We start from the raw sequence: 140562 nt of genomic DNA, 5'->3' as shown, positions 1-140562 counted from the left end.
TAGGTTATCTCATAGGTACTTAATGAAAGCCAAAATGATGTGTTGTTGTATAAATAATCTAGTTCAAGCACAAGACAACAATGCAAATGGAATTCATATGAAGGCTTATTTATTATGGGATTTCCATATACTATGTGAAAGCAAGCTCATGATTATTGGTTAACGAGACATGAGGGATTGCATATGGAATGGCCTCATATTTGAAGCTTGCTAAATTAAAATGAAAAAGATTACAATACATATGAATGGATGATTCAACACAAGATGTGACTTGATGGCTTGAGATGGTGAAGATAGCAAGGAAAGGCTTCGAGGTACTAAGCAAGGGTGAAGGGCAAGCGATGGCTTGGCGGCCGAAGAACCTAGCTAGAGTGAAGAAGAAAGTACTTGCATTTAGTTGAGGTACTAATCAAGCTAAGATGATCATATTGATGTGAAGGATCAAATCTATAATAAAGTATTTAATGAAAGTGACTTGATACATTTGGGATTATTCAAATTTGATGAATGGAATCAAGTCACATGCTCAAGATGGCTATGCTCTAGTGAAAAGATCAACATCAACTTGTTAGCACCCTTACTTGATGAAGATTGGAAGGGACGGCATCAATTCAAAAGAAATCAACTCAAGTGGTATAAATTCATTTTTTCTTTGATCTTGAGTTTAATAGGTATGCCGTACTATTAAGAGGGATGCATCATATTGATAGATAATGTTTCATAAGTGCTCAAGCCAACCTATGTGAGTTTTGAGTATTTGAGCGACAAAAGAGCTAACTGATTTCTTGCTGGTCTGGCAATACCGGACATGTCCGGTATTCATACCGGACATGTCCGGTATTTGTCCAGCAGTTGTAAAATTGTTGTTCTCGGGTTGGTTCGTCGAGAGTTCCGACGTAGGTCGGGAGTTCCGATGGTCGGAAGTGCCGGCATGGGTCGGGAGTTCCGACGTCTCGCACTTCAACTGACCTAGAGGGTTCACTGTCCTGGTCATACCGGACGTGTCCGGTATGGATGACCAGAGGCCAACGGCTAGTTTTTAAAAGTCTTGAGGGTCGGGAGTTCCGACGTAAGTCGAGAGTTCCGACGGTCGGGAGTTCCGACACCTCACTAACTTCAACTCAGTTACATGGTTTTCAAAATTGCTGAGGGTCGGGAGTTCCGGCATTCATCGGGAGTTCCGACGCCTCACAACTTCACTATAACCTAGTTACCGTTGGCGCAGTGTAAGTCATACCGCCGGACGTGTCCGGTATTGCAACGGTTATAAAACGGCTAGTTTTCCAAGGAGGCTATAAATACCCCTAAGCCTCCACCTTTGGAGGCTGCTGATTCTGCTGAGATAGACACACGTTTTTTAGCCTTGCCAACTCTCCTAAATCCTCTCTTAGTGAGTGTGTGATCCAAATTGCAAAATCAATTTGTGGGTTAAGAGAGAATTTGAAAAAGAGAGTAAGCCACCACTTGAGCACTTGTGCATATTGTCAATCTCGTGATTCGCATTTGTTACTCTTGAACTCTTCGGTCTTAGACGGCTAGGCGTCGCCGGAGAGCAACCGAGAGATTGTGGTTGCTTCGGAAAGTTTGTAACGGTCGATTCCGCCGCCTCGGAATCATCTAGTGGAAGGAGGAAAAGGAGTTGGAAAAGACTCCGGCTAGAGTGACCTTCGTGGTACCCTCTAGGGCTAACCTTTGCTGGGTCGCACGCAGCCCCCTCAACGGAGAGTAGGACTCGAACGAGTCCGAACTTCGGTAAAATAAATATCGTGTCTCAATTTGCATTTCATTCGATATTTGTGTTGCTCTAGCTCTTGTGCAGGTTCTCTGTGTTTACTGATATCTCTAGTAGGTACCTACAGTTTGGTTTAAAGATAGAAATCGAAAGGAGTAAGTTCGGGGTTGTTCTGCAGAAACCGTACATACCGGACACGTCCGGTATTGATACCGGACACGTCCAGTATTAGAGCTCTATGCTGAAAATATTAACTTTCAGTTCTAACTTTGTGTTGCAGGGTTATAGCTTCTAGATACATTATTTATACCTTGTATACTCTATGGCTAACTTGTGAGGGGTGGTATTACTCTTATTTGGAGTTTCCAATTTGGAAACTCCCTTTACTAATTATTTCCGTATTTAAAGGTGTTAATTTTCAGAAACGGCTATTCACCCTCTCCTCTAGGCGGCATCCTAGGTCCTTTCAGTGTCTAATCAGAGTTCTGTGTATTTACTTTTATTTTTAATAAAGATAACCACAATGAACCACTGACACAAAGTAGTATCGTGGAAGTTCATTGATAGTCAAAGTAAATGCAGCTTGTGGTTTCTAAGCTTTGGCTTAAAGCATATCAACAAGAGAGAGGGGAAGAACGAAAGATCCTTAAAGTACTGGCAACTTAAACAAGAAGAATAAAAAAAACAATGTACATTGATTCCGTAGCACTCTAACAGTTTGAACGATGATTGCATTTGCTCACAAGAATCAATCAGCCTGTTTGCTGGTTGGTTTCTAGGCTGATAAGTCCGGCTGATACTGGTTCATTGTGAGAAAAAAATACTATATCATAGTTGATAAGCCCTGACTGAAACCAACCGACGAACAAGCTGAATACTGAAATTTAAAGTGTACACATGTGACCCATGGATGGATGTATAGAAATTCAAGTTCAATTGCCAATATTCTTCAGCCGGTAGACTGTATCTACTTGTATTTGGCTTGACTTATCAGCCAGCCAACAGTATTTTTTTCTCACACCAAACTAGTCAGTAGTACTTCAGCCCATGACTTATAAGCCAATTCAGTCGAAACGAACAAGCTGCTTATCAGCGCTGATACAATGTCAGAAAGGTCGAATCAAGCAGTTGTGATTGTGACCTGTCGGCGACCATGATCTCCTTCCCGTACAGCTTCTCCTGCAGGGAGAACGCGACGGGGAAGTGCGCGAGCGACGGCCTGTGGCAAGGCAGGCTTTTGAGCGAACAGGCGGTGGGCAGCCCTGATCGAAAACGCACGCACGAGACTGTCGAGCCTGGAAGGAGGGTCGGGGCCGAGGGTGAGGAGCGCGGTGTAGGCCTCCATGTAGACCCTGACGCCGCGCTCGTCGCCGAGGCCGAGGCCGACGATGTACAGCATCGCGTTCGCCGGTTCGCGTCGGCTGGCGAGCTCGCTACTCCCCGCGCTAGGTGGGAACGCAGGTGGCAGTTTCAATTTCCACGGCTGCTCTCCGCCAGCTTGCAGCAGCATTACAGTACTGGTACACGAAAATCGAGGTTGAAAAACTACGATGGCGCCTGGACTGTGATACAGAAAAATATATTGAGGCTTGGTCTCCGCACGGTCGGCGCTTCGTCTAGCTTCCACCATCTTCTCTCTTCTTTCCCTTCCAGGAACAAGGATAACCGAATTTAAATAATTCGGCACAAATTTCTGACTGATTTTTACATATTTGAAAAGGGAAATATATATTGAAATGAAAAATCCAAGTATGAATGCATTCCAAGAAAAAAATCAAATCTGAAAGTGGATAAGGATAATGAGCATTTTACTTTCCAACAAAATTAACACTTTTGGGAGGTAATCTTCATATCTGAATGCTCATTTTATGTACACAAACCAAACATTCTTTTCCGCAAGTGGCCTAAATCTCTGTACATGATCGCTACTGTTCAATGACTATTGGATTATGCTTTCTCTATGGATTACATTACATTATGATGTACATTTACGTCGCTACCCTTCGCAGAATGCCCCTAGTCTGATGGAACAGATCTGAATAGCTCCTCCCATTTCTCTGGGTCAGTCCCGGGTCCTTCACCCTGAATTTATATTGTGTCCATATCAGTAGCATATATACATATTTCACTTATATAACCAGAAAATAAGCAAAAATGCACGTCTAAGGAGTTCCATCTTGATATTATGCAACTCTAGCTGGTGTCAGCACACACATTTATGCCATAAGTTACAATAATGCATGCAATGACAAGATGTGAAGCATCACGTATCTATTTTAATTTGAAGGAAAGCAAAATTTAAAGTTTCAAAAGGAAGAATGCAGGTAACGATTAAAAAAAACACCATGCCATAAGCCCGAGAGCTAAGCGGTTTGGTACCAGGGCTTCTGATTAAGCCACAGGTTGAACACTTTAGCTGCCTAAAAAGCTACACTCTAGGGTCAGACCCCAAGCAGTGATGCCACATAAAGATATCTCCTCTCTAGCTCGTGGTATGGTGCTGCAAAAAGGCTGGATAAAAGACATTGCAGAAGGCTTCAACAGCCTGGTCCAATTGATTGCTTGGGAGTTGTGTAAGCACCAGAAGATTGTGCCTTCAATAATCCAATGCTGTATCTCCAGAGTCCGAAACCAAAAAAAAAAAGTGTTACAAGACGTGCTTAATGAAAGATCACTGGTGTACAGCAGGCAGCAGGGGCAAGGGATGAAGGGAACTACAGTCGTTTCTGCTGCCAGAATAGGTTTTAGGTTGTTGGGACTTCGTCTTTCTCAGTTGGTTAGTGGCGCATGTTGTAATCATAAGGCAGTTAGGGCCTATATGCTAACAACTTCTTTCCTCTATTAATTAAATGATACACAACTCTCTTGTGTGTTCGAGAAAATAAAAAGAGATTGTGAATTTTCAGGGATCTAATCACATTATATCTTGATTGAGCCCTGATGATAATTAGCTAATTGCCAATAACTAACTGTACCCGTTCTAGAAGAAAAAAAATGAGTACCTTCACTGAATTAATCTCATATATTTGTCCTTCAGTGGATTGAATGTCTAAAGCTTGGATACAAGCTTCTGCCACCACAAGTCTGCTAACTTCCCCCACAAGCTTGTCACCTAGTAGGATATGAGGAAGTGTTAGAAGAAGCAAAGATCTTATCAAAACAAAAGGTTCATCATAAAATGCAGGTGAACAAAAGAAATAACCTTTGCCTATGACTACTGCTCGTCGCTCTCCAGCTGTAGCTTTAAGAAGTGTGTTAAGATCATACGAAGTGTAGGGCCCATCTGTCAATCTTCCAGGCCTGCAAACAGCTTGTACCATGTCAGAATAATATATCCACGATGTTCCCGCTCAAACACTTTTCTGTAAACAAACCTGAATACCTGATAATGGTGAATGGTATCCCTGAATTGCGGACAAAGTCTTCTCCCATCTTCTTGTACTTGAGCACACCAAAGAGATTCATGATGCTGAAAAATACATAGAATGATTGCTCAAGGACCAAGGTTAAACTTATGGTAACATAAAACTCAGTGGTAAATACAAATACCAGGGTGAAAGGAAAGGATACTGCCTGACAGGAAGTTAATTGTTAAATTAGCTAATATAAGCTGTTTATAAAACTAGGATTTACACGTAAAACATGTCTTGCATATTGTTTTAAAAGGGTAACCTTTAGCATTACTACCATACTATGATGTCATGAAGTTCAACTGCAAATACCGAAATTCCTCTTCAGAATCATAAGGTATATACCTCCATGGCATCTCATTGTATTTTGTAACACCAACGGATGACACAAGAACCAATCTCTTTATTGTCTGTGGCAAGGCACTTACAAGATTTCTGATGCCATCCCAATCTGTCACAAAAATATGTGTGTGATCAGTGAACTAAGACACTGTCTCACCCATAACTGTCATTGTTGGCTTGTACATGTGATAAACATGGATAGCTATAGTCACCGATATGCATGGACTTAAATACAAAGCATACAGGTGTGCATGATTTGACCAGAAGAATGTACATAATGAACACATAAATGGATGTTTAGAGCTCAAACCAATAAATAACCCATTAGGCCTCTGTCGCAGCTAAATTTCAGCCTTTTATTTGGTACATTCTGGAATTTAAAGGTCCTATGTTCCATCAAGATTATCCTTGCCCAAAAAAGCGTGTCTGGATTATTTAAATAAGGGAATTTGAAGGGCATGCTCTTCTTTAACATTCACTGATACCTTGGGTGAAAGTTTAACTTCAACTGTAGAATATCAGGCAGTACATACCTACACGTTCTGGAGTATTATCTCCATCCCAGCGTTTAGACGGAAATGCTGTAGTTCCAGTACAACATATCACATGCGTAACTCCCTAGAAAAGAGACCCCTATATTTTGATTTATTCAATCATTGCAGAAATAGATAGCCCATAGATAGATAAACTGTATGAATTCAGAGAAACGGAAGGGACCAACCTCAAACATTTGTGGATCCAAATCATTAGGGTTTCTTGTGTCCGCTTTGTAAACCTGACATGAAAGATAAATCAAATAAGCAGGAGTCACTACAAGTGTATTTTCTTGGAGAAAACTGGGGTGGAGGGATGGAATGCTGAATATCCAGATGTACCTGCAGTACACTCTCATCCTGCTTGCCAAATACGGACGATGCCTTTTCTGGATCTCTTAGGAGCAACCTTGACTTGATGTTCCTGCTCAGCAACGATGCTACAACCAACTGCCCTGAAAGGATGTACTCACAACTCAGTCAATATCTTGCCAACTGATCTAGTAAGCAAAGCTAAGAAGTGCTGCTGCAGGACACAGCAACACAAATTGGAGAAAACGGTAAGATTGCAAATTTGCAATGCAACACAAACATGTTGTCCTTCGTCCTCCAACGTTTAATAGTATCTCGCATGTTTCAAACACAGTAATTGACATTAAGTTATTGTCAAACTCAGAGACAAATGAGCTCTGCAGTTTTACTGTCTAGGAGCTGAAATTCGCCACGAAATCTTAATTCTGATAGGGAAAGTGCTAAAGAATGCTAGAACGGAGAGCAGGGATATTGGTATCTCACCAACGCCGCCGGTTCCGCCAACGACCAGAACCAGCTTGGAGGACGCCTCGGCGGCACCAGCCCCGCCGGCCTCACCGGACTCTTCCGTTTGCGCCGGCTGCTCCTGCACGGCCTGCGACTCTGCCGCCGCGGCGAGCCGCCGCGTGCCACGACCAGCTGCCGCGCCGCACGCGAGCAGACGGAGGGAGACCGCGGTCGGCGGGTGAGACTGAGACCGCAGCGCCGCTCGGAGGCGCCTACCCGGCGGCGAAGGAACGAGCGGCGAGAGCACGGGGTTGAAGCAACCCACCGCCATCGCGGAGCCAAGAGCAACGAGGGGTAGAGAAGACAGGGACTGGACGGACTGCTTGAGTGCTGGGACAGGAGAGTGCGCACGCGGCGGCGGCGAGACGAAGGAGATATCGGAAGGGAAGGCGAGGCGGGGCGGGGCCGGGGACGCGAGGCGGCGGCCACTTGGCGACAGCCCGGCCAGGCGTCTGACGCCCGGTGGGGCCCCGTGCGGGTGAGTGGTCCGAGACGCGCGACGGAGCCGCGCACCTTCCGCTCGGAACTAGGCACCAATACTGGAATTCCTCGGCTAGCAAAATCGATCTGGAAATGCCTCCCCAAAGTTTTGCCAGAGCATCCTAATCAAACACGAAGATTTGGCCTTTGGTGATGAATACAACCTTCTAGTGATTCTCCAATCAAGGATGATTAGAGACGAGGCCCGCTCATAACCTGTCACAGTGATCCTGTTGTTCTCTTTCACTTCAACTGTCGGCCCTTCTTGCCAGAACTTGTGGAACAGCCTCTGGTCAAATCATATCCATGGCATTTTACAAGTATCATGCAACATGCATAATAAGACCATATCCTGCTTTGCCTACACTTGCACATTGATCAGGGTCGCATGCAGGTCAAGGCCCAGTGCTTCTGAAGAATCTGAACTTCATTTTCCCCCTTCAATGGACCAGAATAGAGACCTTGGAAGACAACGAAACCATGGGATGCTCAAAGTGCACATCTATACTCCATGATCAGCACAGAACAGGATTTTTCTTAGGTTCAGCCTTAGCAGATGAATATCATTACAGTGGGAAAAATGAAATGAAGTATGAAACACGCAAAAAACCAAACACTTTCTACTTCTTCTTCCCAGCTTTTCCTTCCTTCCTTCTGACAACTTCATCCATATATCTGATACCCTTCCCCTTGTATGGCTCAGGTGGCCTCCACTTCTTTATGGTGGCAGCAAACTGACCGATCGCGCTCTTGTCATAGCCGCTCACGATGATCCTCGTGTTCTCTTCCACCTTGACCGTCAGGCCTTCAGGAATGGCCATCCGAACAGGGTGGGAGAATCCCAGGTTCATCACGAGATCGTTGCCCTCCACCGCCGCACGATACCCGACGCCCACTAACTGAAGCTTCTTGTCGAATCCTTTGGACACACCAACAATGATGTTGTCTGTCAATGTTCTGCGTTGAATATTTGTACCAGGGTATTTAGAAGAAGACATGGAGGACAGGTGAGACAGGATAAAAAAAATCCATAGTCAGATTTCTCTAACCAAGCTATAATCGGAAACCATAAAAGATTATTCAGTAAAGAATAGAGAGATCATTGATCCTTTCCTTAACCAGAGAAAATGTACATACTGTGAGTCAAATAGCAAAGGATTAGCTGAAGCGCGAAGAAAAAAACATAGGTGTGACAGATAAAGAATATGGTAATTTTTTCACACCTTTATGGTCAACCCTTGGTTGTGCATAAAATACTAGCATGTGTGTTCTCTTAACGGAGGTGGGTGCTTTTACCAAATAGTACCACGGTAAATCATAGCGGAAGTGATACAGACACTTGATGATGTTTGTTATAGATAAGACAGATTTTACAGTTCCTGGACATCAGAAGGGTGCAATATCATAGCCTATTTCCTTGGTACCTACCAATACCGGACAGAGAATGGTAAATGCAAGAAGATAGGCATTCATTTTGCAAATCTTTGTCAGTCCTACTAGAACTGTGGCTTTATTATTTCAATGCAGATTGATTGGTGGATTTTGTAGTAGAAAGTGTTGTTTCTCAGGTCTAGAACAAAAGCAAGGCCATCATATTTATTGGTCACTGGTGAGACAAGAGGTCAGAAGAAAATAAATACAGGAACCAGAATAATGCTATCTAGAATCTGAATCCTTGTAGTTGTAAGAGACAGTAGGATCATAGGACAGTTTATCTACTCGCATATGAAAATAGCAAGTGTGATACAGCTTATTCAAGACACTGGTACTATCACAGTGAAATAACCATGGGAATCAATACTGCTCTTAAGTGTACAAAGTGATAGCACAAATATAAGAGTTTTGACAAGAGCAGAGAGCACAGAAGTTGGCATCTAACTTTTGGAATATCAGGAGAAGATATATAAAACAAGGAATAAATCTAGTGAAACAAGGAACCGCATTATTGACAAGTAAATCAGTAAAAAATAATATGGGCAAACTCATATTGTAGTTTCCAATTGATGTTTACCTGAAAAGTCCATGCATCTGGTTCGCCCTCTTGGTCTCTGCAGTCTTATAAACTCTCAGCTTACCAGATTCTTCTTTCACAATCTTCACGTCACCTGGAAAGCTGAGAGATAACTCCCCTAGCGGACCCTTAGCTTTGACAAACTGCTCTTCTAATGTCAGAGTAACGTTAGATGGAACTTCGATCGGCTGCTTTCCAATTCTAGATTCCTTGCATTCCACTACTGTTCTGACAAATCCAACTCTTCCAGCAGGGAGAACACGAGGACGAATCCCATGTGTCTTTCCAAGGAAGCCAGTTCTTGAATTGCTGGTTATTTCAGAGAAAGTAAGAGCTCCAATAAAATTTGCATATTGAGCTTTAGAAGAAAAAAACAAGCCTTCCTAATAATCAATAATGCATAAATTTGCTTCAAACGCTCTATTACATCAAAATGGATCTAAAACATGAATGAGCAGCACAACATTTGCTACTAACTAGAAAGATGGACCGATGGGGTATAAAGTCTAAACTTCCAAAGACAAAACAGCAAAAGCTACCAAATATCAAAACTGGTTACTAAATGGTGCCTTCACATTTTGAACCTTGTAGCTTCGAACTCAAGGATGCTTTCATGGTCATGAGGCTATACTGTAGCACATTGCTAAGGCCTTGTTTAGTTCCAAAAAGTGCTACAGTCGTCATCACATCGAATCTTGCGATACGTGCATCAAGCATTAAATGTAGACGAAAAAAAAACTAATTGCACAGTTTGGTTGGAAATCGCGAGACGAACGTTTTGAGCCTAATTAGTCCATGATTGAATACTAATTGTCAAACAAAAACGAAAGTGCTACAGTAGCCAAATTCCCAAATTTCACCCAACTAAACAAGGCCTAAGAGGAGCAGCAACAGCAACAGCAACAACATAGCCTTTCAGTCCCAATCAAGTTGGGGTAGGCTAGAGTTGAAACCTAACAAAAGCTCCAAGTCACGGTTCAGTCACTTCAATAGCTGTTTTCCAAGCACTCCTATTCAAACATAGATCTCTAGATATATCCCAAGCTTTCAAATCTCTTTTTATTGTCTCTCCCATGTTAATTTCGGTCTTCCTTTACCTCTCCTCATATTATTAGCTTGGCTTAAGACTCCAAAATGTACTGGTACCTCTGGAGGTCTCCTTTGGGCATGCCGAACTCGGTCCATTCTTGTGTGACCACAAATCCATCGCAACATACGCATTTCTGCAACACTCGGTTGTTGAACATATCGAATCTTTGTAGGCCAACATTCTGCTCCATACAACATAGCCGGTCTAATCGTCGTTCTATAAAACTTGCCTTTTAGCTTTTGTGGTACCCTCTTGTCACAGAGAATGCCAGAAGCTTGTCGCCACTTGATCCACCCTGCTTTGATTCTATGGCTAACGTCCGCATCAATATCTCTATCCCTCTGTAGCATCGATCCCAGATACCGAAAGGTATCCTTCTTAGGCACTACTTGACCTTTCAAACTCACATCTCCCTCCTCCTGTGCAGCTCCGCCAAAGTCGCATGTCATGTATTCGGTTTTAGTTCTGCTCAATCTAAAACCTTTAGACTCAAGGGTCTGCCGTCATAACTCTAGTTTTCTATTTACTCCCGCGTGGCTTTCGTCCACTAACACTACATCATCAGCGAACAACATACATCAAGAGATATCCCCTTGTGTGTTCCTGGTAACCTCATTCATTACCAAGCCAAAAAGATACGGGCTTAAGGCTGACCCTTGATGAAGTCCAATTTTAATTAGGAAGTAATTTGTGTTACCATCGTTTGTTTGAACACTAGTCACAACATTGTTGTACATGTCCTTGATGAGGGTCACGTACTTTGATGTGACTTTATATTTGTCCAAAGCTTACCACATAACATTTCTTGGTATCTTGTCATAAGCCTTCTCTAAGTCAATGAAAACCATGTAGAGGTCCTTCTTCTACTCTCTAAACCGCTTCATAACTTGTCTTATTAAGAAGATTGCTTCTATGGTTGATCTTCTGGACATGAAACTAAATTGGTTTGTTCTGCGTCGTTCCTCGCAGGCGCTGCTCGATGACTCTCTCCAACTTAATTCTCCGATAATTAGTACAACTTTAGATATCCATACGATGTTTTGTGAGTAAAACATATAGCAGGCAGATTATCATGCAAGTAAAACAAGGCCCTACATCCAAGCTATAGCCTATAGGCGAACTGAACTACCAGGCATCGTTTCTATAAGACAGAGGACTAAACGCATCCAAATTGGTACCCCATTTGACTCGTTAAGATGCAGTATTGCCAACCCAAGCTAAATTTGGTGTGAACAAATGAGCCTGCGACTTCCTACGGTTACTGAAATACAGAAAAATTGATGGCTGCATTTAACGGACTTTTGATTTGACGGCGGAGCAGTACGACAGTAACCAAGAAAACGCCGGCTCTTGGAAACACGACGCAGTCCGCACTTGGTGCGCCTCAGCCCTCAGCAAAGGTTTGCAGAGAAGAAAGGTGTCCAAGACTCCAAGTGTCCAACAGAATTGACTATTGAGAGGTAGCAGAGGGGATGTGCGGGAAAAGGGGGCGTAGCGTACCAAGGGAGGTGGAGGGAAGGGGAGAGGGACGCCATGGACGGGCGCTCGCAGTCGCAGGAGGAGCTGCCAGCCGCCGCGCGGTTTTCTTATCCTGACGCACCGGAGCTTGCCCACACCGGTTCTGTTATCCGCTTGCGAAGGGGAGGTCAGGTGAGGCCCAGCCCGTCTGGGCAATGGGCTCAGGGCCTCGGTCCAGACCCCACACAGAGTATACTGTTCGGGCCTTGTGGGTAGGGATGAAAACGGATCGGATACGGATAGATATCACCGATATTATATTTGTTTTTATATTTCTGTCCGGATTTGGATTCAAATACGGATAGTGTCAACTATGTCGGATAGGATACGATTAGATATTGACATCATAAATATGCGATTTGAGTATTCGGATACGGATACGGATACGGATACGGTATCGGATGTTGGATATCCGAACTCGGATACGGACAGATCTCAACCCCTCTAAACGGATTCGGTTTCGAATACGGTCGGAAAATATTCGTACCGTTTTCATCCCTACTTGTGGGTATATCATGGTTGCATGAAAAAGGAGGCATATATATGGCTTTCGAAAATTTATCAAAGTTCAAAAGAAACTAAAATATGTAGATGACTAGATGTTGGCCTCGTGGCTACTTCAACGGAACTTATGAACTTCGGCCAAATTCAATTTATAATATTTACTATTTCCTTATTTTATTTATATATCTGGTGTGCAATGATTAGACAAGGAATGTTATTATTTTCAGTTATTTCGACCATAGGACATCACAAATTGCTTGAATTCTTGATAAACTGAGATTAAAAAAAAGAGTGTAAAAGGAATAGGGCCCTGTTTGTTTCGCTAAAATTTGACTTGTGCTGATGCTTATGCTGATTTATTGTGAGTGAAAAATAATATTCGTTCACTGAAAAGTACTGCTGAAGTAGTGCAGCAGAGCCATAGAGATGAAGTAAAGATCGATCAACCATAGATTGTGATGTACTGATGTCAGACAAATTTAATTGAAGCAAACAAGAGAAAGCCAATTCGTTTCTTTTCTGAATATTATTAAAGCGAGCTTATTTAATGGACCTATAATATGCAAGGTTTTTGAGGGTTTTACCTGTGTGCTGTTATAAAAGATTGCAATTATCTATAAGCCATTAAAAATTTGAGCGGTCATAAGTGTCATCGGTTAGAACTTTTCTGCCCTCTACGTCATTCCGTTCACTTTTGTCCCTAACGATATCAATCTGTGCTGAAAAAGTCTAGAATGCCCTTATGTTTGAACGCCATGTTAAATTTCCTTGTTCCTCTAGTGCCACTGAAGGTTCTCCACACACACAGCCCAGCAGCGCATGCACGAGCTGGTTCCAGACGACGTGTCCACACCACCACCATCGGACATGTACAGGGACAGTTAACCCATATGCACCAGCGCGAAGGGGTTGGCGGCGGTCGTGTAGCCAAGGACCGACGCGGCGAGCACGGGCGTGATCCAAGGTCGTTGACCCACTCCAGGCTTTGCAAGTCTGCATAGTGCCGCACCACGCGACACCGATGTCGCGCCTCCCCAGCGCAGATGGCCCGGCCGCATGGGCGGTGTGTCGGTATCCGCCAGAAGATGGAGATGGGCACGGTGTCGTCGTCGGCATACAGGCCATGCCGCGCGATGTCGCACAGCTGAACGATGTCCAGCATGCCCACCGCGACCATGGAGAAGACGGAAACGACAAGGCCGATGCCCATCCGCTGCAGCTACGTGAACCCATGGGGCCGCCCAATATAGGAGCGCACGACGGGCACGATGACGCGGTCCTAGACAGGGATCCAGACGATGACACTGATGGAGTAGTGATGGTGTCCACCATGGCGAGTCGCTGGTAGCTCTTGAGCTCCTCCACCAGCGTGACCGAGCACAGGAGCCATGCGCTCGCCGCCGCCGACGTCGCTGGCGAGGAGGGCAGTCAGGTGCATGCGACACGACGATGCCACGTGGGACTCCGCGTAGGAACGTGTGGGAACAAATCCACGCGCGTAGGGCGGACGCGGCGAGCTCCACGAGAGCACGCGCGGGCGGCAGCCGGCTCGAGCGGCGACGCGAACGGTCTATGGGCTGCCGGCGCTGGGCGGGCGCACGGCGAGCTCCGTGGCGCTTGGCGGCCACGTGCGAGCTGGGCGGGGCTGGGCGGCGAGCTCCGCGGGCGGTGCATGAGCTTCCTGGAAGGGCGGGCGCACGGGATCTGGGGGAGAAGAGCACCCCGCGGCGGCGCCAGGCGCCCAAGCCATGTCGAGCAGCACCCACACCTGCTCAATCAGCGTGCTCAGCCCGGCGAACTCCCGCTTGGCATGCTCCATGAGCGTCGCGTCCTCCTGGTCCAGAGCGTCCAGCAGCTCGCGCAGTTGCCGGTGGCTCAGCCCGGCCATGTACGATGTGACGGCGCCGCGGGGGCGGGCGCCGAGCGCGAGGAGCGACGCGACGTGCGTGGTGTCGTCAATGCCCACGCCCTTGGTCGGAAGGCGGCGGCGGGCGTTGCGCCAGGCCCACGCGGAGGTCGCGGCCACGGAGGGCCCGACTGTGCAGGTTGCGGCAGGCGCTGAGGGCCGTCTCGTCGTTGAGGTACTCAACGAATGCGAAACCCCGGGGTCTGTTGCCGCTGCCCTTGAGAGCACCTGCACCTTGCCACCTCCGTCACCGCGGCAAGCTTCAGCAGCAACAGCAGCGTGCAGTAATCCCCTTCCCTTACCTTCACCTGCACCGTCCTCGCCATGGATGCGCCGAGAGGGGTTGCGGAGGCCGGTGAGGTCGGAACGGGGCCACGTCTGCCGCAGCTGGTCCTCGGTGACCAGCAGGCATGATGCGAGGAGGCGGCCCGGCCAACGTGGGCGAGCTCCGATCCGGCCACGCGTGAGCTCTGGACCAGCCACCGCGGGCGGCGTGGGCGAGCTCGCCCCCGGAGCAGCGGGAGGCGGCGGACGGCGTTGACGTGCAGAGGATAGGATTGGGAGAGGTGAGGGCATTTTGGACTTCTTGACTAGCCGGGCTCACGTGTTTTAGAGTTGCTAAACGGAGAAAACTCCGAAAGGGGCATGGTTCCAAATAAATCACCTAGTTAAAAAGTGAAATAAATAACTAATTTTGTCAAATATCATTAACTTATAAATTACTCCTGCTTATAAGGTTTAAGCGGATAGTTTTAAGTTGATTTGTTCCTACTTAAAACTTATAAGCCATTTTTTTCACGTGGGGCTTACACCTTTTACTTAACAGACATGAGCTTATTTATCTACAACCAAACAAGCATGCCTGTCACTGGTTTTCAGTTACCTGACTTATGAAACCAAACAGGAGCCTAAGTTTAGATCGATGACATTTATGACTGCTCAAACTTTGTAACGACACGTAGGTAATTATAATTTTTTATAATAGCACGTAGGTAAAAGCTTTGAAGGTTTTTAGAGCTGACAACAATATCGTTAGCAGAAAGCTTCATCGCCATCGTCAGTTCGTCACCAACAAGGCAACAACCAACTCACAAACCACCAGGACTGGAACCCAAGTACCAAACCCGCCTTCCTCTCATTCCCCAATCGCCACACCTCGTCTCCCCCTTCCTCTCGCCGGAGCTCCGCACCCTAAACAACACCCTTCACCGGCCGGAGGAGGCGGCCGGGGAGATGGACGACGTCAGCTGCGGTGCACCGGGTGCGTGCCCCAAGAACAAGAAGCCCCGGCACCAGTCCCGATCGCTGACCTACCACCACCACCACCCGTACCAGGGGCGCCACCTGCCGCCTCCTCCGCCGTCGCCGGCGCCGGCGCCCACCCCGCCGCAGCGCCCGCAGTCGGTGGTCCTCTACACGACGTCGCTCCGCGGCGTGCGCCGCACGTTCGCGGACTGCTGCGCGGTGCGCGCCGCGCTGCGGGGGCTCCGCGTCGCCGTGGACGAGCGCGACGTCTCCATGGACGCCGCGCTCCGGCGGGAGCTCCAGGGGGTCCTCGCCGCCCGGGGCCGCGGGTTCTCGCTCCCGCAGCTCCTGGTCGGGGGCGTGCTCGTCGGCGGCGCCGACGAGGTCCGCCGGCTGCACGAGTCCGGCGAGCTCCGCCGCATCCTCGAGGGCGCCCCCGGGCAGGACCCGGCCTTCGTCTGCGGTGCCTGCGGCGGGTTCCGGTTCGCGCCCTGCCCCGCCTGCGACGGCTCGCGCAAGGTGTTCGTGGAGGAAGAGGAGCGAGCCCGCCGCTGCATAGAGTGCAACGAGAACGGCTTGGTACGCTGCCCCAATTGCTGTTCTTGATAGCTTGTTTGGCATATACACTTTTCATGTTAAATTGTTAATAGTAGTAGTATATACAAGAACCTAAGGATTGCTTGATTAGAGGCAGTGGAGAGAGGGAAGGAGCCTTCCATGTGTTCTTGGGCTGCTGTATAGTGTGCACACAGTTGGAGACTGGGGTATTGGGTATGCCATCAGTGTTTCGAAAGGATAGCGAATGGGTTCTTGGCCCTGAAGTTGTCACATCTGGAGTACTATCGATAGTGCCTGGCAGTTAAGGTGCTATCTCATAGTACTTCATATATGCAAATGTGTATTGATAAACCTTCTTCATGTCATGGAAGAAGGCCCAAAGCCAAAGGGTTAGAGATTTAGAGGTTGTACTACATAGAGGCAAGAAAAGATGGAGCCTTCCTTGATTCTTTGGCCTGTTGTATGTTGTAAATCTTGTGATGGGGTACAAGTTTGAGATTGGATATGCTCTTAGCATTTTGGGAAGGGCAATATGGCTTCTGGCCCTCACGATATGGCTTCTCATGTATATTTGTGTTTGCATAAAAAAATGTATATTGTACATTCATAACTAGAGTGGGTTTGATCAATATAAGCAATGGAGACTGTGTGCTAGGCATGGTTTGTTTCATATCTCCCCCTATTTTGCCTTTTTTTTAAAGACGTTTGCTGGGCTCCTAGGTAGTATCTAGTAGACGGTAAGCATTTGTTGTGCTCTGAAACATGTGTGTGCCTTTTTTCTTGTAAACAATGTGCATATGATTTTGCACTTCTCTTACTCATAGCTTAGTTGGAACACATTATCTTCTTCACACGATAAATGAATGATGATCTTGTAGTTCAGTATCTTATATATTCGAGAACAGATGGAGCTTATTAGCTCATATATAACCGCAGAATCTTCAAATACTACGCTTTTGTCTTGGATGGCCCTAGTGCTGTGATTTTTTTTTAAGGACAAGTCAATACCTTGCAATAATCATGTCCCAAGACTTGTCAAGTTTACTTGTACCATCCTCTTGTCAAAGTTTACTTGTAGCATCCTACATTTACAGATCAGATGATTCTACATCCTCCTACAGGCTAGTTTTATGAAGATATGCGATCCTCATCAAAGATGGACTCATCAACTAAGTCCAACTGCTGTCCTTACCCTTTTAGCAACACGGGTATACTCATAGAAGCGGTTGGAATCCATGCCCATTGTCGTACTTACTGTAGTACCACCTTTGTAAGATGTATAATTCCCACCGATAATCAGATCAAAACCACCAAACTCTTTAAGTCTTCAATCACATGTGTTTTGAGCTTCCAGATTCCCGCATGCTGCCTTAGCACTCCAGTTTGTTCAGTTTTCAACCACCACCTTCTTAGAATTTTCCTATTCACCTCAGATTCCTCAACAGATATTACACATTTCAATTTCAAAGGAATGCCTACCCGGTGAAGTGTTACTTGTGCACCTCCAATACCACTATAGATGGATAGCACTCTTATTCTATCTGGACACATGCCTTTCAGGACCGATAAAAATATGACAATGTATCAGTCTGAAATACATATTTCATGGTAGCGAATCTATCAAGTTGGTTTAATTTGAACAGATTTATATTTCATGGTAGCGAATCTATCAGGTTGGTTTAATTCAAACAGATTTGTGTGGTTATGTCGGTAGCCTAATGTCCTTTCCACTTGACGAGGCTCCAAAGGGCCTAACTTGTCCCGGCCAACCCAAATAAGGTTTGAAACCCTGTATTGGTGTATAATCTGCATTTATCTTGCTTGTAAAAGCACTCATCTTGACTCTTTAACCATGCTCCCCAATCTTTCACATGTCTGCTCAATCCCTGCAACGTCTGTAGTAACAACACTGATATGTTTTCTTGTATCGCATGAGGGCCACCACTGTCTGGTGAATGGAAGTGATTCTTCAATAGTCATTGGAGACTTTGGAACCACGACACAGTCTTTTCTCCACTGGAAGATTGAGAATGTAACCTTCCTTTGGAGTTAGAGCGGAGAAGGACTGACTGTTCACAAACTCAGGCTCCACACTATATAAGAACTGTTTGAGTTGATGACATGTGTCTTTTGGGATCTCGACCACATTTCCATACAAGAAAAATGGGGTTTAGCAAGGTCACCTTGTATATTTGCACGGTGGCCTGGTGTCATTGCCTCAAGTTCTACCTTAACAGGCATATCACTTGTCCCTGCACAGTGCCCCATAGACCATGGTTTCCTAGGTTGACTACCGGAGGCCCCTGTGTCATCTATAAATATATGCTTTGCCCTTTTAACCCGTGTATTGTTGCTGTCATTGGCATAATAGCTGACAGCAGAGTATGAGGGCTGGTACGAAGAATAATCAGTTTCTGCCTCGCCTAGAAAGTCAGATTCATTTTTTACCTCTAAATGAATCTGCACAGTGCCCCATAGACCATGGTTTACCTCTTTCTGCTTAATGCTATTGGCTATTCGCCTTGCCAAAATTGAGTCAGCCAGCTCCTGAACAGTTGCTCTCTGGTCAAAATTGTCAAAAGCTGATGATACCTGTCCCTCGGTAAAGCCCATCTGAAGCAAGCTAAGTATTTTTTCCATCACAGCATACAGTAATTCAGTCCTCCAGAGGATACTCCTGATTTGAGCACTGACAATGAAGTCCACGAGCTGTTCTAATGGTGCTTCAACACCTAGTTACTAGTTAGGCTAATTTTAGCCTAAATTAATTGTGCTTTGGTCTCTCCTATTTAAGTGCACTAAAGCTAATTTGAGCTAAAATTAGCTCATGGTATCAAAATATGTCCATAGAGAGGCAGTAAACACGTCCAATGCTTGTTGGAAGCTGGAAAGCGAAGCCCTGTTTAATCTGCTAAGAAAAATGAGAATGGCATCTAAATACTTAGATTCTGTCTGGATCTTATTCTACCTCATTCTCATAGTAAAATTTAAGGGGTGTTAGAATCGTATTCTCATCGGAATATTGCAATCTCCAAATATATCTCATTCTAGAATCACACGTACCTCTCTCCATTTCATGCTCCGTCGCCCGCGCCCCTCTGTCTCTCCGCCACACCTCTGCCCACGTATCATTTGTCTGGCTAGTCAACGGTGGCGTACTGGCGTGGACCACAAACTCTGAGCGAATGCGGATCCGCGGCGGCGACAAAGGAAAGCAGCGAGAGGGAGGCCACATCAACCAGAGCACCACGATGATGAGTGCTGCGACACCGCCGTCAAACTCCACAAGGATTCTTTGTAGCATTTTCACCATAATAAACTCTCATGCATAAACCAGTTCAATCTTATGAGTTGCCATTAGATTCTCCTATACCACAGAATGGCGACTCCTACACAGTTCAAATAAAATAGAGCAAATCTCTACGAACTCTGCATCAGTAGCAACTACCAACCTCTACATCCACCAGCACCTACCCTGCAAGAGCCAAGAGGCAATAGCAAGCTAGAAGAAGCTGAAAAAGGAATGAATCACAGAGTTCTCGATTCCTACGCATGCCAAAAAGCTCTTTGCAGTGTGATTCATGAGTTCACGGCAGCAGCGGAGCGGAAGAGATGTATTAGCTGACCATCATCTTATTGTTCCTTCCAGATTCTCCCAGTGACACGCAGCTTGAGCTCCTTCCTGTCACCGCCCGAGAAGAACAGGGCTATGTTCCTCTGGATGATGAGCCCGTCGTAGCTATCCCGGACCTTCCGGTGACTGTCTCTGATGCTCCGGGGCACCCCCTGCCAGATCATCTTGCGCCCGGTGCCCCCTACATCCAGGCTGTAGCTGTAGTTCTTTGCTTCTGTGTCATCTCCCATGAACCTCAGGAAGGCGATGTAGACAGGTGACATGCCCAACTGAAAGGCTTCAAAGTGTAAGCAGAAGTACTGGCCAAAGCAGCTGAAAACCTGCACGAGATAATTATAGCAGATCATGAAGTGATTTTGTAATAGCAGTGTTTCTTTATTGCACTTAAAACAGTGAGAAAAGGTAGCAAATCTAGAAGCAATCTGAAATGTAATGCACTCAAGCCTTATAACAGCATGACTTTTTCATTGAAAAGGGATGAAGATGGATACATATATGCAGTATGTTTGTATAAGAAAAAAAAATATTTTCAGTTGTATAAGCGGAAGGGCGGGCCTGGTACAAGCGGTAGAGTCTTACCGCCTGTGACCGGAAGGTCCTGGGTGGTCTCCTCGCATTACACAGGCAAGGGTAAGGCTTGCCACTGACACCCCTCCCCAGACCCCGCACAGAGTGGGAGCTCTCTGCACTGGGTACGCCCTCAGTTGAATAAGCGAGAATCCCCCTGAGATGAATTGGATAGCGATGGTGTATGTCACCCAGTCAACCAGGGTTCTATTCTCACCTTCTACCTATCAAAAATGAGGGTGGACATCTCTCCCTCTAGTTGTGTTTTAAGTGTGTATCATGATCAGCACCTAATTCAGTCCCATGGTCAGCATCTTCATTGTATATGTGTGGCAAAAAGGTGGAAGTCTATACACACTATGCCAATATTTGACAAATATGCAAAAGTTTCTGAGACATACAAAAATGAACTTCTATCTTCGCAGAAGCAAACTGTAAAGAACAACTAAAATGTTAGGGTGGACGTATCTCCCTCTAATTGAGTTTTAAGTGTGTATTATGATCAGCACCTATATTTTTTTTATTTTTGGACCAACAAGAGTGTACCATGGTCAGCATCTTCATTGTATATATGCTACAAATAGATGGAAGTCGGTAAACACACACTACATCAATATTTGACAAGTATACAAAAGTTTCTAAGACATGGACTTCTATCATTTGCAGAAACAAACCACAGTAAAAAAAAAACCACAGAAATTTTTAAGCAACATATTGATGATAGTGTGAAGTACCGTAAGCATCCAGGTAGCATTCTCAACTTCATGAGGGTTTGGCTTTACATAGCGATGGTTGAAGGTACAGCCATTGTGCATGTCAACTTTGTGGTCATCTTTCAAGTGATTTACCAAATATGGAATGTCACCAGCAACTGTGCATTCAGATCCAGCATATGGACAACTATAAGGCCTATATTGGCACTGTGACTCATGCTTCAGCTTGCTGTAGTAAGGATAAATGCCTGAGCACCCAAAGCTCTGGTGCTTGCATGGAACTTCAAGAGATGCAGCCACCTTCTCGAGAGCAAGGCACCTTATGTTACCAAGTTCATGCCTACAGGTTGGGCAACGATTATGAACCCTTGGTTTGCATCCGGAACACAAGGTATGACCATTAGAGCACTGCATAGACAAAAGATGGCATTACTATCATATGAAATAAGATTTTCATAGTTGAATATAAAAGATATAAAGCAGAACATGTTACTATTTTGCACCATGCTAACCAAAAAGAAAAAAAGACTAGAAGTTAGGGTTTCTAAACACTGTAGATTAAAGTTCAGGTTTCTAAATGCTATAGATTAAAGGTCGTCAGACTAAAATTGTGATAGCAGTTCATGATACTGAAAGGAACTCTTAAACCAGTAACTCATAATTTTCATCCAAGTGACTACATTTGAACAGGTTAATTTATTAATTAATACGAGAATAGATATAAACATGTGATGGATAAGTATGAATGTGCACCTGATGAATAGGAGGATACATGGCACTCAAGCAGACTGGACATTCCAGAAGTTCACGCACACTGCTAGACACCACCACATTCGGTTTGGGTGGGTGCTGAGTATGGTCACCGGGGAGTTCAGCAACATCCAGTACCTCAGTCTTTGGGGGATCAATAACCTCCGAACAGGAATCATCAATATAAACAGTTGTGGCCATCATCAGGGTCTTGGAATTATATGGTCCTGCTATGAAAAAAGGACGAATATTTTCATTTCTACTATGTGATTTAAAGAGGACGGGAGTGATATACTGTACTCAGTAAAGGGCTAAAGGCAGTAGTATGTGCATCCTACTACTGAATACTGATAGTGTTAACACGAAACATTTCCTTACCATCTCTCGAGTATAAGCACAATTTTACAGTTCCAGCACAGTCTAGCGATATGATTGGATACTGTTACAAGATTTTGAAATAGATGGAGCACATGGTCTAAGTCTCAATGACTTGTTCAAAGTTTTCAGGTAGTTATCTTATGGACTCGTTCAAAGTTTTCAGGCAGGCTTATATCAAACTTTCATTAGCATGTCTTTCACAAGGAGAAAAATCTGTACACATTGATAGCGAGGATGTGTTGTCTGCGCTGAACTTTTCATTCGTTTCTGCACTTGTAGTTTCCGTGCCTTTAGCGAATTAAACAAAAATGCCAATAACCCTACATGGCTTAAACAAGCAAAGCTAACGTGATTTACCCAAAGAAAGAAGCGCATCAACGCGTCACGAAATCGCATCAGATTGAGAAACTAACCCAAAAAAAACCTACTGAAACCCTGGCAACCGACCAGAAAGCACGCACTTAAACCCCCTGCGCTAGCGCTACCATCGGGTCGCCCGCATTTGAATCGATCGAGCAGAATCGCTTCGGCAACTCCTAGAACCTCTCCCCATCCTCCCTCCCGAAAAACCCCAATCTTTCACTCGGAAAAGGAAAAGAAACCGTGAAAAACTCCCCACGGAAAATGAAGCGGCAAAGACTTGGAGCAGGGCTTTACCTCGGCGGAGCGGATCAAGGGGGCGAAATGGGCAGGCTCCGCCGCCCTGATCTTGCCCGGTGCGGGCTGCGGCGCCGACGGCTGGCGTCTGGCGAGCAGGCGGCGAGGCGAGGAGTAGCCGAGGAGGCCGAGCCGCCGAGGCGAGAGATTTGGCTGTTCGGTGTATTTTCCTCCCACACCAAAGAGCCATTTATACGTTAAAATATAAATTTTATATAGGTATACGGAGTACACGTGGGAGTATAAAACAAATGCCATAAACAAACGAAGGAAAGTAATTCTTTCCTAAAATATAATATCCTTGAACACTTTCTTTTCTTATTAAATCTATATATCTACTTATACACTAAAAACTCTAAAGTAATTATAATTATCTACCCGGTGATACCTGTATATATAACAAGTACATACATTACAGGACACCATGCACCGTACGATCATATATATATATATATATATATATATATATATATATATATATATATATATATAACAAATATATACATTATCCGGACACCGTGCCATCCGCGCGCACCACACACCAACCAGGTTCCCTCACGCCTCGTGTCCGGCCAGGAACCCGTTTGACTTGGTGAAGACTAAATTAACTTAAAAATACTGTTTTAATTGAATTGTCGTGAAAGAAAAATACTATTTTAATTAAAAAAAACTGAATAGTTTAGATTATAAGGTAAGCTAAATGTAGCCTTTATTACCTAAACCATAATTACTTTTAATTACCCAACGCATAGGATCGAGGACTCTTCACCGTCTGTCCGGTTTAGAAAAGCAACGGATCATGCATGGCAGGCCAGAGTCAATAAACGTGCATCCATGGCTAACGTGATTTTCAAATTAAGCAATTATAATGATATACAATATAATTTATGGAAAAGAAAAAAATAAAAGTAAAATTAAAAAATGACAAACTCCTTACGTAACAAAATAGATCAACTTCCTCAAAAATAAAAAATGGCTTAAGTTAGCAGTCCTTCATCAGCTAACAATTAGCAGATTTATCATCAAGTCTGTTTGGATCATCTAGTACTAAATTTAGCTGCTAATTTTTAATACTAAACCACATATATCATGTCTATTGGCGCATTAATTTACCCTGCAGGTCAAGACCGTTCGGCTGGTATTAAAACAACCACAATGTGCTCCAAAAGCAGTCTATAGGGACTAAATTATTCCTTATAGACTGTCTGGAACATTGTGGAAGCAACAGTAGAACAGTCAATAACAGAAGTCATCCATAAGCCTATAAACCACCCATAAACAATAAAAAAAATATTTCTCTCCTTCTGTCGGTGCAGAAAGTGATCAACTAGTGAATATTTGTAGTTTTATCGTACATTGTGATCAGAGGTGGCCTAGCACTCAATGACATAGAATTTATATTGGTTCAGACAACGTGCCCTACGTCCAGTTTGGGTCGGTTAGTGACTTTATTTCTGAGCCCAGGTGCTCAAAGTTTGTTATGGGGTTACAAACGAGAAGGAATGTACAGGAGGTCCGGTCGGCTCTAGTCGGAAGGGCCGGGAGCGACGGGACCTGCGCTATGAGTAAGTGTTCAAGTGTGTGCTTGAAGTCCGAACCCGATGGTTCTGTGGTCGTGAGCTAGTGAACTTGATCGATGCTTGTTATCTTCAAGAAGGGCTCTCCCTTTGTTGGAGGGGCGCGTCCCCTTTTATAGATAAAGGGGATGGCTTTATAAGTGAGAGGGTGAGGGTACGTATGTGCCGGTGTTTTGGACCGGGAGGTCCTCAACTAACTAGTGAATTTATCCTACGTGTTCTCGATTTCAGATGGTGATGCAAAGAGACACGAGGTTTATACTAGTTTGGGCAATTCGAGCCCTACGTCCAGTCTGGGAGATCGATCTTGTATTTTTTGCACCTAAATGCTTGTAGTAGAGGGTTACAAGCTAGGTGAGAGAGGGAGCCGGTCTCAGGTCTCGGCGAGGTGTGATGTGGGCTGCTTGAGACATTGCTCTCAGGCGGTAGGGAAATGTGTGTGTTACAGGGCGTTGTTCTTCGTGAGTGCCTGTCCCCCTCCCCCCCCCCAAAATAGCCCAAGTCCTTCCCTTTTATAGTTTGAAGGAAGGACAAGGGTAGTACATGAGCTAACTATACGGTGTCGTGCAAACAGAGGCGGCGTGTCCGAGCCCTGTGGCCTGTTCCTGTGGCGGCGTAGTCGTCGGAGTGGTCCGTCCTTGGAGCACTAGGGCGGCGTGCTGGTCACATCCGATCCTATGCGTCATGGGAGCTCCAGGGCTGCCTCGGAGTGGGTGCGGCGGTCAGCGCGCGAGTCGCTGTGGACTGACTGTGCGTGAGGTCGAGGCTCAGTCGGTGCTGAGGCTACACCGCAGTGGGGGGTCTCGACAGACATGAATCTCGAGATAGCTGAGACCCTGGTGCATAGTGCCAAGGCCCGGAGAGGGCGGTTGATCTGGTGTGCTGGTTCGGAGGCGGTGATGACTCGGGCTAGGCTGCCCATGTCGTGTTGTTTTCGAGGCGGGGATCACGGGGCACAGTGTAGTGTGGGCATTGATCGTGGGCACAGCGTCAGAATACAGTGACCGGTAATCCCCGCCGTGCCCTATCTCAGCTGGTATGGCGCTGATGCGACCTCACGTCCCTGTCGGCCATTCCGCGGTGTCGAGCCGTCGTCCGGCTGAGATTGCGGGAGTGGTTGACGTATTAATGGGACATGACGTGCTGTCGGGAAGATCGGTCGAGGCGGGGGCGACGGGCTATGGACAAGCCAGCCTCGAGCGATATGGAGAATGAGGCCTCACGCGAGATAGAGATTGGGCTCCTTACCGAGGCCTTCCGTGAGAGGCCTCGCGCGAGGCAGAAATTGCGTCAGGATGCCGAGACCTCCTGTGAGAGGCCTGAGGCGATGCGGAGAGCCAGGTGGGCTCGGATGGAGCTGGTTATGAGCCCATGGCTTACCCTCTAACTTTGCCGTTGATGGGATTTTAGTGCCTCTTTTGGTGTACGCTCGGGGTACCCCATTTTATGGTACCCGATAGTAGCCCTCGAGCCTCAGGGAGGGTGAGTGCATTCTCCCTGAGGGTTTATTGAGACTTGGTTTACAGTCGCTCCCGTCGGGATTGTGTTTTGTTTCTTGAGGTTTCGGTGGATGCGTGCGAGCGCACCCGCCGGGTGTAGCCCCCGAGGCCCTGGAGGAGTGGAGTTACTCCTCCAGGGGCTTTTTTCATTTTCGTGGTTGGGTGAGGAGTTTTTATCGTATTTGCCAAGCCCACAAGTGCGAGTTCGGGTCGTGGGGGTCTCGGCAAGGTTGCAGGAAGAGCCCTCTAGCCTCCGCACGGAGCGAGAGGTCCGTTAGGGGTTCCCCTGGCTTTTGGTATGACCCTCACGCTTCCTTTTCGCTTGGAAGGAGGGGTGGAATGTGCCAGGCTACCCTCGATGGGCATGAGCATTGGCACTTCCGGTGAGCTGTTATCGGGTGAGTCCGAGTGGAGGCCTGTATCCCGTTCGCTAGGGAATGGCTAGCGGTCTAGAGACACACTCCAAGAGTACCAGAGGGTTTCTCTAGTGGGTGTCGAGGCCGTTCGCTGGGCCTCGGTGGCTCGGTGCCTCCCTACGGTGGGATCCCATTCAGAGACTTTCCTGTCGGTCTCGGACACGACTTAGGACGCCCCGAGCAATTGTTCGCTCGGGTCTCAGCCATTCGTAGGCTCGCCCCAAAGTCATCCCTGACTCTGTTGCCCTAGGGCAGCTGTCGAAACCTCTAGGGGCCAGCCTTCGAACCCCTAGACCATAATGGGCTTGGTGCCCTTTATTGTATTTGTAACGAAACCTCTAGCACGGACTTAGATCGTTTGTCTTTGTCTAGGGTGCAGGAGGAGCCCCCGAGCCTCCGCCTAGAGCAAGAGGGCGGTTAGGGGTCCCCTGGCTTTTTTATTTGACCCTCACATATCCTTTTTGTTCGGACGGAGGGTTTGTTTACCGAGCCCATTCGGATGCGAGCCGGAGCCGCTAGGTCTCGACAGGGTTGTAGGAAGAGCCTCCTAGCCTTTGCACAAGGCGAGAGGGCCGTCGCGAGCTCCCCTGGCTTTTTATATGCCCCTCACGCTTGAGGGTTTGTTTACCGAGGCCCCTTTGGGCGCAAGCCTTGGTCGCGGGGTCTCGGCGAGGTTGCAGGAAGGGCTCCCTAGCCTCCGCACGGAGCAGAGGGCCGTCAGGAGCTCCCCTGGCTTTTTGTATGACCCTCGCGCTTCCTTTTCGCTCGGAAGGAGGGGTTGTTTTGCCGAGCCCCCTCGAGTGCGAACCGGGGTCGCTAGGTCTTGGCAAGATTGTAGGAAGACCCCCCTAGCCTCTGCACGGGGCGAGAGGTCCGTCGGGGGTTCCCCTGACTTTTTTGTACGACCCTCACGCTTTCTTTTTGCTCGGAAGGAGGGGTGGAATGTGCCAGGCTACCCTCGGTGGGCACGAGCGTTGGCACTTCCGGTGAGCTGTTATCGGGTATGTCCGAGTGGAGGCCCATGCCCCATTCGCTAGGGGACAGCTAGCGGTCTAGAGACACACTCCAAGAGTACCAGAGGGTTTCTCTAGTGGGTGCCAAGGCCGTTCGCTAGGCCTCGGTGGCTCGGTGCCTCCCTACGGTGGGATCCCATTCAGAGACCTTCTTACCGGTCTCGGACATGACTAAGGACGTCCTAAGTGTTTTGCTTGCTTGGGCCTCAGCCCTATATAGGCTCGCCCGCAGTCGTCCCTGACTCTGTTGTCCTGGGGCGGCTGTCGAAACCCCTTGGGGCCCAGCCTTCGAACCCCTAGACCGTAATAGGCTCAGAGCCTGATTCCTTCATCTAAAAGGAATAGGCCAGGGGGAATATCTTCCCCGTTGGCTTGGCAGCGGGTGGCGCGCCTTTTGAGACAGTTTCCTGGGGAGGCGAAATAACGCCTGCTGCCGTAGTGGCCGAGCATGACATGGTGGATGGGACGTAACTGTTCCCGCAATTAATGAGAAAGAAGTGGGCGCGTGGGTGGCAAAATCGGCTCGTGGTTAACTATGCCGGATCGGGGGGAAACTTCCCCGATTTCATCGCCCGTTCGTTTCGCCTTCCCCTGCATAAATACTCAAAGAGTCTCGCCCCTCCTCACCTTACCTTGCCTGCATTAGCTCTACCTCCATCAAGCCATCGCTAGAGCAGCGGGTGCTAGGAAGAAGAAGGGAGAAGAGCGAGCCAGGGAGAAAGCAAGAAAAAGCGAGAGCGTGGGAGAGAGAGAAAAACTCACCGCTGCATCCAATCCCTCCATCGCACTCATGGCCGGTGACATCGTTGTTGTCGAGGCGGACCCCTGGGATCCTTCCGATGTCATCGTGGAGACGCTCCAGTCGCTCGTCGACGGCAGACTTCTTCGTTCGGTGATGGACCCCAACAGGCTAGAGTGGATCGCTCCGTACAGCGAGCCAGAGCTGAGGCCTCGCGATGGCTACGTCGTGAGCTTCGTCTCCTTTCACGAGCATGGCCTCGGCGTCCCGGCAGATCGGTTCATGCGGGCGCTCCCGCACTACTATGGCATGGAGCTCCACAACTTCAACCCCAACTCCATCGCGCAGGCGGCCATCTTCATTGCCGTCTGCGAGGGGTACTTGGGGATTGCTCCCTATTGGGAGTTGTGGCTCCATCTATTCTGGGCGGGGCACACCACTAAGCCGATGGGCATGTCGGGTACGAGGAAAGCGACGAGGGCCGGCGGCTATACTCTCCAAGTGCACCAGGACCACCAGCACCTCTACATTCCGGCCCAGCTCGCGTCATCCAATCGCCGGTGGTACATGAGCTGGTTCTACCTTCATAACGACGACAGAGGACTTCCCCCCTACACTAGGCGGATTGTGGGGAGCTACCCGGAGAGATGGAAGTATGGCATCCCGAAGGACGACCAGCCCAAGCTACAGTCGCTTTTGGAGGGGCTAGAGAGGCTATGGGGCCGTGGCCTTACCGTGGCTATGGTCGTGGCTGCCTTCCACCGCCGGAGGGTGCTGCCGCTGATGGCTCGGCGGCGGCGGTTGTTCGAGATGAAGCCGGGTGAGCCCATTGAGGGCATCCGGATGTCCTCCTCCGCCCTTTCTGATGAGGAAATTGTTCGTCGGGTGGGGGAGATGGTAGAGGCAAAGTTGAGGGGTGGCAACTTGACCCCCATCGCGATGCGACCGTTGCAGGGGTTCCTCTCACTGGTAAGTCATGTGCCGCTGTAGCCCCCGAGCCTCCTCCATTTCCCCTTACTTCTTGTTCCCTTATGCGCGTTCGTCATTCCTACAGGGGATGAGGGACGTGCGCTCCTCTCCGTCGCCCATTCCCAAGGACACGAGGCGGCAGGCGATCAACCGGGTGCACGCCGACGCATAGAAAAAACGGAAAGACGCCAAGGCGGCGAAGCGCACAAAGAAGATCCTCGCGCACGAGGAGACAAACGCCTCCGTCAACAAAGGAAGGATGGCCTTCCATTGGAGGAATCCCTGTCGCCGTCGCTATCGACGGAGGCCTTAGACGGGGATGACAAGGGCGAGGTGGGGCGAGGTCCCCTGGACCATCTCCCTGACGTAGTGGAGGTGGTGCCCGAGGCGTTGGCAAGTAGCCCGGCACTCTCGGGAGGAGGAGGAGAAGCGGACCTAGGGTCGGCGATTGCCTGCTCCGGGGCTAAGGCCGACACACCTAGGGCGTGGGTGTTGGGCAAACACGCCGTCAGCCCGGTGGGCTCGATGGCGATGGTGGAACAAGTGGCGGCGGAGGCGACGCAACCGCCCCCGTAGAGGACCGACGGGGCGCTGGGGTCCTTTGAGCACCGGCCGATGCCGATGGACGCGAAGGCGATGCCTCTGCCGCCGCCACCGCCTTTGCGGATGAGGGTCGCCGTGGCAAAGCGGTTGCTGCCCCGTTCGAGGTAGGTGTATTTTTGGTGGGGTCGTAGTGCCTTCCGTTCGCTCTTTGGTCTCGTGCTGACCCTGTAGGTGATTTTTCCTTAGTCGGAAGCGGCATGCGGACGAGCTTCCCTTGGCGCCCCTTAAGGCACTCAAGGCAAGCCCCGGCTCCTCCCCCACTGGGTGGCGGAGGCACAAGCCGCTATACAACATGGCGCGGCGTCGGCGAGGGCCGACCCGAAGGAGCCGGCCACCCAAGGAGGGGCTGTCGAGGCAACCCCGACACAGACAGGGGAGGGAGTGCTTCCGCCCTGCGAGGGCGAGGCTCATGAGTCAGATGGGGCCAGGGTGCCCTTAGTTGCCGAGGCCCCTGGGGTCTTCGAGGCTGAGGCAATGGAGGCCGAGGTGCCCAAGACCGCTGAGACTGCAGAGGCGGCGGTCGGTGTTTCTACGACCACTGAGGCCACGATGGCAGAGGCCGAAACCCCCGAGACCATCGAGGCCATAATTGTAGAGGCCAGAGCCCCTGAGATCGCCAAGGCCGATGTGATGGCGGCGAGGCCGTCTATCCAGGAGGCGGAGATGAAGGCGGCAGAGGCCTTGGTGACGCCCTTTGTTCAAGGCCCGCTGTTATTACGAGAGAGCGCCCGGGAGGCGGAGGTCTGTCCGATCTCCTCTGACGATACTTCCTGGGTGTGGGAGGTGGTCGACGCCGAGGAGATCGGTGCTGTGGAATTGCCGGCTCCGATCTTGGGCGAGGGAAGCTCGGCCCTCGTGTGGGCGCGACCCGAGCCTCGTGGGTGGGATCACCCATGGGTACTGTGGTGGAGCTAGGACGACCCTAAGGGGGAGCCTCTGTTCGCCCTCAAGGACGTAGTCAAGGGTGGGCGCTGGGGCACCTTCAAGCAATACCGCCAGCTGGCAGAGCGGTCGCTACGGACGACACTGTTCGTGGTGGCCGACGAACTGCCCAGAGTCACCTAGGTTCGCATTTTCTTTTCTCGTGCGACGTTGTCTTTTTTCTGAGTTTTGTTGCAATCAATGACCCCTATTCTGCTTCCCCAGGAGCTCGAGACACGGTCCCTTGGGAAGTCAGTCTTTCTCCGGTGGGAGAGGGACGTCTAGGACCAGCTCCAGCGGCAAAAGGGCCTGCTTGCGGGTGCCAACGAGCTCCTAGCAGCGCGGAGCGCAGAGGTGGAGGACCTCTGCCTTCATTGTGCCGATGCAAAGGTCGAGGTGACCACAGCCCAGGAGCAGCTTGCCCCTCTGGTGGCACGGGTCAAGGAGTTGGAGGAGGAGCTCACCCGCGCGGCCAGTGATCGGGATGCCTTCAGGGCTCGAGCCGTTGAAGCTATAGCCTCGGCCATCGCTCTTGCGAGGCAGCTAGGGGTAGAATAGAATGCGCACCAGCTAATGAAAGGTGCCTTGGATGAGGCCCTTGCTGTAGCTGAGGCCTCGCAAACCAAGGCTGTGGTTTGGAGGGGGACGGTCGAGGGTGAGTTTTAGTCCCCTCGTTTTGTTTTCTTTTCCTTATGTTCGCTCCCTAACTTCCTTGTGTGACGCAGAGCTAGGGAGTGAAGCTTCCAAGGCGACCGAGGCTTCTTAGGTCGAGGCCCAGCGCTTGAAGGAGAAGGCCGAGGCTTCCCGGGCCGAGGCCCTACGCTGGAAGGAGAAAGCCGAGGCCTGTTAGGTCGAGACCCGACGCTGGGAGCAGAAGGCCAAGGGTGAGTTCCATGGGCTTCTGCCCCTAATTTTGGTTGTTTTTTCCCTCACTCAACCTCATTCCATTTTCCATGGTGCTGAGTCAGAGGCGGAGGTTACTCAGGCAGCCGAGGCTTCCGGCGCGGTGCAGACGGTGCTTGAGACCGAGATCGGGGAGCACGAGGCACTAAAACGTGCCGCCCTTTCTGCCTGCGCGGCCTTGGAGGTTGAAGGGGTTCAGTCAGGTAACTCCCTTGGGAGCCATTTGATCGCGCTGAGCAGCGAGATGCGTGAGCGGCTCTGAGGAGCGCTGCACATGGGTGTCAAGCACGCGTTGGCTGTCATCTCCTCTCACTATGTTGGTGTTGACCTCCCGGCCATCAGTGATGGCTATGTCCTGCCTAATGATGACGAGGAGGCCGACGTGGTGGTCATGAAGCTGATGGAGGCGGCGAAAGGCCCTGGCACAGCGCTGGCGATGCTCATCGAAGAGGAGGTGGTCCCTCCCCTACCATCTACCGATGCTGGAGGCTCTGAGCCTTGACCTAGGCCCAAGGGGCCATGTAAAAATAGAGTAGGAATTATCTTTGTATTGTAATGCTTGTGGCCATCGAGGCCTTTCTTTTTGAAGTATTTGTGTTTCTTAGTTGTTTTTCTCGTGTTTCCAAGCCTCTGCCCTCTGTTGCTTCTGATCAGATTTCTTTTGCAAAACACCTCCTTAGAGCCTAAGCCATCCCTTGGGCGAGAGGTAGTGAGGGAGTGCCATAGCCCAGAGGCGTAGGCCGTCTCGTGACTCTACCGGCCTCTTGCTTAGGAAACAGACTTTGGTCCGAGGGGTTTTTACAACTGATTCGTTAGAGCGTGCTAGAGACTTAGCGTAGGAATTTTTTTGAAAAACAACTGAAGAATGGTGCGTAGGACTTAGGGGGAGTCCCCCATCTAGCCCCCGAGGGAGGCTTGGTTCTGCCGAGGCAGAGCCGAGTCTCCCTTACTGTGTTATTGTATTGCCGAGACCCACGATGGGCTCGGGGGGGAGGGTTTCTTGAAAAATTAGACCAACTAAAGAACGCTTTTTAATCGTATTCCAAGAAACAATATATACAATGCTTGAAAATTTAAGGATAAAAGCGACGTAGCTGTTCTATGTTCCAAGCGTTGGTGAAGATTTCGCCCTTCTCGTTGGCCAGCTTGTAGGTCCTGGGCTTCAGTACTTGGGCGATGATGTATGGTCCTTCCCATGGCATGGTCAGCTTGTGGCGGCCCTTGTTGCTCTGTGCTAGCCTCAACACCAAGTCGCCTACCTTCAAGTCTTGGCCTCGGACACGCCAGGCCTGATAGCGCCGTAGGGTCTACTGGTATTTAGCCGAGTGTAGTAGCGCGACGTCTCGGGCTTCCTCCAGTTGATTGAGGGCGTCCTCTCGGGTGGTGCGGTTACTTTGTTTGTTATAGGCTTGTAGCCTTGGGGAACCATATTCCAAGTTAGTGGGGAGGATGGCCTTGGCCCCATAGACCAGGAAGAAAGGCGTGAACCCCGTGGCTCAGCTTAGAGTGTTCCTCAGGCTCCAGATGACCGATGGGAGTTCGGCGAGCCATTTCTTTCCAAACTTTTTCAACCGGTTGTAAATTCTTGGCTTGAGGCCTTGTAGGATCATGTCGTTGGCACATTCTACTTGGCCATTGGTCCTTGGGTGTCCTATGGCCGACTAGGCCACACAGATGTGGTGGTCATCGCAAAACATTAGGAACTTTTTGCTGGTGAACTGTGTCCCATTATCGGTGATGATGGTGTTAGGAACCCTAAACATGTGGATAATGTCAGTGAAGAACAGCACTGCCTGCTCGGATTTGATTCGATTGATCAGACGAGCCTCAATCCATTTGGAGAACTTGTCGATTGATACCAGTAGATGGGTGTAGCCTCCAAGGGCCTTTTGTAGAGGCCCGACCATGTCAAGCCCCCATACGACAAATGGCCACGTGATGGGGATGGTTTAGAGGGCCAGGGCCAGGAGATGTGTTTGTCGAGCATAGTACTGACATCCTTCGCAGGAGCGTACTAGCTTGGTGGCGTCGGCGACCGTCGTCGGCCAATAAAACCCTTGGCAGAAAGCATTTCCTACGAGCGTCCAAGGCGTCGCATGGTGCCCGCAGGCGCCTGCGTGCAAGTCCCAAAGTAGGGCTCGGCCCGCCTCGGCAGTGATACATCGTTGGAGGACACCAAAGGGACTTTGCCTGTACAATTCGTCATTGCAGAGGACGTAAGTCTTGGCTCGGCACGCAAGCCATCAGGCTTCAGTCCTGTCGCTAGGAAGCTCCCCCTGATAAGCCAATCGAGGAACGGGATTCGCCAATCCGCATCCTAGTCGGTCTGTGAAGGCTCGATGTTGACTTCCATGACCTCGGGCTCGGTCGAGGGGGTCTCGGCAGTAGAGGGGGCATCGAGCCCCGCCATGGTTTCCATAGGTGGGCCCTCCTCCATTATCAAGGTGTAGTCAATGAAAGGTTTGTGAAGGTCCCTGGCAAATACGTTCAGGGGGACCGAAGCCCGTGCTGAGGCCATCTTTGCCAGTTCGTTGGTGGCCTCATTGTACTTCTGCGCGATGTGGTTTAGTTCGAGACCATCGAACTTGTCTTCTAGGTGACGTACCAACTTGCAGTAAGCCTCCATTTTGGGGTCGAGGCACTTAGACTCCTTCATGACTTGATCAACGACGAGCTACGAGTCGCCCCGGACGTCGAGACGTCGTACCCCAAGTTCAATGGCGACTTGCAAGCCGTTGATGAGGGCCTTGTACTCGGCCACGTTGTTGGAGGTGGCGAAGTGGAGCCGCACCATGTAGCGCATGTGTACTCCGAGGGGCGAGATGAAGAGGAGTCCCGTGCCTGCCTCGGTCTTCATTAGAGACCCATCGAAGTACATGGTCTAGCATTCTGTCTGGACTTGGACAGGTGGTAATTGGGTGTCGGTCCACTTAGCCACAAAATCGACCAAGACCTAAGACTTAATCGCTTTTCAAGGTGTAAAAGTTAAGGTTTCCCCCATAAGCTCGACGGCCCACTTGGCAATCCTGCCTGAGGCCTCCCGGTTATGGACTATCTCTCCCAAGGGGAAAGACGATACCACGGTCACTGGGTGAGACTCGAAGTAGTGACGCAGCTTGCGCCGGGCCAGGACTACGGCGTAGACCAGCTTCTGGATGTGGGGGTAATGTGTTTTGGTCTCAGAGAGCACCTCGCTGATGAAGTAAATAGGTCGTTGGGTGGGTAGAGCATGCCCCTCTTCCTGCCTTTCTACTACTACGGCAGCGCTGACCACTTGGGTCGTTGCGACCACGTAGAGTAAGAGGGCCTCATCCCTGGCTAGGGGTACTAGGACGAGAGGATTTGTGAGCATCGCTTTGAGTCTATCGAGGGCTTCTTCGGCCTCGGGGTCCAAGAAAAACGCTCAGATTTTCTCAAGAGTCGGTACAGAGGCAAGCCTTTTTCGCCGAGGCGTGAGATGAAGTGGCTCAGGGCCGCAAGGCATCCCATGACCCTCTATACTCCCTTGAGGTCTCTGATTGGTCCTATGTTGGTTATGGCCGAGACCTTCTCTGGGTTGGCTTCGATGCCGCGCTCCGAGACTATGAATCCCAAGAGCATGCCTCGGGGGACCCCGAACACACACTTCTCAGGATTGAGCTTGATGCCCTTCTCTCTAAGGCATTTAAAGGCTATCCTTAAGTCGTCGACGAGATCCTCGGCCTTTCTGGTCTTGACCACGATGTCGTCCACATAGGCCTCGACGGTCCACCTAATGTGGTCGCCAAAGACCTGAGTCATGCACCGCTGGTATGTGGCCCCTACGTTTCTCAGGCCGAAAGGCATAGTCATGTAGCAGTACATGCTGAATGGGGTGATGAAAGAAGTCACGAGCTGGTCGGACTCTTTCATCTTGATTTGATGGTAACCAGAATACGCATCAAGGAAAGATAGGGTCTCGCACCCAGCAGTGGAGTCAACGATCTGATCGATTCGGGGTAATGGGAAGGGGACTTTTGGACAGGCTTTGTTCAAACCGGTGTAGTCTATACGCATCCTCCATTTCTCATTTTTCCTCCTAACTAACACGGGGTTAGACAACCACTCTGGGTGGGACACTTCCTTGATGAACCCGGCCGCCAAGAGCTTCTGCACCTCCCCACCGATGGCCCTACGCTTTTCCTCGACGAAGCGACACAGGCGTTGCTTCACCGGTCTAGAACTGGCCCGTATATCCAAGGTGTGCTCGACGACCTCCCTCGGTTTGCCCGGCATGTCCGAGGGACTCCATGCGAATATGTCGGCATTCGCATAGAGGAAGTCGATGAGCACGGTTTCCTATTTGATGTCGAGGGTGGCGCTGATCCTCAGCGCCCAGTCGTCATTGGCAGGCGGGGCTCAGGGTGTGAGAAGTACCATGTCGTACTCGTGTCCTAGAGACATAAACTCTAGGCTCCCAAACCACACCATCATGCCGAGACGCAGCGGTCGTATGGGGTCTGCCATCCAGAACCCGTTGGGATGATGAAGTTGACACGCAGAGGCCCCTACCTGGCGCGCCAACTGTCGGTGTTTTGGACCAGGAGGTCCTCAACCAACTAGTGAATTTATCCTGCATGTTCTCGGTTCCAGATGGTGATGCAAAGAGACATGAGGTTTATACTGGTTCGGGCAATTCGAGCCCTATGTCCAGTCTGGGAGATCGATCTTGTATTCCTTGCACCTAAATGCTTATAGTAGGGGGTTACAAGCTAGGTGAGAGAGGGAGCAGGTCCCAGGTCTCAGCGAGGTGTGATATGGACTGCTTGAGACGTTGCTCTTAGGCGGCAGGGAAATGAGTGTGTTACAGGGCGTTGTTCTTCGTGAGTGCCTGTCCCCCCCAGAAATAGCCCAAATCTTTCCCTTTTATAGTTTGAAGGGAGGACAAGGGTAGTACATGAGCTAACTATACGACATTGTGCAAACAGAGGCGGCGTGTCCGAGCCCTATGGCCTGTTCCTGTGGCGGCGTAGTCATCGGAGTGGTCCGTCCTTGGAGCACTGGGGCGGCGTGCTGGTCACATCCAATCCTATGCGTCATGGGAGCTCTAGAGCTACCTCGGAGTGGGTGCAGCAGTCAGTGCGCGAGTCGCTGTGGACTGACTATGCGTGAGGCTGAGGCTCGGTCGGTGCCGAGGCTGCACCGCAGTGGAGGGTCTCGGCAAACACGAATCCTGAGATAGCCGAGACCCTGATGCATAGTGCTGAGGCCCGGAGAGGGCTATTGATCTGGTGTGCTAGTTCAGAGGTGGTGATGACTCGGGCCAGGCTACCCATGTCGTGTTGTTTTCGAGGCGGGGATCGCGGGGCACAATGTAGTGCGGGCGCTGATCATGGGCACAGCGTTAGAATACAGTGACCGGTAATCCCCGTCGTGCCCTGTCTCAGCTGGTATGGCGTTGATGCGACCTCACGTCCCTGTCGGCCATTCCGCGGTGTCGAGCTGTCGTTCGGCTAAGATCACGGGAGTGGTTGACGTATTAATGGGACATGACGTGCTGTTGGGAAGATCGGTCGAGGCGGGGGCGACGGGCTATGGACTAGCCGGCCTCGAGCGATACGGAGAATGAGGCCTCGCGCGAGATGGAGATTGGGCTCCTTGCTGAGGCCTTCCGTGAGAGGCCTCGCGTGAGGCAGAAATTACGTCAGGATGCCGAGACCTCCCATGAGAGGCCTGAGGCGATACGGAGAGCCGGGTGGGCTCGGACGGGGTTGGTTATGAGCCCATGGCTTACCCTCTAACTTTGCCGTTGATGGGATTTTAGTGCCTCTTTTGGTGTACGCTCGGGGTACCCCATTTTATGGTACCCGACAGTATGCTATCGAGCCTTGTTGTCCACGCCTACCGAGCCTCATTGCCCATGCCGATGGGTACAAGATAATGGTAGGCGCCTACAACACTATTGATGTCACTGTAGAATGTCAGATGCATGCGGGAGGTCGTGCTACCTTTTTTAGGGATGGTAGATGTCAGTACCTGCAAATACTATTTAATGCCTAGAGGCATGTGAGGAGTCTCACTATGTTCACCCGGTACAGTAAATCCTGTCCCCCATACCGCTATCGATGCCTAGAGGCACATGGGGGGCCTTATCGTATGGGAGTTTTAGCGACCCCTACAATACTATAGAGGGAGATGTCGACGCCTATAATACTATTTGTGTCAGGGTGGCTGTAGAGTACTGTTCCGTGCAGGGTATGGTCTCTGGTACAGTGGTTTTGACTTGTGAGCCTTGCCTTGCTTTTATCCGCACGTCTTCTGGTTCCCACCGAGCGGGCATCCCCGTTCGGATGGCTCCAGTCGGCTCTGAGTGTGTTGGTCGGAGAAGAGTGGTGAGCAGGGTTCCTGCGAACCCGGATCGGAGACGCAGGGTCGGAGTTGGAAGTAGTGTTTTGGGCCAGGCTTTCTGATCGGAGAGGCCGTCCAGAGGCGGCTGGAGTCGAAGCGAACGCTCCGGTCGGAGAGGTGGGCCGAAGTAGCCGACAAGCAGGCACTGTTCCTCTTCGGCCAGACCTTCCGGTCGGTGACTGGGCCGCCCTTTCGGCTTGTCGTGTTAGACTCTTGGGCCGAGCCTTGGCGTGGAAGCCGGTCCCCGAGGGACCCGGGTTTTATGAACCCGACACCTTCTCTTTGGATTCTGGCTGTTGCCGCTCCCGCGGGCTGCCTGCACCGCTCGCGAGGACGCCGTCCCGGCCCTCCGTGTCGCTGGTGAAGACCTTCCCCAAGCCATGCGCGCCACCCTCGAGGCTACTACCCCGGCCATCTGCCCCGCTTGCGAGGCCGTGTGTCCGGCCATCTGCGCCGCCTGCGAGGCCGTGCCCGGCCATCCGTGCCACCTCCGAGGCCGCCACAGCCATCCACGCCGCTCACGCCCACCATGGAAGATTGGGTCCGGAGAGAGGAGAGAACGAGCGGCGTGCTAGAGCGGAGTCACGAGATGAAGATGCGCGTGCGCCATGAGAGGAGCGGGCTGCGGGGAGAAGATGATCCAGCATGTTTGCTTGTTGGTTTCAGCCAGAGCTTATCAGCCACGGTACAGTGTTTTCTCTCACAACAAACCAACACCAGCCGGGCTTATCATCTCAGAAACCAACCAGCTAATAGGTTGGATGTTCGTTAGTTGGGATGGGGTTTTTTATTTTTATGTGGGCCCTACAGGTTGTTCGGCTGGTCAGCTTCGGCTGGCTGGCTGGCCATTTTTTCTAGCCGGAGCAGTATTTTTCTCTCACCAAATTTCAGCATAAACAGTATTTTTCAGCTGCTACAGTAGAAATTTAATGCCAGCCGAACACCCCACTAATTTATGGACAGGACATTTACGGATGATGAAATAATAATAGGCTACTGATACTGGGCCCATTTATATAGACCGGTTTGCCATACACATTGAGCTTGCTCTAAAGCAGCATGCAGCATTACAGCAGGTGACTGTGACTGGTGTGGCGTACAGTACCTTGTGAGGGAGAAGGCAGCCAGCAGCAATCCGTACTACTGCAAGCTTCGTTTGGGGTCTCTGGACAAAGGGAAGTCGTGGTCTACAACTACATGCTTAAAAAAAACTATGTCCTCTCCAGTGAAATGACAGATTTATTCTTGTGCTTTGCTTTGTACCTCTGCAAAGGAGCTCCCTTATCAGGTCACTATGTTGACTCTCCTGCCGTAGCTATGTTGCTACAAATCTGTTCTTAGGGAACAACGTTTCCAACTATTTATACTCTGCTTTAGGGTTTAATACATCTTCCGGCTCGTTCGCTTCTCTTATAATTCGTTCTTTTCAATTTGTTTTTTAGTCGAAACAGTATTTTTTCTCACAACAAATCAGCCGGAACAGTGTTTCGACTTGTTTTTTCAGCAAAGCGAATGGGGCCTTCGAGTCCTTATAAAAAAAGTGTAATGCTACTTTTGACAAATATAATCAAATTATCAAAGAGTTTTCGGTCGAAACTTTTCGTGGTTATTTGGTGCTAGGTTTAGTGCAAACGTATACAGCAAGCTTGTCGCCCTAACTAACTGCAGAGGCTCCAACATTCAGTGACGCCATGTCAGCTCTTGCGAGATTGGGGATTGTGCTGGATACCAGAATGGTCAGTTGTGCACATAGCTTGGTTTTGGTGAGTACTTTAGCACGCTGGAGCAATAAGGCAGTGTTTAGTTTCCAAAATTTTTCAAGATTTCCTGTCACATCGAATCTTTGAACGCATGCATAAAGCATTAAATATAAATAAAAAATAAAACTAATTACACAGTTTAGACGAAATTCACGAGACGAATCTTTTAAGCCTAATTAGACTATGATTGGACACTAATTGTCAAATAACAACGAAAGTGCTACAGTACCATTTCGCCAAAAAAAATTGTCGACTAAGCAAGCCCTAAGCAAGCGTGCTGACTGCTGACTGCTGACGGCAGGATCAAAGCATGTAGATTCTGCAAAACTATCCCCTCAAGTTCGCTTTAGGCCCCGTTTAGTTGCCAAAAATTTTTGTACAGTATCCATCACATCGAATCTTGCGGTATATGTATGGAGTACTAAATGTAGATGAAAAAAAACTAATTGCACAGTTGAGTGAGAAATCGCGAGACGAAACTTTTGAACCTAATTAGTCCATAATTAAACACTAATTATCAAATACAAACGAAAGTGCTACAGTAGCCAAAATCCAAAAAAATTTTGGATCTAAATGGGGCCTTAGTGTGTAAACTCTAAATTCAGGTCGTCGGATAACCATGTAGATTAGCTGAAGCAGCTGATGAGGCTTCTCCGAGTATACAACAAAGTTATAAAAAATAAATTAGGATAGTCTAGTTAATCATCATTTACTCTAAGAAAAAGTATTTCTATTTGTAAAAAAAAGAAAAAAGTATTTATACATCATTTTTTTAGAACTAGGACCGTGTCCGTGCGTTGCAACAGGAAAATCACAGCATTGCCTTCCCAATTATGGTCTATTTTTTTCCCGTTCTCAATTAGTCAATCACGCCATTGCCTTCCATATTAATTTTTTTCCCTCCTCAAGCACGGCATTGCCTTCCATTCTGGGTTTCTTTCCTTTAATTGTGTCGGTAGGGAAGCGATTATATGGAAAGTTTTTTATGCTGCCGGGTGAACCTGTGTTGAGGGATGTTTGGTCCTGCCAAGTAGAAGTTTTTGGTGCTGCCGGGTGGACCTATGTTGAGGGGTGTTTGGTCCTGCTGGGTAGACGTTGATAATACATATGTTTTAGTTGTATAGAACCAAAACATACGGATTGTCAGCATACGGATTATCAATATCTACCCGGCAGGACCAAAACACTCATACGATCCATGACTATCCGGCATAAAAAATCCCCATCAATCACACAAATAGGAAAAAAATCAACGTCAATCACCCACACGCGGAAGTCAATCCCGCGCACGCGGCAAAAAAAATCCCCGCAAACACCGTGGAACGCAATGGAAACATGGAAGGAATGTACCCTCACAGAATCACCATCAGGCAAATAATCACCGCATGAAGGCAAGTAAATAAAATGGAATAAAATAGAAAGAGAATTATGGGAAGAGAAAGGAATTTATTGGAATATCACCACACAATGATCATGATCATGGTCCAAATCTCGTTCGTCGTCCTTCGCGTTGCGTGTTGATAAAAATAAATTATTGCTATGCCTCATGCGGGCTAGGATATTGTAAGTCTGAGTGTCGGGTTCATACACCCGGGGTCCCTAATGGACCTGCTTTCCAGCAAAAAGCTCGGCCCAGTAGACGACGTTACGGTGAAAGGATCAAGATGCCCAAGAGGGGGGGTGAATTGGGCTAATTCTAAATTTTCTTTCAATAATTAAATCATACGGTTAGCCCAATTAACCCCTTGTGCCTAGAAAGTATTTCTAATGTTCTACCGCACAAAAAGTCTTGCAACCTAAGTTCTAATCCTACTCTAGCATGGCAATTCTATAGATATAAAGACAAGTATTGAATTGCTCAAAGTAAATAGAGAAGGAGGAACACGGCGATGTTTTGCCGAGGTATCGGAGAGTCGCCACTCAAGTCTTGCTTTGCCCTTCTCTTGGCTACCTTTGAATGCTAAGTCCTTGTCTTTCTTCTTGTTAGAGGATGAGCCATGTTATGGCGTAATATGCATATACATCCCATAAGCATTAATCTTTCCTAAGATTTGTGTCGATGTAACGGTGGAAAGATCACCTTGATGAAGCACGGTCACAATATGCCTATATTTGTCAATGTGGAGGACACTCAAAATCTTTTTTTACAACATTGGATGGTTGTATTTGAGTGAGTCTAAGCCCATTGACTTTCTCTACAAGAACATTCAAATGTGAGTACATCTCATTTGCACATTCTTTAGGAAGCATCTCAAAAGAGTTAAGCTTTTTCATGACAAGATGATAGTATTCCTCACGCTCACTCTTTGTTCCCTCATGGAGTGCACAAACGTCTAACCATAGTGCATGGGTGTCTTTGTGGTTCCTTACCTGGTTAAACACATCTTTGCAAAGGCCTCTAAAGATGGTGTTTCGAGCATTTGCATTCCATTTCTCGTAATTCACCTCATCGTCTTGTAAGTTAGTAGCATCCTAAGGTTTTGGGAAGCCTTGTGAGGTGGCTCTAAGTATTCTAACATCTAGAGCTTCTAAGTACGCCTCCATGTGAATTTTCCAATATAGAAAATTATCTCTCCCAAAGATAGGAGGAGGTCTATCCCTGTGAGGCATCTTTCTCTAGGCGGTTAAGCCTAAATACGTGAGCACGAGGCTCTGATACCAATTAAAAGGATCAAGATGCCCAAGAGGGGGGGGGGGTGAATTGGGCTAATTCTAAATTTTCTTTCAATAATTAAATCATACGGTTAGCCCAATTAACCCCTTGTACCTAGAAAGTGTTTCTAATGTTCTACCGCACAAAAAGTCTTACAACCTAAGTTCCCGTCCTACTCTAGCATATCAATTCTATGGATGTAAAGATAAGTATTGAATTGCTCAAAGTAAATGTTCAAAGTAAAGAGAGGAGGAACGCGGTGATGTTTTGTCGAGGTATCGGAGAGTCGCCACTCCCCGCTAGTCCTCGTTGGAGCACCTGCACAAGGGTGTAGCTCTCCCTTGATCCGCACAAGGATCAAGTGCTCTCTATGGGTTGATTCTTTGACACTCCGTCGTGGTGAATCATCCACAACCGCTCATAACTTGAGTTGGGTCATCCACAAGCTCTGTCAGATGATCACCAAGCTCCAAATCATCACCAAGCCGTCTAGGTGATGACGATCACCAAGAGTAATAAGCACGAACTCTTACTTGACCACGACAAGCCTAATGAGAAGGGTGGATGCACACTTTGCTACTCTTGATCTCACTAATGAGGGCTCTCTTTGGGATTCTCAAATCTCAATCACCTCACTAGGACCTTGCTCTTCTTGGCACTCACAAAGATGTTTCTCAGTTGTTGGAATGAGCAAAAGTACCCCCACACACGAATGGAGGAAGTTTTATAACATAGATTGAAAAACGAACCATTATATGCCTCTACGGGGTGACCGGACGCTCCGGTCATATTGACCGGATGCGCCAGTCAGTTCACCCTGAATTCCAGTGATCAAATGGCGACCAGACGCTGGACAGCGTCCAATCATCACTGACCGGACGCGTTCGATCGTGATTTTCCCTCTCTGGAACCTTACTAGAGTCGACCGGACGCTGGCCCTCAGCATCCGGTCACTTCCAGATGACTTCACCTTGACCAAATGAACTGGCCGGACTCTGCGCCAGCCTCCGGTATCATGGAAGCCAGCGTCCGGTCAGTATTTGACCCTCCATTCACTTCTAATTTTCGATCGTACGTGAATAAAGTTTGCTCCAATGGATCTAAGGGCTTTTTAGAAGCTACCTAGTGCTAGGTTTAGCAAGTGTGCACCACACCTAACCCACTAGACTCACCTAGGTCAAGCTACCTATCCATACCCCCTTTAATAGTACGGCCAAAGGAAAAACAAAGTCCTAAACTACTCTAAGTGTCTCTTCAACACCAAATAACACTTAGAACTAGTCCATCCATAACCTTATCGTCCATCATTTGAAAACCAAAACGATTTCCATTGTAGAGGCATGACCACCATGATAGCCCAATCGATCTCTATTACCATGACCTAACTTAATTGCCTCTATAAAACACACGTTAGTCATAGTAATCACATATTGTCATTAATCACTGAAACCCAACTAGGGGCCTAGATGCTTTTCATGCGGACGATGCGAAACTTCTGGGCTAGCCCAGATACCTAACAACAGGCCGTAAGAGTGATCCAATCTCCAACCGGAACGCTTCTGACTTCGACCCGCCTCTCCAACCGGAACGCCTGGCCAAGGAGGGGCAACGCTCGCTTCCGACTTTGACCCGCATCTCCGACCGAGAACACACCAAACCTCTGCCTGCAGCTCTTCTCCGACCGACGTGGTCGGAGCCAACTGGGAAAGACCAAACGGGGATGCCCGCTCGGTGAGGACTCAAGAAATCAGGTGAAACATATAAGGTAAGGCTAAGGATGAAAATGGAAAGGAAATATCCCAAACCGAACCGCATCGTTTTCTACATTTGACCCGAGCAAATTCGTATTTTTGGACAAAATACGAAATACTAAATTCGAATTCGAAATACAGAATACTAAATTCAAAATTGGATCGAATTCGATTTAGGCTTTGTTCGATCGATTTCTACTTTTCTATATTTTATTCAGAGTCTTTCGTATTCTAAATTTGGTTCGAACCGAATTTGGTCCAGCTCGCGCATGAGCAACCCACCTGCGCCCTCGGGCCAGACAACCTTGGCCTCCCCAACGACCTAGTCGAACCCCACCTCCTCTTGTGGCCCGCTCCGACGCACAAAGCCCAAGCCGCTAGGCCCACTCTTCGGCCTGTCCCTTCCCTTTGGCCTAGCGCGCGTGCGCATGGCCCCAGGCCCAAGCCAAGGCCCGCATGGCCCATGAGTCGGTAGCCCACACATTCACTTTGTCTTCGCTTTAGCCTTTGTGCTGTAACTTGCAAGGAACGTCAACGAGCGGCTCGTTAGGCCTCAGGCACACAGACTCCTCGTCCTTGCCCGTGCCCACAACCGGACACCTGCCGCCCCAGCCCAGAGACCACCGCCCACCACCGGCTAGCGCTCCCAATGGTGTCTAGGTGCTTCTTCCCCCAGGACACGGCCATCGACGGTGGCCGACACCAGCAGTCGAAGCCCGCGGCAGCGGTCCTCGAGAAGCTACACCATGGCGGGTGCCTCCTGTCCAAGGAGGACGGCGGCGGCATGGTGCGCATCAAGATCGTCGTCAGCAAGCATGAGCTCAAGCAGATGGTTGCGGCGCTCGACGACGGCGCTGGCGGCGCGGCCGCCGCTGCGGCCACCACCGATCGCCATCGACGACAGTGCGCGACGACGAGGGGAGGATCATGGTGTGCGGTAGGAGAGGTAGGGCCGGGCGCCGAGCAGAGGCTGCAGTCGCTGCGGCGGCACAGCATGCGAAGGGCCGCCGAGGTGGCGCGCCGGATGCAGGCGAGCGAGGAGTGGGAGCCCGGTCTACAGAGCATCCCCGAGGAGGTTTTCTGAACTGATGACTACTACCAGTAGATGATGGCGGCGTTCTTTTCTTTGATGGCTAGTAGTAATCTCTCTTGACTAATTATGGGTTGGGTTGGGTACGTTTTGATCATTGCCTCGCTACTAAGTGCTGCTAGTAGATGTATGTGTACAACGCTATTTTTGCTCTAGGCCCTTGTTATCAATCCATGACCGCGCGCCCCAGCACCCAAACCCTAGAGCAGAGGCGCTCCCGACCGCCCCCAGGTGCTGCCGCCGCTGCCTGTCCATTCTCCGCCTCGGCGCCCGTACCTAGCGCCGCGGGATGAGCGCCGCGTGTCCCGGAGCCCCAGGTAGACGTTCATGTTCTGTTAATTGCTTGTTATATATTTGGTCGTGCACTTGTTTAATGCTATGCACTTGAACTAGATCATGCACTTGTTAGTTGTGAACTTGTTATATATTTGGTCATGCACTTGTTTAATGCTATGCACTTGAACTAGATCATGCACTTGTTAGTTGTGAACTTGTTATATATTTGGTCGTGCATTTGTTTAATGTTATGCACTGTGGGTCGATATTTCGTATTGAATTTTCGCATACCGCCCGTGTTCGACGTAATTCCGCTCGAATTGGTTCGTTTCCGAAATTCTAGATATTCCGTAAGTTCGTGTTCGTTTTCGTGTCCGGCTTGTCCACTTTCGCTTTCGCTTTCGTATTTCAAATGTAAAAGTAGAAAACGGTTGAGGAGTTTTTCGACCGAGTTCGACCGTTTTCATCCTTAGGTAAGGCGTACAAGTCAACCGCAATACCGAGGACCGTACCCTACACACCTATAGGACAGTACTGTCAGGCCATATCAGAAGGATACTTTGCAGCCTTTCAGACATGTCAGGACACGAACAGTATTGTGGGCGTCGATATTTGTCCTACAGTATGGTAGGCGTCAACATTTGTCATACCAGAAGAACACGATGGAACCAACTACATGCATCAGAGCGTCGACAGTATTGTAGGCGCCGACAAACCATCTCGTACCTGACAGCGTGGACAACAAGACTAAGTAGTACACACTCCCTCTCTCTCACACTTGTAACGTCGTCTCCTTTATCTATAAAAGGGGATACGCTCTCTCCTAAAAGGGGAAGATTCAGACAACGAACAACAAACAACAGACGGATTATTCTGACTCACTCTCTGCTAGCTTTAGACTTTCTAAAGCTACACAAAGCATACGTTCCAATACTTAGTGCACATAGAAGCTCCCGTCACTCTTGGTCCTTCGGTGTAGAGTCTGACCGGACCTCTGACACCCTCACCTTATTCCTACTCGTTTGTAACCCTACAGCAAACTTCGAGCACCTGAACTCAGGAATAAAGTCACCGACCGACTCAAACTGGACGTAGGGCACGTTGTCTGAACCAGTATAAACCCTGTGTCATTGAGTGCTAGGCCACATCCGATCACAACGTACGGCAAAACGGCAAATATTTACTTGTTGGTCATTTTTCGCACCGACACCGAGTATACATGTTTTGGGCAAGGCAGAGCATGGATAAATTCAATTTGATGCCTAGCAATAAATTTTTAGCCTTTAAGGCAACTGATGTTTGTCGTAACTTTCAGACAACAAGCTCCAAGCCTAGCTTTTATTTTAGATTCATTACAATAATAAATGTGTTTCTAGACATTATCATGGTATAATACATGTGAAAAAAATAAATTGATATATTTTTTATTTTGACTTGGCTAACAAATATCTCATTCAATTTATGTTGCACCCATTGCAAGATATGGGCACTCATCTAGCGGATTGACGTGATCAACTTCCTTCTGAATTTTGTATGTCCATAGCAGATTGTATTTTCCTTCCCATCACAGACAAATAGTATGTCAGACTAAAAGTTCACCTTAGGATCCCGTAGTCGTAGGTAGAAAATAATTTCCTCAAGTTCACTTTAGATAGTTTTGATGAACAAAGTTGTTACACTATGAACTAGATTGTATTAATTTTACATGATCACGTCAAAACTTGAATTACGTTCTAATTGAACATGAATCATAAGGACAGATCTAGCTACAAATGTAATGTTGTGAATATCTCACTCAAAGTATTTTTTGGTAATATTATAACACACAATCAAATTTAAACTATCGTGGTAATTTTTAGTCCCGTGGGCATGATTCTAGTAAAAAAAATATAGTGACATTTTCGTAGGTATACTTCATCCATCTCTTACTTATTTTAAACAACACCATTCTAGTTTAACATTGGTCCTAAGATATAAGGATTTTAGTTGTTTTAAGCAAAATCATTCTAAATTTAACTAAGTTTATAAAAACCAACATTTAGAATATTAAATAAATATCATTAGAAATATACTTTTTATAATTTACCTTTTTATATGGTAACCATTGATAATGTTTTCGACAAATTTGGTTATTAAATTTATATTTAGAACAGTTAAAAGTTTACTATATTTCACGGAGGATGCAGCTCATGTGCACAAGTAAAAGAACAATACAATAATGTCGAAGCAATCAATTAATTTGACCCCTTCGAAGAGTAGTAGCCGAGAGTAGGGCTTTGACTAGTTTTGTATCGTGATCCGCGTTATTTCTTAGCTCCTCTTGTCCTTCTCGTCAATCAATGGGTTAAAACGCGTCGCCGACGCCAAGACGATTGCCCCCGATTACGTGAGGCAGGACTCTTTTTCTTGCGCACTCAAGTAATCATATCACAAAAAAAGGTATGAAAACGATGCTAAGAAGCTGCTTGATCAGGTAGGACTAATTACTGAATCTCAAAAAAAAGGACTAATTACTAGTTAAAGATTAAAAATTAGTTCAAATTAGCTGATATTGGTTAGATAGATAGCTAACAAGTTCAAAGTTTAGTAAAAAAATAGTCTACATATTAGTCTTCTGCTTGGATGGGTTAAGACTAAGTATTAGCTAGCGATAATTAGAATTTGTTTGGCATGGGAGCTCTAGCTCCACCATTGTTGTTGAGTACTGTAGCGACATTGTAGCGCGGAATCGGCGGAGCTAGGAATCCTGACTTGGCCGGCTCCTCTTTATAGTTCATTTTTTGTTTCTTTGTTTCAGAAATCAAAACGGTTCCTTGCTATAGTGATAAAAAAGTAGCACTATAGAATTTGGGAGGAGCCGGAGCCCAATAAACCATACCAAACAAAGTCTTAGCCTTATGCATCAAAGAAGCCCTTAATAAGATTTGTTTAGGACATTTTTTTCTAAAAAACTCTATCTTTTAGAGAAACTTATGTACGTATGGACGTTTTTTAGGAAAACTCTATCTTTCTGAAAAAACTTATGTTCTCGACTTCACTCAGAACACTGTAGAAATGCCAGAACTGATAGAAATCCTGCCAAATAGAGACTAAGATTTAAAACATATTCTTTAAAAAAAAAGTTGGCAACTAAACAACGCCCATTAAAGTTTTCAAATGTTGTTAGGGACCAGAACAACCAAGAGGGTGAATGGGAGCTCCATATTTTTTTTCTCGCCGAGTTGATGAGTGATATGTTAATTGTATCCTAAAATCTAACAGAGCCTCTCTTATAGCTCTCGCCAAGATCACAGTGTTTTTCTCTCACAACAAACAAGCACCGGCCAACCCAAACCAGCCTAGAAACCAACCAGCGAACACACCGACCGACTTTAGTAACGAGACTAAAAATGTGTGGAAGCCAACCAAGCAAAGAATGACACAAATTACAAGCTTCAATGAAAACTGAGTCACCTAGATTGCAAAAATCGGGTTACCCAGAAATTTCAGGTCACCCCGATTCTCAGAACTGGGTCACCTGTTTTTGCAAGTTTCAGCTTGAAACTTTTGTGGAAAAGATAAAACCCAAGCAATAACTAAAAAATCCATGAAATTTGAAAAAAGGCTTGCCTAGCCTACAGGAAGGTGTTCTTGAGAATTTTTGTCAAAAATGATTTGGTCTTCTTCATAAATTTTGAATTTCTCGTAAGTTGGGGTTTGACGATAAATTTCAAATAGATGGTTTTAAATTGCTCCAAGAAAATCAATGAAACCAAAGCCTAAATATGTTCTAAAAAAGTCATTAATTGAGCACAATAGTCAATAGGAACCACCAATCTCAAAGAAACGACCAAGATAGGCACTTGGGACGAAGAAAAAAGGATTTTGGGAAGCAATTATAGAGAATTAGGTCTAGCCCATCATGTACCTTGTTCATAGCCCCCAAAAATTACACCGAGAATGCTCAAAAACTCAAATCTAGTACAACTCCAGAAATCGCTAAGAGAGGTTGAGAAAAATTAGAAGAAAAAACAATTTCAAAGGGAGAAGGCAAGAGAGATGAATTCTACACGGATTTTTTTTATAGATTAAGGAACCCTGAATTCACCTATACACCATATTAGCATACCTCCCAAAATCCTCCCATGTGAAGGAAAAGAAAAGATGTGCTTATCTCTAGCCTATCTCTTGCTGAGCATCTAATGCCTTGGCTAACCCTAGAAAATGAAAGAGGTGGAAGGAACAATTGTCTTGAAACAACCATTTCTCTTATTTATAGGGTTTATACACATTTCAAAAATGCTCATACAGTTAGACTTGTTAACGCATCTAGGCTACATTATGGATTTTTTGTGATTGATAAAGCACAAGTATGACGACTAACATGTGTTTTGTACAGGTTAGCGATGAAGTTAATCATGATGAGAATGTCCACAAGTATTTTGTGCCTAACCTTTTGTGCTTTATTAAGCATGGTGCAAAGGATAATCGACAATACTAATAATACTCTAGACTAAATGCAGGATGCGGGCATAGAGATATTCGCTTAGTGTGTAAATAGTTCTTTCTTTTTTCTTTGATCGTACTATTAAGAGAAGTCCAGAACGTACAACTTAGAGTCAAAGTAAGGGTATGGTTCTACACAAAGTGGTTAGCTCTCCGTCGAGTTTAGGATGATAAGTAACCTCACTAAAATAGTTTCGAGCTAAGATCTCATAGAAGTTGAATTGAACAAGATAGACTTGAAATAGATTAAGAAGCAATGACGCAGCATGCCATGTTCGTTTGGCTTATAAGCCGTACTTTTTCAGCCAACAAATAGTATTTTTCTCTCACAATAAATCAACCAATAGTACTTTCGGACCTGTTCGCCTGATAAGCCGGTTGAAACTATTTTGTTGTGAGAGAAAAATAATATAGATTCTACCTGATAAGCCGTCTGATAAGTTCAAGCGAACATAGCCTTCAGCCATGGCAGCCAAACGAACAAGGCAAAGATTGATCTTGTGGATTGTCCGATGACACTCCTTGTCGGTAGAGAAAACATGGTCATGTTCACTTATTTTATAATCCGTCTTTTTTGGCTTATTTTTTTTAAGTCGAAACAATGTTTTCTCTCACACCAAATCAGTGGGAACAATGTTTCGGGTTGTTTTTTCAACGAAGCTAACGGTTTTTCTTTTCTTTTTACTAGAGTGGAGTTAGTAGGTCCATACCAAATACCGAGAGCTTGCATGTTTTGAAAAAAAAATGAATTACTGGACAGTAGGATTACGAAATATTTGCAACAGTTTTTTTAGATGAATAAACAAGCTTGTTCAGCAAGAAGATGACCAGCCAACCGGTTGGAATCATCACAAACCAAAATGTCAAGCTTAAACCCAAGGAAAAAAATTTCAAACCCGAAACCCTCTAGTGCCGCCCACACGAATTCCCGACCCCAATGGCGACATCGCCGCCGCATAACCCTAGCTCCGGCGATCCCTCGGATGCGTCGAGCCTCGCCGCCGCGGCGCTCGAGGCGCCCGCGCGCGTATGGAGATCCCTCGTCGCGCGCCTCCCTCCCCTCCCGGACTCCTCCAGCTTCCTTGCTGCCGTCTCCGACCTCCAGCGCCGCTACATCGGCATCCGCCGGCCCCGCCGCCGCAGGCTCTCCGCACTACCTCTCCCGCTCCGCCCCGCGGCCGCGCACTCCGCTCGGTGAGATTCCCTGCTATTATTGGCTTGCGCTTGACCGTCATATGCTGGTTCTTAGAGTACATCAGCTACCTGCGTGCTTGGGATTCGAACTTTGCGTTGTTAGCTAATCTAGGAGTGTCACCGTAGTGATCAGTTAGGAAGTGTCATTGCGAGCTTTTGTATGAACAATGTCACTCGTGTGCTTGTTTGGGATTTTGTTTTGCGTGTGTCCTTATGTTAGATCGTGGAACTTGTGCCAGCTTGGGGGCAATTATAAGATGTAGGATTCGTGGAACTTGGTAGATTGTTTACATACAGCTCAGTAAAAGCAACAAAGGGCAACCCATCATTTTCCTTAAGCTAATGTTTTGTTGACCTATTTACGTGGCTAATGTTATGGACCTGTAATATTTTGTGAATGCCATTGATAACTGTGAGGCTGTATTATTTGAAGTTCTTGCGGACTGTTTATTCATTGCAGGATTGCTGGTGAGATGCCCAAAGCCTTTGTCATCTTAGATGATGTTGTGCAACACACCCTGACTAATTTGCACAATATTCACAAAAGCTTACTGTTTTGGCAGGCCAAAGCTGAGGTATAAATTTAATACATACCTTTGATGTATTTAAAGAGGTGTATTCTATTCCTTGTGTTATTTACTATTTTACCTGTGGAGTATTTCTTCTCAGGGAACAAATTCTCAGAAAGTGTACTTTATGATCTTTGAGAGAGGTCCAAGGGCCTTTGTTGATGCAACGTATCAAACACTCACTAGACTCGGAAGCAATGGACGTCCAGTCCAATACATTTTGCATACTGCATCTGATATGGTGTCAACAAAACTTGCTGCCTTGACAAGTATGCAACACTGCTTGGCCACTTTTCTTGCAGAGGTTTGTTTACTTCAGTTTATCAACTGTAATTATTATACCATAGTAATAATCCTATAATAATTGTAATTCTCTCGTGGCTTATGTCTAGGAGAGTAAACTTTATCTTTAGTATTTTCAATGTTAACTTTTTGGCTACTTTCAAACATAACTGTTGTACTATGGTCAAAAATCAAACTCACAGTTTTCATCATGGACAATAATGCTTTGTGTTACAGGCATATAATACATACATTATTTAATCTCTAGCTTGTCTCCTCTGTAGATTCATTCTGAAGTTGATAAATGCAGAGAAGGATTAACTGAAAACTCAGATAAATCTCTGCATACATTGTTCATTGTTTTAAATACGACATTCTCCAAGTTGGAGGTATCACTTAGAAATGCTGGTGAGGTATGCAATGTTATGTTTCATATATTCTGATCTTTTTAGATGGACTTCTTTGTTGTTTTTAACCAAATGCTTTCAGGGGCAAGATGAACTATTTACACATGATGGAAGTTCATATGAACTGTTTGGGAAATTGCCAGAAGTCGATGTAGAGAGTTCAGAATGGACAGAGGCCTTGGCAACAGATGGTACAAGTTTAGTCTATCAAAATCTTCAGAAGCTAGATAGTTTTCTGTCCTCTCAGGTAAGCATCTCTATCTTCCTAAGACAACCACACATTTCAACCTCTTTTGTTCAAGTCTTCAAGACTAGCGATCTTTGTTGTTGAAATACGTTAAGAGTGCAATTCGTTGTATTTGATCTATAGTTATACTAACAAACTTTTGATGCCACCTGTTTAGGCCTCCTGTAAATAATGTATATGTACACAACACCCAATGACTTCGCTGATTAGAATTAGCAGTAGGATCAAAGTAACAGCTACTAGCAACCACATTGGACAAGTGTTGAAACATCAAAACTCAGCACATAGATAAGCTGATGATGTGTCCGGGCCGAATTTGTATAGTTGTATCTCATTATTAGAATACTAGTGCAGTACCATTTTATGAACTTTTTCTTTCTGTTCTTTTATGTCTGTTTTGAAGGGCAGGCCTGGTGCAGTGGTGAGAGCTGTCTCACTGAGTCACCAGGTCACGGGTTCGAAGCAGCCTCTCCTAGATTTTGCGGGGGGAAGGCTTGCCTCGGTTTTTCCCTTCCCCAGACCCCACTCATGTGGGAGCCTCTGGCACTGGGTCTGCCCTGCCCTCTTTTATGTCTGTTTTATTCTGTAGTACTTGCTAGAACTAGAAATAACTTTTGCTTGATCACTAAATCGGCTGCTATAGCCTATAGTTCCTTTTTTTCTGAAATTCTATAGTGCCTTATACTTATATGTATGTTCCTTACGAATCTATTTAAAGAAATGTGTTGATTAATAACTACCTGAAAATTTGCTCTATTATTGTAGCTCTCAAGCCATAAAAGACCAAACAGATTGACCATGTACTGGTTACCCTATACATGTGGAGCAGTGGGTCTCTCTGTGTGTTCTCTGTGGCTTTTACGCCATAGCAGCTTGATGGGAAGTCCTGATATCGACAATTGGGTTCGAGATGCTAAGGAGTCTGTGGGTGGATTTTGGGATGAACATGTTGAGAAACCAGTAAGATATTTTTGTAAATTCCACTTCTATTATTTATATTTTATTTTCAGTATGGTAGCGTAAGTCACTAAAGTAAATAACATGATTTAGTGGGAACGACCAGAAAAGGCTTTTCTGATTGTTTATACATTATCTATATGAGAGGTTATGTGAGGTATAGGAGGAAGCTTGCCAGCTTGGTCTTATTAGCCTGTTACTGGAGATATTTTAGATCAAAAAACAAATGCAGAGCATTAGACAGAGTGCTGAGAAACATGCCCGTGCGTTGCAACTTGCAACGGGACATACAACTTGTTTCATGGTCATTTGGACTAGCCCATGCCAATGATAATGAGCTTGCTATCTTTGTTGGATTTTAGTGGGCTTGTTCCAACTTCCAACCTTATTTCAGTTAAATCAAATAAATTCCAAAGCCCATAATAAATGTTAAGTGCAACAAAGGATTAATCCCGTATGAGAAATTGACTCAGCTTAAATGGATGGTTATTGTGCTCACCTATTGTGACCTTAATAAAGGTGGAATGCGAGCCACATGCTCACATGTGTGCCAAGTCACGACGCGAACGGGCTCGGGTGTCCAGGCCACAATATGAGTGGTGTGACTCCAGCAAAGGTTTTGTAGCTCCAAACTGTTTACCGATGGCATATTGACTGAGTGACAGATGGACAGGGGAGAGAGTGATGGACCAAGAGGGATGGGAGTAGGAAATGGACTTACGGAGAGAGAGAGTGAGGGGTGGAGGAAATTTTCGTACTTTTACTATTATATAGGTATAGATACAGATATAGATTAGCTGCAGTCTTTTGTCACTATGGTATAATATGGCCTGCCAACGCATCCATGTGTTCCTTAAAGGAGACTTTGCGCATACAAACAAGCTTAATTGAAGAGTTTTTGTAAACTGTGGGCTGTTGTAGTGGTATAAATATTTTTTATATATTCAAATTTTGTGTGAATCATTGAAATTTTAGAGACCGCTGTTGCAAGTTGATCTATTTCAGCTGAGAACTCCTTACTCCTAATTGAAGTTAAAATGGAGTTCTATAGTTCTGAAGTTAGTTTTACTACTGTGCTCAAAACATGACTGTTTGTTCTGTATTTGTTGCTCATTAGATCATTTCCATTAGAGATGAGCTTTTCGAGACATTCAAGCAAAGAGATAAAGGTGTAATGGAAAATCAAGAGGTCCAACTGACTGAAGATTCATTGCGCAGGTTATCCATCATTTCTATCTCTCTAATTTCTAGTGACTATGCTGGTTTCTTGATGCCAATGTTTGCTTTTTTACTTTAACCATCGAATAGATACAGTTTCACCCTGCTGCGAAAGCAAAAGTAACATATTCTGGGGTTACCAGCTTTTACAGCTTGAGCAGTTAAACTGTTTTGAATTTAACCTGCATGGCATAGGGTGAACATAACCGAAAGAGCCAAAAGGATAACATTTTGAGAAATGAATAGATACATCAATGTTGGTAAATTGCTATCTATTTGTCTAACTTTAAGCTTCACCTGTTTTTATTGAAATAAATTTAGGATAGTCATATACCATATATACTTTTTGTTTAACATTTCACAATGGGTTATATCAATTAATCAGTTTACATTGTTTCAATATTGTACCAAACATACATGTCCTATAAGCAAATACAGTGGAGAAAACGACAATTAGTAAGTACTGTATGCACATATTATATTATTCTGTAATGTAAACGGTTATTAGGTAATTTCCCGCTTTAATTAGTAATTATATGTTGTCCCGAGGCACTTTTGATATATAATTGAAACAGTTACATGTATGTATGTAACAGTTTCAGGCCAAGTTTACCTATCTGGGTTCATATGATGTAGGAGTACTTTTTTTTTGTTTTTGTCTGGAAACTCTTTGATATCGTGTCTCATAAAGTATATTTTGCATTGTTTAACCCTGATAGTTACATCTTACATGTTTAGGATGTTAGTTGCCTTTTGTGAGCAAACAGAGGGTCGGAAGTTGCCGGAAGATTTATCAGTGCAGGCGATGTTGGAGACTCTCACGAAGAGGTAAATCTATCTAAACTATACCAACAGTTGTTTGACGAACTTGACACCCGTCTCACTAGCTGTAGCTGATTTATGCCAGCAATATTTCATATTCTCCAGTTTTTTTTAATTTAAATTATGATTTCATCGTCGTCAAGAGAACATTTTCCCCTTTCACTACATCCCTTTAATGTTCTACCTCTTTTAAAGGAATATATTCTTATTTGTTCACAAAAGGAAACCTTGGTGTATGGTATGTTATTGTCGGGTATCGATATTAGGATATCCAAAGCAAGGAAGTTAGCGCCTACGCTGACTTCCTCGGATGGCTCGAGACGTATTAAAAGGTCTCGCCCGACCCCAAGGTCGTGGGCTCCGTCTCGCCCGACCTCGAGGCCGACGGGAATCCATACTGCCACCAACCACTCCAGGTCCAAGCGTATGGGCCTGGGTCAAAACTCTGACGTCAGGGAAGAGACTGTCACGCCTCGATGTAACCCGTGGCCATGACGGGCCATACCTGGGGATTCACATCAAGAACAGTGTCGGGCGTGCCGGTGCTGTTCTGCCTAATCCTCGTACGGACGCTGACAGGCGCGTCAGTTCACCACGACGTCCGCCGGGATAGAGTGGAACGCCATGACCGGCAGATGACGCCTGCGCATAGCGCTAGTAATGAACAGGGCCGCGACATGGAGCCGTCCTTGTTGACATCTACAGAATCGGCGGGACCCGCATGAAGGAGAAGGACCCGGCAACCCTGGAAGCCTTCTTCTCTCTCGTTCTTCTCCTTTTCCTCCTCTGTAACCCGCGCTTTCCCTTCACCTATAAAAGGGGAAGCAGAGCGCCCCATGAAAGGGGGGAGCTGGACATGGGATCTTGACACAAGAGCACGACACGAGCACACGGCTGAGCGGCAAGTGAGCTCTCAGCACCCGTTCACTCCTTCCACCAGAGACCTGGGATCCTCTCCCTCTCTCGCCCATTTGTAACCTCTACTGCAAACCAAATGTCGGTAACACGAGCAGCAACGAACTGGACGTAGGGACATTCCGCCCGAACTAGTATAAACCCTTGTGTCCTCTGAGCACACCATCCGAGCCAGACGCGCAAATACAAATTTACTCGTCGGTGGTCCGAAAACACCGACAGTTATATGCATAATTAGATATTTAGTTACTCTATGTACCTATGTTGTCATCCAATGACATGTGACAACTAAAGCCAATAATCGGACAGAGACTCATAGGCAGTTTGGCCCTTTCAACTTCATGGTTGACTCATTTTAAGACCATTTGGGCTGGAAACTGTTAGCCATCCATTTGTTGGATTTGACCCCAGATGTGAACATTGAATAGTAGAAAACAAGCTAATGCAATAGACTCTTATCCAACATTTAATTATACTTAAAAACCTCAGGAAACTCCCAACTTTGAGTTTATGATAACACTCAGTAGTAGACTAGTAGTTGCCAGATGCTTCAGTAAACTAGTAACCCTTGTCAGCATGTATGCAATTGCTTCTATGATTCAGGGAATTGTTAGTGTGAAATTTTAGTCCTAATCATGTCACTTATTATGACTAACTAGCATGATTGTATGTATGACTAATTAGTATGTCACTTGTGTACTTCAACTGTTTTGTGAACCGGCTGATATGCAAGTTTCTCTAGTGTTTGATGAATGATGATTACTAGTGCTCTAAGTTTGGTGCTCTCCTTTTGTTCAGAGGTGTGAACATACAGTTCATATTTTATTAACCAGTTCTGGGACGAAAGTATGGGACTGCATTTATTTTCACTAGTCTGTTTTGATCGTTTTCTTTGTAGCACTGAACTCATGAATTGTATTTCTATTTATATATGTGCACTGTGCAGATATGAGAAGGAATTGATACATCCAATTCAAAACCTGTTCAGTGGAGAATTAGCCCGTGCTATGCTTATTCAGGTTCGTCCCTGGTTTTCTGTTTTCTGGGTACAATAATTGAAACGGTGTTTCACTGACCTTCAATTTCGAAATTTTCAGATTCAAAAGCTTAAACTGGATCTTGAATCGTAAGTTAAACAAATCACCATCTGAAAATTTTGATAAGCTATATAAAGATATGCTTTGTCTTGTCTATTGTTCATTGTTATTGATAACTGAAGTGGTTTTACACAGGGGACTACTGGAAATGGATCAGATTCTTAGGGCAAATGCTATAAACCTTGCCGTTCTTGCAGCTCTGCCTGCTTTTGGTCTTTCACTTCTGCTGCTTGTGTTACTGCGAACATGGATTCAGCGTGTATGTATATAAACCATCAAAAAACATTTTCATGTTCGCAATTTCATTCCTCTAGTCTATCTGCAGTAATTGTAGGTCTACTGCATCATGTCATCTTTCTCTTCAGAGTTCAAACCATGGGTGTTACTTATCTTTGCGGTTTATGTTGCATGCAAATGGATATGGAAAATTGGAAAGTAGAAAGTAGAAAGGCATTATGGTAATCTTGGCTAACTAAACATCTACGCATCCCACAGGATCATGGTGCTGAGGGAAGAGGTAATATTGCCCGATGTCAACGGAGGCTGCTTCTTGTTGATGTAGAGAGAAGACTTATGGAGCTTCAGCATTACAGGGATAATGGAATGGTAATTTCAAATATATATGAAATTCGTTCACTCTAGCATTCTTTAACATATTTCTTTTCCAAGTATTGTTTATTTGTGTAAGAGCCCAGCAGGGAGGGGGTCGGCGCAGGAGGAAGAGAGGGGAAGGAGAGATAAGCCTTCAGGCAATCCTTTCTTGATTCCAATGATTACATAGCCCCTATACTTATAGTCCTGGGTAGACTTGTATCTTAAGTAATCTAATGAGGGAAGTCCTTATAGATATGGACTCCTCCCTATCTTAGCTAATCCTATTCCTATTGGAGATCCTCCGGATATGGATAGTGGAGCGGCGGGGATCCGCCCTTGCTTGTGCGCCTCCCCCTAGGCGTCGGCGCTGCTGCTGCCCCTTGCGTCGGCGGCGGCGCTGCTGCTGGCGTCCGGGCCAACTGGGCTAGATGGGCCTGTAGGCCCCATTAGGCGTATGGCATCACTCCCGCCTTCTCCAATCAGCGCGTCCTCGTGCTGAATCATTGCCCAATCTTTGACAGGCTCTGGCGGCGGGTTGGTGTTTGCTGGTAGCTCTGCAATCTGAACAGTTAAGTGGCCCAAGGTGTCATTGAAGTGGTTGGTGCTGATGTGGTAATCGGCGAACTTGAAGTAGTAGCCACAGGAGCCGAAGTAGCCGGAGATGTAGTAGTTGTTGGTTCCTGAGCCTTCCAATGGTCCCTGGATGCAGCGGGCTGCGTAGATGGCGGTGCCGGGAAGCGTTTCCGGGAAGTGTAGTGTTTCATCTGTGGAGGTCGTGGAAGCGAATGCACCTGTCCAGCATCAACTTGACCCCTTATGCGCCGGCATAACGCTGCAGCGATGATGGTCGGTGGGTTCGTGGTGAAGTGCTGTAGCGTGCCGAAGAGGAGGTCGCCGGTGTTTTCGTTTGCCGGAGATATCAGTAGAGGGCCGTTGGCGTGCTGCCTGCCGATGTAGGTGTCGTCAATGGAGAGGAACTGTTGGCTGTTGTTGTCAAAGAAGACGATCGTTGCCGATGGAAGTATGCGGTGTGGCCATGCCTCAAGGAGTAAAATACTCGAGGGGAAAGCTTGTGTTGTCGGTGAAGATGTTGCTGTGTGGAGGCCGATCGCCAGGAGATGCGGGGCTGAAGTTCCGAGCGACTCGAGCAGGTCCTTTAACAAAGGTGAAGTTACCGGGACATAGTATCGTTCGTTGTAGCGGACGATGCCGTGTTGGAGGGACCAAGCTGGTGTTGCCGCTTGGAGTTCGATGGTGGTGGAGATGATCTGAAGTTAGCGCTCATCTGAAGTGGCGAGGCGAAGTTGAGCGAGAATCTCTGGGTCCGGCTCGATGCGGGCAGCCACCCTGGTGCCAGCTAGTGGAATCGATGTCGCGGCCGTAGCGGAAAGCTGGAGTGGGGATGCGTTGTCCGATTTGGTGGTGGAGCTGTCGGTGTGACCCCTTGGCGTGGTGTCGGAGGGGTTGTCGCCGGCAGAGGCGGATTGCCCCGTCTTGGTGGGTGCCGGTGTCGGGGTCTCCAGGGTGCGGGCGAGGTCGATGGCCGTCTCCATGGAGCGAGGATGGTGCCGCACAACCGCCTCTCGGAGTGCATGCTAAAGGCCGTTGACGAAGAGGCTGACTTGATGTTGTTCGCTGGAGAGGCCAATGCGCAGAGCGTAGGCGATGAAGTTGTTGATGTAGTCGTTCACGTAGCCGGTATGACGAGGTGGTGCGAGGTCGCTGGTGGTGTCGCGGTCAGGGTCGAAGTTGCGGATGATGCTCTTGGTGAAGTACGCCCACTCTGTCATGGGTGTATCCTTCGTTGCGCGCATGTACCACCAGTGTGCTTCACCTGTCAGATGAAAGGCTGTGTACCAGGTTTGTTGTGCCTCGGGCAGACGGTATAGGTTGGAGATTTGCTGCATGCGCGAAAGCCATGGCCTCGGATCCGTCAAGCCGTCGTATGTAGGTGTTGTGAGCTGGGTCTTGATGGGGACATATCGTTGTGGTGGTTCTGTCGTTGTTGGTGTCGTCGTAGGCAGCGGTGATCGGGGGGCATCGTCCCTCCGTGCCGGCGGCCAGGTGGCCGGCTGCTGCTGTGATGGCGCCTTGAGGCGCTGTGCGACCGTTGGGCTAGCTGGGAGTCTGTTGGCTGCGTGCACAGGTGGTGGTTGATGCTGAACTGTTGGTGGTGTCGCCACCGGTGGCGTACGCGGTGGTGGCTCTTGCTGGTTGATGTCCAACCGTTGGTGGACAGCCGCACGGATGACTGGGGTTCCCTCCCGTGGGGGAAACAGTAGCGCCATTGGTGGCTGTGGTGATGGAGGTGGAGCCGAAAGCAGGCTGTCTGACACAGCCAGGATGATCTCCGGAGTGTTGGAGGACTGGGGTGCGTCCATCTTGCGTTGGAGATACGACTTGCCGGCGGCGATCATGACGCGCTTGGTTTCTGCGCCGAGGTCGTCGATGGCGGCTTCCCGATCCAATCTGACCTGAACGCCGGTGATGGCGGCGTCGCCATGGGTGCGTGCGCGCTCGATAGCGTGCAGACGATTGTCGAGGTTGACGAGTTGATGGTGCATCTCCCGGAAGTTCTTGCGAAGGTCGGCGGCGAGGTTCTCGATCAGCTGCTGCATGGTGGGGGTGGAGTCCATGGATCGTCTGGTCTCCGCGTACCAGTGTAAGAGCCCAGCAGGGAGGGGGGCTCCTAGGTGGCGACGGCTAGGGTTGAGGGAGGTGAGGGCGACGGACAGGGAGAGAGGGCGGCGGCGCTAGGGCAGAGGGAGAGGGAGGGGGTCGGCGCAGGAGGAAGAGAGAGGGGAAGGAGAGATAAGCCTTGAGGCAATCCTTTCTTGATTCTAATGATTACATAGCCCCTCTACTTATAGTCCTGGATAGATTTGTATCTTAAGTAATCTAACGAGGGAAGTCCTTATAAATATGGACTCGTCCCTATCTTAGCTAATCCTATTCCTATTGGAGATCCTCCGGATATGGATAGTGGAGCGGCGGGGATCTGCCCTTGCTTGTGCGCCTCCCCCTAGGCGTCGGCGCTGCTGCTGCCCCTTGCGGCAGCGGCGGCGCTGCTGCTGCTGGCGTCTGGACCAGATGGGCCAGATGGGCCTGTAGGCCTCATTAGGCGTATGACAATTTGGCTTTCTAATTGTGATAATTTTTACTATGCTTCTAGCACTTGAGTCTTGTATATGAGTTTGTTCTCTCACCATATACTAAACTACCAAAATCGCCTTTTTCCCCTAACGAGTATCTCAAAGATTTGTAGATAAAATGTTTATTACTAATCTAATAGGCACCGTGCAATAAATTTGAAGCGGCTAAAGTCTTGGATTATATGATATGATCATGCAATAACTCCTTGAGTTTGCTACCTTATAGGAGGAAGAGGCACGGTGCAAGTTTGGATTAGTACTTTACACGCTTGATAGACTGTGCAAAGCTGTTGAGTCTCACGCAAAAGAAACAGGCGAATGGTTAAGGTCAGTCTCTCTGCTCAAAGTCCTTCACCTCTCATCTTGGTTATTCTGGATCTGACGTGTAGGAAACTGTTTGCAATGCAGCTTGAGAGAAGATATTTTTGATCTGGCAAAGCTCGACATGGGAACGCCAGACAAGATGATTGTCGTGTCACGCTTGAAGTGGATGTATAACTGCTTGCTTCCATTCTCATCGAGCCGTTTGCCACGTCTCTAGAGCAGTGAGCAACTGAACGTCGTGTGCTGCATTTTGGATACTCCAGTTCTGCGGTACCTTGTAAAGATTTTGACACGGATACCTGGAGCTCTGGAAGGTTTGTTGGCCCTCTATTGTCGGAAGGATGGTTCTTTCAGGCGCACATGATGTTTTGTACTCCCCTCCAAGATTTGCACACAAGATTTGTAAATTTTATTAGAGCTGGATAAAGTACATCGTGAAGGGGGAAAGAAGTGTGTGGATACGTGTCCACCGAGCCCTCCGTGCATACAGCCAGGGGGTAGGGCATAGAAAGAGGACGCCAGTTTCTCAACTTGACAATTTTTGCCTTGCTTGGCCCGCTTGTTGATTTGGATTGGCCGGCATACCAAATTGTTTGCGTGGTTGGGCTACATGTGTGCGAGCCTTGTACCTTCGGCCTTTGTTCCTGCCTGCCACTTGAAATGGTTGTTCCATATCCCATAGTAGTTCATAACATGGCAACAGGATGCTGTTCTTTTTATCTATTCGCAGAAATAAAGGAGATGGGCACTAGTACAATCTTATTGAACTGTTTCATTTGAAAGAACATGTGTTATTATTCATGTGTGGCACTAGCGGCCACACAACACCCTGGGCCCCTTTCACTTGCCGATGATGGCGAGCAGCGCGTCCTTATAGTGGCCATGGGTGTTCTTGGCCACGGCGTCGGCGAGCTTGGCCCCGTACTGCCTGGCGTAGGCGTCCTTGATATCCTCCATGTCCGTGTCGGCGCGGGACACCAGGACGCGGGTGAGCGCCGCCTTGGCCTGCCTGTCCGCGTCGTCGCTGAACGCCCTGCTGATCACCTCGCTGAAGTACTTGGGCGGCGAGTCCAGGCACTTGACGGCCTCTCGCAGGCACGGCTCGGCGGCCAGGTCCTGATCGGTCGCAGGCGCAAACAACAGAGGAATCAGCGTCAGTGTGTTAAAAGAGTTTGGATTTATGGTGAACTCTCCTACTGGTATTCTTGACGACCTCTTCAAGTGGCTTGCCGTGCAGCTCCATGTAGACCCTGAAGGTGGCCCTGAGCTGGGGCTTGCTCCTGGTAGCCAGCACCCGCACCACCTGCTCGTTCTGCACTAGCTTGGTCGCTGCCGCCGGCGCGGACCTGACGGCGGCGGCCAGCGCCTTGGCCTCCTCAGTGGCGAGGTCCTCGCTCACGCACGCGCCCTCGTACCGGTACGCGCTCACCAGCCCCACCAGCAGCTGCAGGCAGGCAGGAAATACGTGTTAGTGCGTCAGTTACAGAGCTGCTGCTGCCAGTGCCAGGTGGCAGCAGCCCAGAACGAGAAAGAAGACGGAGAAGGAAGGAAACAGCGCGCACACTGGCGTTGGCGTCCCTGACGCGGTAGGCGACGTCCTCCTCGAGCGAGCGGTGGTAGAGCGCCTGGTACGCGCGGCGCGCGCCGAGCAGGTCGTCGGCGGCGCGCGTGCAGGCGACCTCGACGAGGACCTGCGGCGGGTGCGCCTTGTGCAGGACGTGGTGCGCCCAGCGCGCGTCGCGCTCCCACGGGTGCATCGCCCACAGCACCGCGGCGTCCTTGAACCGCGCGAACTCCGCCTTGAGGTGCAGCAGGTACTCGTCCTCGCACCGCTCGATCCCGGCGACCGCGCCGGCGCTCGCCGAGAAGAAGCCCAGGAAGCCGCGCCGGAACTGCGCCCGCTTCTCCGGCTGCCGCCGCCACCGCCCCAGCGCGGACACCAGCGCCGTCTCGTCCACGCCCAGCCCGCCCAGACCTTCATTTTTTTCAACATCGTGCCAGAATTCATTCGCGCATGGTCAACGTATACACAATAATAATGTACCGTACCCGCGAAGGCCCTGGTGAGGTCTTGGTGCTCGTCGGCCATGGCAGCAGGCGGCGCCTCCTTCTCCTTGTTCTGCGGGTCCCTTTCCTTCCTGGGCGCCTGCTGCTGCCTGAGACGCGGCTGCGGCGACGCCGGCGGTGACGTCGCGGCGCTGCTGTTGCTGCCGGTTTGTGTGAGGAACTGCTGCATCGGGTTCGATGTGGGGCCTTTATCTATCTATATAAAGCTCTCCGCGTCACGACTAGTCCAGGTATACACGGGTCAAATGCTTGCTTGTTTATATAGATGGATGCTACAGAATGAATTCAGATACGAAACAGCTTGAAAAAATTAATGCAGTTTTATGACGTTAATTCATGGTGGCCAGCTTTGGCACGACCAGAGGGAGCGTTTCGTGCTGGTTGGGAGCCCTACTAGCAGATCGTTGTGGTTGTGGATTGAATGGTGCCCAGCCCAGGTGTCATCAATCTTGAAACGCGCATCTGGTTCATTAGGAGTAATAGTTACTACTAATTAAGCAGGGATTAATGGGACAAGAGGAGTAGTCGAGACTCACATTGCGCGGCTCCATTTACCTGACGACCGCGTCAGGGACACTCTTGTTTCATTTGCACGTTTCCTCCGCATCGATCGCCCGGTGCCCCGATAGTCCGGTACCGGTAGCAAGCAAGCGGAGAGATGGCGCCCGTCGCCGTCGTCCCGAGCCCCGACCCGTCCGCGGCCGTCGACGCGACGCCGAGAGCCTCCGGGAGGCCGTGCAAGGTAAGGGCCACCCGTCTAGGCACACATTTAACATTGTCGGTTCCTCCCTGCCTTAGGCTGGGCCACGGACGAGAAGGCGCTGATCGACGTCCTGGGGCGGCGGACCGCGGCGCAGCGCGCGGAGATACGCCGCGCGTACGCGGGCCTCTACAGGGAGTTCCTCCTCGACCGCCTCCGCTCCGAGCTCTCGGGGGATTTCCGGGACGCCGTGGTGCTGTGGACCATGGACCCGGCGGAGCGGGACGCGCGGCTGGCGAACCGGGCGCTCGGCGACCGGAGGGTTGGGGTGGGCGAGACCACGGCACCGACGGCACCGACGTCGATGAGATACCGTACCGGCCATAGCCAATTCTCAAGACCACGGCACCGACGTCGATGACCACGGCACCGACGTCGATGAGGTACCGTACCGGCCATAGCCAATTCTCGTCGAGTACCATTGCCATCAGACGAGAAACAGCGGCATGCTTAACAGGGGACTCCTTGTTGCCCTGCTCTGACAGGACATCACCAAGCATAGCAGCAGTCAGTTTGCCAAGATCCTCAGGAGCGCCGTCTGGTGCTTAACGTTGCCGGAGAAGCACTTTGCAGAGGTAAACTTGGGATGGAAAGATTGTCAACCTTGTTGATGGGCTTTGAATTGCCAGTGTTCAACCTGTACTGGATCTTATATATGTATATGTACTTTGTTCGTCAGGCTATTAGATACTCCATCTTAGGATTTGGAACGGATGAGGACACACTTACCAGGGCGATCATCTCAGGGTCCGAGATCGGCATGAACAAGATCAAAGAGGAATACAAGGTCAGGTTCAAGACCACGGTCACCAGCGACATTGTTGGTGACATCTCCGGGTATTACAAGGACTTCCTGCTGACCTTGATAGGGAGTGAAGATTAAAATTAAAACAACCTGCTTTTGTTGGGAAAGATGTGTAGAATGTGTATCCGCAACCACCAAAAAAAAAAGAACTTTCATCAGAGAACATGTACAAAGACCGAAAATATTCTGATGCATTCATGCATATGCATCCATTCTTTACAAGATTTTAAAAGGTCCATATCACGTTCAGATAAACCAAACCATTCTCTCCTTTTTGTGTTTATTTGATAGTTCTGAAAAGCTCCTTTTCCGCTTAAAAAGTCATTAAGCAGAACGCTTTGAGGCCACACAAAAAATTCACAGAAAGTAAAGTGCAGCAATTTCATATTGGTGATGAGGAATGAACTCATCTAGGAGACTAGGACCCGGGATCAGAGTATTATTATGCACTTTGTTATTCTACTATACTCACAGCATCTTCTGCAGCAACACAAAGTACAACAATCGAAATGTTTCTGAGCCTCATCCTCTACTGTTAAGAATACATTTATCTCTCGTTTGGACGCAATACAAGGTTGGTCTCACGCGCAAAGTACAGGAAAAAAGACAAGTGAGCACCCCTTCACACTGAGCACAAAAGTGACGATCATCTGTCACCAAGCTTTTGCCCGTCTTGATTTCTTATTCACTTCAAGAGAGAAGATATCCTCATCTCCTCCTGGATGACGAAGAAGCTGCAGCAATTATACCACCAGCAACAAGACCCACAACTCCAAAGGCGCCTGTGATGATAGCCATGCCAATCATACCATCTGCATTTAACCATCAAATAAGCCGTTAGCCCAAGTTAGACAAACCATAAACAGTGCATTGGAATGACTAGAGGTTTGCTCTATTGTTCTTTTCTAATATTTGAAACATGGATACATGGTAGATAACTTTATTAAGACATGATGTCTTGATCCCTACTGCTTTTCAGGGTCCATGGCTGACAGCAGTAGTTGGGGAGGTGAGGTCTCAGATTTGGGGATATATGTGAAACTTATCTCTTGATCAATACAATTGATATTTACATTAGGACATGGAGAATTACTGGACACCAGCCCTATTTGTTTCCGCTTATAAGTTATAACAGATTCTCGGTGAAAAAAAAACGAGAATCCCACCAAATGCCTTGATTATCTCAGCTTCTGCTCACCACCGATTCAGAACTTTGAACTAGCAAAATCGAGAATCGAAAAACATCCCTGCATTACGGCGATTGCAAACAGACAGGGCCATCATGTTGGCATTATAGTAGCACATGATAAGCTATTGGCCATTCATTTTCCTAACTTGGTAGTGGACATTATAGTAGGAGATGCAAAATCCAAGGGCATCCATTTTATCATTTTCCTATACTGAAAATGGAAAGCATAAATATTATACCAACCTCTTCTGATTTTTTCTTCTACGAGCCTTTGCAAAGTCATGGCTTGTCTCCAGTCATGTTGAATCTGAAGAAAACATGAAATTTCTTGTTCAACATGCAGGCATCAAATTCAGGGGCGCCTTGGTTAACAATACAGGACTAAGGCCACAGACTAAAACAAATCTGGAAGGTCTCAAAGGAATAACAACAGATAACACATTTCATGATCAAACCTCTAAGCATCTTTCCAAAAGCTGTCGGCTTCTTGTATAATCCCCAGTTCTGTAACGCCCAACAGCTAACAAGTAGAGCTTCTCCCTTGCTTGCTCTGGGCTGCTAGACCTGTCCAATGAAGCTGGCAACAGATAACATCATGAGCTTCCATAGGGACAACGACAAAGAAATTAACAATGCTGTGCTCTAGTTCCTCTAAATTTTAGAGGTTCCAATCTCAGCAATGTAACCCCATAATGAAAGTCTCAACTGGTTCTTTTCAGAGAAGTGGGCATAGGAAGTCAAACAATAGTAATTGAACAGAAGTCCATGTGGTAAGACGCTTCTTACGGCATGTGGGCATTTCCTTGTACATCAACACCTTTTTCAACAAGTTAATGGTAATGGCAAGTTCTAATTTTCTAAGCAGACTAGTTAAAAGATGAGGTCCAACTCAATCACAAATCAAAACATGAGGTCCAACTCAATCACACTTTTTCATGGAAATAATCAGGAAATGGGCAAACATTCAGTAAATTTCTCGAGTCATATTTTCTGTTTTTTGAAGGAACAGAAGAGGAACTCCTGCAATGTTTATCAAGCCATTTTTTTTATATAAAAGAAGACTCCAAGTACTAATGCTGCTGGAGATTAACAGGATATGGATATCACCTTCAAGCATTCCGATGCCCCGGTTGACATCTTCAGGCTGTCTCGAGTGAACAAGCGCCCAGGAGAGCCTCATTAGGCTCTCATTCTTCTGTTCTTCATTTTTAGCCTCAGCAACCTCGCTCTCGAAACCCTGATAAAAAAGAATTGATCATAAGAACGCGTGGCAACGATTACGATTAGGCCCCGCGTGATCAAACACGGCTTGACCGGATAACAGGATGCTCTGATCGGATAATTGGTTGGTTTGTTTTGCTTAATGGCCGCAGTAGCACCACGGTGGAATGGAAGGTGATTCATCCATCGTTGGTTCAACCGACCATAGGGTTAGTGAATCCCCCGTGACTGCAAGGAACCTGTGTCACAATTCCCCGCGCAGCAACAGCCCGTGCCGATTCGTGGGCCCCTCGCGCGCATTCCCCTCCAAAATTTGCCGCCGCCACGGGAGCGGCAAGAAGGCGGGAGAAGGAAAGGGTCGGATTGGCGGCACTCGTCACTCGTCAGCAGGCCCTCTCCCTGGGAGGCAGCCGCCAGCCGAGCCCCCAGTTTTCTCGGCGAGAAGAGAAGGGGGAAGGAGGGGCTTACGGCGATGATGTCGCGGTCGCACCGGGGGAGGATGTCGCTGCCGCGGAAGATGGAGCCCACCGAGTCGATTAATTTGCCGACGTGCGAGTCCATCCCGCGTCTCTCTCTCTCTTTCCTGACGTTTTTTTTTTTGGGGGGGGGGGGGGGGGGGGGGGGGGGGGTGTTCCAAGGGGGGGAGGGCGGTGTGTGTTTTATACGGGGTTTTCGGTGTGCCACTAGAGGAATGGATGGATTGGATTGGAGTTGGACCCAGAGGGTAGCCTTGGGTGCTAAGCAAAGAAAGTAAGCCGTTGGCGACCTGACGCGCCGAGTCAGCGGTGCTGCCGCGAACCTTAACGCGCTCAGCAGTCAGCACCATTCGCCTGACGCCTGTCAGCGGGGGGGGGGGGGGGGGGGGGGGGGGGGGGATGTACGGGAGAGAAGACCCAATCGTATGCTCAGTCAATGAGAAAGTGAGGCCACGTCTAGTTGGCCGAATTCGGCGCCGCCGGATTCACTGTGCGGCACTATAGCGCACTGTAGCATTTTATTTGTATTTGATAATAATTGTTCAATCGTTGACTAATTAGGCTCAAAACGTTCGTCTCGTAAAGTACAACCTAACAGTGCAATTAGTTTTTGATTTCGTCTACATTTAGTACTCCATACATGCACCACAAGTTTGATGTGACGGGGAATCTTCTTTTTACATGGTGCCAAAGTTGGGAGTTAGAAGCAACTAAACAAGGCCTGAACTCCAGACAAATAAGGCAGCCCCCAACGCTCCCTTGAGTGACACGTCTCCACTTATTGCCCATCTCACACGGAATGCTAGCCTCACAGTACATCAAAGTATCCTATAGAAGCGCCTATGACTTTATCTGACAAAATATTAAAGCAACTAGTAGAGCGAGCATTTGGGCAGCAAGAGATCCAAAATCAGCCTTCAACAGAGTACCTATACAGGAGACCTATTTTGGGTTATCTGAGAGGCACAACCCAAATATGAATATTCTCTCTCCTGAAAACCCATTTGCAGGAAGGATTCTCTTTTGGGTCTTGTCGTTGAAGAAGATGCCGAATAGATATTGAACCTTTTGCCTGTAGCGCTACCCAAAAGACGAACGAGTCTTGTATTTTGGGTGTTGTTGTTGGAGATAGCCAGGAGAGAAAAACAGCAAAGTGAAGAGAGAAAAGCTACAAGCTGCATGCATATAGGGTCCAAAATAAAATAGCTTGCATTGCGAAGCTGCTTGCCTCAATTTTTCCTCCCCTACATGGACTACTGCTTTAGTTGAGGCTAACAAATCTGTTGGCTTACGTTGGTGGTGCCCTAAACAGCCCACACTTGTTGCTTGTGCTTAGTCTGAAAGAAAAATCCCAAACTCGATCTTTCATCCACGCACAACTCTATTACCATGAATTATACATCCTCTAACTTTAAAAATTGAGCAAAATGCCTTCTAACCATTTCAAAACAGTTTTGTTGATGCACACACATGAGGGTGGAGACGAAGGCGCAAGCGCGGAGGCAGGGCTCGTCGAGGTGGAGGCGAGGTGGAGGATGGAGCTCGAGACGATGGACAGTGAACCAGATGCAAGGTAGAAGGTGGAGAGCAGTAGGTGAGGGGAATTGGACACGACGACCATCGGGGGCTTGCTAGGGCCGGCTAGGAGGCATGTTTAGGTTTCAGACTACAAAACAAGTCTAAGTTGGTTTCATCGAGCCAGATTAGGAGGAAAGCAGGAACAACGCACGCCCATGTTACATGGGTCATGAAAACCACACCCAAGATAAATGCTAACCATAATTTATGTGGAACATGTGGCTATCAACACTTCCTTGTTTTGTCTAATATGTTATTAATCTCAGCCATAAATCAACACTATGATAGTATGATGTAGATGTTGTACTCTAACTTTTGAATTTCAAGTTTATATTCTAACCTCATGTTCGGCTTCTATTATAAAGGATTTCATGCATGAAAATGTCCACAACATTTTAAAACCACAACGCTCGGTTTCAAACATTTTCTGAAAAAGCAAAACTATATAATGGTGCAATATATATCATTAATAAAATATACGTAGCATTTTGAGATAATGAACGGCCAATTTACACATATGACCATCATCGTTCAATCTTACGTAGCATTTTGAGATAATGGTCTTGTTCGCTTGTGTTATGAGCCGTACTATTTCAGTGAATGAACAATGTTTTCTCTTATAATAAATCAGCAAACGGTACTTTCAGCCATGACTTTTCGACAAAGCGAAGAGACCCATGATTCAAGATGTTTAGCCGAAACAGAATGAATGGGCTGTTTCGAGAAGGTCCCGTGTGGTGTGGTTCTTGTGGTCCAAAAACCAACCGAAAACCATTTCCCAAGATGAAAAGCAAACGATGCGATGCTGATGCACACTACTAGGCAGCAGGCATGATTTTTTTTTAATTTTAACACTTTTTTAAACTAATTTTAAATCTAACATTGTCGGGGTTTTTTTAAACTAACATTTTGGCCATGCCTATTGCCCTGACGTGGCCAAATGCCTATGCCGCGCCATGCATGGTGGCGCGGCAGAGGACTGACGTGGCGGCGACCAGAAACGCTGACCGCTGACGTGGCAGGGCTCTGTCGCGCCACCGATCTTGGCGCGGCAGTGTCGCGCCAAGATCCGTGGCGCGACAGAGCCGGGTATAACCTCCACCGCGGCCCGCGTGCCCGAGCAGTCGCCGTTCCCCAAGTAGCGCAGCAAGGCAGTCTGGCCGCCGAGCACGCCGTCCACCACGGCCGCGTTCGGCCACGCCAGCCAGCCCGCCCACGCCAGCAAGCCAGCCGTGTCCGCCCGCCCACGCCAGCCAGGTAGCCAGGCCGCCGGCCGCCCGGTGCGGCCGCCGCGCCCGCTCGCCGACGCACCTCCCCCTCCGGCCAGAACCTCCGGTCACGCACGGCGGCTGCCCACCTAGGCCTACGCCCGTGCCTCCCGGCTCGGTCTTGCGCGCTGCAGCGAGGTACTCTACTAATATAGTTAGCACAGTTAATAAAGTTAGTAAAATTATTAAAGTATAGTTAGTAAAGTTAGTTAGTTTAGTTAGTATACGTAATATAATAAGTTAGTATATGTAGTAAAGTTAGGTACTTTAGTTAGTACAGTTATTGACTCTAGTTGTACATTAGATTTAGTCTAATATGTTGTTGTAGTTAGCCTTGTGTAGATGTTAATATTTGATTAGTTAGTATAGTTATAGTGGATGAAATGCTTTCGACGACTTGATGAAGTTTCTTGAAATACTTTTGCAGATGGATTGTTGTGTTAGAGTTTTGTACGGAGGAAGTGTTAGGAGAGAAGATGGTATGTTTGAGGATATGGAAGAAGAATTAGAATGGTTTGATGAACCTCCTAGCTTCAACGACCTTTGTGTCCATTTGAATACAAAGTTTGGCGGTGATTTCACACTGAAGGGGAGGTTTGATACTAGGAAGACTAGGGCACACTATGTCCTCATGCCCTTGCATGACCCTGTTCACTGGTCCTGCTACACTAGGGTTCTCTAAGGTTCTAATGTGCCTATGACTAAGGTGGTGGTGGAGATTGGGTACAGGATGCATGGTGTTCAGGACGGCCCATCCATTGATGGTTTTGGAGGCAATGAATAAGAATTTGGGGTCGAAGGGGAAGCAACTCAGGATAACATGGATTTAGACGGTTAGTTGATGCAGGAGCAGTTTTATTCAACTACAGTAGGCTGTATAAGCAATGACTTCGATGTAAATGAGTTCGAACGGGAAGAGGAGGAGCAGGAGGAGGAGGACATGATCGGTGATGTACTTAGCAGTGATTCAGATAATTCTTATGATGACCAAGGAGGTACAGATGCTATGGCAACACCGGCTGATGCTATGTCAGTACCGGTTCATACTATGTCATTACCAATACCAATTAAGGTTTTGCAAGGTGTCCATGCTCAGGGTAGACTAGTCATAGATTTGGCTGCAGATGATACCCCCTATGATTCATGGGCCAGAATTAGCGAAGTGCAGCAGTATGTTCCACCACCACCTTACATAGCGACTGAGCTTGAGCAACTAAGGTCCAAGAACGTACCTTTCAAGGGCGTTCTGAACTATAGGGATGTCAGCATGACGGTTATGGCAGTTTGTGATACCGGTCTCCAGCTGTGTAGAAATTCATTGTATAACCATGAGAAAGAAACCCTTAGGAAGGGGATGATATTCAACACAATGTCAGAGATGAAACTCTTCCTTCAGGACTATGCTGTATACCACCATAGACCGTACACCGTCACTCATTCGGACCAGAAGTTGAGGTACCACTTGATATGCAAAAATGGTTGTCCATAGAGGTTAAATGAACGAAGGAGACAGAGTGATGGCAAGTGGAGGATAACTAAAGTTGTTGAACCCCACACTTGCCTAGACAATAGGAGGAAGAAAAATCATCAGTAGCTCACTACATGTTACCTTGCCCGTCGTATATTGGGGCTCATTGATGACAATAACGACATCTCGATGTCTTCTTTACAACAGTCCATATCTGTATTCGTTAGGTACGATGTGACATATAGAAAGGCTTGGCGTGCTAAGCAAATTGCTCTGGCAATTTGATGGGGTACTTGGGAGGAAGCGTACAATAGGGTGCCTCGCATCTTATGTGTAATGCATTATTACAATCCTGGCTTGAAATGGTTTGTGGGCACCGGAGGGATGTTTTTCCGGGACCCATTGAGGCATGTCCTCTATCGTGTGTTCTGGTCGTTCGCGCAAACGGAACATGCATTCCAGTTTTGTCGGCCAGTCATACTTGTTGATGGTACTTTCCTGACAAGAAAGTATAGGGGCACCTTGATGATGGTTGCTGCTGTTGATCCTGAGGACCAGATAGTACCCGTGGCTTTTGCTTTGGCAGAGGGAGAGAACAATGAATCATGGTCATGGTTCATGTGGCTTCTACATGTGTAAGTGCTTGGTCCAACTCGCACTATATGTTTGATCTTCGACCGTCACACAGAGATTCTTAATGCTGTAGCTGAGCATATAGATGGGTTCCCACCTCTAGTACATAGATGGTGCATAAGACACTTTGCTACTAATTTCTAGCGACATCAACGGAAGCAGGACGTATGTGACAAGATAAAGGCTCTATGTTGTGTACGTACAGAGCACCAGTTTAAGGAGACAAAGAGAGAACTAGACAAGATGATAAATGCAGTGAGAAAGGCCTGGTTAGAGATTCAGATGGAACAGAAGGCTCAATGGGCGTTAGCATATGACAAGGAGGGTTTCAGGTATGGCATTATGACCACTAACTCCTCGGAGTCCTTCAATCGTGTATTCACCGGAGTTCGATCATTGCTTGTGTCTGGAATTGTTGAGTTCTCCTTTCATAAGTGCAACAAATATTTTGTGAAGAGGTGAGAACTTACGTAGAGAAATATAGCTGAGCAGAGGCATTTTGGAAAGGCCAGAGCTGAACATTTGAAGGAGGCTGAGGAATTGGCCAAGCAGCACACCGCCGAGCCATATGGACCCCGCTGCCATATCTTTAGTGTACGGGGCAAGGGTGGCACAAGCTTGGACGGTGAACGTTATGGTGGATGAAACTACTGAGTTGATCTTGAAAAGGTAGAGTGTAGTTGCAACGTCCCTCAGATCATGCATGCCCCATGCTCTCATATGATCACGGCCTATAGGGTTCGCGGTTACAACTATGAGGATCTACCATATATGTCATCCTTATATCTCCGTTCGAACACTATTAGTATTTGGGAGATGAGCTTCGAGCCATACCTTGACCCAACACAGTGGCCACCTCATAATGGTTATGACTACGTGCCGCATCCGGATCTAATGAAGGTAGGGAAGGGTAGGAGGAAGAAGAAGCGACTAAAGGGGGACATGGACGCTATGAGAGGGTACGGCGAAGACATGTACGGCGAGGGAGATTTCAACGAGACCCGTGGTAGGAATCTTTGCTCCGTTTGCAAATAATCTGGCTACAAGGCTAGCCGGCATAGAAGACAGAAGGTGATTTCATATTGTGTTTGTATTGCATAACAAGTAGTTCAAATTTTGCAATGCTACATAATGTTAATCTAAAAATTGTTAATTTAAATACTCTAACCCTTTGTTTATTATTTTGTAACAGGATGGCCCCTCTCATGCCGCACCAGCTATACCCCCTTCTTGATGTGGAGTACGACGACCCCCTTCTTCTACCAGACAACAAGGTTTCCAAGAGGCATTCAAGGAATCCTTACATTCGTAGGACTTAGTTCATTACGTCGAACTTATGTCGAACGAATATTATCATCGAAAACTTGTAGACTCATAAACCAATCAAAATGTTGTGTGGCAACTTGTCGTCCATTTATTTGGTTCATGTTCATTTTGTACATCACTTATAGTTTTATACAGCACCGACAACAACTCAATTGTAGCTGGCCGTTGTCTGTCCGTGTCACTGCCGTGCCATGGTCTATGGCACATCACTAACGTGCCATGTACTATGGCGCGGCACAGACACACCGTGGGCTCTGGCGTGGCACAACCATACCTATGGAGCACCAAAACCTAGGCTATGGCGTGGCAAATGATTACGTTCATTTTAGAAATTTTGAACGCATGATACAACCAGATGTGATCACTTAAGATCAATCATGGGTAATTCGAGTACATGATACATGGGTACAATACATCAGTAGTTCAAATAGAATATAAGACAATACAATAGAATTTCTACTACATAGCTACATTGATCATTAATAAAGCATGAAACTAACAGGCGACGCAATCAAAAACCCTCGTCAGAAACATATTGAGTAAGCAACTCGTCGTCCGAGTACCAATCCTCAACTACAACCCTGTTGTTGTGGCTAGGGTCACCTGCATTGCCCTGATCTGCCTTTCACCTATAGTAAGTGGCCTCCGCTTCATCTGCGGCATCTGTGGCCTGAGTAAAGAACACGTCGTTATCCTCCTCCGCCTGCAAGCCCGCCTCTGCTAGAGCGATGAGCTCACTCAGTCTGGCAGTGTCGTCCTCAGCCTCCTCCGTCTATAAGCCCACCTCTGCTAGAATGATGAGCTCGCTCAATCTAGCAGTGTCGTCTTTAGCCTCATCCGCCTGCAAGCCCACCTCTGCTAGAGCGATAAGCTCGCTGAGTCTGGCAGTGTCGTCCTCATCCTCGTCCCCCTTATCAGACAACACAATCGGTGATTCAACGGTGCAACCAGCTCACTTTCTGTGCTCATCTAGCTTCTTTTCCTCGTACATTGCATGAGCCACCTCTACAGCATGGTCCTCGCTGCATCCAATTCCTTTATGTATAAAATGCAATCAGTTAGCAATGCAATTATATTATATTTAAAATCAGGCAACGAAAAAAAGGCTTTCAAGCACTCACTGGCACATAATGAAACAACATGCTCATTCAAGACCTGCATCTGTACTCTTGTCTTCTCTCTTGCCTCCTTCCTTGCCCTCTCCTCCTCTAATGCCACCCGTCTCTCCAATCGCCATTTGACAAGCCCAACATCGATCGAGTTATAAATACCATGCTGTCTAGCAAACTCACGCATCTTGTCTTTATGATATTTAACGAAAAGGTTGACGTAGTTAGGTCCATATCCCCTCTTTCGTGCAATTACTTGCCTCCCCTTCAGTTCATCTAAGAACTTATCTTGATCATCATAACATTCCCACCTGCATTTCCTTGTGCTCTGTTCAAACGATATATTATATCATATATGCCTTAGCAAAATAAACAAAATACGATTTCATGGTTACCACAAAAATAATCAACCTCATCATAGTCAATCATATGGCCGCAATAATGGCCTATTCCAAGCTCCAAAAAGACAAGACCGTAGTTAGATTTAACACCACATTCGCACTTGACTAATGGTGCTTTGTAAATTAACCTTTCTTTCTTCTTTTGTTTTGCTTTTAGAGGTTGTTCGGGCCATTTGTTCTTAGGACCATACAACCACTCCTTAAAACGACACTTCACCATTGAATACACCTAAATAATGTGACATTAGTACATGATACATATAGCTCAACATTTCAACAAATACATTTTGCACTTACTTTATGCTTGTTTGGACTCATAAACTCTAATGTATTGTCAAGGTTTATCACGGCTCGGACTCCGCAATGACACAAAGGAGGTTCCTCGAGTCATCTAACTATGGCTAAGTGCTTCTCCTTAGCCATCATTGGAGGGGGGGTTAGGGGGAGGTGGAACCCACCGCTCGAAGTGCTCTCGTGGATGCGCCCTCTCCACCAATCATCGAAAAGGAGGTATCTGGGGTCAAACTTTTCTGCACCGTCAATCCACTAAAAGAAAAAGCACCTCTCATGGTCCTACACAATAAAAATTCAACAAAATATTAGTAATCTAGTAATACAAATAAAGAAGAAAAAGATAGTGAAAACAATTACTTACATTAAAACGACTGCACGTTGAAAGGTCCTAATGGCTAGAGGGGGGGTGAATAGCCTAATAAAAATTCTACAACAACACTTAACAAAATGGTTAGATAATTATGAGGCGAAGCAAGTGTTGCGCTAGCCTACTTAAAATGCAAGCCACCTACCATAATTCTAGTTTAGATGATGTCGATTTACACAAGAGCTATGACACTACCCTATGTTAGTGTGCTCTCAAAAGCTAATTAAAGAGCCACACCAACCAAACAAGCAAGCTCTCACAATTAGCTACACTAAAGAGCTTGTCAACTAGTTTGTGGTAAAGTAAAGAGAGTGATCAAGATAGTTATACCGCCGTATTGAGGAGTGAACCAAACAATCTCAAGGATGAATAACAATGAAGACCAATCACCTCGGAATCAAAGGATAAACACAATGATTTTTACCGAGGTTCACTTGCTTGCCGGCAAGCTACTTCTCGTTGTGGCGATTCACTCACTTAGAGGTTCACGCGCTAATTGGCTTCACATACCAAACCCTCAATAGGGTGCCGCACAACCAACACAAGATGAGGATCATGTAACACCCCGGTGTTATGCCAGCATTTAGGCACTGCAAATCATACATATCATGCATCATCAAGCATCCAAATCATACATGCCTAATCATGTAAATAACAACTGAAACACTGCTTCGAAACATATGAAACATGTGAAACCTGAATGTTGCATATATTTGTTAGAGTTGTTTTGCCCTGATTTTGTTTGCTAGGCTAGTAAAACATGTTTGGCTACTATTGTAAATCATCTAGGATTATTTAGTTCAATTTTTGGAGCAAGGTTTGTATTCAAATTAATTCAAAATTTTGCTTCAAAAATAATTCCCCAAAAATTAGGGTTTTGAGTTAAACATTGACTTTGATTTTATAATTCAAAATCTAGATAGAATTGGACTTTGGTCATAAAAGCAAAGTTGTAGAGAATTAAATTCTAATCAACTTTCATTTTTGGTACATTTTCAAAAGATATCATTTTCTTGCTCAAAATGATATTTGAAAGTTGGCATTTAAAATTTTCTTGAAAATATAAATGGAAAAAGGGCTTTTCTCATTCGTGGGCCGCCGCCTCATTTCCGGCCCACGGCCGAAGCCGGCCTGGCCTGCAGCCGCGAGCCTCCCGCGCCAGCACCGCGCGCCTCGCTAGTCCAGCCCAGCCCAACACTGCGCCTGGCCTACCTCCGCGCTCGCCCGCCCGCTGACACGCCGCGTCGCGTCCCGACCGCGGTAGAGCTCGCGCCCACACGCCTGCCTACTTCTACTGAAGCCGGTGCGCTCGCTTGCTCTCTCCCACGCTGCCTCTCCTCTTCGCAAGCACTGAGCTCCCCCACTCTCCCCCTCACCACGCCACCGCACCCGCCGGCCAAATTCACCGCGCCTTCTCCACCTCGGCCAGCAATCGCGTGCCAGCAGTTCTGCCTCGCTCTCCGGCACGTGGTGCTCATGCTTGTGCCGACCGATCGAGCTCAGGTAGTGCCTTCTAGCGCCTCGCCACCGTCGGCCATGGCGCCGTCGTGCTCGGCCATCATGGAAGTCGCCCTTCCTGCTCTTCTCCACCCTGCCTAGCTACCTTCCTACCTTCGCCAGCCTCTCGCGAACCGCATGCTCCCTCTAGCTTGCCCTGGCACGGCCGGCAATGGCCATCGGCCTCATTGGCCGAGCCACGCCGCCGCGGCGTCACAGCGCCGGCGTGGCCTTCGCCTCGGCCGAGCCAGGTTGAGAGGCCATGGGCTGACGCCCTGCCGGGCCGCCTCCCCCTTCCCTTCGCTCGGGCCACGTAGGCCAAATGTGGCAGTGGGCCAATTGATTCCCGCGGGCTGGCCCAGTAGCAATAGGATGCTTTGTTTTAAATTTTTCTTTATTATTTGAAAATAGAAATGGTTTGGAAAATATTTGGGTACTCAAATTTGCTCCAAAACTATTGAAATAAATTTTTCTAGGTTCCTTATCATCAGATCTACTTGGGAAAATTATTGCATGTTATTTTTGAGATACTTTTCTATAGAATTTTATTTAATCATGTATATTGCTGATAACTTGAAAATATGTAGAAAAATCTATAGGCTTTAGAAAAATATGATTCCAAGTTTGTTAATCTTCTTATGTAATGTACTTCCTAGAAAAAATATGTTTCATGCATGTGCTGTGGGAAAATTTTGAGGTGTAGTTCAAGTACCTTTAATGACTAATTTTTGTTATTTTTGCTAGGGAGCAAACTTTGTATAAAACATGCATGTGATAATTTTTGTACAGTCATTGTATGCTATGAAGAACATAGAAAAAATACTAACTCTATTATTTGACACTTTTCACAGTACAAAGTATTTTTATGTTCATAATTATGCCATAGCTTGTTATTTTTGTGTAGGCTAATTCACTCATTCAAATACCATGAAAATCTGATAGTAGACTACTTAGGGTAGTATTGTGCTAGGGTAATTTTCTAAGATTTTTTTAAGCAAGAAAAATAGAGGTTGCTATTCAAACCTATTATTAATTAAGGTTTAATTAAGTGTTGCTTTTTGTGTGATTAAGAAATTAGTAAAGCTTTGGTGTATCTTTGAAGCAATTAATAAGACGTGTTGATTTAGCATATTAGGAGTAGAAGAGAATGTGGTAGATGACATGTGCTTGTAGTATATGTTCTTGGATGATGTTGACTACCTTGCATTCAAACATATCCATTGTATTCATCTCATTCGATGCATCGTTTGCATACGCGCTTACGCACATTGCATCATACAGGATCGCAACCCGAGAACCCAGTCGTCATACCCGAGGAGCCCGAGGAGCAGCTCAAGGTGCAGCCACAGGAAGTGCTCGAAGTCGACGAGGAGGACATTGAGGAACTTCTAGAGTGCCCCGATCACCGCCCGAGCTCCTTTGAGAGAGGCAAGCCCCGAAGCATTTTCTCCTGGTTTGCAATTATTAATTCAATGCTTTACTTTAATTGATGCATTATGTTCAGGAGTTGTTTGCAACCGTTGCTGCATTATACCTTGTTTACCTTTGTTATACTATATCCTTGTTACCCTGGTATCCGCAATCGAGTCAATGCTTAGCTGGCTTAGACCGGTAGAAGTCGGGTGATTTCCTGTCACCTGCGAGCTATAGGTGGTTACATGGATCTACTTGGATGACTATGAAGTCATGGTATAACTAAGTGTTAAATGAAATTGAGACTGGACGGAGACTTGTAGAGTTTTGGACTGTAGTGCTTTCCATCTGTGTCAATTAAGGACCGACCGTTGTTGGGCCTCGAGTCATGTTGAATGCATGCCTTACATTTAGCTGGCCGGATAAAGTACCTTCCGACCGCGAAGCTGGGAGATTATTCGGGCCGAGTAGATTGCCCGCAACGCACTGTGTCGGAGCAGGTGTGGTAGGACACGGGGGCGAGATGATAAGACCAAAGTGTAGTCGGTCGACCCCCGGGTACATGTGGTTCCTGGCAAACTCGAGATTCCTAGATAGTTGACTCGGTGATCAATATCTCACTTTAGCGGGTGAGTGAGGTTTGTGTAAGGAATAAATCACCAGTTGGTTAGGAATCAATTCGAATCGCCATCGCTCCTGGACAGTGAGCACTTGACTTGAGTTACTTCATCGTAGTAATTGTTTATGGAACACTTGGACAGTTATAGTGAATATGATAGTATGGAAGTTGTTTAATGATCATTGGTTATCATTATCTGCTTAATCACATGTTTGCTCTAGTATAGGTGCAAATCTAGTCGACAGGTTAATAACAATTAACTTGACAATAATGCTTTAAAAAGGGTCTTGAAATGCTAAAATGCTTCTTTTTGCAAATGAGTCAGCTACCCTACTATAAAGCCCTTCATAATCCTTGGTGTCACTTATTTTCATTTATGTCAGGTAAGTCTAGCTGAGTACCTTCTCGTACTCAGGGTTTTATTCCCACTTGTTGCAGATGAGTAGATGTATTATGGCTACTGTATCAACTGCCTTTACCTTGCGATGGGTGATGCTTAGGACCATGGGCATGGTCATTCCTTACGTCTCGTCTGATGCTTTTGTTGGAGATGATCATTCGCTGGCACTATATTTGAACTTCACGTGAGTGTGTGTGTGGTTTTACAAATGACTTCCGCTACTTTTATTCGAACTTGTTTTGTAATAACTATGTTGAAACTCTGATGTATCTGAGATTGCAAACTTTTATATAATATGTGATGGTGACCGCTAAACTTATTACGATCTTGGCTGGAATGGAAGTTGGTTTGAAATCCTTCGTGATTTCACGGACTACCGGGTTATACGGGCTTAAGTTTGCTAAATCGTCTGCTCTGGCGGATGATTTTCTTACTTAATTTTGTATAATTGATCGGTTCTGTTATAGCTAGCATCAGAGCATGGTTTAGCATGTTACTGTTCACAAGTGTATTTAAAACAAAAAGGCATTTGAAAACGTGATTTCCAAACTATAAAGTGTGCCAGTGGTCATATCCTTTATGCCCAGTTAAGGACTTTAGGTGGCTTAATTAAGTACTGACTTGGGGTTCTTGCATCATATTTCTCTTTTGTCGCTCATACAGCGTGCTATTGTATGAGTGCCACTTGTTTGAGTGGTAGTGTATGGATCAATTGTCTCTACGTCCTGGTAAGTGTGAGTTGTGAGAGCATGATCGAATACACCGCCGATCTAGGGTGAATGCTTATATGATGCTAGAGTAATTACATGTTCTACGCATGTTTTACAAAGGTATCTCATGTATGGGTCTTCCGTCTATTGAGGCGATGTCGTCAATAGGACGATGGTTCGGGTAGTTACTATCGTTGTACATGTATCTGGGGATTCGTGTAGAACGTGTAGATAAAATTTACTACTTTTATGCATTCATTGGGAATTGGGCTAAAATGAATCTTCTGCAGGTACATAACAACACTATCATATAGAACGTATTAGTTACGTATTTGAGAGATCGTTAGCATGCTACCGAATTCGTCGTTAGAAATTATTCATTTCATAAGTTTGTGAGAACGTACGCCACGTACATACATCATATTACTTGTGCATTTCATTCCTGTCATGCATTCCTCCCCTTATAAATTAATTATCTCCTTTTGATAAAAGTTGTATCCCCAAAAATATGTTTTCCCCGGGGTAATAAAAGAATTTTTGCTACAGATGGCCCACACGAAGCAGACCGCCCATAAGTCCACCGGAGGTAGAGCACCTCGATGTCCGTTGGCCCTAAGGGAGCACCGCACCACAGACACCTTCTTGAGCGAGTTTGGCATACCGACTTTGCTTTGGAGAGTGCTCCATGATGTGGGGTACCTAGAGGGTCAAGAACCGGTGTACTCTTGGAATGAGAGCCAGTTAGCAGAGGATGGACTTGCAGTGGTGGAGATCACGGTTCCTGATCTCAGTGATGCTCCAAATTAGGATGGTTGGCATTTTGAGTTTGAGGGTCGCACTCCTGCTGAGGGTGTAGAGGGAGCAGCCTTCCGTGTCATCAGAGATATTATGAGTAGATTTTCTAGTGAGCTTGCAGCAGCTCTAGCTAGCACTTTTCCTAGGGATGATCCTCGTGATGCCATTTGGGTTCAGCCTTAGGGAAGTGCCCTGGTCAGAGGTCCAGCTGAAGGACAGGCTAGCGACAACAAGGCAATGAGCGCTATGTTCGCCGCCATCAGAGCGTATGAGGGTCTCGAGAGTACCTACTAGACTTTGACTGGCTTGCATGGTCAGGATAAGCTCAAGGGGAGAAAGCAGAAGAAGAGACAGGCACGTGCTATAGCTAGTTTGCAGGAGCAGTTGGCTGATATGAACCTACAGCGAGACCAGGCGGTTGAGAGAGGTGATAGAGCTATGCAGCGGGTGCATATGTTGACTCAAGCCAACAACAATGCAGACCGCATGATTGGACAGTTGGTTCAGGAAAGGAATGAAGCCTGGGACGAGAGGGACCTTCTGCTGCAGAGGGTCGATGAGCTAGAGGAATACAATGGCAACCTGCACGAGGAGTTTCATGCGCTCTACAATGGGGTTGGCCCATATGCTCCACCAGACGCCGCTGGCATGGACATCGATGACGACAATGAGGACGAGCCTGTAGTTTCATCTAGGGGCGATGGTGATGTCTCTGATCCCGACGATGGCCCCGAGGAGTAGGCTAGTTGCCTTGCGCTAGTATCTAGGTCTTGTCGCGATGACCTTTCTTTTGTTGGCATGTAACCTATTGTATGTTGCTTCGAACGTATGAGACTTGGCATGTGGTTGGAACTTGGTTTTGAATGCGATATCTGAACGCATAAAAGTCCAGTGTATGTATGCTGGCAATTTGGTTGTATGGACGCAATGTTTGCCGTTGAAGTAATTTGATTAAGTGATGTTGTTTTAATTGGGATGCGATTGTTGTGCCTCTATTTTATTGTATGAATTTATTCTCTCTAGTAAATTCAGTACGGCATAATTTTTCCTTCACTCGCAATTATTACAGCCTCACTCAATCATTACTTATTGCTGAAATATGCAGATGACAAACACTCACCGAACCACGTACGAGGCCGCTAAGACCGGTGCTAACGGTGCGGGGACCGGTGGTGGTGGTGGAAACCACGACAACAACAATGAGCCTCCCCATGAACTGCATTTGCCACCTCCTCCCTCATTTACCCCCGAGATGTTCCTCACATAGTTGCTTGGGAGTCAGCGCAACGCGGAACAATCCCAGAAGAACATGGAGGATTTTCTGCGTACCATCGCCAACAATGTTCAACGTGGAAATAATCAGGGTGGTGGCCTTGGGGTGAACCAATATAGCAGCTTCAAAGATTTTATGGACACCAGGCCACTAGTATTCAAGGAAGCAATAGAGCCACTCGATGCTGAGGAATGGATCAACACGATGGAAGATAAATTCCGTGTATTGAGGTTGACTGAGGTGTTGAAAATGGAGTATGCTGCACTTCAGTTGCAAGGACCGGCGGGAATGTGGTGGAAGCACCATCACACCACCTTCCCTCCAAATGCTCAGATTTCGTAGAGAGAGTTTGCTGAGGCCTTCTGTGGAGTCTATATTCCACCCGGGCTGACTGAGATAAAGTTGGGAGAATTCTTGGCGTTAAATCAGGGCACTAAGACCGTGATGCAATATTTGCATGCCTTCAACAACTTATGTCGCTATGCTCCCAACATGGTTGACACAGATGCTAAGAGGATAGCCAGTTTCTAGAGGGGACTCAATCCAAAAATGATAAAGCATGTTGGTACCAACAACCGTGTTAGATTCAATGACTTCATCAGCGACTGTCTAAAGCAGGAGAAGAATAACAACGCCAGCATCGTAGCCAAGACACGCAAGAGAGCCCTTGAAGGTGGTCCGTCCCAAGCTAGAGCACCTATGGGAGGTTGTCCTCCATATCGCCCGTTGGCACTTGGCGCTAGGTTCAGGCCACCTCAGCAAAGAAGTCAGAATTTATGTGGACCCCAGAAGCCTTACAAGATGGTAGTACAGCCCAACAAAGCAGCCACAACTACGATACAAGGCAGTTCCAAGGGAGCTGTGGGGTCTGCTAGGACAGTGAGGGGACCCTGCTATAACTGTGATCAACCTGGCCATTTCTCGAGGTTTTGTCCGTACCTGCCCAAGAAGAAGCAGCAAACTTATAATGCTAGAGTGCATAGTACAACCGTGGATGAAATTCCTGAGGGAGAGCCCGTCACTGCTGATAAGTTTCCTGTCAACAAAAACCCTACAGTTGTTCTATTTGATTCTGGATTATCGCATTCTTTTATGAGTCAAGCATTTGCACAGAAACATGAACAACTATGTACAGAACTGGGTTATGGTTACCATATAAGTTCAGTAGGGGCTGATGTTTTGACCAACTGGATGGTTTGAGGGGCAACCCTTGAATTAGGTAGCAAGAAGTTTCGAGTGAACTTGATAGTTATGCCTGGATTAGTTTTGGATGTCTTTATAGGGATGAATTGGATGAAGGATTGGGGAGCAATCATAGATACTAGAAGTCAAGTACTTACCCTTAAGGATCCCCTGGGTGAGGGTACTTTCCAAGTACCATTGCCTCAAAGAACAGACCTTATAAGTGTTACATGTGCTACGGCAGTCATTCCTATTCATCAAATTCTGGTAGTATGTAAATTTCTGGATGTATTCCCAGATGAGCTACCTGGTCTTCCGCCGGATAGAGAGATTGAGTTTGAAATTGAATTAATCCCTAGAACAGCTCCGATTTCAAGGAGACCCTATCGGATGCCTCCAGATGAGTTAGCTGAGCTGAAGAAGCAATTAGAAGATTTATCAAAAAAGGGGTTTATCTGGCCAAGCAAGTCTGAATGGGGATGTCCCGCCTTGTTTGTGAAGAAGAAGAAAGAGGGCACGTTGAGAATGTGCATAGATTACAGGCCACTCAACGTTGTAACCATAAAGAATAAGTATCCCTTGCCTCATATTAATGTTCTGTTTGACCAGTTAGCCAAGGCCAAGGTGTTCTCAAAAATAGATTTGAGATCCGGTTATCATCAGATCAAGATTAGGCCACAGGATATACCGAAAACTACATTTTCCACCAGATACGGGTTGTATGAGTATCTTGTCATATCCTTTGGCTTGACAAATGCTCTTGCATACTTTATGTTTTTGATGAATATAGTTTTTATGCCAGAATTGGATAAGTTTGTGGTGGTGTTCATCGATGACATTCTGGTGTACTCCGAGAACAAGAAAGATCATGAAGAGCATTTGAGAACTGTCTTGACCAGACTTAGGGATCATCAACTGTATGCTAAGTTTAGCAAATGCGAATTCTAGTTGAAGGAAGTTCCTTTCCTTGGTCACATTCTGTCAGAGAATGGAGTTTCAGTCGATCCAAGTAAGGTGCAAGAAGTTATGAATTGGAAAGCACCGACCACAGTTCCTGAGATTAGAAGTTTCTTAGGACTAGCGGGTTATTACCGTCGCTTTATACCAGACTTTTTGAAGATTGCCAAACCGATGACAAGTCTCCTATAGAAGGATCACAAGTTTGTGTGGACAGAGGAGTGTGAAGCAGCTTTCCATACTTTGCGGAAACTGTTGACCACTGCTCCTATTCTAGCATAACCAGATATCGAGAAACCATTTGATGTGTTTTGCGACGCATTGAAAACTGGATTAGGCTGTGTTCTTATGCAAGAAAGGAGAGTTATTGCCTATGCCTCATGTCAATTGAGGAAGCACGAGGTCAACTATCCGACACATGATCTTGAACTTGCTGCAGTTGTGCACGCCCTAAAAATTTGGAGACATTATCTACTTGGTAATGTGTGCAATATTTTCACGGATCACAAGAGTCTTAAGTACATCTTTACACAACTAGAGCTGAACATGAGACAGCGCAGATGATTGGAATTGATCAAGGATTATAACTTGAATGTGCAATATCATCCTGGAAAAGCCAATGTAGTGGCAGATGCTTTGAGCAAAAAGTCACATTACTTGAATGTGCAGCCATTACTTGAAGACGGGTTTGATCTAATACATCCTGCTATGTTACATAGTATTCAGATTAGTTGCTCTTTGGAGAGTAAGATAATAGAAGGCTAGAAAACCGACAAGGGAATATTCCACATCAAAGAGAAAATAAAAGAAAAGTCATCTCAACACTTTAAAGTGGATGAACAGGGCGTGTTGTGGTTTGACGACTGTCTTGTGGTTCCCAAGGATCAAGAGCTTAGGAATAAACTCATGGATGAAGCTCACCTTTCTAAGCTATCTATCCATCCTGGAAGTAGTAAGATGTATCAAGAACTAAGATCTCGTTATTGGTGGACCAAAATGAAGAAAGAAATTACAACATATGTTGCCATATGTGACACATGTTGTCGAGTGAAAGCTATTCATATGAAACCTGCTGGTATGTTGCAACCCTTATCAGTCCGTAGTTGGAAGTGGGACGATATAAGTATGGATTTTATCATGGGTTTGCCCACTACTCAAAAAGGACATGATTCGATTTAGGTAATTGTGGACCGTCTTACCAAGACCGCTCATTTCTTGCCTGTCAAAACAAAATATCGACCACCTCAATATGTTGAGAAGTATATCGCAGAAATTGTGAGGTTGCATGGTATACCGAAGACCATAGTATCTGATAGAGGCTCACAGTTCACGGCTCACTTTTGGGAACATTTACACAAAGGCTTAGGAACTAGTTTGATTCGCAGTACCGCTTATCACCCTTAGACAGATGGTCAGACTGAATGAGTGAATGCTATTTTGGAGGATATGTTAAGAGCCTATGTATTGTCTTCTAAGGGATCATGGGAGTCATGGTTACCATTAGCTGAGCTTTCTTATATAATAGTTATCAAGAAAGCATCAAGATGGCCCCATTCGAAGCTTTGTATAGCAGAAAATGTAGAACACCATTGAATTGGGTCGAGCCTAGTGATAGAAGGTATTATGGTATTGACTTTGTAGAAGAAGCCGAGAAGAAAGTTCATGTTATTCAGCAAAATATGAAAGCAGCCCAATCATGACAGAAAAGTTATGTGGACAGAAGAAGGAGACCCCTTGTGTTTGAAGTTGGTGACTATGTTTATCTAAAAGTCACGTCAATGAAGAAGAAAATGTTTGGAGTCCGAAAAAAGCTTGCCGCGAGATTCGTAGGACCATACAAGATTCTAGAACGAAGAGGTCCGGTAGCCTATAAGTTAGAGTTACCTGAGACAATGAGTACCGTTTTCCCAGTTTTTCATGCATCACATCTCAAGAAATGTTTGCGTGTTCCGGAGGAAAGAATAGAACCTCGAGGTATCCAACTCAAATCAGATTTGGTGTACCGTGAACAACCAGTCCGGGTGTTAGACACTAAAGAACGTGCTACTCAGAATAGTGTGGTAAAAACATACAAGATACAGTGGGATCATCATGATGAAGGAGATGCAACTTGGGAAACAGGAGAGTATCTACAAAAAGCTTATGAAGATTTTTATAACAAATGGTTCGTAACCCAAATCTTAGGACGAGATTTTTATAAGGGGGGAGGGCTGTACCACCCCGGTGTTATGCCAGTATTTAGGCACTGCAAATCATACATATCATGCATCATCAAGCATCCAAATCATACATGCCTAATCATGTAAATAACAACTGAAACACTACTTCGAAACATATGAAACATGTTGTGAAACCTGAATGTTGCATACATTTGTTAGAGTTGTTTTGCCTTGATTTTGTTTGCTAGGCTAGTAAAACATGTTTGGCTACTATTGTAAATCATCTAGGATTATTTAGTTCAATTTTTGGAGTAAGGTTTGTATTCAAATTAATTCAAAATTTTGCTTCAAAAATAATTCCCCAAAAATTAGGGTTTTGAGTTAAACATTGACTTTCATTTTATAATTCAAAATCTAGATAGAATTGGACTTTAGTCATAAAAGCAAAGTTGTAGAGAATTACATTCTAATCAACTTTCATTTTTGGTACATTTTCAAAAGATGTCATTTTCTTGCTCAAAATGATATTTGAAAGCTGACATTTAAAATTTTCTTGAAAATATAAATGGAAAAAGGGCTTTTCTCATTCGCGGGCCGCCGCCTCATTTCTGGCCCACGGCCAAAGCCGGCCTGGCCTGCAGCCGTGAGCCTCCCGCGCCAGCGCCACGCGCCTCGCCAGCCCAGCCTAGCCAGCGCCACGCCTGGCCTGCCTCCGCGCTCGCCCGCCCACTGACGCGCCGCGTCGCGTCCCGACCGTGGCAGAGCTCACCCGCCGCGTGGCGGCCATGCACCGTCGACGCCGCCGTGCGCCGCAGCCGGCCTGCGCCCGCGCCCACGTGCCCGCCTACTTCCACTGAAGCCGGTGCGCTCGCTTGCTCTCTCCCATGCTGCCTCTCCTCTCCGCAAGCGCCGAGCTCCCCCACTCTCCCCCTCGCCGCGCCACCGCACCCACCGGCCAAATTCACCGCGCCTTCTCCACCTTGGCCAGTAATCATGCGCCAGTAGTTCCGCCTCGCTCTTCGGCACGTGGTGCTCGTGCTTGTGCCGATCGATCGAGCTCAGGTAGTGCCTTCTAGCACCTCGCCACCGTCGGGCATGGCGCCGCCGTGCTCGGCCGCCGTGGAAGTTGCCCTTCCTGCTCTTCTCCACCCTGCCTAGCTACCTTCCTGCCTTCGCCAGCCTCTCACGAACCGCATGGTCCCTCTAGCTTGCCCTGGCACGGCCGGCAATGGCCGTCGGCCTCGTTGGCCGAGCCACGCCGCCGCGGCATCACAGCGCCGGCATGGCCTTCGCCTCGGCCGAGCCAGGCCGAGAGGCCATGGGCCGACGCCCTGCCGGGCCGCCTCCCCCTTCCCTTCGCTTGGGCCGTGCAGGCCAAATGTGGCAGTGGGCCGATTGATTCCCGCGGGCTGGCCCAGTAGCAATAGGATGCTTTGTTTTAAATTTTTCTTTATTATTTGAAAATAGAAATGGTTTGGAAAATGTTTGGGTACTCAAATTTCTCCAAAACTGTTGAAATAAATTTTTCTAGGTTCCTTATCATCAGATCTACTTGGGAAAATTATTGCATGTCATTTTTGAGATACTTTTCTGTAGAATTTTATTTAATCATGTATATTGCTGATAACTTAAAAAATATGTAGAAAAATCTATAGGCTTCAGAAAAATATGATTCTAAGTTTGTTAATCTTCTTATGTAATGTACTTCCTAGAAAAAATATGTTTCATGCATGTGCTGTGGGAAAATTTTGAGATGTAGTTCAAGTACCTTTAATGACTGTTTTTTGTTATTTTTGCTAGGGAGCAAACTTTGTATAAAACATGCATGTGATAATTTTTGTACAGTCATTGTATGCTATGAAGAACATAGAAAAAATACTAACTCTGTTGTTTGACACTTTTCACAGTACAAAGTATTTTTATGTTCATAATTATGCCATAGCTTGTTATTTTTGTGTAGGCTAATCCACTCATTCAAATACCATGAAAATCTAATAGTAGACTACTTAGGGTAGTATTGTGCTAGGGTAATTTTCTAAGATTTTTCTAAGCAAGAAAAATAGAGGTTGCTATTCAAACCTATTATTAATTAAGGTTTAATTAAGTGTTGCTTTTTGTGTGATTAAGAAATTAGTAAAGCTTTGGTGTATCTTTGAAGCAATTAATAAGATGTGTTGATTTAGCATATTAGGAGTAGAAGAGAATGCAGTAGATGACATGTGCTTGTAGTATATGTTCTTGGATGATGTTGACTACCTTGCATTCAAACATATCCATTGTATTCATCTCATTCGATGTACCGTTTGCATACATGCTTACGCACATTGCATCATACAGGATCGCAAACCGAGAACCCAGTTGTCATACCCGAGGAGGCCGAGGAGCAGCTTGAGGTGCAGCCATAGGAAGTGCCCCGAAGCCGACGAGGAGGACGTTGAGGAACTTCCGGAGTGCCCCGATCACCGCCCGAGCTCCTTCGAGAGAGGCAAGCCCCGGAGCATTTTCTCCCGGTTTGCAATTATTAATTCAATGCTTTACTTTAATTGATGCATTACGTTCAGGAGTTGTTTGCAACCGTTGTTGCATTATACCTTATTTACCTTTGTTATACTATATCCTTGTTACCCTAGTATCCGTAATCGAGTCAATGCTTAGCTGGCTTAGACCGGTAGAAGTCGGGTGATTTTCTGTCACCTGCGAGCTATAGGTGGTTACCTGGATCTGCTTGGATGACTATGAAGTCATGGTATAACTAAGTGTTAAATGAAATTGAGACCGGACGAAGACTTGCAGAGTTTTGGACTGTAGTGTTTTCCGTCTGTGTCGATTAAGGACCGACCGTTGTTGGGCCTCGAGTCATGTTGAACGCATGCCTTACATTTAGCTGGCCGGATAAAGTACCTTCCGACCGCGAAGCTGGAAGATTATTCGGGCCGAGTAGATTGCCCGCAATGCACTGTGCCGGAGTAGGTGTGGTAGGACACGGGGGCGAGATGATAAGACCAAAGTGCAGTCGGTCGGCCCCCGGGTACATGTGGTTCCTAGCAAACTCGAGATTCCTGGATAATTGACTCGGTGATCAATATCTCACTTTAGCGGGTGAGTGTGGTTTGTGTAAGGAATAAATCACCAGCTGGTTAGGAATCGATTCGAATCGCCATCGCTCCTGGACAGTGAGCACTTGACTTGAGTTACTTCATCGTAGTAATTGTTTATGGAACACTTGGACAGTTATAGTGAATATGACAGTATGGAAGTTGTTTAATGATCATTGGTTATCATTATCTGCTTAATCACATGTTTGCTCTAGTATAGGTGCAAATCTAGTCGACAGGTTAATAACAATTAACTTGACAATAATCCTTTAAAAAGGGTCTTAAAATGCTAAAAATGCTTCTTTTTGCAAATAAGTCAGCTACCCTACTATAAAGCCCTTCATAATCCTTGGTGTCACTTATTTTCGTTTATGTCGGGTAAGTCTAGCTGAGTACCTTCTCGTACTCAGGGTTTTATTCCCACTTGTTGCAGATGGGCAGATGTATTACGTCTACTGTATCAACTGCCTTTACCCTACGATGGGTGATGCTTAGGACCATGGGCATGGTCATTCCTTACATCTCGTCTGATGCTTTTGTTGGAGATAATCATTCGCTGGCACTATATTTGAACTTCGCGTGAGTGTGTGTGGTTTGGCAAATGACTTTCGCTACTTTTATTCGAACTTGTTTTTGTAATAACTATGTTGAAACTCTGATGTATCTAAGATTGCGAACTTTTATGTAATATGTGATGGTGACCGCTAAACTTATTACGATCTTGGCTGGAATGGAAGTTGGTTTGAAATCCTTCGTGATTTTACGGACTACCGGGTTATACGGGCTTAAGTTTGCTAAATCGTCTGCTCTGGCGGATGATTTTCTTAATTAATTTCGTATAATTAGTCGGTTCTATTACAGATCACATAAGCCACGAGCAATCCACTAGAGTACCTTTTGGCTCTCCATCGGGAAAAGGTCAAGAACCCCTTACAATCACCACGATCGAAGCCGGAGACAATTACCACCCTCCGCTCAACGATCCTCGCTGCTCCAAGCCGTCTAAGTGGCAGCAACCACTAAGAGTAATAAGCAAAATCCGCAGCGAAACACGAACACTAAGTGCTTCTAGATGCAATCACTCAAGCAATGCACTTGGATCACTCCCAATCTCACTATGATGATGAATCAATGATGGAGATAAGTGGGAGGACTTTGGCTAAGCTCACAAGGTTGTTATGTCAATGAAAAATGCCAAAGATGCTGAGCTATTGCCGGCCATAGGGCTTAAATAGAAGCCCCCCACGGAATAGAGCTGTTATACCCCTTCACTGGGCACACTACGCTCTGACCGGACGCTCCGGTCATACTGACCGGACCTTGGACTCAACGTCCGGTCCACTGATGGACGCCACGCGTCACTAGCTTCAAACGCTATTCGTCAGATTTCAACGGCTACGAAGCTGACCGGACGATCCGGCAAAACTGACCGGACACTGAAGCCCCAGCGTCCGGTCGAGTACAGTAAGCTCCCCGAGGCGTATTTCTTCAATCAGACGCGTCCGGTCCACCTTGACCGGACATAGACCAGCGTCCGGTGCAATGCCCTAGGTACTGTGCCGCCTGGTCAGTGCGACCGGACGCAGGCAGTCAGCGTCCGGTGCATTCAGATCCAGCGTCCGGTCACTTGATCGACGCTGGCATCTCCTCTGTCTTCTTCACCCTTGATCAAATATGCTAACCACCAAGTGTATCACCTTGTGCACATATGTTAGCATATTTTCTTAAATATTTTTAAGGATGTTAGCACTCCACTAGATCCTAAATACATATGCAATGAGTTAGAGCATTTAGTGGCACTTTGATAACCGCATTCCAATACGAGTTTCACCCCTCTTAATAGTACGGCTATCAAACCTAAATGTGATCACACTCTCTAAGTGTATTGATCACCAAAACAAAATAACTCCTATAAATTATACATTTGCCTTGAGCTTTTTGTTTTTCTCTTTCTTCTTTTCAAGTTTAAGCCCTTGATCATCGACATGCCATCACCATTGTTATGTTATGATCTTCATTAGCTTCTCTACTTGAAGTATGCTACCTATCTCATGATCATTTGATAAACTAGGTTAGCACTTAGGGTTTCATCAATTCACCAAAATCAAACTAGAGCTTTCATACGTGTAGAAGCAACAAGCCGCTGTGTCTGGATGTCTCGATTGAAACACGTCCGTTGGACGACCACAGTCACAATTAGGGACAGGGAGTTCAGGAGGGATGGGGGCATCTTTGTTAGACTCGTTGGGGATACATTTCTCTAGGATGACCCCGTTTTCGCCATAACTGCTTCCGAAACATGTTTTCTATCTATTCATCTAATAAAATGGTTCAAATTAAACATCAATCAAAACAAGACAAATTAATGTAAAATGTAATCATTTGCAATGCAACTAAAATTTTATAAACAACAATTATAGCAACAAAAATATACATGACAAACATACTTCTAACTAAATAATTAACCTTAACATTGACAAAATTAAACTAATATCTTCACCATAGTTCTTAAACATAATTTTCCTACTAACCTTAACTCCCATTCATAATATTCTATCCACCATTCAAACGAAATTAAAATATGCGTCATTACCTTGAACTAGGACGAGGAGGGAGAGAGGTGGCCGGGGAATGGAAGGGAAGAGAGGGAGGCGGCAATGGAGGGTCGGGCTACCGCCGTTCGTGGCGCGGCGGCCGACGTGCTTGACGACGGGCGGGCGTGGGAGCCGCGGCCTTAAGATTGGTGGCGCGGCAGAGCCCTGCCACGTCAGTGGTCAGTGCTTCTGGTCGCCGCCACGTCAGCCCTCCGTTGCGCCATCATGCATGGCGTGGCACAGACATTTGGTCGCGCCAGGGCAATAGACACGGTAAAAAATGTTAGTTAAAAAAAATCAACAGTGTTAGATTTAAAATTAGTTTTGAAAAAGTGTTAAAATTAAAAAAAAAATCGCAGGCACACCGCACACCCAGGATTTACGGATAGAGCACCGCAGACGCCACCTCTCACGCCCGCGCCTCGCCGCGCACGGCGCACCACATCTGACACCTCCACCCCGACGCCGCCGCCGCTGCTCGTCACATTTCCTGGCGCCCGTCAACCGCCAAGCCCCGCGAGTCCGCGACCCTGCGTCTGGGCCTGGGCCTCCCCACCTCTATCCATCCATCCACTGCTGCAGCCGCGGAAATGGCGGCGCCGGCGACGCTGCGCTCGGCGGCAGCGCGGGCGCGCGCGCGCGCAGCGGAGCTCGTGGGAGGGCGGTGGCCGCAGCGGCGCCTGGGGACGACGTCCGCCGCGGAGACGGAGAGCAAAAAGGACAAGGAGGAGGAGGAGGGGGCCGGGGCCGGGTGGGAGCTCTCGGCGGCGCGGGAGTACTACGACTACCGCAAGTCCATCTACGGCGACGTCACGCACCGCGCCCTCCTCGTCGACGCCGTCGGCACCCTCGTCGTCCCCGCCCAGCCCACCGCGCAGGTCAGCACCGTTGCCCGTAGGACATCATTCCCCTCACCCAGTCGGCCAGTCCCGCTTCTTTCTCTTCTACCGGCTCGCTGCGTGCCTGTGCGTTAGTGATCCTTACATCCGGGCTAGTGTCATGCTGTGATGTGGAGTCTGGGTGGTCACTGGGCTGTCCTCTGGGGGGCACGATAGGTTCTCTTCTCAACATTGCAGCTTGAATTGAATTGTCGGGCCTGAATTTTACACTGCCTTCATGTGGCTTCTGTGGCTTATGACACAGATTTGTCTGTAAAAGTTTGTACTCTGAATTATTGACGGTGTGCTCCCTCTGTTTAGGTGTATAAGAGCATTGGTGAGAAGTATGGAGTGAAGTACTCGGAAGATGAGATCTTGATGAGATACAGGCGGGCGTACGAGAAACCATGGGGTGGATCACGTCTCAGGTATACATTTCTGGTATATATAAACGTTGCCACTTACTGACAATTTATCAATTGTGGTCTGATACCTGTATATCTGTTTATCGATGGTAATCACTTAGATCTTGCTGTGCCATACTTTTCTGTTTCGTGTCTGCATGTTATTTTTTGGCTAGACGCAGCGAGTGTTTGGTGATCTGATGCAAGCTCATTAGCTGAGAGGTCAATTCACTGACAATGGAGATTTCTCTTCTTCCTTTTTAATTGGTCTGACTTTGTCCAAGTTTCTGCGTTGTCGACTCCATACAAATCTGCATGAAAATTGGTGTATGGCGCCATTCATGTGCGCAAAATGACATTTTACACGTGCTGACTTCTAGTACACGACATCCTTGTCACTTGTATAAATAACATCTCTCAGTTCAGCTGTTACTTATTAGAAGCCCTAGATTCGCAAATGACGACAAATTGGGAAAAAAAGGAAAGATTGAAAATAGTGGCGTGGTTAGTTGAGGTGTGCTATTGCAGTACTTTGTCATTTTTCTGGTTTGCTTATTTTAGTATCAAGCTGCATATGTTAAGGCTGATTTTCACAAAAAAAAATGTTACTTCTTGAGGCTTCCATATATTTACGTCTCCGTGCACATATATAGACATATAGTTAGGCTTGCCTTTTATGGATGCTCAAAAAAAGGTTACTTCTGCAAAATTATTTTGTTTCCCAAAGAAATTGTATAGTTGGTGGAGTAGTCAATGCTTCCGTATTCGAGCAAGACTACAATGTTGTTTAATCTTATTAATGTTATGTTCCACAATTGGAGTGGAGTTATGGTTTGATTTGTTTATTATTGTGCACTAAATCACTGACTTATATATTTCTATACTTCTATGCCATATTTTCATGTTCGCATAATTCATGTATACACATGTATTTTGTTGTGTTCCCTAATAGATAGTGTGATCAGAACTTTACACTAAAGGTGCATCCATAACACCAATTTAATCTGGCTCCATGTTCTTTTCTTTTCCCCATACTTGGTACTATATACTTATGTACATAGGTTGTTTTGTTGATAAATGTGCCCTCTTCAAAATTACCAGTAGATATCGTTTGAAGAAACCAGTGCGCTACCAATTTAGGTCATTGCTGCACTTTGAAGAAATTTGGATTGATCTTTGTTTCGATTTTGTTTGTCCAACCACGAGATTATTTAGAAAAATATTGACTTGCATATTGTTTTCTTTCCATTGTCAGCTGTTGCTTTTTTTGCTAATTTGAACTGAGAAGCTTGCTTAAACAATCAAGTTGAAAGCCACTCCTATGTATATTAGGGAGTTGATTGGTTGTTTTAACAAATCACACTTGATTTGTGACAGCATGAGGTTCATTTTTCATCTTGTGCCCATTTTTTCTTTTGCGATTACTTATGGCAGTACCCTTGTATTTTTAAACAGAAACCATCCACAGATAATGATATTTATTTACTCTTTTTGTTTATGTTATCTTCGCGAACCCATTCCCTATTATTGTTATCCATGTTGTGCTGTAGTACTTTATACTCCTGATATTTCTCTCAAGTATCTTATTTCTAGAATGCCTTGTATATATTATCATCAATCCATTTCGAGGTTAAGTTACTATACCAACATTGAACAGGTATGTGGATGATGGGAGACCCTTTTGGCAGCACATAGTCACTTCTTCAACAGGCTGTTCAGATGCACAATACTTTGAGGAACTTTATCAGTACTTTATGACAGAAAAGGTTAGATTAATTGTGTAGTCAGCAGAAGAATATTCTTTGCTGTCTCTGACTTCAGCTGGACTAACGAGAAGCTTTTTATGCTTGCTAGGCCTGGAAGTTTTGTGATCCTGATGCTGAAAATGTATTTAAAGCTTTAAGGAAAGCTGGTGTTAAAACTGCCGTTGTTTCCAATTTTGATACCCGTCTACGACCACTTCTGCAGGTCTTGAAATGTGACCACTGGTTTGATGCAGTTGCAGTCTCTGCAGAGGTTTGTCTACTTGTCTTGTTATTTCTTTGACTTATGTTAAAAACAGATGGCTTCGTTGCAGAAATCTTGTACTTGCAATTCCAAGTAATCATGTTTGTATTATATACTATTACCTACTGCTACTGTGATCTAGCGTAGTGCTTCTTTTTTCTGTAAAAAAGTTTTTTTTTGTGTGTGTTTTGTATCTCATAATGCAATTGTTTCCAACCTATACTATCAGGTTGCAGCAGAGAAGCCAAATCCAATAATATTTTTGAAGGCTTGTGAGCTCTTAGGTGTGAAGCCTGAAGAAGCTGTGCATGTTGGCGACGATCGTAGAAATGATATATGGGGAGCCAGAGATGCAGGCTGTGATGCTTGGCTCTGGGGCAGCGATGTTCGATCCTTCAAGGAGGTATAATTTCTATTTATTCTTGACACCTTGTTCTAGAGATCTATCTTGACAGCGTGCTAATAGATTCCAGCATCAGAGCACGGTCATGATCGGTTATTGGATTGAACTAGTGACAGTAAGGATAAGTGTGGGCATGCTGCGTTGCACTGCACTGGCCTGTGCTGTGTGGGTAGCATTGATTGTTAGTGTGGTACGGCAGGTCTGTCATGTGCCACAGGGGAAATGGTCTGTGGTCCAGCACGTCTCTCTGTGGCCAAAGAACAGTCCAGAATGGATCGACACGTCAAAATGTATCAGACATTTTGTGGCCTGTCTCCACCACATGAAATGGATGCTTCTTGGTGTTCTTGGGGGTGGGCATTGTAGATTTGTAGGATTGGATAAGACCAGCTGCAGCAACGCAGCATTGCCAAGAGCTTTCTGTCCCTCCTTATTACCTATTTTTGTTCTTGGCATGCCTTTGTTCTTTGGGAATGAGCGCTGACTCCATCCTGATCTCTGTTTTTCACTGGTGCGCTCTTCTTGATGCAGGTCGCGGAGCGGATCGGTGTATATGTGACGAAGTGAGGATGGTGAATAACTGAATATACAGAGACAGAGGCAGTACCAAGGATCGCGGTCGTGAAGCCAGTGACCCATCCTTGTGCTGCTAGAGTTAAATTTACCGGGCTGGTCTGTAGGCTTGTAGCTGTATGACTAACTTATTAAGGTTCTGTTGAACTCTTTACTGGAGCCATGATGTTGGTGCCTGAGATCTGCTTGCCCCCTAAATTGGGATGATGTGTTGATCTGTTCTGCGTCTCGGAATGTTAGATATCTGACAGTTTTTTTTATTTTTTTGAGAATCAGACTGTTTCTTTTCGGAAACCATCGCTGCCGACCAGTCGGATGGAATCCGTCTGCCGACCCCCCTCCCCCACTCGCGATTACGGCCCAGGAGCGCGCTAGGCCCAGCCGAAGCCCATGCAGAGCAAGCCATCCGAGTCGTTGCTGTTCCTTCTCTTTTCTTTCCGTTCCGTTTCCTAACGTACGTGCGTCGAACATGGGGAGTGCGGTATGGTAGTTGCGTTTTTTTCTTTTTCTTTTTCTTTTCTCTGTGTTGTTTTATTTTTTTTCCTTTTCTTTTATTTCCTTTGTGTGTTTTTTCTTTCCTTCTTTGATTTCTTTTTTTCTTTCTTTTCATTCATTTATTTTCCTTTTCTTTTTTCTTTTTCGTGGACTTTTGGCATTCTTTTGATTTTCTTTATTCTTTTATTCTTTTTATTTTTATTTTTATTTTTTGTTTCCTTCCTTGCTTCTATTAGTTTTTTTATTTTTATTTTTTTTGTTTTCTTATCTTATTATTTTTAATATTCATACATTTTTTTTATAGAATTAATAATTTTGTTTATTTTATTTTCTACTTTTGTATTTATTATCTATTATTTTCGTTCCTTTTCTTCTATTTATAATTTTATGTTTCATTTTTTATTTACAGATACACACGATGTTCATGTAGTATGTACGTAATGTTCTATGATATATTTTTTCATGTCCGCGAGTAGAAATGTGATGTTCAACGATGTATTTTGTGATGTTCAGTAAAGATACATTGATGTTTTAGGATATATTTTGTGATATTCGGTAGCATTTTTCTTCTTTTTATTTGACTTTAATTAATTACTTCACTAATTTTATTATTTTATTTTTATTTCATGATATTTTGTGATGTCCATGTAGTATACTGATGATGTTCTATGCTATATTTTGATGATGTTCGTGTAATGTTAATGTGATGTTCTACGATATATTTGTTATGTTCGGTAGTATACATTGATGTTCTCTGATATATTTTTTGATGTTCTATAGTTTTTCTTCTTCTTTTTATTTGACTCTAATTAATTACTTTACTAATTTTATTATTTTTATTTTACATTTCATGCTATATGTGATGTTCACGTAGTATACATATAATGTTCTATGCTATAATTTATGATGTTCGTGTAGTGTTAATATGATGTTCTATGATGTATTTGTGATGTTCGGTAGCATTTTTAATTCTTTTTGTTCGGCTATAATTAATTACTTCACTAATTTTATTTTTATTTTTTATTTTTAACATTTCATGATATATGTGATGTTCACATAGTATACATACGATGTTTTATGCTATTTTTCGCGATGTTCGTATAGTGTTAATGTGATGTTCAACAATTATCTTTAAATACATGTTTATTATGAGATAAATGTTCGTTAATTTTTTTATTGAAATATATCCACGTGGGATTTTGTTTTGAAGAGTTAACGAATACGATGGTGTAATCGGATTTTAATTAGGATACTTGGTTTAGGAGTTATAATTTTTTTACTTCAAAAAGCATAGGATATGTGCTGATGTAAGCAATTTTGGATCTATTGCATGGTTGCTGTCTGGTTGGACTGGTTGGTTGCGTGAAATGTGGGCATGAACGGCAAAACCGGTCCAAATACAAAAGAAACAACCCAATTTCAAAAATAGTAATCATGGGGGTGGAGGGTCGGCGGGGGGCTGGGCGCTGACCCAGTCGGCATATAGACGCCCCGTTTCTGTTTGCTGGTATCGTTTACAGCCTCGTTGGCTTTGGGTAGGAAAGCAGCACTTGTGATGACACAAGAAAGTTCGGCCACTGGGTATTTGGTGGCCCGTTCGCAGCCAACACAGGCAATCATTACCCAATTCGCTTGATTGTATCAGCCATGCTTATCAGCCATTCAACTATGATACAATGTTTTTCTCTCACAACAAAACAGCATCAGCCCACTTATAAGTCAAAGAAACGATCAATCGAACATGCCGTATGGGGTTGGCCAGGCCCGACTACGAAATGTATTTGGATATCCCCACCCGTCCATCCGAACGTTTAAATCGGTTCATCTCCGAACCCGGATGTTCAATGTACCTTTTAGATTTATTGGTATCCAAATTTGGGTATTTAATGTTCGATACCAAATTTGAATCAAAATTTGATACCGAATGTGAATCACACATCTGACAGACTGACACGGATATGTAGTATTTTTTTAGTATCCGGCTACTATCTGTTCATATTTCTATCTAATGAACCCGACAATATCCATATCGATTTTGAATTTAAGAAAAAAATAACTATATGTATTCATATCCATATATATGAATATATCTGTTTGCATTCGATCCTTTTTTTCATCCCTAGTACCTTTAGTCATGACTCGATTGAAGGAAAATTATTTATAACCCAATTTACCCTTTTATGATTGACGTGGTGCCATGTAAGACAATTGATGTTGCATCACATCAAGCAAAATGTTGCCTAACCATCCATGGTATATATAAAAACAAAAATGGCTTTAAAAGTCGAGACAAAGTCCCGAATTTATAATGGAGTACGGGAGGGAAAAAAACCGGACTTTGTGAATATTCGAGAGGTTTGAAAAATGAGAAAATTCTCTCATTGCCACTAAAAATTATAACATTTTTCTGATTGCCATCAAAATTTCCAAATTTCTGTTAAAACCTATTAAGTTATAGTCGCTAACAGCTGGGCCCCACCGTTTATCCTTTGTTACGGTCGCCCCTGAGTTCCTTTCCCCGCACTGGCGACTCCGCGGTCCGCGCCGCCGCCGCTCCACCGTCCCCGCGCCGCTGGCTCCTCTCGCGGAGCGCGCGACTCTCCTCCATCAATGGCTCCTCTTCCCCGCTTCGGTCCTCTCCTCGCCGCTTTTCTCGGGTGCGCCGACGAGCGTGCCGGCCGCGGACAGCCAGCCACGAGCGTGCCAGTGCCCTTCTCAGCTCTGCTCTTCATCGCCGCTTTTGTCAGGAGCGAGCACGACGACTGCGAGGGCGCCGGCCACCTTCTTCCCGGCTAGCCTCCGCTTCCCCGCGGAGCGCCTGCTGCGATCGCTGCCGACCGCCACCCCGCTGTCCTGCCTCCTCGCGATGGCCGGGGGCCGCCATGGAAGCGCGATGGGCCGGTGATGGGCGAGGGCGCGCATCGGCGGTACCGCGGACCGCGGTAAAGCGGGCGACGGCGCGACGCAACTCAGCAACAGCACAGGAAGGCAACGCGGCTCGTCGCGATAGGTGCAGAGCGCCTGCTGTGGGGGCGCCAGAGGTCGATGAGCCGCGGCGGGAGCAGCGCGCCGCGAGCCGTCCGGGCCTGCAGGAAAGGAGAAGCCGCCGCGGATGGCGTCGGGCGCGAAGTAGATGGAGAGGCATGGCGAGGCTGCCATGTGGGAGGTATCGATATGGAGGAAGGCAACTGGGTACAGTTGTCTGATGGCTGGCCATGGTCGGAGATCAAGGAGACATATTTTGGCCACTTATCAGCCGATTTTGAGCAAAATAATAGCGTTTTTCTTCCATAGTAAATCTGCATGAGCCATTTTTCTAGACAGCCGACCAGGACCTGGGCAACTATGGAATCGTTATAAATTTCAAGGAATTCTCATTATAGAAATGACCTTTCTTTCCCCATTCAGTGAATGTTCGACGTTTTGGACGTGACAAGGCAAACCAAAACTAGCTGGAGTAGGATTATTCTGGGCAGCAGCGGAAACAATCACGTGTTCGTGTTTTTTCACACGAGCTATATGCACGCTGTCGACCGAACGAGTTAGAATAAATATCGCATCATATATACAAGTACAACGTGCGTCGTTCGAGCGCACAAGTCAGACAAGGAAATACAAGAAGAAAAAGGCGTGCCGCAGCTAAGCTGCCGCTGCCTATGTACACGTTGTACACGTACGATTTGTACGACCAGCACGAACAGAGATAGCGAAGTGATAGAGGCAAAGGCAACGAACGAGCACGCATCTGTGTTGTTTTTGTCGATCCGAATCGTTGCCCAGTGACTGACTAGTTTAGGGCTGGTTTGGCAGTTTTTTTTTTTTTTTTTTTTTTTTTGCTTCGTTTTTTTAGGAGGCAGAGCTGGTGTCCGGTGAAGCCGGTTTTCCAGGCTTCACTGGCTCTTTGAAAGGGAGAAAAATAATCTCTCGCTACAAGCAAAATATTCCCTACAAGCTAGAGCTGTTTTAGAAGAAATCCTTCCAAACAGAAACAAGGTCTTAATCAATTTACCCTTCTGATGACGCTGTTAAGCTTATCGTTTATGACCTGCATGCTGGAGGGCTATGTTTAATTAATTTCTTGTGCCCCGTTGGGCTCAAGATTTAGACTTTTGCCGATACTAATGCTTTCGTTTAATTAGATGCTGTGTGTGCTTAATTATATTGTAATAAATAACACCATCCCTGCTGACCGGACCGGATCGGATCAGATGACTTGCCCACCAGAAGCAACTACCGCCGTCGACCTTTTGGTGAATATATACGCTGTGTGTGCTTAATTATATATGTGTACTAGTATATACGTAGTTCCACTTGAGTATAATATGCATGTACACATATGTCACGGATTGTCACGTCTTGACCTTGCTTGTTCCTGTGTTTAATTAAAGTATACACCGAATATAGAGAGCATGCATGCACCAGTGTGATCGATCGACTGACGCCACAAAACAAATCACAGCGCACGTACGATGTCAGTCAAACCGAACCCGCGCAACAACGCGGAACAAGGTCATGTTCGGCGGCACTGTTTCAACGGTAATTTTCAACAAACGAACAATATTTTTTTCCTAACAAATTAGCATAAGCATCGGTATAAACTAAATTTCAGCGAAACAAATGGGCAAGAGACCGGTCGTACTAACTAATTCGGACATATACTGTCCGTACATGTAAAATACAGCGCAACTATGCGGCGACCTAATTAAGCACGCCACCGGCCTTAATAATATTTATTTATATATAGGTAGACTGGATCGTCTCCGCCACGTGTATACACGTGCATCAAATAAAACCACTGCGTTGACTAAGCATGGATGGGACACTGGGCTGTTTAATTTTTTTTCTTCCACCCCACGCTGCCAAAAAAACCATGTAATTTGAGTACTGTTTGTAGGGGACTCACGGGCACGCGATGGGCCCACACGTCAGGGAGACTTGACCTGGTCTGTCTGTTTTGCTCCCGGGGCGAGGCCTTTATTTGTGTCAGACGTCTGATTTTAAACGTTTGGGGCTGGAGTGCTGCCTAATGTTGATGCTGCCTAGACGGCTTCAAATCAAACATCCCTATATACGCTCCATCGAATGGCCTTGGTGGCGTGGCTTCTTGCTGCGTCATCGACAGTCAGAGGATGAACCAAGGGACCGGACAAATTAATTAATTAAACGGGATTAGGTTGCCCGGCCGCTGAATTTAATTACAGAATAAGTCAGATAATTTCTCTTAATATATTACGTATAAAGTAGGAGTATATACGCTTACTACTTAATTTCATCTGCTACCAGGTCAAGGCGCGACATGCACGATTTTTTTTTGATGGTAGCGCCCGAACGTCTGGCGTGCGAGCGCGTCTGGACACCGGTCTCTTACGGAATCTCTCCCCCCCCCCCCCCCCCCCCCGCACACGGAACCTGTCCGCCCCCCGCGTATAGATCAGAATAGAATGGAACCCGCCCCTGTCCTCCATTCCCCACCGCGCCCCTGTCACCCGTTCCCCAATGCACCCTGTTCCCTCCCCGTGCCCCCTGTCCCAAAAGAGCATAAAACACTTCAACTGTAACATTGCAAAACATATGAAAAAACTATGTAGTGCAATATCGGGTTGTAAATAGTGCAACATCGAAAAATATGTAGTGCAACGTTAAAAACAGGCACTGCAACGTCGAAAAATATGTACTGCAACAACGAAAAATATGTACTGTAACATCGAAAAATATGTACTGTAACATTGAAAAACATGTACTATATCACCAAAAAAATATGTACTGCAACATCAAAAAATTATGTACTACGAGTTGTGTTTTGGATGGAGGGAATAGGACCCCAGAGCTCGCCGGAACCCTAGCCACTGCCGCGTCCCTTAAATCCATAGGAGGAGGAGGAGGAGGAGGAGTGCTCAGATCTAGAGGAAGAGAAGGAGGAGGAGGAGGAGGAGGGCTCAGATCCAGAGAAGAACCAACCTACCTCGTCGGAGCCACCGCCGCCGTCCTCGTCTCCAGTGGGGGTCGCATGGAGGTCGCGGAGGAGGGGAGGGAGGGGCGACAACGACCTAGCCCGGAGAACAGTGCGCATCGCAATAGCAAGTGGGTGCGGAGGAGCCGAGGGAGAGCGGGCGAGCGGAATGAGCGAGTGGGAGCGACGGGTCATGGACGGGATGGGATATGGCGCGGGGGGCACGGGCGCTCGGTCGAGTCGTTCCCGTGTGCGGGTCCGTCCGGATGGGACGGATGCCCACACAATATCATTATCGTTTTTTTTGTGGAGCTAGCGCACCAAATAATTAGGCACGTTCGATTCCGTCGTACTTTGGTACCATCGTGCATGGCTTCAAAAAAAGTAGAGCTTGTTCTAGCTAGTAGCTAGTGCGCGCACTAGGATTTGCCGCCGTTGTCGTCTCTTTTCGGTGGATGCTTTGCCACTCATCTCCCCTGTTGGCAGCCTCTACGTTGTTGTTATTTCCCTGGCAGGTCTAGTCGCTCAGGTTGTGGCGGAGGGCCCTCTCCCTACTGCGCTTCTATCTTTCTGTTGCGTTTTTCGTCTTAACCACTACCTCTATGATTTTATAAGCTGTGCTATGGGTTCTCTCAAAACTGTGTCGTGTAAGCCGCTCTTTCGGCACACTCTTTTTTTTAATGAATTATATGTGAAGTCATGTTTAAAAAAAAACTTATAATTTAAGATGGAGAGATACTTGAGGAGGGTCAAAAGGAGCATTTCCCTCGGTGGATGCATGATGTTTTGGACATTACAAAGCAAAGATCGAAACTAGCCGGATCGAGTAGGACCACGTGCTGCTTCAATTTACTACCGACTGGCGGCGCAACGTATTTGGTTTTTTTCACACGTTCTTGCTCCATAGAGAACGTGCGTACGTGCGCATACGACCTTGCTCCATATGCACGCGTGGCGCACGGCGAGTTTCATGTATATATACAACGTGCGCTGGACTGGAGCGCACAGGTCAGACTAGGAAAGACAAAAAGGCTTGGCAGCAGCCGCAGCTACCACTGCACTGCCTACGTACACGCAGGTACACGTACGATATGTACGACAAGCAACAACCGATCGATAGCCAAAGTGAGAGAGAGGCAAGGCAACCAACGAGCAGGCGTGTCGATCCGATCGCTGCCGCCCCAGCCCTATACACAGCCAAGAGTTAGTTTTAGAACTATTGGGTACTGGCCTGTTGCTTTAATTGTTTCGTTTTATTACATTTATTTTGGTTTAGGAATAAAAAAGGGCAATTTATTTAGTGGTAGATGACATGTCTATACTTGATTTACGTACGCCCACACCCACAACATGTACAACGAAACAAAACACGGTGCATGCACGTACGATCGATGTCAAATTAAACGGAAACCCCAAATTAACAATGTCGTCGTCGTCGTCATCATCCGTAGCTCTGATCCACAAGAGATTGACTAGCGAGCACTACGACTGGTCGTACTAACTAATTCGGATATATGCATGTAAAATACGGCGTAACTAATATGCGGCCGGCGACCTAATTAAGCACGGAACCCGGTCTCTAGCTACCACGGAACATACACGTGATGCAATCAAATGATGAAACCACTGCGCTGACTAAGCATGGAACGACCGGGTGGTTGTTTAATTTTTCTTTCCCCCACACCCTCACCCCGGCCGGGGACCCCACACCACACACACAAATAACATGTAGTAATTTACAAATACGATGGCCCCCGCACGTCAGCGAGACATGCATTGAGCGCGACAAATTTTGAACTGGCGCAGGACGAACTATACATATGGCTCGTTGCTGCATCGTGACAGTCAGACGATGAACCAAGAGACCGCCCGGACAAATTAAACGAAACTAGCTAGGTTGCCTGCCGGCCGGCCGTTAAATTTAGGTCCTATCTGGATCAAAGAGATAATAGTTAGCTGCTAATCATTATCTCCTTGATGAAAAGGGTTTAAATAATAATTTAGTTAATTGTTAGCTGAATACACAACTAATAACTATTTCACTAGCCGGACCAAACTAGCTCATATTAGTTGTGACCTTTTAGTCAGAAGATAACTATTAGCAGCTAATAATGGATCAACTGGCCCTTACAAAACAAGTTAGATTAATTTCCCTCGGATTGTACAGCACTATATGCTTAATTACTACTCAGAGATGATCAAGTCAGATTAATTTCTCTCGATTGGAGCACTAATTTCATCTGCTACCTGATGATCAGGGCGCAACTTTTTCTTTTCTTTTTTGGCAGAGCTAGCGCACCAAAAAAGTCAGACATGTTGGACTCGATTCCATCGTACTTTGGTACCATCGCGTGGCTTCCCAAAAGACAGGGCATTTATATATTTACCATTATCATGGATGACATCTTACACTGTATCACTGACACATAAATCATTAACATGGTACTTTTTATACCACTCATATTATAATGATAATAAATATGTAAATAATTCCCAAAAGACTAGGCCTAGCTTGTTCTAGCTAGCGCATCACAACTACTCCTAGCTTGTACTCCATGTACTATGTATGTGCTACAGTGTTGAACGTGCAACGGCGCGGCACAACATGCTCGTGAAGCTTGCATTGAGTTCGTTCATTCCCCCCTAATTCAGCCGCTGGTTTTGGATCGACCACGATTCAAAATCCAAAGTAGTAGTAATTGGAGCAAAGAAAGAAAAAAAAACTCTATACAACACCATTGCACAACATCCCGCGTGCGACACCCTATGATTGCTCGACTTGTGTCTCCAGGCCCCAAGTGCGCGGTTGAATCGAGTCCGCGATTCCTTTGAAGCAGGGTGCCTGATCACAGGGTATCGCGCATGGGGTGCTGTGCGACGGTGTCACTACCGGATACAGGAGCTTTGCCGAGTGCCACTCGGCAAAGCCCCAAAAATACTCGGGAAAGCGTTTGCCAAGTGCTACACTCGACAAACGACACTCGGCGTTGGTTTTAACGACAAAGAGCTGTTTGCCGAGTGTTAATCATTGGGCACTCGGCAAAGACTATGCCGAGTCAAAAAAAAAACACTCGGCAAACATTTTTCGAAAAAAAACAAGTCACCGGCGGCACCACCACCACAGCCGCCGGCCACCACCGCCACCACCACCACCACAGCTGCCGCCCACCACCGCCACCACCACCACCACCACCACCACCACACCACACCACGCCGCCCGTCGCCAGCCGGCTGGATCCAGGAGAGGGAGGGCCGGATCCGACCAGGAGAAGAAGAAGGGGAGGGGCCGCCGTCGCCGCGTTGCTCGCCGTGGAGCCTGCCGCCGGAGGGCTCCTAACCATCAGATCCACGGATCCACCACCATCGGGATCTAACCCACCGGATCCACCGCCGGAGGACACCTCTCCGTCGGATCCGCGCCGTGGTGGCTCCATCCCACCGGATCTGCGATGCCACCCGCCGGTGGAGCCATGGAGGGAGGGGAGGAGGGCGGATCTGCATCGCCACCCACCGCTGCTGCTGCTCCGCATCGCCGGGAGGGGCCGAGCCGCCCTACGCCATAGACGGGAGGGGCTAGGCTGCCTCGCGTGCGGCCGTGAAGGGCCCCCCAAAGGGAGGGTAGCGGCGCGGCGGCGCCGAAGAGAGGGCGTGGGCAGGCGGATCTGAGGAGGAGGCAGGGGAGGAGGGAGGGGAGGGGCATCCGTGGGAAGAAGAAGGGGGGAGGGGAGGGGCATCCGTGGGAAGAAGAAGGGGGGAGGGGAGGGGCGCCGTCGGGGGAAGAAGAAGGGGGAGGGGAGGGGCGCGCTGGGCCAAAAAGGGAGGAGGGGAGGGAGGGGAGGGGCGACGGCAGGGGAAGAAGAAGGGGGAGGGGAGGGGCGTCCGCTGGAGCTGATTAAAAATATTTTTTTCCTTTGCTGAGTGTCCTAGATCTAGGCACTTGACAAAGTTTTTTTTTCATTTTTTTCTTTTCCTTCTTTCCTAGAAAAAAGATTTTTTTCTTTGCCGAGTGTTCTAGATCTGGGCACTCGGTAAAGTTTTTTTTTTCATTTTTTTCTTCTCCTTCATTCCCAGAAAAAAGATTTTTTTGCTTTGCCGAGTGTCCTAGATCTGGGCACTCGGCAAAGTTTTTTTTTCATTTTTTTTTCTTCTCTTTCTTTCCCAGGAAAAATATTTTATTTCTTTGCCGAGTGTCAAAAAAAAAACAATCGGCAAACCCCCTCTTTGCCGAGTATTTTTTTACACTCGGCAAACCTCCTCTTTACCGAGTGTTTTTTTGCCGAGTGTTTTTAGCGCAGCACTCGGCAAATAACTTGTTTGTCGAGTGCCCGAAAAAATACACTCGGCAAACATAAAAACACTCGACAAATTTGACGTTTCCGGTGGTGTGTTGCATAGATTTTTTCTTTCCCTTAGTCATTATGTATGAGCAAATATATAATTGCAAGGCAATGCATGCTGGCTGCCCTGTATTTCAGATCGAGATAATCTGTACAGTTTAATTTCCTCCTCCCACAAACAAACACAAATTTTTGACGATTTATACACAATAAAACTAAGTCTACATGCGCAGTCGACTGGACTCGACTCAACTATCTATCCATCGAGACCTCCAAGAATCGATTCCTTCCTCCACATCCAATTGCTTCAACCATGCAAGTGCTAGCTACATTAGGTATAGTTGATCTTCACTAATTGGCCCAATGGTCAATTGGGCCCTTGGATCCGCGTTCTGATCGGGGGCGCCCAACCCTAATATGGTTGGTGGGTCCTCGTCACACAGCGCCATAAATAGGAGGTGAGGGCCGGGGTGCCAAGCACGAGGTTCGCCTGAGCCACCTAGCACCCCAGCTACAGTCTAAACCCTAACCGATCACAGAGGGGGCGCTGCCAGCGACGGAAAGCGCCGCCACTGGCCAATGCCGCCACTGCACCGATGCCCTTCGACTCAGCACCACCACCGGGTCTTCCCCAGGCACAACGATGACGAGCCCGTCTTCCTCGAAGGCGGCCGATGGTTTGCACCACCTTCACCCCTCTCTCTCTCACTTTATCTATTAATCATGCACTGGTATATGTTTTAGGACTTGTTGTTTACTCCAAATACATGTACACACGCTAGATCTATGGCTAGTGATCCTGTTTTAGGTTTATCAAAGGTATCAGACGCCTAACTAGGTGTAGATCTAGCTTATCGGATAAGAAAACTGAGTAGAAGCATTTAGAAGAGGTGATAGATTCATTTTCGGATCTAAACAGAGGGTTCATCGAACCCTAAACCTAAAATCGGGGAAGAAAGGAAGTGAAGAAGGGCATGGGGTTTTGAAAATCAACTCAAACCCTAACCCTAACCCGCGTTATCGACAGAATATGCTCGGTAGTCCACCGAGGGGTATCCCGCGATGGTAGATTTATCGGTGGAGGTGCGCGTGATCAGGAACCAGATGGTGACACAAGGCGCAGAGACAGCGATTTAGACAGGTTCGGGCCGTCTGATCGACGTAATACCCTACGTCCTGTGTCTTTGTTGTATTGTATTGATCTGGACGACCAAGTAGCTTGATGTAGCCTATCCGCTAGAGGACCCCTGCCTCTCCTTATATAGTCTGGAAAGATAGGGTTACAAGTAAAGTATCATATTTGGTACTATATAATGTCTTGTGGTGCACGCCGAGCAGCACCGTGCACGCCTTGATCTTGTAGGCCGGGTCACCTCCGATGGTGCGGCCCATGTCTTGGGGGCCATACCCCCACAGTTAGTCCCTGAGCCTGACAGTAGGTGACGCAGTCACGTGGTGCCAGAGTCATAAAGTAGAAGACCAGCCGAGCAGGCAGCCAGTCCCCGGGCGTAGCATCGAGATGAGAACAAGCACATTCACTGCAAGGTGAAGTGTGCCCACTTAGTCCCCGAGCCTGCTGAAAGATGAAGAATGAATCTTGTAGCAGGGTCAAAGAAGTCTGAAAGCTTGCTGACGTCGTCTGACATGCGCGTATCAAGACCCCAGACGTGCTACCCAAGATCAGCACCCTGATCCGAACAGCATGGAGCAGCTTGATAGCACACCGACGAGACGTAGCAAGATCCGGGCAGCAAGGGAGTCCCCGGCGTCACTGGCGATGACCGAGCACCGAGGAGCGAGGAGTTCCCGGCGTCGCTGGTGATGTCCGAGCACCGAGGAGCGAGGAGTCCCCGGCGTCGCTGGCGATGACTGAGCACCGAGGAGCGAGGAGTCCCCGGCGTCGCTGGCGATGTCCGAGCACCGAGGAGCGAGGAGTCCCCGGCGTCGCTGGCGATGACTGAGCACCGAGGAGCGAGGAGTCCCCGGCGTCGCTGGCGATGTCCGAGCACCGAGGAGCGAGGAGTCCCCGGCGTCGTTGGCGATGACCGAGCACCGAGGAGCGTGGAGTCCCCGGCGTCGGTGGCGATGACCGAGCACCGAGGAGTCCCCAGCGTAGGCGGCGATGTCCGAGCACCGAGGAGTCCTCAGCGTAGGCGGCGAGGTCCGGGCACCGAGGAGTCCCCGGTGTAGGCGGCGAGGTCCGAGCACCGACGTAGCTGACGATGTCCATGCGGTGAAGTGTGCCCACTTAGTCCTCGAGCACGAAGTATCCGTGCGCCGATGAGTAACCAGCGTAGTTGGCGATCAGTTCGATCAACTGGTCGGCGACGGAGTCCATGAACCAAGCGGTCCGACCAGTTGATCGGTGGAGAAGTCCGAGCACCAGGTGGACGATGATCCTGCAATACAAACATATAGAACGGGTAGTACATGATGTAAAAATAAATGAACTCTAGAGAAAAATCAGCAATGGTGATGAAACGGCATATGCAGTTCGGCGATCAGTTGGCGTGAAAATATATTTATGTTTAATATAAACCGCCTGAACAGTTAGTGTGTAGCTGAGTCTCCAGCCCTAGCTAGCCCATAGTCTATAACGTCGAGCGCGGAGCCCGTGCACGTGTAGGAGGAACAGGCGTGATCAAGGAGCCGCTGCCGACCACCCATAACGCAGAGGGCAGACGCCCGTGCATGTGTAGGGAGGAGCTGGAGACATGGCCATCTCTGGAGGCGTCCGAGCATCAACATGACTGTTTGGTGGTTTAGAAAATCGTTTAAAGAGAAAATATGGAGAAAACAGTTCGGAGAAACATTATGGCGATATACGGAGATTGGAGAATATTTAGAAAAATATTAAAGCATGACTTAGCTTTGGATGGAGCGTCTAGTCGGCGACGTATGGCGTTATCTGGTCGGCGTTGACGGTGAACACCTAGCGGGCGATGAGTTGTTGGTGAAGGCGAACTCAGAGGTGGTTCCAAGATTGGATCTGCTGTCGTAGGGGCTGGTGTATCAGTGATGAATCGTCGTCGTGGACCAACATGGATCTCCACGAGATTGATGACGAGAACGTGTTGTTGATTTGAGGTCCATCTGGCTCGCCATGGATCAAGCGCACACCCCTACCTGGCGCGCCAACTGTCGACAGAATATGCTCGGCAGTCCACCGAGGGGTATCCCGCGATGGTAGATTTGTCGGTGGAGGTGCGCGTGATCAGGAACCGGATGGTGACACAGGGCGCAGAGACAGCGATTTAGACAGGTTCGGGCCGTCTGATCGACGTAATACCCTACGTCCTGTGTCTTTGTTATATTGTATTGATCTGGACGACCAACCCCTGCCTCTCCTTATATAGTCTGGAGAGACAGGGTTACAAGTAAAGTATCATATTTGGTACTATACAATGTCTTGCGGTGCACGCCGAGCAGCGCCGTGCACGCCTTGATCTTGTGGGCCGGGCCACCTCCGATAGTACGGCCCATGTCTTGGGGGCCATACCCCCACACGCGCGAACCGCTCAAGGAAGATGAACAGTAAGGAGGACTCGCTGTTTACTCCAAATACATACACACACGCTAAATCTATGGCCAGTGATCATGTTTTAGGTCTATAGCATGGAGCTGTACATGTTGGAGAAGTTCCATCTATCGGATCAGGTCCCTTTTTCAAGCAATTGATGAGCGCTCTCGGCCGGCCGGTTGCTAGGCTATAGCTACACCTACAGCCTGATATCGCTACCTGGTTTCTGCTTTGGCGGCGTCGAGCCCGAGAGGAGCCTGGTGGTGACGGCCACCGTCGACAGCTTGCCGGGGCTGACGACCGCCGCGAGGGCGATGCCCCTCCTGCCCTTGCGCTCCTTGATGGTGTCGAGGCGCGGCGACCACGCGCGGCCCCTGGCGGCGACCACCAGCTGCTCGTAGTGCTTCCTCAGCTCGGGCGTGCTGCACAGCGCCCCGGCGCACGCCTCGCCGTTGTCGTCCTTGGCGGCCCTGCTGCTGGCCGTGATGGCCCCGATGAGGAACTCGGGCGTGACCTTGATGACCGTGCGCCCGTCATCGCCCTTCACGTACTCGAACGGACTCCGGGGCCCTCCCGCGATGGACGGCGACGACGAGCCCCCTCCAGCGCCGCCACCTGCAGCCCTGTCGTAGGAGAGCGCGGCCAGCGACGTGGCGGTGACCGCGTCGTAGCCCTGCGGGAGGCGGTCCACGGGGAGCACCAGGTAGGTGCCGCCGCCCAGGAGCCTGTCCTCGATGGCCAGCACGGGCGCGGGGCGGCCCAGGTAGAAGGCGTCGGCGCGGCACACCACGGTGCCCGCCACCTCCAGCATCACGTGCCCCGCCAGCTTCCCGTGCCGGGCCGCCCGGGACTCCCCGCCCCACAGCACCAGCCGCGCCTTCCGCCGCCGCGACAGCAGCGCCCCGCAGAAGCACGGCGCCAGGAGGCAGCCATTGCCGCCCATGGTAGGTATACTACTCCTAGCTACTAGTAGGGTCTCCGGTTCACCCACTGGCGCGCGATGGTAGGAATAGGATCGGAGGAGCTAGAAGATGACTACTACTAGCTGGCCTGGGTGTGTACAGGCACAGGCAGGCAGCACTCGTTCGGCTGCTGGGCTGGTGGCTGCATATATCGATCAGATCGGCGTGTGGACATGGCCGGGATGGGTACTGGGTAGTAGGTTTGACCGACGTGAGGGCTAGGGCAGTGCCTGGGCTGGGATGGGAGGGGTCGAGCAGCAGCAGCAGCAGAAGCTAGCAGCTCGTCGGCGGTCAAAGTCGACGGCGTGCTGCGCCGCGTGCCTCTCGTTTATTTGCTTTATTTTCGCGCGGGAAAAGGTCCAAGGAAACCCTTTTTAACGAGACGTGCATGCTGGTGCTGCTGTTTTCGTTGCTGACTGGTGGGGCCGGTTCGATCAAGGTCTTTTCTGCCTTTAATGCGATCGATCGATCCGAGATGTGTGTGGTTTCAAGCAGCTGATCTGGTGCTGTCAAAGTAATAACCTTGTACTAGTATACCCCTGGCTGGTAATGCTGCTTTGATTTAACTTATTAGGTTACAAATGGTTATTTGGTTAGTATGAACGTACTCCTACGTCAGTCTAGTGCTAGTACTAGTAGTAACTTGTATGGCGCGGCTACCGAATAGTTGTACATGCCGTATTGGGGTGGATTACTCAACTTACTAGTCTATATGCGTAATTAACTGCGGTTTATGTTAAGATGAGACCAGTTGACATTTCTATCCAAGTTGCCGCATATTGTGGTTTATAGCTAAGAGTAGCGCCAACCTCACCTCTTTCTATGACTTCTTGTGTGCAATTTGTTTTAAAACATAAGTTGAACGAGTTTCATCCAAAGTCAAACTTCTCTCTAACTTTATTTAAAAGCAACCACAATCCATAAGGTTCCTTTGGCCATCACATGCTTGGTTCCTATTCCTCCTCATTCGACGTACACACCAGTGGTCAGAAGGAACATGGAGCTCTCCTCTCTTTAGATCTTTTAGGGTTTATGGTTTCTTTCCTCTGAGATGGCAAATATCTTTAAGTTACCTTATGTCGCTCGAGTGGCCCTTCAGTTTACAACAATGTCTCCATCACTAGGGATTGGTTCTCCCTTGGAGTTCCTCCTCGTGCCATGGCTTCTAATTTCTAGTCATTGTAGTCTCACACAACAACATTGTGGTTAGAAATCACCTCTGACATTAGCTAGGGAAGCTTGATGTTTTCTTCTCCTACCTACAAATGGAGAGGAGCTACTAGTCATCTCTGTTAGGGGTTTAGGTTTTGGGACATTGGCTTTCATAGCGGGCAACAATTATTGATGGTTTTACTAGATCTTCATAATCAATCTTATGTGGAAGGAGATGGTAGAGTTGACACTACCGTGTTGCAGTTGGCGAGAGAATTGTGTTCTATCATGGACCTAGATGCGTTTTAGAGTAGATCTGATCATAGGCCGCACAACCTGACCCACTCGAAAAAACCCAACCCACCAGTGCACTTGGGTCATGATTTTGAACCCACAACAACTATCTGGTCAGGCATGGGTCACAATTTTTGACCCAAAAACTTGATCCAACGTAGAAAAAATTGACCTGATTCTTATGTGGAGCGAGTGTGGGCCAAAAAATTGCCTAATGTTAGGTTCATGTTGGCTTTCGCTAGCCAAAGAAACGTCGAGTTTTTTTTGGCCTGCCCTAAACCCGGTACCTGAACAAGTCTATTTCAGTATGAGTTCACATATGTTGGATCTTGTAGCATTTCCAAGTTTTGGGTTGCTCGACAATTCTATTGTCTAGCTATGGCACTTTGCATTGTCTTATCCATGTGACGCAACACAAAGGGTGAGACTATCAGAACAACATGGGAAGAGAGCCTAATTTTTTCGTTATATTTTCTTTGCTTCATGTAATCAATCGATATACCATGATCCACCATCTTCAATATAATCATCTTCCCTTCAAAAAGAACTTATTTAAGTGTTTTCACCAGTTTTATAGAAAAAATGCATGAACATTTACAACATTATATTACTTTCATTAAATCAGCCTTGGATAATGTCTTGATAGTGTATTTATTTGACAGCGGTCTCAAAACTAGAGAAATTTAACTCAGGACAAAACTAAAATGACATACATTTTTGGAACCAAGTGAATATATTTTTATTGTAGCCTTTTTTGTGCTTTCCTTTCTGATGGTACTCCCTCCGATCGTTATTACTCGGCGCTTCTGGCAATAGAATATAACTAGTTGCATGCCAATTTAACTGTTTGAAATGTCATGTATTAGTGACCGGAGGCTCTAAATGCATCCATGTTTTTCTACTTCCTCAGTTTCAAATTATAAGGCGTTTTAACTTTTCTAGATATATTTTAGTATGTATCTAGACATAGTATATATCTATGTGTATAGCAAAAGCTACGTATCTAGAAAAGCCAAAATGTCTTGTAATTTAGAATGGATTGATTACTTCTTTTTTCTTCACTTTTGCCTTAGTGTTCTCATTTCCTTTTTTTTTTCTGACGATGCATGAACTCTTATCTGGAGTTCTTTGGTTGTAAATGTCGCCGGGGAGACAACAAATTAGTTCAGCAAAAATATAATATACCCAAACAAATGTACTACATGAAACCGTACCGGATCACTAATTTCTTCTCGGTCCTTCGAACGAAACCATTTGGCCAAAGTTTTACCTCGTTGAATCTCATGCCAATTTTTTCAAACCCTATTTCACCTATCTGAAAGGAATTTCAACCTATATGCCGACCAGCGAGATTGAAAGAATCAAGCTGAAATAATCAGGGCTTCCATATCCATGTGCTTGTCATCAACCGATCATCTGCCGGCTCTTACCACACTATTTTGTCAAGTATTTTTGTTTTCACTCATTGCCGATCTCATATCCATGGATTGGATTTTATATATATATATATATATATATATATATATATATATATATATATATATATATATATATATATATATATATATATATATATATAGAACTACTATCCTGTAGCTGGCTACAGAATAACTTATTCTGTAGCCACTTTGAGTTATGATAATTACTATGTTAATTTACGAGATTATAGTAACTCCTTACTAAGTGGTTTAATATAACGTTATGGTAAATATCCCCATGTGTTATAGTAACCCAACTATCGTAAATATGTATTGACATTATGGTAAATTAGTATATAAAATTATAGTAAATGGAGGTGGCTACAGAATAACTTATTTTGTAGCCGGCTACTGAATAGCCTATTAAAATCGTGCATTTATGAGTCACCGATCTTGATGTGGAGTAGTATAATATAATGTTTCTCCCATTACGATACGACGACTATGCATGATGAGTGATGAATATGCATGTGACACATGCATGCATCCCTGGAACAAAAGTTATATCCACCACACACAGGGATCTCAGGGCCAGTTTTGATTTTTCCTTTTCCATTCGTCCATGTCCAGAATTACCAAAGTTTTTAAGCTCTACAAATTTGCTCAGAATGACGTTTAATTCTTTTTATCAGAATTTGAACTTATCCCATTTGGGTTGTGTATTAGTTTGAGTTCCAGACCCAGCTTGCATTATTAGCTGTATATTTTCTTTATATAAACTATGGTAATCCCTATGATCCGCCATTAAAACAAGATATCTGCGTGACAGTGGGCGGCTCCATCTCCGTCTGCTCCCCCGCCCTTCCTGATCAGATCTAGATCGCCTTCTCTTTTCGCTCTAATTTATCGCAATGCTATGGTCTTTGGCCAAATTGGAGGGGAATGGCACAAGATTGCCTAGTGGCTAAATTTTATATCTGTCGGGCTTCGTAGCGTGGCCGACAACAGCGGTGACACGTAGGATGAGATACTCTTCGTCGACTTTGGAGCCTGTGCTACAGCATATGTGCTGTGACGACGATGCAGTGGGACGCTCAGGTCTCACATTTGAGGATAGCATGGTATGGTATGGTAAATGCCTCATCGACGGGGGCTATGACCGTGACACGAGGTAGCATGCTGTGATGGAGCCGTAGTATGTTGCATTGGTCTAGGTGTTTGCCGATGGTGTGATATGCATGAGATGCGCTTCGTTGACAAGGGCAAAGGTGGCCAATGTGATGTGACAGTGGCGTGGTACGTGTTTCATGACGTCTGACGATGGCACGGTATAGGACACACTTCGCCAACTTTAGGGGCTACATCGGCGATAGCCATTGTCCGTCGATATGATAGATCGATGATGGCAATGTATTCCTTCCTTGGATGCGTTTGTCATGGCCAATCCCTTGCGTGTTGGGTATAGACGCCCAAATGGGCAGCACAACACAGGCCCTTCAGGGCACAACACTATTGGTATTCAGTCGACACGACACTAAAGGCTAAACATGTTGTGCCATGCCACCCAACAGACCCAACCTTAGGCACAATCACACGACACTAGGGTGCACTAGACGTGTCGTGCCAGTCCAAGCTACATATTGGAGCGATTTCTTTCCTTTTTTTTCTTCTTGTTCTAGTTTTATTGTATCCATCAGTTTCTTAAGCTACACGTACGCGTGTTGCTTTTACCACTTTTAAGTTTTGACTAATTCCACAACCCTCTTACAAGGTTGATGAAGTCTAGTAGAGAAGCTTGTATCCTCGTGTACCATTAGTGGTGAGTAATCTGACATGTATGAGGATACTTGGCTTTATTTTTTCACTCATTAATGTGGTCATTTAAATACCTTAGCGTATGTTAGGCTAATTCTTTTCTTTGACAAATCCTAAGATAGTATACGTAGAGATGAGAATCCCTGCTCACGTGTCTACGGAGTATTATTTTGCACTACCTTGTAAAGCAAGTTGTTAAGAATTGGTATTTGTCCAACATTAATTGTCACTCCACGACTACGACCAGTTAAACGACCTGCAAGTAAAGGCAATGCAAACTAAGGTTAACTCAATGCAACGCCAATTAATTTAGAAACTCATTTCTGCAAATTTAGTTTTATTAATTGAGCTAGGCGAAATAATCAACGGTCAGTTTCTTATTAAGATCTTGATCAGGCCAGCCCTTGAAGAAGTAACAGGGAAAATTAAAAATAAACAACGCGGCCTAGCTTTGATGTTAGTCAAAACTGCTAATTACTCCGTGATTGGCTGTTTGGTGAAACATCACGGTCAGTGAGCTCACGAGAGATACGCCAGTGCCATCACCAGAAACCAACAAAAAAAAAAGCAGCACCAGCGTGGGCCGGGTCCCGAGAGTCGTCGTCTTCACATGGTGGGTGGACAAAAAGGTTTTGTTCAGACGGAAAATGACTATCATCCTTGGTTTAATTTACATGGATGGCCGGAGGGGAACATTAAAAAGAGAAGAAAGATTATTAGGTGTGTATGTATAAATCATATTTCCAATGAGGAACACATGCGTGTGGGAGTCGAGAACTATTTGGTTCATATATATTCATGATCATGCATATTATAAGTTCCCTTAATTTATAGGTCCATGCATGTGAATATATAAAAAACCTGCACAAATATGAAGCCCCACGAGCGCTCTAGTCTCTGCACCTAAAAAGACTAGAACATCATCATCTATCAGGTGATACGAAGTTCTGCTACCCGTATAGCAGCCCTGCCCATATATACGAAGTCTCGACCCGCACGCAGCCCATGCGCAGGGTCGTGCCAAGAATAAAAGGAAAAAAGGCTAGAGACACACAAGCTGCTTCTAACGCTCCTGTGATTCTGAGATGCAAGAATGCTATATTTAAAAAGAGGGCTTCTCAGATTAGTTGATCCCTGGGCAGTCCGAGCGGAAAAAGAGAAGGATGTGGGGGACAACTAGCTAGAAATTAAAGAGAATATTGTTCCGTTGATAAATAACTAGATAGACAAAACAAAACAAAGGAGGCCCGAATAGATTTAGATATAATTTAGGATTTCTAATGCAAAATCGTTTATTAGTCTTTTATTATTTTCTGAAAATGATCAAATCCATCGTCGTAGATGTGAGCAAAAATTTGTGGCCGCGGGGCTACACACGAACATATATCTAGTAGCAGCTCTTGTTTATGTTTCTAATAGAAGGTGTTGGTTCTTGTTTTGCAAGATCAACCCCATATATCAGGCATTTTAGAGATCTTATTCATTCGTTCATCTAAAATTGGAATATATAATATACACACTTTAGAAGCAACTTCACATAGTCAATCAAGCTTAACCAGTGAAATCACTATCAATGTTTCATATATAAATTTGACTAATTTGAGTCTTGGGAGAAAAAAAAAAACAAGTGTGAGATAGCAATTTTGAACTTTCGCACTAGCTAGCTAGACAACAAGTTTTTTCGCTTGCAGAGCCCTAGTCGAGCAGCCAACAAAGATACGGGAACGTGACAGCAGTGTAGATACTAGATAGACCACTATATATGATGATTAGCGAAGGATGTGGACGCCACGTCGGCCGTTTAGAAAAGGGGAAGAAGAAACACACACGTACGACCAATACTGTATATATTTCCCTTTCAGAAAACGAACGCACCACACACTGACAAACGTGTGTAATGACATGTCACACGCGGTCAGCCCTAATTAATATAGTATCCTCGTCAATTGTTCAGATCGATGGAGGTAGCTGGTAGTAGCGAGCCATCCACGCTGGTCGATCGAGCTAGTAGTCATTTGTTTACTGAATGTATACAGATAGCAGCAGCATATAGTTGGTATCCGTGCGTTCTCAATTTATTCAAGGTTAAATAGTACGTAAGCGTTTTAGACTTTTAGTTTGCGCTGCTGGACTGGGTGATATATATGTTCCATGCTCTCTCAAATTCCTGGATATTTTATGTGCAGAGCAAAGTCTAAAATAGTGGAGACCCTGAGTCTCTTTTGAAAAGTCAATCGGATTGGATGGATACCGGCCATACCGCTCCTACTAGCGTAGCAGACTAGTACTACTATACCTAGATGTGGTTCAACTGTCGCCACACGTATGGATTATATAAACCGACCTGCACCTTGTCGTAATCTACAGTAGCTGGTCCACACGTACGGTTCTTAATAATGACACATATATATATGGTCACGTGGGTTATCTGATCGTTTACCATCGTATGTTACTACCTTCGTTTTGAATCGTAAAAAGTTTTGGCTTTTCTAAATTTATAACGTAAATGTTATGTCTAGATTCATAGTAAAGTAAAAGCTGTGTATGAATTTAGAAATGTCAAAACATCTTATAGTTTGGGACGGATGAAGTAGTTAGCTAAGAGTATCTCCAACAGATCACTTTTTTTTAATATCTCTTGATAAAAACATGTATAAAAACGATCGATCTCCTATTATATATAATGAGTAACGAATCCTTTCTTCTCTTCTCATTCAAGAGACTACCAAAAACTCATCTCTAATATCTCCAGTGTGATATAATGACTAACGAATCCTAAGCAATCTTGACACAAACCATCATCTTCACTGAAATTTACACAATTACTTACTGAATAAACACTCGTTCTATATATCTAGGTTGTTTTGGATGCCTAAACCTCCATGATCCTTCGTGTCGGTGTTTTGGACCGGCGGGCCCTCAACCGGCTAGTAAAAGTGTACTGCGTGCCCCTAATCCCTGATGATGATGCAAAGAGACACAAGGTTTATACTGGTTCAGGCAATAGGTGCCCTACGTCCAGTCTGAGAGAGCGATCTTGTATTCCTTGCACCGAGGTGCTTGTAGTAGGGGTTTATAAGCAGGGCGAGAGATGGAGCTAGTCCCAGGTCTCTGCGTGGAGCGGTGTGGGTTGCTTGAGATGTTGATCTCAGGCATTGCGGAGGAGTGTGCGTATTACAAAGCGTTGTGCGTTGTTCGTCCGTGTGTGTGTGTGTGTGTGTGTGTGTGTGTGTGTGTGTTTGTGAGTCCATGCCTCTGTGCGTGCGTCTGAGCGTGTCTGTGTTTCGTGTCCCTATAAACGGCCCCGGTCACTCCCTTTTATAGTTGAAGGGGGACATGGGCGATACATATGTTCGCTACGCGGCGTTTTGTGAGCGGAGGTGGTGTGTCCGAGCCCTGTAGCTTGTCACTGTGGCGGCATGGTCGACGGAGCGGTCTTGTCCTTGATGCACTGGAGCGACGCGCCGGTCACGCCCGATCCTGTGCGACGTGGGAGCTCCTGTGATAGCTTGACGCAGGGCATGGCACATGCTGTGGACGACGTGCCGGTCGCTATATGTTGACAGCGTAGAGAGCCGAGGCCCAGTCGATGCAGAGGCCGAACCATCGTGGGGGGCTCAGTGGGCGCGAGTCCTGAGGCTACGGGGGTGCGGAAGCGGGTAGCCGAGGCTTGGAGTGAGCAGTTGGTCTTATGCGCTAATTTTGAGGCTACAGCGACCCGGACATGACTCTCCACGCTGCGCTATCCTCGGAGCAGGTGGGGTTAGGCAGCACAGTGTAGCACGGGCGTCGGTCGTGGGCACAGCGCCGAGCACAGCGATCGGTAACCCTCGCCCCGTCTTGTCCCAGACGGCGTGGCGTTGATGTGACTCCCATCTCGTTGACCACTCCACTGTACCGGGCCATTGTTTGGCTGATGTCACGGGAGTGGTTGGACGCGCTAATTGGACGTGACGTCCCGGTTGAGGTGGCGGTGATGGGGTAGCTGTCGAGCCGGCCTTGAGTGAGTCAGAGAATCGGTACCTCGTCCGAGGCCCTACGTGCGGGGCCTTGAGCGAGGCGGAGAATCGACACCTCGTCCGAGGCCTTACGGGCGGGGCCTCGAGCGAGGCGGAGAATCGGCACCTCGTTCGAGGCCTTACGGGCGGGGCCTCGAGCGAGGCAGAGAATCGGCACCTCGTCCGAGGCCTTACGGGTGGGGCCTCGAGCGAGGAGGGATATTGTTCGAGGTGGGCCGGGCGGTCCAGCCGAGCCTCGGACAAGGTGGGGGTTAGCTAGTAGTTGTCTCTTGGCTTTGATTTTTATAGGGTCTAAGCGATTTTTTCAGTTCTTGCTTAGGGGACCCCTTTTTATGGTACCCGATAGTAGCCCCCGAGCCTCAGGGAGAGTGTGAGCGCTCTCCCTGAGGTTTTGACGAGACTTGGCTTACAGCAGCTCTTGGTGGGATGGTGTTTCATACTCGAGGTCTCGGTGGGTGCGCATGAGCGCACCCGCCGGGTGTAGCCCCCGAGGCCCTGGAGGAGTGGATTTATTCTTCTAGGGTCTTTTCTCATATTGAGCGAGGGGTTTTATCGCGTTTGTCGAGCCCAAGAGTGTGAGTTCGGGTCGCTGGGTCTCGGCTTGGTTGCAGAAAGAGCCCCCAAGCCTATGCGTGGAGCAAGAGGGCGATTAGGAGTTTCCCTGTCTTTTTTGTGCGGCCCTCACGCATCCTTTTCATTCGAAAGGAGGTGTGGAGTATGCTAGGCTACCCTCAGTGGGCGCGAGCAATGACACCTCCGGCGAGCTGTTATCGGGTAAGTCTAAGTGGAGGCCCGTGCCCCATTCGATAGGGGTCGGTTGGTGATCCAAAGACGCACTCTAAAAGTACTAGAGGGTTTCTCTAGTGGGTCCTAGGGCCGTTCGATTGGCCCTAGGGGCTTGGTGCCTCCCTGCGGTGGGATCTCATTCAGAGACCTCCCTACTGGTCTTGGACATGACTTAGGGCATCCCGAGCAATCGTTTGCTCAGGCCTCGGCCATGTACGGGCTCACCCATAGTCATCCCTGACTCTATTGTCCTGGGGCGGCTATCGAGACCCTCAGGGGCCCAGCTTTTGAACCCCTAGACCGTAACGGGCTCGACGCCCTTTATCGTGTTTTGCCAAGCCCCCGAGTGCGAGTTCGGGTTGCTGGGCCTCGGCGTGTGTGCAGGAAGAGCCCCCAAGCCTCTACGTGGAGCAAGAGGGTGATCAGGAGTTTCCTTATCTTTTTTGTGCGGCCCTCGCGCATCCTTTTCATTCGGAAGGAGGGGTGGAGTACGCTAGGCTACCCTCGGTGGGCGCGAGGAGTGACACCTCCGGTGAGCTATTATTGGGTAAGTCCAAGTGGAGGCCCGTGCCCCATTCGATAGGGGTCAGCTGGTGGTATAGAGATGCACTCCAAAAGTACCAGAGGGCTTCTCTAGTGGGTCCTAGGGCCGTTCAATTGGCCCTGGGGGCTCAGTGCCTCCCTGTGGTGGGATCCCATTCAGAGACCTCCCTACTAGTCTCGGACACGACTTAGGGCATCCTGAGAAATCGCTAGCTCAGGCCTCGGCCATGTACGGGCTCACCCATAGTCATCCCTGACTCTCTTGTCCTAGGGCGGCTGCCGAGACCCTCAGGGGCCCAGCCTTCGAACCCCTGGACCATACCGGGCTCGACGCCCTTTATCTTGTTTTGCCGAGCCCCCGAGTGCGAGTTTGGGTTGCTGGGCCTTGACGTGTGTGTAGGAAGAGCCCTCGAGCCTCTGCGCGGAGCAAGAGGGCGATCAAGAGTTTCCCTGTCTTTTTTGTGTAGCCCTCACGCATCCTTTTCATTCGAAAGGAGGGGTGGAGTATACTAGGCTACCCTCGGTGGGCGCGAGCAGTGACACCTCCGGTGAGCTGTTATTGGGTAAGTCCAAGTGGAGACCCATGCCCCATTCGATAAGGGTCGGCTGGTGGTCTAGAGATGCACTCCAAAAGTACCAGAGAGCTTCTCTAGTGGGTCCTAGGGCCATTCGATGGGCCTCGGGGGCTTGGTGCCTCCCTGTGGTGGGATCCCATTCAAAGACCTCCCTGCTAGTCTTGGACACAACTTAGGGCATCCCAGACGATCGCTTGCTTGGGCCTCGGCCATGTACGGGCTCGCCCATAGTCATCCCTAACTCTACTGTCCTGGGGCAGCTGTTGAGACCCTCGGGGGCCCAGCCTTCGAACCCCTGGACCGTAATTGGCTTGGTGCCCAGTTCCTTAGTCTAAAAGGAATCGGGTAGGGTATATTCTCCTCCCATCGGCTGACAACAGTGGGCGTGCCTTTTGAGGTGGTTTCTCGGGGAGACAGAACGATGCCTACCGTCGCTATGATCGGATGCGACGGGATGTCTGCGGATGGGACGTTACTATGTGTGCGCGGTTAATAGGGAAAAGGTGGATGCGTGGGCGGTTTAATCGGATCTGGATTAACTGCGCCAGATCTGAGGGAAACTTCCCCGGTTTCATCGCCCATCCATTTTGCCCCCTTCCCACATAAATACGTGATGAGCCTCGCCCCTCCCTTCCTCACCTTGCCTGCATACGTTTGACCTTTCTACCCTCGAGCGGTTGCTAAGAACAGAGAGCACCAAGGAGAAGAAGGGAGAAGGGGGAGGAAGAGAGAGAGAGGGATAGCGAGAGCTCACCTTACCACCGTAGCTGCATTCTCCACCGCACTCATGGCCGGTGGCGCTACTGTCATCCAGGTGGATCCTTGGGGTCCATCCAATGTGTCCATGGCGACGGTGCAGTCGCTTGTCGATGACGGCCTCCTCCGCCCGGTTACCAACCCCAACAGACCGGAGTGGATTGCTCCAGGGGGTGAGCTGGAGCCGAGGCCACGTGATAGCTATATCATGAGCTTTGTGGCCTTCCACGAGCACGGTCTTAGCCTACCGGTGGACCGGTTCATGTGGGTGCTCCCGCACTACTATGGCATAGAGCTCCACAACTTCAACCCCAACTCCATCGCGCAGGCGGCCATCTTCATTGCCGTCTACAAGGGGTACCTAGGCATTGCCCCCCACTAGGAGCTATGGCTCCACCTCTTTCGAGCGAGGCTCGCCACCAAGCCGACGGGCATGACGGGCACGCGGAAGGCGATGAGGGCTGGTGGCTACACTCTCTAAGTGCGCCAAGACCGGTAGCTCCTCTACATCCTGGCCTAGCTCGTGTCGTCCAACCATCGCTGGTACAACAGCTGGTTCTACCTCTGTAATGATGACAGTGGGCTTCCCCCTATACCGGATGGGTCATGGAGAGTTAGCCAGAGAGGTAGAGGTACGGCGTCCTAGTGGTTGATCAGCCCAAGTTGTGGCTGCTTCTGAAGGAGCTAGAGAGGCTGCATAGCCATGACCTTATGGCGGCTATGGTCATGGCGGCCTTCCATCGCTGGAGGGTGCTGCCGCTAATGGCTTAGCAGCAGCGCCTGTTCGAGATGACATCGGACGAGCCTATCGATGGCGTCCAGTTTTCCACCGTCGCCCTCTCCGATGAGGAGATTCTACGTCGGGTGAGAGAGACGGTGGAGGGGCGGCTGAGGAGCAGTGGTTTGGCCCCGTTCTTGATGCACCCATCACGGGGGTACCTCTCTCTAGTAAGTCATGCGCCGCTATGGCCCCTGAGGCCTCCTTGCTCCTCGCATTTTCCTGTTCCCTTATTTGTGTTCACCATTCCTATAGGGGATGAGGGATGTGCGAGCCTCCCCGCCGCCCATTCCCGAGGACACAGAGCGGCGGGTAGTGAACCAGGTGCATGCCAAGGTGCAGAAGAAGCGGAAGGACGCCGAGGAGGCAAGGTGTAAGAGGAAGAACCTTAAGCACGAAGAGCTAGAGAAGTGTCGCTAGCAGTAGAGGCACGATGGTCTCCCGGTGGAGCCGTCTTTGTCACCATCATTGTCGGATTCCTCGAGTGATGACGATGAGAGTGAGGTGGGGTGGGGTACCTTGGACCATCTCCTTGATGTTAGGGGGAAGGCACTCAGGGCGTCGACGAGCTGCCTGATGTTTCCAGGAGGAGGAGGAGAGAACACCTTGGGGCCGGCGATCACCCATCCTAGGGCTGAGGCCGACACGCCCGAGGCATGGGCATTAGGGAAGCGTGTTGTTAGCCCGGTGGGCTCGACGACGGAGGTGGAGTAGGCGGCGGAGGCGATCCAATAGCCTCCACAGAGGGTCGAGGGGGTGTCGAAGTTCGGTGAGGGCCGGCTGGCACCGGCAGACATGGGGGCCATGCCACCGCTGCCGCCACCGCCCCCGCCATTGTAGAAGATGAGGGACGCAGTGCGGAAGCGGTTGTGTCCCCGTTTGAGGTAAGTGTTTTGTTAATGTTTGCAGCATCTCCCACTCTTCCCTTGGTCGTATGCTGGCCTTGTGACTTTGCCTTTAGCCAGAAGCGTCAGGCAGAAGCGCCCACCCTGGCGCCACATAAGGCGCTCAAGGTGAGCACCAGCTCCACCGCCCAATGGGTGGTGGAGGCGCAAGCCACCATACAGCGTGGCACGGCGTTAGCAAGGGCCGACCTGAAGGAGCCGGTCACCCAGGGAGAGGCTACCGAGCCAGCCACAGAGCAAGCGGAGGAGGAGGAGCCTACGCCCCACGAGGCCGAGGCCCGTGAGTCAGATGAAGCTGAGGTGCCCTCAGTCGCTGAGGCCACCAAGGCCGAAGCCGAGGCCCTTAGGACTTCTGAGGCTAAGGCCCTCAGGGCTTCGGAGGCCAAAGTGGTGGACATCGAGGCTCCCTAAGCTGCCGAGGCCGAGGTGGCAGAGGCTAATTTGGGCATGGTGGAGCCGGTGGGCCAGGAAGCGGAGATGGAGGCAGGGCAAGCTTCGGTACCACCCCTAGTCCAAGACCCACCGCCATCATAGGAGAGCGCCCGGGAGGTGGAGGTTCATTCAATCTCCTCTGATGATACTTTCTAGGAGAAGGGGGTGGCGGATGCCGAGGTGGCCAGCACCACAGAGCAGCCAGCTTTGACTTCTGGCGAGGGAAACTCGGCCCTCATGCGGGTACAACCCAAGCCCCGCGGGTGGGATCACCCGCGTGTCTTGTGGTAGAGCCGGGATGACCCTAAGAGGGAGCCTCTATTCACCCTCAAGGACACGGCCGAGGGGGGGGGCATTGGGACTCCTTCGAGCAATTCCGCTGTCTGGTGGAGCAGTCGTTGCGAACAGCGCCATCCGTCGTGGCTGATGATCTGCCCGAGGTTGCCCAGGTGCGCGCTTTCTTTCCTGGAGCTGTGTTGTCTTTTTCCGAGTTTTCTCACAGTACTTGACCCCTGTTCTGCCTACCTAGGAGCTCGAGGCCTAGTCCCTCAGGAAGTTGATGTTCCTCCGGTGGGAGAGGGACATCTGGGACCAGCTCTGGCGGTAGAAGGACCTACTTGCCAGTGCCAACGAGCTTCTGTCAGCGTGGAGCATGGAGGTGGAGGACCTCTGCCTTCGCTGTGCTGACATGAAGGCCGAGGCAGCCACGACTCGGGAGCAGGCCGCCCCTTTGGCAGCATGGATCAAGGAGCTGGAGGAGGAGCTGACCCAAGTGGCCAGCGAGCGAGACACCTTCAGGTCCTGGGCTAAAGAGGCGATGACCTCTGCCAAGGTCATCACTGGGCAGCTAGGGGTAGAGCAGGGTGCGCACCTGCTAACAAAAGGTGCCCTGGCGGAGGCCTTCAAGGTGGCCGAGGCCTCCTGGGTCGAGGCTTTAGCCTAGAAGGGAAAGGCCAAGGGTGAGTCCTGTTCCCCTTGTTTTATTTGTTTTTCTTACGTTCGACCCCTAACTCCCGATGTGATGCAGAGCTAGAGAAGGAGGCTTCTAGGGTGGCCGAGGCCTCTCGGGTCAAGGTTCAAAGCTGGAAAGAGAAAGCCAAGGGTGAGTCCCATAGGCCTTCACCCCTGTTCGGCTTATTTCATTTTGTGCTTAACCTCATCCTGCTTGTCTTGGCGCAGGGTTGGAGAAGGAGGTCTCCCGGGTAGCTGAGGCCTCCATTGAAGTGCAGGCAGTGCTCGAGGCCTAGATCAGGGAGCACAACGTGCTATAGAGTGCCGCCCATACCACCTGCGAGGCCCTGGAGATCAAGGGGGGGGGTCAAGTCGGGTAGTTCCCTCAGGAGCCGCTTGATCGCGTTGAGCGGCCGAGTCCACGAGCGGCTCCATGGGGCGCTGCATACAGGCATCAAGCGCGCCCTGGCTGTCATCTCCTCGTACTATGCTGGCATCGACCTCGAGGCCGTCAGCGATGGTTACGTCTTGGCTAAGGATGATGAGGAGGCCGAGGAGGAGGTCACAAAGCTGGTGGAGGTGGCTGAGGACCCTGGCACGACGCTGGCCAAGTTGTTCGAAGAGGAGGTGGTTCCTCCCATGCCGTCCACCGATGCTGGTGACCCTGAGTTTTGACCTGGGCTAAAAGGGGTCATGTAAACACATTAGGATTATTATTGTACCGTAACGCTTGTGGCCATCGAGGCCTTTATTAAAGTACTTATGCATCTACGCTTTTTAATCGTTTTTATTGTATTTCTGAGCCTCTGCCCTCTGTCTTGTCTCTGAACATATCACTTGCAAAAAACTTCCTCGGAACCTAAGCTGCCCCTCGGGCAAAAGGTGGTGAGGGAGTGCCGTAGCCCGGAGGCATAGGCCATCTCGTGACTCGGTCGACCTTTTAGCCCTGAGACAGAACTTCGGTCCTTAGGTTTTTTACAATCGATTTGTCAGAGCACGCTAGAGAGTTTGGCATAGAAATTTTTTCGAAAAACAATTAAAAAATGGTGCCTGGGACTTGGGGGGGTCCCCCCTTTCTAGCCCCCGAGGGAGGCTCGGTTCTACAGAGGCAGAGCTGAGTCTTGTTCGAGCCCCATGGTGGGCACCTCTGTAGAGGCAGAGCCGAGTCTCCCTTGTAGCATTATCGTAACACTGATCCCCCATCGATAGGTTCGGGGGGGGGGGGTTCTCAAAAAATTAGAATAACTAAAAAATGCTTCTTTATTGTATTTCGAGAAACAATATATACAATGCTTAGAAATTTAAGGGTAGAAGCGACATAGCTGTTCTATGTTCCAAGCTTTGGTGAGGATTTCGCCCTTCTCATTGGCTAGCTTGTAGGTCCTAGGCTTTAGCACTTGGGCGACGATGTATGACCCTTCCCATGGCGAGGTCAGCTTGTGGCAGCCCTTGTTGCTCTACCTCAGTCTCAGCACCAGGTCACCCAACTTTAGGTCTCAGCTTCGAATGCGCTAGGCTTGATAGCGTCATAGGGCTTGCTGGTACTTGGCTGAATGTAGCAGTGCAATGTCTCAAGCTTCCTCCAGTTGGTCAAGGGAGTCCTCGCGGGCAGTGCAGTTGCTTTGCTCATTGTAGGCCTATAGCCTCGGGGAACCATACTCCAAGTCAGTGGGGAGGATGGCCTTGGCTCCATAGACCAGGAAGAATGGTGTGAATCCCATGGCTTGGCTCGGAGTGTTCCTTAGGCTCCAGATGACCGACGGGAGTTCGACAAGCCATTTCTTGCCAAATTTCTTCAACCGGTTGTATATTCTTGGCCTGAGGCCATGTAGGATCATGCCGTTGGCACGCTCTACTTGGCCGTTTGTCCTAGGGTGTCCTACGGCCGACCAGGCCACATGGATGTGGTGGTCATCGCAGAACATCAGGAACTTGTGGCCGATGAATTGTGTCCCATTGTCAGTGATGATGGTGTTCGGAACCCCAAACCTGTGGATGATATTAGTGAAGAACAGCACCACTTGCTCGGATTTGATTCGATTGATCGGATGAGCCTCGATGCACTTGGAGAACTTATCGATCGCTACCAGCAAATAGGTATAGCCCCCGGGGGCCTTCTGTAGAGGCCCAACCATGTCAAGCCCCCACACGGTGAATGGCCATGTAATGGGGATGGTTTGGAGGGCTTGGGCTAGGAGGTGCGTCTGTCGCGCATAGTACTGGCATCCCTCATAGGAGCGTACCAACTTGATGGCATCAACAACCGCCGTTGGCTAGTAGAACCCTTGACGGAAGGTGTTTTCGACGAGCGTCTGAGGCGCTGCATGGTGCCCATAGGCTCTTGCATGCAAGTCCCAAAGTAGGGCTTGTCCTACCTCGGTGGTGATGCATCGTTGGAGGACGCCAGATGGGCTTCGCCTGTACAACTCACCGTTGCTGAGGACATAAGTTTTGGCTCATCGCACAAGCCATCGGGCTTTGGTCCTATCTGTAGGAAGCTCTCCTCGAACGAGGCAATCAAGGAACGAGACTCACCAGTCCGTGCCCTGTTTGGCCTCGGGAGGCTCCATGTTGACTTCCATGGCCTCGATCTTGGCCGTGGTGGCCTCAGTGATAGAGGGGGTCTCAGGCCCTACGATGGGCTCGACTGGTGGGTCCCTTCTGCCGCTGAGGCATAGTCGATGGAAGGCTTATGGAGGTCTTTGGCAAAGACGTTCGGGGGACCAAGGCTCGTGTCGACGCCATCTTTGCCAGTTCGTCCGTGGCTTCGTCAAATTTTCGCACGATGTGGTTGAGTTTGAGACCATCGAACTTGTCTTCTAGGCGATGTACCAGCTTGTAGTAGGCCTCCATTTTGGGGCCATGGCAGTTTGACTCCTTCATCACTTGATCGACGATGAGCTGCGAATCACCCCGTACATCGAGATGCCATACTCCAAGTTTGATAGCGATCTGCAAGCCATTGATGAGGGCTTCATACTTGGCTGCATTGTTGGAGGCGGCAAAGTGGAGCTGAATCATGTAGCACATGTGCACTCCGAGGGGCGAGATGAAGAGCAGACCCATGCCTGCCCTAGTCTTCATCAAGGACCCATCGAAGTACATGGTCCAGCATTCCGCCTGGACTTGAGTAGGTGGGAGTTGGGTGTTGGTCCACTCAGCCACAAAATCAGCCAAGACCTGAGATTTAATTGCTTTCAGAGGCGCAAAAGATAGGGCTTACCCCATGAGTTTGATGGCCCACTTGGCTATCCTACCCGAGGCCTCCCGGTTATGGATTATCTCTCCTAGGGGGAAAACGACACCATGGTCACCGGATGGGACTCGAAGTAGTGACGTAGCTTGTGTCAAGCCAAGACTATGGCATAGATCAGCTTCTAGATGTGGGGGTAGCGTGTCTTAGCCATGGAGAGCACCTCGCTGATGAAGTAAATAGGTCATTGGACGGGTAAAGCATGCCCCTCTTCCTGCCTCTCGGCCACTACGTCCGCGCTAACCACTTGGGTCATTGCGGCAATGTAGAGTAAGAGGGCCTCGCCCTTGGTCAGTGGTACTAGGATGGGAGGATTGGTGAGCAGTGCCTTGAGCTTGGTGAGGGCTTCTTCGGCCTTGGGGGTCCATGAAAAACGTTTAGATTTTCTCAAGAGGCAGTACAGAGGCAAGCCTTTTTCACCAAGGCGTGAGATGAAGCGGCTCAGGGCCGCAAGGCATCCCATAACCCTCTGTAGTCCCTTGAGGTCTTGGATTGGTCCCATGTTGGTCATGGATGAGACCTTCTCTAGGTTGGCCTCTATCGGGGACCTAATACCGGGGTACCCCAGAAGGTGGAACCAATAACCACCGAACATTAAAAACTTCTAGATGCATAAGAGCATTGCTTCACCCCTTACTGGGATGACATGAGCTTGGTTCCACCTCGCTCGATGCCTTTGGGGTGGGCTCAGTCTCGCCTGAGGGCCAAGGATTAGTCTCTGTCTCGCCCGACGCCTTTGAGGTGGCTCTGCCTCGCCCGAGGGACTCAGCGCTAGTCTCCATCTTGCCCGACGCCTTTAGGGCGGGCTTGGTCTCGCCCGAGGGCTGAGGGATAGTTTCCGCCTCGCCCAACCCCAGGGGAGCAGGGTCGGTCTCGCCCAGGAGATAGGGATTGGTCTCCGCTTTGCCTGATGGCGAGGAATGAGCCTCACCCTGCTCCATATCTAAAGTTTGGATTCATCTTACCTGACCACTTCTCCCTGTTCCCTCAGGATGATAGAGACAGGGCAAGACAAGACGTTTGGGTCAACCGTGGCTCCAAGAACCATACCCTATGCCCTAGCAGGAAAAGTACTGCCAGGGGAGGATGGGATGGGTGCTTTAGACCCTTCCGGGCGCCGTAGGGCCTAAAAGGTTGTACAGGTGCGTGCTCCTCACCCTGTAGAATTGTAGGCGCCGCCTTTAGCCCTGGGACACGGAACCCAATGAAGATATACGACAACCGCTACACTCCAGAAGAAGATTTGCTATCTCCATGAATGACGGGAATTCCGTCACCACGCTATAGACCCGAGGGAGCGGCGCCCGCTTCCCGACCCCTCAGGTCCAAAGCCAGAAGGCCTTGACCTCAGCGTTACTCCAGACCCCGATCCCTTGACACTCCGATGAAGACTCACAAGAACCAGAAGACATGCAGAGCAAGGCTAGGAAAGGCTAATAAGTCAAAACCACTGTACTACAGCCCATACCCTGAGTAGGACAACATTCTGTAATCAACCTGACACTCTACAGGGACATCAACAGTGTTGTAGGCACTTATCTTCCTTAGCACTCATCAGAATGAAGGACCAGGCCAGGTAGACGTGAACCACAAGATTAGATAAAGCCCTCATCCTTGTAAAGCCACCCCCTTGATCTATAAAAGGGGATGCGCTTCTCCCATAAACAGGACCGAAAAGAAGACCACGCACTCATACACATAGTCAAGCGGCCACAAAGCTCTTGACCTCCTTTCAACCCATCCATTAGAGACCTGGGACCAGTCCCTCTCTCGATCGTTTGTACCCCTTACCATAGACCGTTCACGGTGCTAATAACACGAGCAGTAGCAAATTGGACGTAGGGACATTCGGCCCGAACCAGTATAAATCTTGTGTCCTTTAGCGCACCATCCGAGCCTAACGCGCATTACTATAAATTTACTTGCTAGTGCTTGTACGAAACACCAACAGTTGGCGTGCTAGGTAGGGGACTTGCGCATTCCAAATCAGGCCTTAGATGGCCACCCATGCAATCACCTAGGCCCCGGGCGCACACGTGCGTTTCGGTGACCTAGATTTCATCATCACACTAGGAGGAGAGCTGGCGCTGACTCACTCAGCCGCCCCATCTCCCCCTTCCATCAACCTCAGCCATCTTAGGCTTGAGGGCCCGCCGAGCAACTCCCGGGGAGTCCCGTCATCAAAGGAGGCCTCTCACTACGCCACCCTATGTCCGGAAGGGTCCATACGGAGCACCCCGACAGCGTTTTCGTTTGGTCTTCGCAACGCTACGGCGATCGCTGGTCACCTTCTGGCGCTACGTATGGTTCAATCACCCACGGACATCGAGTTCGTGGGGGCGATTGAGCAGGATACAGAGACCCTCTATGAGCTCCTCAACAAGGAGCCGGGATCGTTCTCTAGCTCAGATTCTAGTAGGGGGAGCCACCACCCTTCTTGGGAGTGCTTCATGACGCAGACCCCTGAAGGTCACGTCAAAAGCGCCTCTAGGGAAGAGGACACCCCTACAAACAACCCTGATAGCAGATCCGATGAAGAGATGACAGCCCCATCTCGCCTAAGGATGGAGCAGCTGAGGGCCCGTCAGCAAGAGATCGATGAGGCCAAGCAAGGGCTCGTCCAAGAATACGCAGACATCAATCGCGAGATTGAACACCGCAAAGATGGGGGGGGGGGGGGCGCGCACGCCACGGCACACACCGTACATCAAAGGATCCTCACCAATGATGGGGCCCTTCCTCACTTTGCCCAAGCCAGCTAGAACATCGCTGCAGTAACTGCCTTGCTGCATGGCCTTCTGAAGGCCACAACGTCCGAGGATCGCCGCGCTCACCGGGAGATTCGCACGTTGCTCGAGCATGCAGCGGCGCAGCAGGTAGAAAGTTCATTGTCTCAATGACGCGAACCCGACACCAGCCAGCGCGCACCCTTAGTGCATCCCACCAAGGACGCATCTGTACACCAAACACCGCCAGCCGGCAGGCAGCCCTTCGTCATCCCAGTACATCAACGCCTCGCCCATGGCCACGACGTACGTAGCATCATCGATGCTCAGAGACGTGCCCACGGCGACGATGGAGAAGCAGCATGCCGTGGCTATCATCCCCGACATGGCGGGCACTATGACAGCAACGAGGACCGAAGCCCGAGCCCTGGCCTGCCAGGCCCTTAGGCCTTTGACCGACACATCCTCAACGCTACGTTCCCCCTAAGGTATCGACCGCCTACCAATATCCGTAAATATTCTGGCGAAACAAATCCTGGGCTTTGGCTCAAAGACTATCGGCTTGCATGTCAGGCCAGTGGTGCGAGTGACGATAATTTCATTATTCGCAATCTCCCACTGTTCTTGGCCGACTCGGCGCGAGCATGGCTGGAGCACCTACCGTCCAATGCTATTCAGAGTTGGGCGGATCTGACGGAGATCTTCATGGGTAACTTCTAGGGCACGTACAAACGCCCTGGAAACCCATGGGACCTCAAAAACTGCCGCCAGAAGACCGATGAAACCCTTCATGGGTACATTCAGCGCTTCTCTCAATAGTGCAATGAGCTCCCTAACGTCGCCAACACCGACGTGATAGGAGCCTTTCTGTCTAGAACAACCTGCGAATCCCTGGTCCACAAGTTAGGATGCAGGGGCTTGCAAACAACCAAGGAACTCCTGGACATCGCCACCAGTCATGCCTCTGGAGAGGAGGCGGTCGGAGCCATCTTTGATCGCTCCGACGGAAAGATGAGGCGGGACGAGGACGCCGGCGAAGGCGCCTCCAACCGTCCTGCCAAAAAGAAAAATAAGAAGCAACGGCGTGACAACCCGCTCATATCCGCTACCGACCGCAAAGGTGGCTGAAAGCCTGCGGAAGGCACTCCGAACCACTTTGAGAAAATGCTCGAGGGGCCATGCCCATACCACGCCTTCCCAGCCAAGCATCTATACAAGGATTGCGGCCTCATGCGCAAATACTTGGTCGGGGGCCTTAACAAAGGGGAGCAGGAGAAGGTGCCTGTTGCCACCACTGACGACATGGAGGAGAAGGACGACACCTTCCCAACACCGACCGGTGCCCTCATGATCTTCGGAGGATCAACGGCCTACGACTCCAGTCGCCGCTAGGAGGTCGCACGTCGTGAGGTCTATACCGCCGGATTAGCCACGCCAGCCTTTCTCCAGTGGTCGGAATCCACCATAACCTTCGACTGGACCGAGCATCCGGATGCCATCCCACACCCGGGAAGGTATCCGCTTATCGTCGACCCGATCGTCGGTCCAAAGTGGCTCACCAAGGTACTGATGGATGGGGGCAGTGGCCTCAACATCATGTACGCCAAGACGCTCGACGAGATGGGCGTCGACCGAACACACCTTCATCCCATCCGAGCACCTTTCCATGGCGTCGTGCCTAGAAGGCAAGCCATGCCACTGGGGTAGATCGACCTGCCCGTCACTTTTGGGGATCGGTCCAATTACCAGACTGAGACCCTCACCTTCGATGTAGTGGGGTTCCCAGGGACTTTCCACACCATCCTAGGGCAACCATGCTACGCGAAGTTCATGGCCATACCCAATTACACGTACCTGAAGCTGAAGATGTCGGGTCCCCGTGGGGTCATCACCATCGGCACCTCCTTCCAGCGTGCTTACGAGTGTGAGGTCGAATGCTGTGGACATGCATCCGCAGTCATCGCATCCGGAGAGCTCGCCACCCTTAGGGAGGAGGTCATTGAAGGGACACCCGACGCAAACAAGTCGTCTGGATCATTCGAATCGGTAGAAGGCTCCAGGGACGTCCTCTTGGATCCCAGTAGCTCCGAGGGCAAAAAAGTCCGTATCGAGACCGCGCTCTCCTCCGAATAGGAAAGCACGCTCGTTGACTTCCTCCGTGCCAACAAGGACATCTTTGCGTGGAAACCCTCGGATATGCCGGGCATCCCGAGGGAGGTCGCCGAGTATACTCTCCAAATCCTCCCGGGCTCCAAGTCGGTGAAACAACGCCTATGCCGCTTCGACGAGGAGAAACGTAGGGCCATCGGCGAGGAGATAGCCAAACTACTGGCCGCAGGATTCATTAAGGAAGTATACCACCCAGAGTGGTTAGCAAATCCTGTTCTTGTCTAAAAAAAGAGCGGGAAATGGAGAATGTGTGTCGATTATATTGGCCTCAACAAAGCGTGTCCAAAGGATCCGTTTCCTTTGCCACGAATAGACCAAATAGTCGATTCCACCTCAGGGTGCGAAACCCTCTACTTCCTTGACGCATACTCCGGCTACCATCAAATCGCGATGAAAGAGTCCGATCAGCTCACGACATCTTTTATCACGCCCTTCGGATCGTTTTGCTACATTTCAATGCCATTCGGTCTGAAGAATGCTGGGGCAACGTACCAGCGCTGTATGCTTAATTGCTTCGGAGACCTCATCGGGCGAACCATTGAGGCCTATGTCGATGACATCGTAGTCAAATCCAAGTGAGCTGACCACCTTGTCGCTGACCTTGAACGCACCTTTGCAAAACTCTGGGCAAATGGCATCAAACTCAATCCTGAAAAATGTGTTTTTGGGGTCCCAAGGGGCATGCTGCTCGGCTTCATCGTCTCCGAGCATGGCATCGAAGCCAACCAGGAGAAAATATCAGCCATCATGAGGATGGGCCTGATCCAAAACAAAAAGGGGGTTCAACGGATCACAGGGTGCCTTGCTGCCCTCAGCCGATTCATTTCATGCCTCGGCGAACAAGGACTCCCCCTTTATTGACTCCTGAAGAAAACTGACCGCTTCGAGTGGACAGCCGAGGGTCAGGAGGCGCTTGACATGGTTAAATGATTTTTAACTAAACCACCGGTCCTAGTTCCTCCATGCGATGGAGAATCTCTCCTACTGTATATATCGGCCACCACCCAAGTGGTTAGCTCTGCCTTAATAGTAGAGCGAGAGGAAGAGGGGCACGCCTTTAGGGTGCAGCGCCCTATATATTTCATCAGTGAGGTGTTATCCGACTCCAAAACCCGCTACTCCCAAATCCAGAAACTTCTCTACACTGTCCTCATCACCAAAAGGAAGCTACGCCACTACTTCGAGTCACACCCCATGATAGTAGTGACGTCGTTCCCCCTCGGCGAGGTCATTTGTAGCCATGATGCTATGGGAAGAACCACAAAGTGGGCACTCAAGCTGATGGATCAGGGCATTTCTTATGCCTCCCGAACAGCGATCAAATCTTAGGCACTAGCCGACTTCATCGCGGAGTGGACTAAGGTCCAGATGCCGCCAGCAGCCATTGATCAAGAGTACTAGACAATGTACTTCGATGGATCGCTGATGAAGAAGGGCACTAGGGCAGGACTAGTCTTTGTATCCCCCTTGGGGTCCACATGAGGTACATGGTTCGGCTTCATTTCCCCTCATCCAGCAATATTGCAGAATACGAAGCGCTCATCAACGGCCTACAAATCGCCATCGAGCTGGGCATCTGATGCCTCGACATCAGGGGCGACTCTCAGCTGGTCGTCAACTAGGTCATGAAAGAGTCATGCTGCCATGACACCAAGATGGAGGCATACTTTTAACAGGTCTGACGTCTGGAGGACAAATTTGATGGCCTCGAACTCAATCACATCCCTAGGCGCCTCAATGAAGCGGCCGACATGCTCGCAAAAGCAGCATCCAGCCGAGAGCCAGTCCCAATAGGCGTCTTTGCCAGTGATCAACACAAACCCTCGGTACGCTATGCGAGGTCGGAACAAGCCAATGATGGCCCTTCTGGTCCGACCCCCGGGGCCGATCCGCCAACTGCTCCGCCCGACCCCGAGGTCATGGAGCTTGAAGAGGACCCAGCAGTGGAGTTCGATCCTCCCGATGACTGGAGAACGCTTTACCTCGACTATCTCCTCCACGATGTACTACCGACCGACAAGACGGAAGCCCAATGGCTCGCACGACACGCCAAGTCCTTCGTTCTTGTAGAGGGCAAACTCTACAAACGAAGTCACATCGGAATTCTGCAACTCTATATCCCTGGCGAACAGGGAAAACTTCTGTTGGGCGACATCCACGGTGGAGCATGTGGTCATCGTGCCGCACCAAGAACCTTGGTTGGGAATGCATTCCAACAATGTTTCTACTGGCCCACCGCAGTAGCCGATGCCGAGCAAATTGTGCGCACCTACGAAGGGTGCCAATACTACGCTCGGCAAACACACCTCCCGGCCTAGGCTCTCTAGATGATCCCCATCACATGGCCCTTCGTGGTCTAGGGGCTCGACCTGGTTGGGCTACTCAAAAAGGTGCCCGGGGGCTTTACCCACCTGCTTGTCACCATAGACAAGTTTACAAAATGGATTGAAGCTCGACCAATATCCACAATCAAATCCGAGCAAGCTGTGTTGTTCTTTCTTGACATCATCCATCGCTTTGGAGTACCAAACTCCATCATCACAGACAACGGCACGTAGTTCACCGGTAGGAAATTCATTCAATTCTATGATGAACAACACATCCGAATCGATTAGGCAGCCGTCGCGCATCCCTGGACGAACGGGCATGTCGAGCGTGCAAATGGCATGCTTCTTCAAGGCCTCAAACCTAGAATTTTCAACCGATTGAACAAGTTTGGCGCGCGTTGGCTCGCTGAGCTACCAGCTGTGCTCTGGAGCCTAAGGACAACTCCTAGCCGGGCCACCGGCTACACACCTTTCTTCATGGTCTACGGTTCCGAGGCCATTCTCCCAATAGACCTTAACTACAGAGCACTAAGAATCAGAGCATATGACGAATAGGGAGCCGAGGCATCTCACCAAGACGCCATGGACCAGCTGGATGAAGCCCACGACATCGCCCTCCTCCATTCAGCTAAGTACTAGCAAGTGTTGTGGCGGTACCACAGCCGATGGGTGCGGGGGCGAGCCTTCAATGTCGGAGACCTTGTCCTCCATCTTGTGCAGAGCAACAAGGGCCACCACAAACTCTCCCCGCCCTGGGAAGGGCCCTACGTCGTCGCAGAAATACTTCGCCCAGGCACCTACCGGTTGAAAACCATCAAAGGCGAGGTCTTCACCAATGCTTGGAACATTGAGCAGCTACGTCGCTTTTATCCTTAAAATAAGCATACACTCTTCCTTATCAGTTTTTGTCATAACAATACCCCGATCCTTAGTGACTTCTGACCCCTGCAAATAGCGAGGGGTTAGACCTCACTCGGGGGCTGGCATGAGATCATAACATATGACATATGTAATACAAGTATTACGCTTGCAAAAAATTCCTGTGTTATACTTACAAAACATTCTCTAAGTTTTCCATTCGCCTCATAAACGAGTCCCAAGGGTTAAGATCTTGGGAACCAATTCTAAATACAACTGGTAGGACTGCGAGACACCCATGCCCTAGCGGTTGCAACCTCTTTGCTCACCAGTTCAATCAGAATTAGTTCACCCACGTTCCTAGCTTCTTATGACTTAGACCATGAGAAGGGTTGGAAAGCACTAAAATCATTCCTACATAAAGGAGAGAAGATAAAAATTGCTTGCCGTAAGCAAAGGATGTAATTTTGTTCCTTTTTTGCACAAATTTGTCACTTACAAAGTGATTTCATTACAAAAAGGAACAATATGCTTATAAATTCAGAGAACTGTTTGCTCGGGGGCTTCCCCACAAAGTTATTTCATTACAGTCTCTGCTTAGCTCTACTACAAGTACTACTGCGGTCGTCATGCCACGCTCTCCATCGGTGATGCCCAGGGTATGTACACAGGCCAGCTCGTCTACTACGGTCGCCGTGCCACGCTCTCTATTGGCGACACCTAGGGCATGTACATGGGCTAGCTCGTCTACTACGGTTGCCGCACCATGCTCTCCATCGGCGACGCCTAGGGCATGTACATGGGCCAGCTCGTCTACTGTGGTTGCCGTGCCACGCTCTCCATCGACGACATCCTGATATCCTGCCGCTTCGCTGGATCCTCGAAGGCGCCACCATCTGCGATGTCTCCGCCGGAGCGTCCGGGGACTACGCCATCATCCCCAGCCATAACCCTGACAATGGCGTATGGGTAGGAAATGCCTCCCGCCAAAGGAGGAGCACAACGGACGACGGCGCAGTCGACGACGTACGATGCCCACTGGCGCCTCTTCTCCTTCGACAGCGATAACTCCTCGGCAAGGGTAGTACACACCATCTCATCTATGTTGGATAACCTCCGGCTCAACATCATGCGCCAGACTCGCGAGCAAATTTGTGAGTTATCTCTCTCTCTCTAGCATTACTCTTCCTCACTCAGGAATTGCCGCGACGCACGGACGCGTTCGGCGAAAAGGAAGAAGAAGGAGAGATAGCGGCTCAGAGGCAGAAGAGGAGGTGGGATGAGAACTCCTCTCCCCCTCCCTATTTAAAGAGGAGGTGCGGTAGCTAAGGAAAGGCGAAAGGTTGGACGAAAAACCCTCTCCCTTCCCCTCTTTAAATACGGAATCAATGCTGATTGATATCTGAGGGGACGCACCGAAACTGATGGGACGCACCCCGGTCGACAAGGTGTCCCTCTTTGGTCAAACTGAGCACTGCCTAGGTATGGCCCGCTACTGACCCACTCCGGACGTGGCAATTAAGGCACCCACGTAGGCAGACAGCCCTTCACCTCCCCATGCAGGACCACGGACGATCCGATGACAGGACCTTTCGGATCTCCTGGGCCGGCCGTTCGGCCCAGAAGACACAACGAACGAACGTCCAAAGAAAGATAAGGCTCTCAGCTTTCTTACTTTATGCGTTAAAATTCATTCATGAGTTTCCGACCCCGTCAAACAGCGGGGACACGAACATCACTCGGGGGCTGCCGAGGATGACTACCAGTCTAGACATCCTCTTCACCCGACCTCTCCGTACGCTTGAAACTAGGAGTACAGAATATGGGCATAGAACTTTGAGTAAAACTAGACAAACTGACAGACCCTATGCCTCGGTGGCTACGGTGTTTTTGTTCACCAGAAAAACCATGCTCAAACACCCCTCGCGTCTCCGACTTCAACGTCTGCCTTCTCAAGAAGGGTTCGGAGGGGTC

The 140562-nt window shown here is 47.9% G+C and overlaps 11 protein-coding genes and 2 pseudogenes across 12 annotated transcripts; 5 read left to right on the top strand and 8 right to left on the bottom strand.

Annotated features, from left to right (window-relative positions):
- Positions 1–3563: 3563 nt before the first annotated feature.
- Positions 3564–7301, bottom strand: LOC136531083 (uncharacterized protein At5g02240-like). Its single transcript, XM_066523811.1, has 9 exons — positions 6813–7301; positions 6360–6472; positions 6206–6259; positions 6018–6102; positions 5488–5593; positions 5115–5201; positions 4935–5032; positions 4735–4844; positions 3564–3814 (listed from the first exon to the last, which is right to left on the bottom strand). Exons 1-9 carry the CDS (start codon positions 7105–7107, stop codon positions 3749–3751), a joined length of 1014 nt encoding a protein of 337 aa, XP_066379908.1. The 5' UTR covers positions 7108–7301; the 3' UTR covers positions 3564–3748.
- A 501-nt stretch (positions 7302–7802) lies between these two features.
- On the bottom strand, positions 7803–12047 carry LOC136531073 (large ribosomal subunit protein uL6c-like). Its single transcript, XM_066523803.1, has 3 exons — positions 11918–12047; positions 9328–9636; positions 7803–8273 (listed from the first exon to the last, which is right to left on the bottom strand). The coding sequence occupies exons 1-3, from the start codon at positions 11950–11952 to the stop codon at positions 7937–7939; spliced, it is 681 nt and encodes a 226-aa protein (XP_066379900.1). The 5' UTR covers positions 11953–12047; the 3' UTR covers positions 7803–7936.
- A 1307-nt stretch (positions 12048–13354) lies between these two features.
- LOC136539848 (uncharacterized) lies at positions 13355–15182 on the bottom strand. The gene has a single exon (XM_066531843.1). The coding sequence runs from the start codon at positions 14919–14921 to the stop codon at positions 14010–14012; it is 912 nt and encodes a 303-aa protein (XP_066387940.1). The 5' UTR covers positions 14922–15182; the 3' UTR covers positions 13355–14009.
- A 211-nt stretch (positions 15183–15393) lies between these two features.
- Positions 15394–16822, top strand: LOC136539849 (uncharacterized protein At5g39865-like). The gene has a single exon (XM_066531844.1). It carries the CDS (start codon positions 15579–15581, stop codon positions 16194–16196), a length of 618 nt encoding a protein of 205 aa, XP_066387941.1. The 5' UTR covers positions 15394–15578; the 3' UTR covers positions 16197–16822.
- A 461-nt stretch (positions 16823–17283) lies between these two features.
- LOC136537151 (probable inactive DNA (cytosine-5)-methyltransferase DRM3) lies at positions 17284–19452 on the bottom strand (annotated as a pseudogene).
- Positions 19440–23004, bottom strand: LOC136539847 (E3 ubiquitin-protein ligase DIS1-like). 2 transcript variants are annotated; one of them, XM_066531840.1, is made up of 4 exons: positions 22848–23004; positions 21816–22042; positions 21084–21470; positions 19440–20102 (listed from the first exon to the last, which is right to left on the bottom strand). In XM_066531840.1, the coding sequence occupies exons 2-4, from the start codon at positions 22014–22016 to the stop codon at positions 19782–19784; spliced, it is 909 nt and encodes a 302-aa protein (XP_066387937.1). In that variant the 5' UTR covers positions 22017–22042; positions 22848–23004; the 3' UTR covers positions 19440–19781. The 2 variants fall into 2 exon arrangements, with proteins under 2 accessions (XP_066387937.1, XP_066387936.1); XM_066531839.1 differs by having other exon boundaries at positions 21816–22039.
- Positions 23005–44666: 21662 nt separating this feature from the next.
- On the top strand, positions 44667–45101 carry LOC136539846 (uncharacterized). The gene has a single exon (XM_066531838.1). The coding sequence runs from the start codon at positions 44667–44669 to the stop codon at positions 45099–45101; it is 435 nt and encodes a 144-aa protein (XP_066387935.1).
- A 5676-nt stretch (positions 45102–50777) lies between these two features.
- Positions 50778–62408, top strand: LOC136531040 (protein DGS1, mitochondrial-like). The gene is made up of 14 exons (XM_066523757.1): positions 50778–51062; positions 51523–51637; positions 51732–51935; positions 52198–52326; positions 52403–52567; positions 53333–53527; positions 54642–54742; positions 55481–55570; positions 57426–57498; positions 57577–57605; positions 57712–57835; positions 58072–58182; positions 61549–61649; positions 61731–62408. Exons 1-14 carry the CDS (start codon positions 50806–50808, stop codon positions 61861–61863), a joined length of 1827 nt encoding a protein of 608 aa, XP_066379854.1. The 5' UTR covers positions 50778–50805; the 3' UTR covers positions 61864–62408.
- A 67-nt stretch (positions 62409–62475) lies between these two features.
- Positions 62476–64560, bottom strand: LOC136531050 (annexin D4-like). Its single transcript, XM_066523770.1, has 6 exons — positions 64250–64560; positions 64108–64175; positions 63696–63985; positions 63209–63621; positions 62860–63090; positions 62476–62762 (listed from the first exon to the last, which is right to left on the bottom strand). The coding sequence occupies exons 3-6, from the start codon at positions 63880–63882 to the stop codon at positions 62487–62489; spliced, it is 1107 nt and encodes a 368-aa protein (XP_066379867.1). The 5' UTR covers positions 63883–63985; positions 64108–64175; positions 64250–64560; the 3' UTR covers positions 62476–62486.
- Positions 64167–65563, top strand: LOC136531066 (annexin D3-like; annotated as a pseudogene).
- Positions 65564–65694: 131 nt separating this feature from the next.
- Positions 65695–68283, bottom strand: LOC136531058 (mitochondrial fission 1 protein A-like). The gene is made up of 5 exons (XM_066523781.1): positions 68157–68283; positions 67575–67704; positions 66923–67044; positions 66711–66774; positions 65695–66090 (listed from the first exon to the last, which is right to left on the bottom strand). Exons 1-5 carry the CDS (start codon positions 68247–68249, stop codon positions 65987–65989), a joined length of 513 nt encoding a protein of 170 aa, XP_066379878.1. The 5' UTR covers positions 68250–68283; the 3' UTR covers positions 65695–65986.
- Positions 68284–93664: 25381 nt separating this feature from the next.
- LOC136539844 (uncharacterized) lies at positions 93665–97787 on the top strand. The gene is made up of 6 exons (XM_066531837.1): positions 93665–94180; positions 94502–94608; positions 96242–96350; positions 96439–96600; positions 96821–96994; positions 97526–97787. The coding sequence occupies exons 1-6, from the start codon at positions 93893–93895 to the stop codon at positions 97559–97561; spliced, it is 876 nt and encodes a 291-aa protein (XP_066387934.1). The 5' UTR covers positions 93665–93892; the 3' UTR covers positions 97562–97787.
- Positions 97788–111681: 13894 nt separating this feature from the next.
- LOC136539843 (uncharacterized) lies at positions 111682–113025 on the bottom strand. Its single transcript, XM_066531836.1, has one exon. It carries the CDS (start codon positions 112810–112812, stop codon positions 112069–112071), a length of 744 nt encoding a protein of 247 aa, XP_066387933.1. The 5' UTR covers positions 112813–113025; the 3' UTR covers positions 111682–112068.
- Positions 113026–140562: the final 27537 nt, after the last annotated feature.

The sequence above is a fragment of the Miscanthus floridulus genome, chromosome 2, assembly GCF_019320115.1.
Source record: "Miscanthus floridulus cultivar M001 chromosome 2, ASM1932011v1, whole genome shotgun sequence".
NCBI classification, from domain to species: domain Eukaryota; kingdom Viridiplantae; phylum Streptophyta; class Magnoliopsida; order Poales; family Poaceae; genus Miscanthus; species Miscanthus floridulus.
Note: the sequence above shows the minus strand (reverse complement) of the source record. Positions and strands in the feature narration are given on the sequence as shown.

Coding starts and splice junctions, on each gene's coding strand:
- LOC136531083 (XM_066523811.1), bottom strand. CDS start 7,107: ATGGCGGTGGGTTGCTTCAACCCCGTGCTCTCGCCGCTCGTTCCTTCG. Junction 6,473..6,812: donor TGGCGGAACCGGCGGCGTTG/GTGAGATACCAA, acceptor ACATCCTTTCAG/GGCAGTTGGTTGTAGCATCG. Junction 6,260..6,359: donor AGGATGAGAGTGTACTGCAG/GTACATCTGGAT, acceptor CTTTCATGTCAG/GTTTACAAAGCGGACACAAG.
- LOC136539844 (XM_066531837.1), top strand. CDS start 93,893: ATGGCGGCGCCGGCGACGCTGCGCTCGGCGGCAGCGCGGGCGCGCGCG. Junction 96,351..96,438: donor AGTACTTTATGACAGAAAAG/GTTAGATTAATT, acceptor TATGCTTGCTAG/GCCTGGAAGTTTTGTGATCC. Junction 96,995..97,525: donor ATGTTCGATCCTTCAAGGAG/GTATAATTTCTA, acceptor TTCTTGATGCAG/GTCGCGGAGCGGATCGGTGT.
- LOC136531058 (XM_066523781.1), bottom strand. CDS start 68,249: ATGGACTCGCACGTCGGCAAATTAATCGACTCGGTGGGCTCCATCTTC. Junction 67,045..67,574: donor GGGCATCGGAATGCTTGAAG/GTGATATCCATA, acceptor ATCTGTTGCCAG/CTTCATTGGACAGGTCTAGC. Junction 66,775..66,922: donor TTTTGGAAAGATGCTTAGAG/GTTTGATCATGA, acceptor TGTTTTCTTCAG/ATTCAACATGACTGGAGACA.
- LOC136531050 (XM_066523770.1), bottom strand. CDS start 63,882: ATGCAGCAGTTCCTCACACAAACCGGCAGCAACAGCAGCGCCGCGACG. Junction 63,622..63,695: donor CCTCACCAGGGCCTTCGCGG/GTACGGTACATT, acceptor AAAAAAATGAAG/GTCTGGGCGGGCTGGGCGTG. Junction 62,763..62,859: donor ACGGCAAGCCACTTGAAGAG/GTCGTCAAGAAT, acceptor GCGACCGATCAG/GACCTGGCCGCCGAGCCGTG.
- LOC136539848 (XM_066531843.1), bottom strand. CDS start 14,921: ATGCCCTCACCTCTCCCAATCCTATCCTCTGCACGTCAACGCCGTCCG.
- LOC136531073 (XM_066523803.1), bottom strand. CDS start 11,952: ATGGCGTCCCTCTCCCCTTCCCTCCACCTCCCTTG. Junction 9,637..11,917: donor CCTTCCCTCCACCTCCCTTG/GTACGCTACGCC, acceptor TGAAATAACCAG/CAATTCAAGAACTGGCTTCC. Junction 8,274..9,327: donor CAGATGCATGGACTTTTCAG/GTAAACATCAAT, acceptor TATTCAACGCAG/AACATTGACAGACAACATCA.
- LOC136539843 (XM_066531836.1), bottom strand. CDS start 112,812: ATGGGCGGCAATGGCTGCCTCCTGGCGCCGTGCTTCTGCGGGGCGCTG.
- LOC136539847 (XM_066531840.1), bottom strand. CDS start 22,016: ATGATGGCCACAACTGTTTATATTGATGATTCCTGTTCGGAGGTTATT. Junction 21,471..21,815: donor TGTATCCTCCTATTCATCAG/GTGCACATTCAT, acceptor TTGTCTATGCAG/TGCTCTAATGGTCATACCTT. Junction 20,103..21,083: donor ATGCTACCTGGATGCTTACG/GTACTTCACACT, acceptor TATCTCGTGCAG/GTTTTCAGCTGCTTTGGCCA.
- LOC136531040 (XM_066523757.1), top strand. CDS start 50,806: ATGGCGACATCGCCGCCGCATAACCCTAGCTCCGGCGATCCCTCGGAT. Junction 55,571..57,425: donor TTGGAGACTCTCACGAAGAG/GTAAATCTATCT, acceptor TGCACTGTGCAG/ATATGAGAAGGAATTGATAC. Junction 57,606..57,711: donor CTTAAACTGGATCTTGAATC/GTAAGTTAAACA, acceptor GGTTTTACACAG/GGGACTACTGGAAATGGATC.
- LOC136539846 (XM_066531838.1), top strand. CDS start 44,667: ATGGTGTCTAGGTGCTTCTTCCCCCAGGACACGGCCATCGACGGTGGC.
- LOC136539849 (XM_066531844.1), top strand. CDS start 15,579: ATGGACGACGTCAGCTGCGGTGCACCGGGTGCGTGCCCCAAGAACAAG.